This window comes from Amblyomma americanum, chromosome 1 (assembly GCF_052857255.1).
Source record: "Amblyomma americanum isolate KBUSLIRL-KWMA chromosome 1, ASM5285725v1, whole genome shotgun sequence".
NCBI classification, from domain to species: domain Eukaryota; kingdom Metazoa; phylum Arthropoda; class Arachnida; order Ixodida; family Ixodidae; genus Amblyomma; species Amblyomma americanum.
In genome coordinates this window covers 51,236,762-51,354,062 of record NC_135497.1, presented here as the reverse complement: position 1 = coordinate 51,354,062, position 117,301 = coordinate 51,236,762, and the positions used below count along the sequence as shown (strand labels likewise).

At 49.3% G+C, this 117,301-nt stretch overlaps 3 protein-coding genes and 1 long non-coding RNA gene across 7 annotated transcripts; 3 read left to right on the top strand and 1 right to left on the bottom strand.

Annotated features, from left to right (window-relative positions):
* Positions 1-21,054: 21,054 nt before the first annotated feature.
* LOC144112806 (isoinhibitor K-like) lies at positions 21,055-39,275 on the top strand. Of its 2 annotated transcripts, XM_077645622.1 has the most exons (4): positions 21,055-21,198; positions 31,285-31,464; positions 34,477-34,558; positions 39,172-39,275. In XM_077645622.1, coding segments are annotated over exons 1-4 (309 nt in total). In that variant the 5' UTR covers positions 21,055-21,152; the 3' UTR covers positions 39,173-39,275. The 2 variants fall into 2 exon arrangements, with proteins under 2 accessions (XP_077501748.1, XP_077501749.1); XM_077645623.1 differs by lacking the exon at positions 34,477-34,558.
* Positions 21,208-29,388, top strand: LOC144112807 (uncharacterized). Its single transcript, XR_013310477.1, has 2 exons — positions 21,208-24,668; positions 24,774-29,388. It is a non-coding gene; the product is annotated as an uncharacterized LOC144112807 (long non-coding RNA).
* A 21-nt stretch (positions 39,276-39,296) lies between the features above and the next one.
* Positions 39,297-47,448, bottom strand: LOC144112805 (uncharacterized). The gene has a single exon (XM_077645621.1). It carries the CDS (start codon positions 42,186-42,188, stop codon positions 39,297-39,299), a length of 2,892 nt encoding a protein of 963 aa, XP_077501747.1. The 5' UTR covers positions 42,189-47,448.
* A 19,135-nt stretch (positions 47,449-66,583) lies between these two features.
* LOC144112804 (protein kinase C iota type-like) lies at positions 66,584-105,937 on the top strand. 3 transcript variants are annotated; one of them, XR_013310476.1, is made up of 12 exons: positions 66,584-66,812; positions 74,390-74,813; positions 75,086-75,280; positions 75,343-75,440; positions 81,560-81,696; positions 90,204-90,289; positions 91,165-91,240; positions 94,962-95,093; positions 101,463-101,542; positions 102,808-102,904; positions 105,607-105,677; positions 105,819-105,937. XR_013310476.1 is itself a non-coding variant. In XM_077645618.1 (11 exons), exons 2-11 carry the CDS (start codon positions 74,457-74,459, stop codon positions 105,869-105,871), a joined length of 1,311 nt encoding a protein of 436 aa, XP_077501744.1. In that variant the 5' UTR covers positions 66,584-66,812; positions 74,390-74,456; the 3' UTR covers positions 105,872-105,937. The 3 variants fall into 3 exon arrangements, 2 of the variants coding, with proteins under 2 accessions (XP_077501744.1, XP_077501746.1); XM_077645618.1 differs by lacking the exon at positions 105,607-105,677; XM_077645620.1 differs by lacking the exons at positions 94,962-95,093; positions 105,607-105,677.
* Positions 105,938-117,301: the final 11,364 nt, after the last annotated feature.

Sequence of the window (117,301 nt, the reverse complement as noted above, 5' to 3'; positions counted from 1 at the left end):
TTTGGCAGTGCATGAAATCGGACCTCAGCACGGTTTTTCTGTTTTAGTTTTCGTTTTCCACTTAGCTCCTTGTCTTTTCGACGTTCTCGTCTTTTTCCCTGACAATGCCTACCTGTTGCGCCGGCAACTGCATGAGGAGAGCAGCAAAGTCCTCGGGAAAGACGTTTCAAAAATAAGGGTCCATTGCATCGCAATTGGACGACACTAGCAGACGACAGAACGTCGCTACACACAGTACGTACTCAGCTCTGTGTCGTTGCGCTTGCGTCGCGAACTCTGCTCTTTGTTGTGATGCACGTTGTCGCGCTCTAAGCCCAAGTTATACCATCAGTGGTGTATAAATTTAAGAAAGAATAGGTGGAATCTTCATTAGGCAGCCGACTTTGCAGTGACCATTTTACCGAATTATGTTTAGACCGAACCGGAGTGGGGGCGAGGCCACAATCTGGTGGGGTGCCTTCGGTGTTCTGCTGCTACACATTAGCGCGTCCAAAAGGTATGTGGTACTATTTTTTCGACGGAGCTAGTGCATCAAGTACTGTTTCGTACTGTAGCAAATTATGCCTGAATGGGATGTTATTCGTGATGCTTGGTGCAGTTGACTTCTAACAGCGCTTGTCACATGCGCTGCAGCATTCATCTTTCTCGTCAGTCGTTTCTCTCGCGCTGTGTAGATGAGACATGGCTGTGCTATTGAGTTAGATTAACAGCACGTCTGGAAGGTAAATGACCCCCTAAAGCGATAAACATCAGCTGCCGTCGATGAGAAGAGACATCGTCCGCCACCAACCTGAAACTGAGACAGCGGCAGTTCGAATGTCAGGATTTCCGCGCCATTGCCTTTTATTTGCTACACGAAAATTTGTTTTTAAGATGGCCTAGACTGATCGTCATTCCACTACTTACCCTAATTACGCTCGTAAGACAAGAACCAGATCAGAAAATAGTGTTTAATGCACGTACCCCTTTGCCGTTGCATGGTGAGACCTGCATGCCTGTTTTCTTCGGTTTATCTGAAATTACAGGGTTCCCCAAGCAATTTATACATTTCTCGCGTTCAACCTGCTTATTCCTTTGATATTACAGTAGAAGTTACACGAAAACAACGCGAAAAACTGAGAACGGAAGAGCGAAAGACGCGACTTTTTGCATTGAAATACACAGCAGACATCGAACTTCCGGGACATGTCATCCAACTTCTGGTGGCTTCACTTGCGCCCACTTTGGAAAGCGGGAATGCGGCATCCAGCCACCTAGTAGACATCAGTGATAAAACCTCGACACTCCGTGACGCACGTACAACGTGACATTTCTTGCGGGACCCCACCCCCGGGAACACCATTTGCATAAAATTCGGGGCCATCCGTTTGACGCGGAATGTTCGAAGTGGTGTCAAATGACTTGGCATGTTCCTGAGAATGAAATTACTAATTGCGATGAAACCCAAAGTATGTGTGGGATTCGCAACGAGGCCCTTTCCGCCCACAAGCCGTGCATCCCGAGAACCTTCAGACGCCGCACCGTTTTCTCAGGGGGTTCCGGATGCTGTCAAACGATTCGTCGTGTTGTGATGCGCACGTTTATAAAATTTATACCTGATATAACGAGGAAACATACCGGATATAGCGAAGGAGGCTGTAAACCACAATAGAGGAAAAACGCTAAGGCGCCCGTGTGCTGTGCGATGTCAGTGCACGTTAAAGATCCCCAGGTGGTCGAAATTATTCCGGAGCCCTCCACTACGGCACCTCTTCTTCCTTTCTTCTTTCACTCCCTCCTTTATCCCTTCCCTTACGGCGCGGTTCAGGTGTCCTACGATATATGAGACAGATACTGCGCCATTTCCTTTCCCCAAAAAACCAATTATTATTATTCACAATAGTAGTGCAAAATTTATGGGGTAGATGGCGCTGCTTGTGATTTTGAAGGAATGTTTCCGGAAAGGAAACAACCGCGGTTGTTTGGATTTGGTCTTTGCCACGTTTACTGATAGCCGGCTGGGAGGCACCCCTTCCTAATTGCTGCGCCCCGACCGTGAAGCCCCATGATGATGGAAATAAAGTTCATTCATTCATTCATTCATTCATTCATTCATTCATTCATTCATTCATTCTGAGCACACCGATGTAAACACCTGAAGCTCCCGTAGCGAACGCTTAAGTCGAACACTGAGGCGGTGTTGGCGGAGAATTTTTTCACTGTGCGTCAATCCGCCTGCTTTACGCACACACACACGCGCGCGCGCGCGCGAACAGTCCTATCAACTCTATTGTCGCTTCGACTCTAGGAACGGAAATCCCAAGACCGTGTTTAATTAAATTATCTACTTAATTAAAAATAACTACTGCCGGTCTCGATAGGGACGGGCAGGAGGCGCAATACAAAGCGCATTGACATAGAAGAGTTAGTACACACAAAAAACAAAGGGACACCTAATTCCATTATGTGTTGGCATGCAATAACTTTCGAAGCTGCTGTTGCCTTTGCCGGAAGTGCCTGGTGGGGCTTATGAGGCCTAGTTTGCCCTTACCGAGCCCTTCCCGTGCACCACTTGCCACGGTTGGCAGTTAGCGGCTCCACACAGAACCACCTGGTCTGGTGACGTCACTGCCTGCCTGGTGACGTCACTTCCCAATAGGCATTCTCTGGTCCGGTGATGTCACCTTTCTCCAGCTGATGGGATTTCGCTGCTCTGGTGGCGTCACTGATGACGTCACAGCCCTTCAGCCAATTAGAATTATTATGAACAACGCGGGACGGTCACTGCCGGCTTTGCGCTCCGGTGAGGCTGCTATACTATTGATTAAAGAAATAGCTATATCGGTGGGCTCAAACACAGATTGGAATTTATAGCACGAGAAAAGAATTTCATGTTAAACAATCTAAATGTAACATGCTGGAGGTCATGGCAATATGCGGGCGATACTATCTGTACTAGCTGGAAATTCGGTGGCATCTGGTTCATTCCGACACTGGACGCAAGGTAATTAGTACTTAACAAAATGTAGCATGGTTGGTAAAGGGTTAATAATCATGTATGACTGTGTCTTATTCGCGGGATTAGGAGTTTTTGACGTAGGTCGGGCTCTTCGATAATTTATTTTTGAGCGAAAAAAACTTTAGCCGCTAACTTTTTCACAGCGTTTCAAGTGACTGCATGCCGTATTCATCAATAAGGCATTTGGAGAGGCAGTAGGCGGAACTTAGACCCAATCATCTATTCTAACTTAGGCCTAATTATTGATGAATAAATCGAAGTTTCAGTGCAGAATGGCTAGTCATAATTTGCCTAAGAAAACACAGCTTGCTCAAGGACGACGCCATACGTTAGAAATGTAAGAATTCCTGCGCAAATTATATTTTATTATGACACAGACATTTGCAACAGCCTAACATCCACTGGTTCCGGTAACGGAACCAGTGGAGAAATAATAATCGGTTAAGGACGCTCTACCTTGGGGAACAGTCAACGCAGTGCTCTTGCAAATGTCCGCGTAAAGTTCATGAAGTCAGGAGAGAAAAACTGAGCGTTTAAGAAGCTTGCACGAACTTCGTGCTAGTTGACAGCGAATCAGACAGGATCAGGAAAAAAAATACCAATACAGTTTAGCAGGACCAAAAGTCAGTAGACCCCGGCTAAGAAAAAAATCACGCAAACCGGGCTTTTGATGACGGACCAATGGTGGTGAACCATGTGTCTTCGCGCCACGTCGTTTTTATTTAGCTTAGTATTATCATTATTGTTTAAAAAAATCAGTCGAGCTTGTTCTCTCGTCTCTTGCCGCTCAAGAAAAAGAGACTCAACGTAAACCACTCTGACTCAGCATAAGCCGCGAATAAGACTTCGAGCGAAGGAACTGAAATACGAGCAGTTGAAACGGGCCATTTGAAGTTATGTGTGAACGTTCCAGCGCTCGCTTCAACATTTGTTTACGGTCGCCGTATCGCATGTGGCGTCCTCGCCTTCCGCCGGGAGCGCCGAAGGCGGCGGGAGCGTGGCCTTCGCGTAGTCCTGGCGCCGCGCGAGGGATGAAACGAGATCGCGTCCGCTCGGCGGGAGCGGACGCGATCTCGTTTCATCCCGCGCGCGGCGCCAGCATCGGCGGCAGCGGACGCTGGGATCGCGCCGGCCGTGAGGCGCAATCTGGGCCGCACCGCGTGCCACTGATCTCGCGTCGCATCCGGTGGCACTGCCGGACGGACACGGCTTGTTTTACTCTCGCCGCGTTCCAGCGGTGGCCGATACTAAAAACCGCGCCGCGCTTTGTCTTCTGCCAGACCGAAGAGAAGGTGGCGATATCGCGATGAATGGAGAGTGCGTGCGGTTTCGTTTATTGCTCGGTGAGATGGCAGTGAGGGAACAGATACGCAGAGGGTTATTTCAGTAAACAAAAAAAGAAAATCAGCCTCTACACCTGTGTAGAAAATTGAAACCAGGAAGAAATCGATCTATGATAACTCGAAGAGGCACCGGCCTGCTCTTTGAAGCCAGATCAGGGTCGTCAGGTTGTTTTAGAACGCGAAGCGACAAAAAAAATTATTCAAGAAGATGACACGTGTGAAGTGTGTGGCATATCCGTAGAAACCATTCAACATATTTTATTAGAATCTATATTCGTCCAGATGTCGATACTGGCACAATCACTTTCCTGACACCCTAGGACTTAGAGATAATAAAGGTAATCTGCGGTAGACGTTAGCAAAAAGCGACTGGAAGATTGGCGGCTCAAAAGCAGAGTGCTGGCGTAAAGATACAAGTTCAGAATAAAAAATTGGTCAAGCCTAAAAGTCAATAGCATTTATAGGTTAAAAAAAAGAATAATTTATACATAATGCGATCAAATTTGACAAATTGGCTAGAGAAATATAAGGAGAAAAAAAATACCGAGGTGATGGCACTTGCCGGCACTCCGTTTCAAAGAGGACCCTCCTAATATCCATCCGTCCGAAAATAGTGAGGGGTAATCGGAGAATTTTTAATTAATGTCTCAAGAGCACGATTAAAACGGCTCATGTGAACATGTTACGGACGAGTTTCCGGGACGGACCCAGTTTCCAAGAGGTTGCTGCGCGCGCACGTTGCTGCACATCAAGTTGTTGCCATAGGCCTGCCCTGAAGTGTTCTCTCTCTCTCTGTCTCTCTCTTTCTTCCTTCCTTTCTTTCGTTCTTTCTTTCTTTCCTTGTTTCTTTGTTTTTATAGGCGCTCTGTTCTTAGGCGTTTCAACCCGGAATGCGCACAAAAAATATACACAATGACATATTGCGAAGTCTCCTGCAAAGTGTATTAAATGCTAACTTTACTTTTCTGGTGCGTTCCGTATCGGAGATAATCCAAATCTAATCTAATGTGTAACAAAAGAGCTATGCAGGCTCGTTTGCGCTACAAATCCGTGACAAAAATTTCTCAGCGAATCATTGTGCTCCTTACGATCGCTGCGGCCACCGTCGATTGTGAGCAATGAAAGTACTGTGCTCCGCTCCCCGAGTGTGCCATGCTTGCGCGGCTGGTTGTGACGCACGTTTCTCTTTGCGTGATTCGTCCTGTCCTGATCCCTTATTCTCTCTTTTTCCAACGCTCAGTAGCCGATCGCAATACCTTCACATTTTCCTCCCTATTGGTCCGCTGTCGTCGGTGTTGCCAGGCAGGGCCTACGGTCCAGTGGGAAAGAACCAAAAGAAAGGAAGCGTTACAGAATACAGCCCCATTTAACTTGCCCGTCTTTCCTCTTTCTTTCGCCTTCTTGCTCGCCCCTGCTCATAGCCCTTGCGTGCGAGTCGGAACTGGCGACTCCGTGGAAAGAAAAAAAAAAAAAAAACCAGCGCTTCACGGCGACAGCCGTTAACAGAGCCAGCCAGGGTCTTCCTGTAACAGTGGTCTGTAGAATTAGCAGGTGCTCGGAGGTTTACGCATAGGAGGGTACCCCATCCCGGAGTCCTCCGGAGGTGCACCCACCCTTCGATGGGTGCACCTCCGAGTACCTTCAGGGACAGGAGGATGTCCGGAAGTTGTCCCGCTCCGCTGCGATCCCCTAGGAGCGCAGGATGTGCTGCCCCAACCTCTCTTTCGCGCGCACACATACACGCACGCACCCCCTTCCCCCCAAACACACGCACGGCAACAACCACGATTTCATCGCCGAAGGGGGGCTGGAACTGCCACTTCAAAACGAGGTTCATACTAGAAAGTCTGTGCAGCAGTGCGAGTGCAGGAAGCAGCCGCCGCCTCCGTGTCAGATTTGCCACCAGTGACGGTTGTCGCCGAATCTTTTAACAAAGCTATACGTGATGATTTTCTGCCTTCGCGAGTGCTCACTGTCGCCGCTTCTTTGCTGCCTACCTTTGACGTTGAAGGTGACTCAATGAGTTCGTTCCATCGTGAAGCGCACACGGAAAAGCTGCCAGTTTATCTACGCGTTGCTGAAGAGTGGTTAAACGAGAAGCATGCAACCACAGGAGGATCGAGGCAAACGAGAAATAAAGCCTTTTCCGCGAATCCGCAAACTTTTGCTCGTGAGCGCACCTCTCCACTTTCAACGCCTTGGCTCTGGTCGGTGGTGCCTTTATGCTCGAAAAAGGAATGTGAGGCTGCCCTTTCGTTTCGCCCAGTGCTCGATCGCAGCAGCACATGCACGCGGCTGAGAGCTCTCGAGAGCCTCGTGTTGGGCGTCATTTTGCTCAGCGTCACATGGCTTGCCGCAGCGCGCCTCCAAAGCAGAAGTTGGCGGTTCGCAAAGCGCCACGTGGACGTGAAATTGCACAGCGACGCTCCGGCGGGTCTTAGCGCGAGTCAGTGGTTCGTGGAAGATTGATCCTAGCTTGTCTCGCGAGGGTCACGCCGAGCGGACTGGTATAACCCAGTGCGGACGCCGTAGGCGAAGTTAAAAACCTCGTTTGGAAGTCGGGGTTGCTCGAAAGTCCTTGTGGTACAACATTTTTAATTTCTTCCCGATGTGCCTCCTCTTCCTGCGAACAGAACAGACAAGGAGAGAAAGGAAACAAGAGCTGTGTAGTCTCCTTTACTACTGCAGATTTGTGTTAGTTTGGGTGCTTGAAGCAGTTAAGGTCTAGGCGTTGGAAAAGGCAAGCATGCAGACGCAGACAGGTATTGTCAGGCCGGTTCTTCAAGGCGATTGCATAGGATTTAGTATTACACGAGCGTAGAGGGGTAGAATGTGTCAAAGTTGTGGGCAAAGCATGCGAAATATTTTTGGGATAGCATTTCAAATGGTGACGCATTCTCCGTTTGAAACCATGACGTCTTTCAGGCTTCTCCGAAGTGCACAGTGCCGCGTGAGGGGTGCATGACGACGTCATCTGCGGTGTCAGTACATTTCAAACGCAGAAGCATTTGCGTCGAAGGAAACAAAAAAAAAAACACTACCGAAGGCGAAGTCCTCGGACCGTTGTTTGGCGGCATTCGACGACGTGCGGCAGGGCTTGTGCGAATACAGACGAAATTTGAAATCTCCCAGCCCGTGACGTCACCACCGAGCTTCTCTGCACTTTCCCGACGCTGTGAGGAGAAGCACGATGTTTAATCAGCGATTATGTCACCATTTTAAAAGCTAGCGCAAATAAAAAAAAGTTTGCATGCTTTACCTACAGCCTATAGAGGGCGCTTCACTTAAGACTTTACGCAATTTTTATAAATAGGCTTTTTTAGTTAGAAGAGCGCTTTTTTCGGCATAGCGTTGTCAGCGGTGTAATACATCAGAATACAGCTAAGGCGTACCAACTAGTGGGCGGGTTAACTAATACTGAATAGTTAACTTTTAACTATTACTTTCAGGCTCCCTAATTATTGAGAAGCATGTGGCCCACCGTAAGTAATATCCATATCAGTTATCAGAATTTCGAAAACGCGGCAAAGTCTACGCTGTGGCCCAACAAATTTTGGCTATTTCGACGAGTGACGGGCACTGGAGAGTTTGCTTTGCCTGAAAGCTTCTCGAAAGCGCATGCATTATGGCGCGATGAAGCGCAAATATCATGGGCCACAGCGCCGAGGGCAACCGCGTCTTCGACATTCTAAAAACAGATATGGATATTACTTACGGTGGGCGACACGCCTCTCAATAATTAGGGAGCCTAACAGTAATAGTGAAAAGTTAACTATTCAGTATTAGTTAACCAGCCTGATATTCAGCACGTCTTAGTGTATTCTGATGTACTGCACCGCTGACAATGCTGTGCCGAGGAAAGCGCTCTTCTAACTCAAAAGGCCTATTTATAAAAATTGTGTAGTCCTAGGTAAAGCACTCTGTATATGTTTGAATCGCTGAATATCGCGTATTTCTCAAAAAGTGGCGCAGTTGTCCTTCAAACTCGCGCACTGAGAGCTGTGAAATGGTATTCTCTAAAATCTAATGCTTTGCCCCTGGACATAGCGCCGCCTTTAGAGGTGAAAACTGAATAAAATATTCAAAGTGGCATCGGTTTAGAAGTAAGATCTTTGCTTTCGCCAAGTTATTGCGCAGCGGCTTTACGCCGAGCCCTGTACTGAACTCCACAGGCTTAGCCTTTTTTTGGCGCAGGTTCTTCGGCGTCTCTGATACTGTTGTTTTAACTGTTACCCGATGAGCGCTGATCGATAATACCCGCTTCGTGTGTTATGTGAACTGTGGCGACTAGTGGCATGCCATCAATTTCCGGTCTCATACATTCGGAGAAAAATCATTAGTATACTCTTTTAGCTTAGCGCAGACGTGCCAACATTGAGGCGTCCGGTAAACCGGTATACGTGTACGCTAATACGGGTTCGGTGTGCTAAAAACGTCCAGTGTATCGAAAAAAGGACACGGTAGGAACTCTGTGTGTTTGTGGCTGAGATGTGAGCTTTAAAACAGAATGCGTTCGGTAACTCTTGGAGGGGACGGGAAGCCGATTTACGCATTTAATTTGTTGGACTTAATTCGTCGAAAAAATTGGGTTCAAGTTTAATGATTTTCCCGCAGAAAATTTCTTCCTGAGGGCGTCCTTCCCTCCGAGGTGCTGGCTGAATGGGTTGCTGGAGGGAGACAATGCCACAAGCTCGTGGCAGAAACATATGCGACCCTGGCGAAGCAGTAGCAGACTTCAAGAAGTCCGCGAGGCGCTCGAAGTAAACCCCGGTTTGTTCCAGAAACCACTCCGACCTCCTGCTGCGGGGTTCAGCAAGGCAGCTATAGCTCGTTTCTTGCTCCGAACGCGTGAGCGATGTTTGTTATGATTTTTTTTTACCCGCACGCCATCAGCGCCACGGAGATGATACCATGCCACGCTGGGTTCTCAGGGGCATTTGTGGGAGCTTGGCGTGCTGAGAGCACGGCTTCTCAAGCACATGTAGGCCGCACGCAAGCACGCCCTGGACCGGCCGCGGCTATGCATAGCCGTAACGACAGCTCGATCCCTCGGGCCGTGACCCCGCTCAGGGTGAGGCTGACCGGGCTCTTTTGTCTATTATTTTTCTCTCTCCATCCACTTCCCTCCGTGCTGCCCGTCCATTATACAAGCACACGGGCACGTCTACGTCGATAAAAATAAATAGACGTTGATTGAAGTTCGCAAGCGTATGGCAGCCAACACGGGCGCTTTAGCGTCGAACGGTGAAAACCGGGAATGCGGAGGCTGCTTCCCGACACAGCCGAACAATGGGAATAGTCTCCGCGAATGAAAAGTTACGAAAGCTTCCCGCTGAAGCAAACTGGCTGAGGTATAGTCGCATTGCAAAAATCGTGGGTGGAAAAAAACGTACGTGTTCGCGCTAGTCTTGTCAGCGCAACGCTTGGAGTTGAGATTCTTGGTGACGATGGGGGGAAAGGGGAGACGCAGCACGTGCAGTAATCTCTCTCTCTCTCTCTCTCTCTCGGGAGGGGGGGGGGTGAGGAAATGGTCGCTGCGATGGAGGGAGTTGGGTAAGAAAAGAAAAGTGATGGGGAAGGTCCGGCGCTGGAGAACCAGCGCTTGCGAGAGGCACAACACGCAAGCGTATAGAATGCACGGCTATAGAAAGAGAATGCAATGGCCTACACGTATAAATAAAGCCCACATCTCTCCTGAAAAGAATGTCTGACGTGAGCAGTGGCGTAGCCAGAAATTTTGTTCGGGGAGGGGGGCTCATGTTGCAGCGCGGCCTCCTCATAGAATTTGTGTCAGGATCAAACGCAACAATAATAACTGCGTTGACATTGCCATTGACAATGCCATTGTGTATTGGATAACGCGACGCACTGTCTAGACAAGTGAAACATATATTTTTTTAAATAAAAGAATGCATTCGTATGTCTTAAAAATCGTGGTAGACATGATTACAAAACATAACACTGAGCAGGGGGCAAGACACAGGAGAGAAAGAAACCAACTACCAACTATCCCTTATCGTTCACTTGTGGCAGACATAACTGATACCAATGCTTCCATGTTTTTTGCGTATTTAATAAGTAAACAAAATATCACACGAAGTCTAGAACTATATCGGTCCGAAACCAGCAAAGCAGTGCATGTCGCTGATATGAAAATCGTAAAGACCATGAAATTAGCAAGCAGAGGACAAATATTTTAATGACTGTTTATCGTTCAGGAACCTTTACATTTTTTACATATGCAACGGCAAGGGAAAAATCTCAATGACGCTGTCCTTCGTTCCAGTGTACTGCGCAGCAGCAGAGCAGCTGTCACCGGTCATGCGTTGCGAGTAACTGCAGCGAAATTTTAGACGCCACAGCGAGCTATCGGTAGGCCCTTGAAAGTTTGCGTTAGGATGGGGCCCCTTGCGTTACATGACTCCAGGTGCATGGGCGTTGCCACGAAATCCAACCCGAGTTAGCAATGTTCGCGCCAAAATGTCTTTTCTACTCTGAAGAGGACACTGTGGGTGACAAAATCCAGGACTTCCGGCGCCGCTGGTTGTTTTGGTCAGCGGTGCGTGACAGTTCGAAAAAAAATTCGGGGGGGGGGGGGGGGAGGGCTGATGCCTCATAAGCCCCTCCCTGGCTACGCCCCTGGACGTGAGAGGTGAAACTAACGGGAGACACTTTAGATTTATAGCACGTGCATAGTTGCGAGCCTGCGAGTGCATGCCCCATCTCTCTTTTTGTGGTCCCCTTGTTAGTGTCACATGAATCATTTAGCCGATGAGAGCAGGCTAGCCGCCCATCCCGTTAATTAAAAGTGCTCTAAACATTTAACACTAAGCAAGCCTTCATCAAGTTTTGATTACCTTTAATTAATGTCGAATACGCTGATTTCGCCATAAACAGAGGTTTGTTGAGAGAAAATTGTGCAAACGACAGGTATAGCATGGGGTGCCTTTTTCTACACTGCGAGTGAGGAAGACTTCCCGACAAGCGAGTTAAATGGCGACGGTTCGTTAACTCTTTAGCGAAACAGAAGCACTTATTGAATGACAAAAGAGGCGTTTTTTTTTTAGGGTGACGTATGTGAACGCAAAGAAGAAATCGGAAGGCACGAAAACGATAGAAAAGAAATCCCCCCCTTGTGCCGACCCCACACGCGACTGACATTCGTATAATCAATGACTGCACATTCAGTGCCCAATCCCTTTGCCAACAAGATAAAAAAAACACATAGATTTGCGATGAGCTCCCACTATTCGACAGCGTAAACCAGTGAAATGCACGCCACCTCCTGTTGCTGTCTCTTTTCGTTCGTCCTCGCTCCCTCTAAACAGAGTGCTTAATTAGGAAGGAGCGAAATCCTCAGTTTCCAGTTTCTTGTCTTCGCTGCTCGTACGCACGCGCCGCGGGTTTCATGATAAGTCTTAAAGCCAGAAATTTGCGCGCCAAGTGCTTAGCATCGGGAATGAGCCGCCTTCACTGCGCTGGCGACAAGAAAGCGTGGTGCTAAGAATCAATGCGGAAAGCTGGGCTAGTTGGTATGTCATCATTAATTAAAAGACTAGCGCATAAAACTGGGACGCAGAAAGAGAAGAAGACAGGACAAGCGCTAAACATCAACAAAAAAGGAAATTTTACCATATAATTCGGCTCACTCAAAATTGGTCAAGCGGGGCATTGCAAAAAATTGCCTGCGTGGTGCTCTCAAAAAGTCATGCCAACATAAAAGCCAGGTTAGTTTGAAGACGCAAGTGCTCCGGTTGATTAACGCCGGTTTTCCAAAAGACACTGTGACGGCTGCGGCGGAATGCCTCCTGAAAGAAATCAGGGCAGGTGGCCGCAATGGCGTGGCAGCCGAAAAAAGCCGCAAAAGGCTGAAGCGTACAGCTATACCGTACGTGCACCAGTTATCGCACCGGCTGAGAAAAGTTGGAGAGAAGTGCGGCGTGGACGTGTTGTTCACTGCCCCAGAAAAGCTGACGCGCATGTGCAAAGCCGTAAATGAAAAGAAAAAAGCCGGTCTGCACCATAAAGCACGAATGCAAGTTGGTACCTTGCACTGTTGGTAACGTATACCGCATACCTCTCTCCAGCGGTAGATGCTATGTGGGGCAGCCTGGCCGCTGCCTAAACGAACGACTACGAGAGCACCGCACGCTGGTAGATTCATTGGCGGGGGGTGGCCATTTGGCCAAGCATTGTAAGCAGTGCGGGTGCGTGCCGGCGTTTGATGCCATGTGTGTGCTTGGTAGGGGAGGCACAAGGTTGGGGCGTGAGATTTGTGAGGCTTATCACATTAACAGGGAAGGAGATAACTGTGTAAGCACAACCTCACTTGCCCTGTCCAAAAAAGAAAAAAAAAGTGTACCTAAGGAATAGTTTGCCCCATTTTGATTAGAGAGTGCTTGTACTGTTTCAGCCCAGTGTACGCATGCTCCACTCAAAATGCATTTATGTACCTTCTTTCTCGCAGTAAAACCTCAGTTGATGTTTAGCGCTTGTCCTGTCTTCTTCTCTGTCTGCGTTCCAGTTTTATGCGCTAGTCTTTTAATTAATGAATAATTAGTGGTGCAAAGCACGTGACGCCTTCGTGCACCTCGCTCAAGCATGGGCGGGTGTTCGCCGCCTGGGCTGATGAAAAAGGCTTTTTTAGAGCTTCTTTCAGCCTAGCTGTTGCAGAGTCTTGTAGTATTCTTTTTAGGCTGTAGGCTACACCGCAGAATTCCGCATTCTTGCGAACGCACAATTAAGGCATGGCTTGGATTATCCACCTAGCCTACGGATTTTGCCATGTGGCAGTGAAATGTATCTACCGGTCGCCCTTCCTTTCAACGCTCTCTGAGTGCTTGGTATGGGATGCTTTCTTTCTTCCGAGGAGATGCGGTGGGATGCTTGAGGGTAGCCTTCAACTTCGCCGCGCGGGTTGTCCAGGAACTGGTCTACCCGCGGAACAGAAAGCCCAACAAAAGCCCCTGAATGAATTAAAAGTAACACCAGTCTCTGAAGAATTCCGCCCACCTCCTTCCCTGCGCTTTCCGTCCTCGTTCGACCCTCCCACTTGCCGAGCCGCGTCACGTGTTTTCGCACGCTGTTGTCAGGCGTGTCTTGTTGCCTCCTCTTCCCCCGCGTTGCCAAACAACGCGAGCGGCGCACGCAAGCGCCGCATCTCAGCACCGCGTTGGAGAGGGAGATGAAAGAGTAAGTGGCGGCGCAGGAAAAGGAGAGATGAGACGGCGCTATATTTAGATTATTGAGGGACTTTAATTCCAAATTCCAGCTCGTCCCATTTCTTCTTCCCTCCTCCAATCTCCTCCTCCATATACTTTCCCTGTCCCATATCACCCTGTTCACCGTCTCTGGCGCTTCCTCCCTGTATCATTATAGCGCTTGTGTTTGACCGCTGTTTTGGTGCTGCGCTGTGGATCATAAGGCATATCCCTGTATCAGATTGAATAGACATCATGACTTGTATTCCTTCTCTCGTTTACCTTTCCCCCCTGTTTCGTGCGGCCTGAAAACTGCTGGAAATAAACCGCCGGTGGTCATTGGTTCCCGCAGCCTCCTGCCGCAATGGGCTCCTGTTTCTTTTAGACGCATGTTACACCCCCTGTTCCCGTCTACCACAGCACCCGTCCCTCCCTTTACAGAACGAAAACGGGCGAAACGCAGTAGGATTAGGACGGAACGATGTTGTCGGATTTTACTCAGCAACTTTTCTAATCTACACGTATAGAAATAACATAATTCGGCCAAATAAATAAATAAATAAATAAATAATGGGCATCAGTCAATCAAGGGGAATGAAGGCGCGAACGCCGCTGCTCGAGCTCTACTCCCCCGAACACCCCGCGTGATTGACCACAGCTCTACAAACCGTCTACTCACATACACGGAAATTATCGAACAATACGTACTTTGAAGGAGGATATATCTGCCCCCATACAGGAAGCCAAATGAAAAAGAAATTACACTCAGGCGTTTACAGACAGATTCAATGTACGGCCCAAAGAAGCTCAGAAGGATGCATCCGGGCTGTGGAAGAATAATGCTAAGCTGAGCTAGACGGTACGGATTCATGATTGAAGAAACTGCAGCGCACAGGACAGGACGCAGGAAGAAGCGCGACACAGTGCTAAACTTACCACTGAACTTTAATACGACTGAATTTCACGACTGAGTTAGCGCTGTCTATATTGCTCCTTCCGCCTTCGTCCTGTCTTGTGCGCTGTTGTTTTTCTAATGATGGGTACACCCTGAATTATACACATCAGAATACATACACTGCGGACAGGAGTATGACCTGTACCACATGGTATGGGTCTGCCAAGAAAACTCTGACGTACCAAGAATAAACAATCCGATGGCTGAGCTGTGTGAGGACTCGCTGTTCGGCTGGGTCCTGCGGCACCAACAACAGGAGATGGTTGGGGCGAGCCCGAGCTGCAGCAGCGTCCAGCGGACCCTCGGAATAGGGGGTGCGACCACCAGAGATTGCTTCAGTAAAAATGTTTTCTCTCTCTCTCTCTCTCTGTCCCACTACTAGCGTACAGCACGCACCAGAACTTCGTCGGTATCATTCGCCCGTAGTGCTCACAGTTACTGTTTTCATTCTGCGGAACATTTAGTTGTGGTAACTTGTGCAAAGCATTTTATGCTTAACCGCAAACACTGTTGTTCAATAAGAATCCTGTGACTGCCACGCTCGCTGCTTGCAATGCTGTCTGGATCCTGCAATTTACTAAGCCCACCCCCCTCCCCCACCCCACGCACGCACGCACGCACGCAGAAAACAGCAAAGGGGATTTTACATGCCGGCAAATAAAAGCGCCGTCATCCGTATGTTTCATGACGGCAAACCTACTTCAGCAGTTCCAGCGTAGCGCAGTTGCATAGGCGAAGCCCACACCGCTCTCCCAGAGTGCTTTAAATGACCTACATACAAGGGCGACCTCAAGGCGCGAGGGCGAAACACGGGGTGGCTATAGCGCAGGCCGCCGTTCACGACCACACAGATGAGCGACATCGAGGGCAAAGGCCGCGGCGGCTCGCCAAAGGCGTACCGCAGCCCACGCGCACTCGCTCAGTCGTCGCAAGAGAACACTGAAGACGCTCTCCCCGCGAATTTCTCTGAGCCATTGCGGCCAGCGAGAAGATTCTCGGCTCCTGGGCTCGGAACCAGGAGGTGGCAAGGTCGATAACGATGTCGGACGGAACTTTCTTTCCTCTGCTTGTCGTTGGCAGCAGCAGCATTGTCCGAGGCACCTCGAAACCTGGCGTCCACAGAACATGAACTTGGGTTCACAGCGCGCAAATTTGCAAGCCGGCGAGACCTGTACAAGCGAAGCGTATTGATACTGCCACATCCATCAAAGATTTTGGTTGCCGTCTGATCCCACGTTTCTCCCTTCCTCCAACCTACGAGGTGCGTCAGGCCATCACATGCCTCTCTTGCGCGTTCGCCCGTTACAGTTGGAGACTGAAACTTGTGCTCAGCAGTTTTCTTCGTTTCACTATTTTTTTATTCTTTGGCACTTTTCCAGAGCATGCAAGGCGCCGTAGAGACTCCTGAGATTCTTCAATTGAATGTGCGACACTGAAAACAACAGTTGACGGTCCCTGCCATTTGAAATGTCGCTGGCTTTTTCAAACGGGAGCTGGAGCGCTCTCTTGCCCCTTCTGAGGCGAGTTGGCGGAGTGATTGAAGCTGGCGACGCTTGCGTTGCGAGTTGCCTCCGAACACCCGTTCTTTGGGATGAGAGCCCCCGCCCCAAATGCATTTTTATATCTCATTTCTTACCCAACACTGTTGCGCAACAACCTTCCCTATTCTTGTCACCCCTTCCCACCTCATCATACCAACTATTTCCGACGGCCGTAGGAAATCAATGAGATGTGCCGAACATTCGAAATTGCCGCGGTGATTTGAAGTACTCAGCGCCACGTGGCACGTGGGTATAGCCGTGCAAACTTAAAGCGTCTGTCCAACTTCCTGGGCTTGTGCGCTTTTACAGCGATATCAGTTCAGTACCAGTAGCACTTGGCGAAAATGCTGGCGTTGTCTTTGTGAAGCCTCGGTGAACGAAGGCTCCACTCTCCAGAAGCACCACCCACCAGCCACCCTCCCACCACCACCCCTGGATCCACCCAACTCTAGCCTCCAAAGCACCACCGACCACACGGCCTCCACCCACTAGAAGCCCACGCAGCAGGTCAACAAAAAAGCGACGGCGCGATCAAATTAAAAGACGCAGTGGGAAAGCCACCTTCCCACTCCACCCCTTAGCTGGGGGCTGCCCACTCCCCCACCTCCGCCCGTCTTCACCCTTCAGAAAAATTCTGTCGGCCGCGTATGTGAAGCCTCGGCTTAGAGTAAAAAAACATTAATTAGAATAAAAGCACCAAAGTAATCATCGAGAGTAAATTAACTACTACCGTTTCATCATCAGGCTTCATGAACTGCCTGTTAGTTTTTTGCCTCCTTCTTTTCTATCCTCAAGCCGCCTTTGTAAAAAGTGCCAAGAAAAGACCGAAACGAGTCCAGGTCCCGTGCTGTCATGAGTGGTCGCGTCTGGGTTTGGACGCATGATATTGGTCCCATTGTGGTAGCAGATGATACGTAGGCCGCAAGCAGTCGCATCTCCGCCACATTGCACTGGGAAGTGGGCTACTTTGCTGTCAAAGGTCGCTATAGTTAGTCTGCTTTGCTTCATTGCTATGCTTGATCCAAACCTGCAAGGCTGCCCACCGATATAGGTTGATCCAATCTCCGCGTTCTCAGGTCCTAATGAAGACGCAATACCCCGATCGAGATCTGGCGCTCGAAGTGCCAATCGCGGTTATCGCAGTCAGCCCTGAATCTCTGATATCGAAGATATATACACCACCCTAAGAGAGAGCTGAACAACTTTGAACACACCATGCACCAATGCCCGGCAGAGCAGAACACCGCGCCGGGAACGTTCCGGCCGTGCAGGAGCGCCTAAAGCCACGGCGGAGTGCACATGCTACGCAACAAGTTAAGATACAAGAAGCCCATGGCCAACGCCAGATGTTCCATGGCTCGGGGCTTGCTTAATCGTGAGAAAAAACTCGTTGTCCCAAACTGCATGTTTTCGTGTGCTTGATATCCACATCATCTACCAAATTCCACCACATCAGCCCTCCGTGCTTAATGAAAATCTAACAAAATGGCTACAAAGGGATATACCAGCGGATACAAAGACGCGTACACAAGAAAAGAGACGCCAGACGCGGACGGACGTCGGACTTGCAGCTGTGCTTTATTGAACATACAGTTGCCGCACAAAAAATCCGACGAATGCGCATCCTCATCTACGCACATGAGACCCGGATTAATGACACCTTTCATCATCCTTATCTACACTGCAGGTGGGCACGTTCCTTGTTCGTTAAACACAGCGATGTGTCACTCACACAATTATCTTTCTGATTGCTAATATGAAATACTTCTAAGATTTCCCCCTCATATCAAGAAGGCATTCGGCTCTTCATTGCAGGAAGTGCGAAAAAACTGTGCCGTTGTTGGAGCGCATCACCATTTTGGGGAGGGGAAGGACTTGATATGAGCGGGAAATTTTAGAACCCTTTCATATTAACAATCATAAGGATAATTGTGTAAGTGACACGTCGCTGTGCCCAACGAACAAGGAAGTGCCTACCTAGAGTGTAGCACGTTTTGTGCGCCAATTGTGTTTTCAATAAAGCACAGTTGCAAGTCCAGCGCCCGTCCATGTCTAACGTCTCTTTTCTTGTGCACGCGTCTTTGGGCACGGGCCCGCGTTGGCAACCTGCGGCGTATTCCGGCAGTACCTTCGAAGTGTGTGTTGTGTATACGATTGGTCGATTGGTTGTAAATAAAAAATCATTGCAGCCGTTGATACCTACGCTTGCTACCGAAAACATAAACCAGACTGCGCGCTACTGTACAGTATATCCGGCGTGATCTTACTTGAGTAAATTTTTTAGAAGCACTGGCATCGTCTGGGCTGAGCAGATGTGCCCTCGCCTCCTGCTGACACGCCTGCCGTGCAGTACATCGCCAGCTAAGGCTTGACGTAATCATCTTTAATCAATGATATTTCGCTACAGTGAATTGCACGACAATTTCTGTTAGTTTACCTCTTTAATGAATCGGTTGCCGAGTAATGCGGGTGACTGAAAGAAAAAATACCACTCGCCTACAAACCACGTGGGATGGACGCAGCGAGACGGGCTCACAGTTTTTTTTCGCGAGCTTTGTGAGATCCTTTGCCCGCCACCGTAACGTGGTGGCAAAAACAGAGGCAAAAGCACACTGCAATTCGTGCAATGCTTGCGCGCTGCTGTTTCCTTGCAAAAGTTCGCGATCACGCACCGTTTCATGAAACAATGTATGATATATCATGCAATGAAAACGGCTATACGAGCTTAAGTTTTTTTTCGCACATAATAAAGTGCCCAAATCTAACCATACCAGCGTGACAACGAAAGACAGTGCATAATTTAGCAGTCTTCTCTCTACACGAATCAGTCATGTCTGTCATACAAAGAAATGTAGTGCCAAGTAAATAATAAATGACGTGAACGTCGCCTTGTATAATCGTGTGACTTCTACGCACGTTACAATATGCACGTTACAATACAATACAATATCAACAACAACAACGACAAAAAAAAAAAAAACAAGCATTTTCTGGTCGCATGCGAGCCAGTCGGTGCCCCGTTCGCACCAGGGCTCCGGGCGATAATCACTTCTGGGAGACAGAAAGCTGGGCCAGTTGGTTTCAATTTGCAACACCGAAACAGCCCGACAGACGTAGACCAAGAACGAGGCATGCGCCGTGTTTGTCTTCCCTCGTTCTTGGTTTCCGTCTTTCGCACTGTTGCAGTATGGCGATAATTACTTGCGCCGCAAAATCTGTTTCTTTTTTTTCGCTTTTTTAAGCATACTACGATGATGTATCGGCGAATGAGCGTAACAGCTTCCGCGTTACGTAATCTTTGCCGCGTACATCCAGAGACAGCGTCGACAGTCAGAATTTGAGCTTTTCTACCGCGGCCCATTGCCATTGCGGTATATATCTACGAGAAACCTACCGAACCTCACTCAAATTTCTTCTTCCGCTACTGGGTGCATCCCACAATGACGCACGTGCTTAGTACACGCTGCCCAGGCACGGTCAGGCGGAACCTGTTTTGCGTGCAATACGCAAGTCGCTACTGACATCAGCGCCACCGCATCTTCGTGGCGTCGCGGCGTGAACAAGGTGTATCCATGAGCGGCGTTTGAAGTGGTACACAGAGAACGCAAAGACGTCCTGAGTATGACCTCATGATGCCCACGTAAAGGTGTTCATACGTCCTCAGGTTGTCCCTATCTTGTCCCAATCTTTTTAGGTTGCCCCAACCTAATGTATGCCCCTAACCGGTAAGCCCGTTATACTTAGTGGCACGGGCAGGGACACTTTATTTTTTGTTCTTTTTATGGTCCCACAATAATTTTTGTCCCTAACTGGTAGTCTGTTATACGTCACTGGTGCAGACAGGGGCTTATTATTTTTTAATCCGTTTAGGTTGCCCCAACCTAATATATGTCCCTAACTGGTCCTCAAGCAGTGCAATTGGGATCCATTTGTCCGTTCGCTGCGCATACTCGGGATGTCTTGAGGTTCATGTTTGGGGACGTTTTCAGCACTACTCCAGGATTTGTATCAAGAGCTTTTTTTTTTCATAGGAGTGCCGTATTCAAAGTTAATATAAGAGGTAACCAACATAAGCAAAAAGAAGAGGCACACCACGCTTTTGCCATGCCCAGGGCTGCAGAGCGCTATAGCTCTCTCCGGAATACAACACTATCATAAGTGTGCGGTACATAAGACCAGGTTTTGAAAGATAAAATATCTTTAGAAATCTCCTCAGGGCATATAATTTTTAGGTGACAATGGTTTCCTTCATTACATCACTATTGTACACACATGTCGTTTATTAGACCTGCAGTTGTTAAGTAATGAGGACCGAGTGCGAGATATAAACCTGGTTTGATCTGAGTTTCATTCCACAATATTGTCCTGCGACAGGACGATTGCAGGGCATTTGAGAAATTTTCATCCTCGAGTCGTCCAGCATAGTACAAAGTGAGGACATGCTTATGAGGGCATTTAGCCATGATGCACTAAAAACGTACTCGGAATGCCCTGTTCGGGATGAGGACGTTCTGGCCATTTGAGGACGTACGCGGCACGTTTGGCTTTGTCTGGATAATGTTGTCCGGGCTTTGGCGATTCCGTCTTCTGGGGAGCTTCGAAATGGCTGAGGATACGCTTCATTCCTTTCGCCTGCCTATAGCTATCCATCACATCCAACCACGCGCACGCTTGGCGAAGTTCGCTGCTGCGAGGAGGGGCCGCGGTCCCCCCGAGAAAGCGACAATGAGAGGGTAACCTTGGTTCGACATGGCTTCTCCCACCGCGGGTGTGGGATGACAAAAGCGCGATCGTGTGGGCGGTGTGGGAGGTCCACATCTCTGCCTCTGCGTGCCTGCTAATCCTAGGAGGAGGCGTTTTGATTCGGTTTTCTTCGGCGTCTCCAGTAGGTCAGACGCGGTCGCGGGAGCGGGGCTGAAGGGCGCGACCGCCGGCTGATGGTTTCCGGGTTCCCGCGTCAAGTCGTTAGCGGCGGCGTGCGGTGGGGGAGCTGTTCCACTTTGCCGCCGCCGCGGTGCTCGCGTCGTCAGGTGACCCGCGTGCAACCGGTTGGGCGCTGTATTTAAACGAGCCGCCGAGGAGAGGGCTCGCTTTTGTGCCTCTTGCGCCGCCAGCATGAAGTCCCTGGTCTGCCTGCTCCTCATCTCCCTTTCACTCGTGTGTAAGTAGACACCGCTAATTACTGTGCGGCCGTTGTCAGACCCCCTCGCGAGCTTTCCTTTCGGCTTGAAATTGGCGTTTCAACTGGACACTCTGTGGCACGGCTACGGGAACGCGTCGCACCGTTGGTCGGCGTCGTCAGCCACAAATGGAGGCAGTGAAAAAGCGCGCAGTTTCGTCAACGACGCTTCGATTATTTGGCTGTTCTTCACCGGACAAGCATACGGGACGTGCAGTTTGTCCCGTCTGCTTCTTGCGGAAAGTGCGCCGTCGAGGGGCAATTAATTCCTTAAAACATCCTATTTCGGACCTTACGTGCTCGTCCTCAGTGGGAATCAGTCGGCCGTAGTTTAAGAGTCATTCGTACGAGGCTCGTGTTCAGTACACGTCTAGAGTTCACCACTCGCTTCGGCGTGTTACGCTTATCCAGGAGATATGCTTGTCCCTCGACTTTAAAGCATTCTGGGGCTGCACTCGTCAGCGAAGCAGCTAGACACACAGTATTATTTTCAAAATCAACTTCGACGCTTTTACATCATAGCCTCTACTTGAGTTTTAACACTTGTCAAATGGTGTAAAGCGGGCACTCAGGGTTTCATACATAAAGAAAGGGACAAGAAAACTTCTACGGGAATGGTTGCCGTGTTTTGCCATTTCCGTCAGGGAGCTATGCTTGACGACACAAGTTCCCAAACCTTACTTTGGCACCGCATAAGCCGAAATCGCCTTCAGAACAATCAGCTGGGATTCCCGCACTGTGTTGCAACATCGTCCTGAACGTTATTTAATTACGATCATATTTTTCACGCTCAGTGCGTTCAGCCCTTGGCGCAGAAAATTCTTGTATACGTCTTTGTGCAATTCTCGCCTGCTTTCTTGGTTTTTGCATAATTCGCTTTTCTCTGAATTCTCCAGCTCTCCAGCTCACAAAACTTTATTCGACTCGTTTTCAACCCTGTCAAATCTACCTTAGTTCGTTTTCTGGGGCGCGAGGCAAGTGTGGCACTATTGGGTGGCTTTCAGCGTCTCTAAGTCGCAATCCATTGCCGGCAAAAGGAAAAAAAAAAACAGCAGCGCGACATAGTACCGACATCCTGTAGTGATCACTGGAAACGCTTTACGTGAAGGCTTTGTAATGTTTGCCGTGATTTTCTCCTAAGTGACTTCGACAATCGCGAACAATGGGCCCGCGACCGAGTTCTTCGCCTGCTGACACTAACCTTCTTCAGCGTTTTTTTTTATTTATGAGATATCACCGGGCATGCACGGTAGACTTTCGGCGGCGCTCAATCGGTTAAGCCTGCGCGCTTGTACATGTATAGGCGAATGCGACCCCGATTCCAATTTGAGAATCATTGCGCGCTGTAAGCAGAAATGCGTACTTCACTAACACAATTTGGGGTGGTGAGTCTACCTCCACGCTGAAGCGGCAATCTTGTACATCCCAGCGTTGCCGTTCCTATCAGGCGTGGCTGAGTGCGATTGATTTGGTAGGAAACTTTAGTTTGGCTCTCGCGAACAGCGGACACAATCAACTCGCTCTCGAGGTGCAGGAAGGGCTGGACACGTGCGGCGAGTATCGACCTGGGCGACGTCCCAGTGGTACTGTTCCGATCAGAGATTGCGTTTTCTTTTCATGCGCTCTACTTTAGTGGAAAAGCCCCAAACGTCAAGTCCGGTTTCCTGTGCGTGGAATGGGGGCCAAAGGCGGGATAGCGGGCGGCACAAACATCGTCTGTCGTGAGCAAGCTCCGCATGGCGGGGCCGGCCGAGTCAGAAGTTCCGCTCGATGCTTGAGTAATACCCATTGTCCGCGCATTGTACAGCACCGAGTGTGAATACATTTACTCGCGCACAAAGAGCTTTGTAACAGAGGCCCGAGGCTGAGTGTCAGAGAGTCGGGGAGAAAAGCAGCGGTCAACGTTTTTCTTTCTGCGCGAGGAGGATCGCGTTCAGGCGGTGCGCCCAGAGAATTTATGCCTGGATGGTGGAGCGGAAATGCGGAACAGTGTTGCAGTTGCATAAGAACGGGTCTGAGCTCACAGTCGCGGAGCAATGTACACTGGCATCTGAACGGGGCCACGTGTGTTTCGTGTCCACGGTGGAGCAGGGGAGATAATCCATTTCTCTAATAGATAGAAGCAGCCACAGGGTTGTTGTATACGTCTTCAATATTATTAGACGCTTTAGCTTTCTACAGGCGTAGTGAGTACTCAAATTCCCATAGAGAGAGAGAGGGAGAGAGAGGGGGGGACAGTGTGTACTTGTGGCGTCGCTTTTATTTGAGTGAACAAACTTAAATATAATAGGGCATTCCTTTCCCTTATCACGGTAGTTTTCTTACTGTCTATAACAACCAAGTGGCAAGCGAAGGAGGCGTGAATTAACTTGTGAGCAGACGAGCCACCATCAGCATGACGACATGACGATTGTTGCAGATATCGGAGAAGTCCAGCGAACTGGCCATTCGAGAGGTGGCTCTGCGATAAAGTAAAATCCTGCAGCGCAGAATATCACTGGTCGGAGGAATGTAGCCCCAGGCGATGATCATGTGGCAATTAATTCACTCATATTATGGAACGCCACGGTTTTTCGAAGCATTCTTGCCAGCATACTGTGTCGCAGGGGCTCAACTCAAATGCCTTGGCGATGCTTATCGCAGGAGAAGAGTCAAGTAAACACCGAAGCCAAGAGCTTTCCGCAGTTTGAGTTTACTCGCAGCAGTTTTCAAGGTCCGCCGCATGCGACAACCGAACCTTCAAGATCGCAGGTGCGTAATTTATGGGTGAGGAGTTGGCAGATTTCGTTTGTTTAATTACTGTGTGACTCGCTTTCCTGCGTCACAGTCCAATCAGAGTACACTAGTGCCTGTTCCACAGATCCTTCCCAAGATTGTTTTGCAGTTTAGCTGCATTTATACTTCGTAAGTTCCGTTCAACTTAAAAGCAACATTAAGTTCACAGACTCAGTTTTTCTTTTTTTCTTTTTCACGAACTAATGGAGTTTTTGTATCCCTCAACATATGCAGACCTGTTTCGATAACTGACTCCTTTCCGATCCAGCTCAGGCAAAAGCAAATCAAACCTACTTTAGAAAACAGCAACCGCACTTATTACATCGAGATTTCTGGGGCGAAACCTTTTCCCTATGTGCAAGTGCAGCCAAAGGTTTTTGTTTGCTTCGTGAGTGTAAAAACAAGATTTAGGAGCGGATAAGTCTCATCCTTATCACCTTGCTAATCTTGGTCATCTCGTTCTGTGTGTGCACTCACACTCTGGAGTGTTGATAGCCTTGCTCAAGCGCTTTTATTCATAGCAGCCTTCGAGGTGCTGGAGGCCACAGCGCTGGTCTTGCCCCTCGCCTCCGTTTATCGGAGCCACAAACACTTAAATCCGTTGCGTTTCCAGTGTTACGTCTCGATCGCCACCTTTTCTTCCGAGGTCGTCGAGTCGTCGCTGCGGTGCGTCACTGGTCTGTTATCAGAGAATCTTGCCTGATTGTGATCAGATCTATACCGAGAGTAACCTTTATCGTTGTGACCTTTGCTCAACACAGTGTTTTTTCCCCTTTTATTAGTCAACCTCCAGATATACCTAGCAGTTCGTACGCGACGGGACAAACGCTTGCATCACATGTGCGGCCATACACTACAAGGCCATGGATAGCATGTAAGCGAATTTTTATCAGTGACAGTATATATTTTTGCATTTTTTTCTAGTTTCTTTAATGCCACACGCAGAAGATACAGAAAGCATGCTATAGCCAAACTCTTTTCCGACATACGTTCGGGTCTCCCTGGATTATGTACAGCGGTGCACGACCTTCTCAACTTTGCCTATAAGTTTAATTTTCGTGGAATTACTAATTATGACTCACATGAGATAGATTTTTTTTTGTGCTGACGCGTTTTTTTCCCTATAGTCCCTCATGCAGGCGACATAACGTAGCACTGCATGCACCACTGCTTTCAACTGTCTTCAAGTACTCTTTAGTGCTTCCGCCTGCAGGAGGATTTGGCGAATGCATGACGTCGAGGAACACCGCGCGCCACAGGAACACCTCTCGCATCCGGTAGTTATGAAGCACTCCGAGAACATGAGCTGGCATCCTCTATAATTTGTTTATGTAAGAAGATATAGATAGGCTGGGGCCACTTAATGCGCTTCTACTTTTATTCTTCACGTCTTTCCTCGCTTTCCTCGTTTTTTTTAAAGCAAAAAATGACCGCTTTAATCGCAAGAAAATGCTTTACTTGTTAACTTATTGCAACGTCTGAACTCATAGGCTGCGGAAAGCAAACACTTTTTTTTCTATAAATTTCAATACGTAGGTCACATGTGGTACCGTGGAAAGGGTTTACAGGCTAATTTTTATGGTTGGGATTTATTTTTTCTTAACTGCACGAATTAAGAGTCACTGCAATTTGGCGAAAAAGACCTTGAATTGAAAGCTTAATGCTTAAAAGTTGCATCTCGCTTTGAACGAAGCCATAAGCTATGACTTTTGTCCCGGATTAATGTTGGCACTTGGCAACTGCTTGCAATTTTTACACGCGCTCTAACGGGACCTCGTGGCAGCCACGAAGCATGCACGAGAAAGATGGCATGCGTTTCGAAATGCACTTGGCAGGTTGCCTCGAAAAGGCTAGGCAGTGCTTAAAAAAGGAACAAGAACTGCAAAGTGCTCTAAATGTTGTTCATGCTTAGTACATTTTCTATTCTGCGCACGTTTTCCCTAGAAGCGCTGGCAGCCCAGGCCATTGGTTGCGCCAGCCTTGTCTTCGTATCCACCGGAATCCACCATATCGTAGTAACCACAGCTATTCAGCCACGTTGGAAGCTAGCATACACGACTAGACACAGAGGTTTCTAACTAGACTGGCACACGCCAAAGGCCGTGGTGTGACCCCCCTGGGAGAAGCGTCTCTCGTCCGCCAAGCAAGTCGGCCAACCTCATGTTATGACTCGCATTAATCAAGGAAAAGCGATGAAGACAAGTGCCAGGACACGCTTCAAGAAACAAATGACAGGGCGGGTGTTCTGCATGAATCTGTTTCAAGCCACAGGCGACGACAAAAAATTCTCGTTAATTTGTGATGTGACACCGCAGCGGTGGCCGAGTGGTTGAGCATCCGGCTCGCATGCGGGAGGTGCGGGGTTCGATTCCCAGTGCTACCGGGTACCCACCGGTGATAAAATGGGTACAAGCTTCCCCTGGCCTGCATGGTGCTCGGCTTATTCAGGGTGAAACGTTTGGGAAATGGGTCTTTGACCCCACCTTGAGCAATCGAAAATTCCGTGTGCCATGGCGCTCTTTGGCCGCAGATCCCTTGCGCCATAAAAAAATCCACTATCGTCATCAATTTGTGATGTCTCCTTATTTCCTGACCTCTTACGTTTCGTGTGTGAGGGCAATAATCTACCGCTGAACGCCGCAGCGTGGACAAGATAATTGTCTCCTTCATTCGCTTGACGTCGCCCCTGTGTTTCCGACCGAGGCATCATTCTCCGAAACATGCTTGGAGCAATAGCACAATCACTTGTGAAGCTCCGGTGAAAGACAGTTACCGCCACAATCCTGGCATATAGACCCCACGTGGCATGACAAACGGGGACTTCCTTTCCTTTTTACAAGGCTCACTGTATTTCTTGTCTTTCCGCTTTTGACATATGCCTTACTCCAGAAGAGTGCAAAACTGGACGAGTTCGTAAGCATTCACGTTGTTTGAGCGCTACAGACGAACAGATTTATTTTCTGTCCGTACAGTGCTTGAGAAGTGCAATTTTCTTCCTTCGTGGCGGTGCGCCTGCTCCCGCTCTCAGTAGCTCGTCTTTCCCATTAGGGGTCGGTATAAAAGGAACGCGTATACAGCCGCTTTATCAGGGTGAACCGACGCGCCCTCTGCGCAAGTGTGACTGGCCCTGCACGAACGCGCTCAGTTGGCGTATACCTCGGCTGACTGTGTCGGGGGAGGCGTCGCCGTGTGTCTTCATTCAGGTTAAGCTGGCGCGTTCCTTTCGGCGCGTCGTCCTCTTGATTCGCGACGACACTTTCGCGAGCTGCACGAGAGCGTTTGTCAGCCGACAAGGTGCGCGGCTCTGCTGCCGGGCAGCTGGCAGTTTTCGATATTCACCTGGCGCGAATCGCGGTCCGCATGCGGTATATGAGCTTCCAGCGGAACTGGTCTCCGCCTTATCTTCTACACGCAAAGGACGGGCGGAAAAGGAGCCAACAGAAAAACGCCGAGGGGGGTGAGCGGGGCCGGAGATAGGTGGGATGAACTTTCTCGGCTCGCGTCATGGAGGTCGCAGGGCGGCAGACCACCATCAACATGGCACGCACGTCAGCCGGCCCTCCTCCTCGTGGGCGAGCTTTCTGGAACTCGACCGCCGAAGCAGGACCCCCGCCGCACTCTCTGCCCAACGGCTTCAGTGTCTGTTCCGTTTGTTAACCGGGACAGGGAATGCCGTTGCAATCGCTCGGAAGGAGTCCACGCAACCTCTGGCGCGCGCACGCGATGGCGAGATAGGGGGCCGAAGGCCATGACGGCACTCGCGGCCAGGGAAGCGCCGTACCCGTTATCCTTGCGCGCGTCAAGGCTACGCGCGGCCACGTCTCCGGTGCGATTGCGGCGAAGAGGAACAGCGTAGGAAAGGCTCGTCGGTCGAACCCATCGGACGGGTATTAGCCGGCTGCATGGGGCATTTACCGATGATGGTGGCGCAACGTAGTTAAATAAAACGCGGAACTGGTTTCTGGGTTAGCGCAACAATTTCGCGCCATCTCTCTCTCTTTGTGTATACCTTTAGGTTTGCAGCAGGGTGAGATACTACGGTATGCACCAAACGTCGCCTGCACTTCCCAAAAGCAACGATAACCTGTCTTGGCACGGAGCGCAATAGCCGCATACCTCAGCATTGAAGAAGGTCGAAAGCACTGGGTCAACTTTGAGTTTTGCTACGTCTCGTGGCTAAAGTCCTTGCAACTACACTGTGCTTGCATTTTCTGCCCATAGTATTGACCACCACATACGAGGAAAGTCCGGCGCGTTCAGAAGACAATAAAGACGCTTGAAACTTAACTAGATCACGACGCTAGTGCAAAAATTTAATTATTTAATGATATTCTAAATATCCACAACTCCTGTTATTGTCAACTAAAGAGGGAGCGCATCATAATTTCGCTTTATCTAACTTTATGTGCTGGTAGATTGGCACCGCAGTACAAATGTGCCGTTAGCAACTTTGTTTGAATTAGATTAGCAATGCGCAATGCAGCGAAGTGCGAAATCAGTAAGGCAACGTGACAACCGATTCGGTATTAAAATTTCTAACATATGCGCTTAAATACGCGAGTTTTACAAAACATGCAGAAATGTGAATATTTAACTCTGTTATCTACTTCGCGCCAAGCACACAATCTCCACAAAAAACCTCAGCTTTTTTTTTGCTTTTATTGACAAACATCTCAAACATTGTTGCAGTACAGGACAGGCATCGAACGTTTGAATACCTTCGTACTCACCAGTTGGCATGAGCGCAGAGGGCTGAAATGCGATGTCGCATTGTGACGAAACGTTCGAAGTGATGACTTGGAAATTTTGGGACGTATCTTTGGGAACCCTTCCATCATGAGTGACACCCACGGACCTCAGTGATCCTTCACAGGCGACGCAATGAAAGAATGCTGCTTCCACTAATTAGGGTGCAGCGGGTTCAAAGCTTCACATGCATGAATGAGGGAATAAATCTCAGAGACGCATGCTGCCGCGCGAGGAATACACGATGACTGAAGGCTGCAGCGCCTAGCGCTCACTTGTAAGTAAAGTGGCGATTACCGATATTTACGCATCTGTGCTCTGAAGGAAAGTAATGGTTGCTTGTCGTCGCTCAAATGAGACCCTCTTATCAGCGAGCAGAATTGAGCATTCTTATCATTAATGGACCCTGTGACTTGTTTCTGTAGCCGGACGTTTTGAATGAAAAGCAGCGCTGAAATGGAAGGCACAAGGCAACGTCGGTAAACATCGTAAACCCTGTAGGCGCTGCCTCAAAGATAAGGCGGCAATGATGCAGACCTATTCGCGAAGCAGCCAGCTTGAACTAGTTTGTGGTACGTTCCTTCTCACAGCTGTAAAGTGCGTGGCCTTCTTCGATGCTCTTATACAGGGATAAAAAAAAGAAAAAGAAAAGGGAGACGAAAACAACCTTTTCTACGTGTTCATAATTAGCCCCATCACTGCCTGTTCACTAAAGCAAAGAGCGAAGAGAAGGACACACCCCGGGCGGTTATGTTGCGTACGTTTCACTTTTCAGCTATTTCAAGGGGGCAAAATACACTTCTTTGCGCAGTTTCCTTTGTAGTTGGACAAAGAAGACCGCCATGTCTCGAGGCTAGCTGGTGCTGCTGAGGAAAGGGAGCATTAGATATATGGGAGCAGAGAAAAGCCGCGTCTGTACTGGCGCACAGCACATCCTGTCACACCTGGGGGAAGGACATGGGTTTCGTAGATGAGTACTGCTGACTTCCACTCTTTAGCAGCCATCGCGAATATCGCGGCCACCTCGTCATAGCCTGGTTCGTGCATTTTCGACCGCGACAGAAGCTGATTCAAACCCTCAAGATTGCGACTATAGGATGCGGCTCCTTCATGACTTTGGTCGCTTCGTAAATTAAGATAAAGCTTCAGAACATACGCAGAATACGTTATTCCGAAGAAAAGAAAAAAGCAAAAGATCAGAATGGTCAGAAAGAGCCAGTTTGCTTCGTGAACGTGAACCGCCTTTGCGGGAGCGCAAAACTAACCCGTTTGCACGATAGAGTGCGTGTGATTTTTGCGTTTTTTAATCGCTAATGTTTGCCGGTCATGCACGGAGGCGCAACAGCCAGTGAGTGAGTGAAAAAACCTTTATTGTCCAACAGAATGAGACCACCTCATCCAGACCTCCCCTGTCCCATACCCTCATTTGAGGGAGGAGGATCAGGAGAGATCCGGCCGCATGGGGTACTCGCGTCAGATGCTGGCCAGGATCTCTTGTATCCCGGCGGCCTCTTCAGCCAGTCGGACGGCGGTGAGCTGGAGCTCAGGGTCCGTGCTCCGGAGCAAGGTCTCCCAGGCGTCTCTACTATTAATGTTCTTTGCCCTGCCTGGGGATTGGCTACACTCCCATATTATGTGGTCGACGGTCCCTCTCGCCCAGCACTTCTTGCATTTATCGTCCTCTATTTCTGGAATGATATGTTTGCTTAGAATTGGGTGTGGGTAGACATCTGTTTGTAGACGCCTCCACGCCACCGCCTGTTGATTGTTGAGTGCTTTGCTAGGTGGGGAAAAGTACCTGCGATGTTGTCTATAATATTCTGTAACTTCCTGACAGGAGATTAGTCTCCCTTCTCTCCCGTGATGCGAACGGTGGCCCGTCTTGTGCAGCTCGGTGGTAGAGATTTCGAGCTACCTCGTGGGCCGCCTCGTTGCCACGGACAGATTCGTGCGCGGGGGTCCAGATTATATTGATTGTTCTATTGAATGTCGCTTGTCTTAAAATTTTGGCGGCGAGGGGAGAGACTCTCCCTCTACTAAAATTTTGGACTGCAGCTTTGCTGTCGCTTATGACGTATTTAGCTTTGGAACCGACGCAAGCTAGTGCTATTGCGACCTCCTCCGCCGTCTCGGTGTTTTTCCCTAGGATAGTTGTGACCGTGATGGGGCTACCCGCTCCGTTCACTACCGCGACGGTCGTGTACTGACTATGTCTATCGCCCGCTGCGTCTACGTAGGCGACCTCCTCCTGAGGCTTGTCACCGTAGATGCGTTCTATCACCTCTGGGTGCATGTTCTTGGGTAAGGGGGGAATCCTGATACTGCTCCTAATCTCCATGTCGATATCCTCCCTCTGTCTAGCTCCCCTGTCTGTTTGGAGTCCGACTTTGGCTAGTGTGGCTCTTCCCGCATGTGTTGTGCTGAGTCTCTCTAGCTGTGATGTCTGGACTGCTTCTGCGAGCTCTGTAAGCGTGTTGTGTATGCCCAGTGCTAGGAGTTTTTCTGAGGATGTGCACATGGGCAGACAACGGACCAATCTGTGCGCAGGCCATGCAGCGCACAAGAAAGCTTGCAACCTGAAGAAGGACCCCGGCAACTGCGAGGACGCCTCCACCAAATGGTACTACGACAGCAAGACCAACGCGTGCAAGCTGTTCGTGTACGGCGGATGCGACGGCAACGACAACCGCTTCGACACAGAGGCCAAGTGCAAGGCGGAATGCGTGCGTGAGTATGCGACTCCGTAGGGGAAAGTGCCCGATGGTCTCGGCGCAGCTCAGGACACTGAGCAAAACAAAAACAAAAAAGTACACGTGCTGTACTGGGAAGCATGCGGTCTTCACAGTCTTCGCATTGAGTGTGCGATGCCCAGACTCTGCTTCTCTTCCTTCATTCACTGCGCGGTGGTAGCCACGCAACTGACTTTGCATTGAGGCTGCCACTAAAATTAAGCTCGTCCGAGTGTCTCAGAGATATCCACTGTGCCCTGATGGTAGTGAAATCTACAGCAACAAATTAGTTACCGGCATGCCTCCAAAAAGAACTTTGAACGAAGCCAGCGCGGGAATATTGCGCGAGGTAACAAAGATCTGGGCACACTAATTAGACCTCGTGTAATACTGAAAATAAAAAAGTTGGACTTTGAGTTTGCTACGACGGAGTGGGAATAACTGCGGGACGTGACTAGGGTCAGTAGCCAAGCGCTGAAGTTTTCAAATTTAAATACAGGTTAAAAATTCCTCTTCACAATGGGTGGATTACCGGCGTCAGTGTTGGACTGCCTTTGATGAAGGTTATTACGTTCAGTCTGAGAAAACCAGCGCTGGCGGACGTGGGACGATGACAAGAAGTGGACACAATTGCTCTTAGCTAACAAATACATTTCCCGGGACAACTGAACCGCACCTTTTATACTGTGACAGTCTGTTGGCGAGCAAAAGAAGCGCTTTAAAATTGCCGGGTGGTCGAATGACAAATGATGCTCGCTGTACCCAAACAAACGTCAATCTCCAGTTTCAGTGTTGCCATCGTGCTTCCAGTAGAGGGGCGCTACACCACACGATTAACAAAGAAAACGGCGCGAAATACGAAGACAAAAGAGAAACAATAACACTTCTGTTGGACCTAGTTGGTGCATGGTGATACAGATGAACGATGTGCACAACACTTTCGATGAACCACATACACGGGAGAAACACAAGGACTGGCGCAACACAAAGTTGCGCAAGTTCTTGTGTTTCTCCCGTGTATGTGTTTCGTCGAATGTTTTGCGCACAGAGAGAAACAAACATGACAGGACCAGCGCCGACTTGGAATTGAATTTTATTTCGTGTAAAACCTGCTTTTTTTGTAAGCCAACACGCCGTAACAACCGTGCAGTCACGAATTCGCAAAGTCACGAAGCCAACATACGCCGTACAACAGATCACTGAGAGAGATCTAATACATGAAGCACTATAAGTAACCACGTAACATATTTTATCGTCGCCATCCGGAAGAGAAACCCAAACGACGTGAAGAAAAATATAACAAACAGCTCTATACACAAGTATGAAAATCAAGCGATCATGACCACGCAAACCCTTAACAACCAAAAACTATACAACCGCATGAGGACTTATGCCAGATGACCAACAAGAAACGTGGAAAAAAAGTGAAGAATGAAGATTTAAGACCAAAGCCGCGTCAAAGGTAAAAAAGGCGAAAGGCGTGATGAGTGCAAAAACCTTTAACGGCCGGAACCGGTCAACCAGCAACCATATGATCGATATCCGATGACCAACAAGAAACGTGGAAAAAAAGTAAAAAAAGTGAAAAAAAAACAGGCTCGGACCAAAGTCTGCGTCAAAGGCATAAAATGCGAACAGGAATCCGCGCAAACAACGACACATCGTCAGAAAGAATAGCACCCAATGCCGAAGGGAGTGCACGACAAAACGATAAACCTACAAAAATCCTTCAAGCAAAGTGAACTCCTCGTTGTTAAGCGTAATGGATGGCATGCTGACGCATCTGCTCCCTTCTTTTCTGATATAATAGGCTGCCATCAGCTGTCTCTCAAATCTGTCCTTTCCACTCCCCAAGAAGATAGTGGTTTTCTCCAACCCATTACGGCGTGTTTGTTTCTCTTTTGTCCCCGTATTTCGCGCCGTTTTCTTTGTGAATCATGAACCAACTAGCGCAAACTAGAGTTCACCACACGATTAACAGAGTAGCCTGCACTTGCAGTGCTATTTTCGTGGTTCCAGTAAGTGACGTCACATCACAGAATTAATTCATGCTTTTACCAACCAGAGCAGCTACTCAACCTTTGCCCTTCAACCACTCCGGCAATAGTCGCTTCCTTCTTCTCTGCTAAGCCTGTCTGTGAAGAAAGCATGTCTGCTGGTATCTGAGGGCCATTTTCTTCAAGACGCTTCTGTGTAACATGTAACGTGGTCGCGGCTGGAACAAAATAGGAATAATTAGAGGCCTTCGGGAAATGGCTTTGTCCTGCAGTGAGCTAAACTCGGATTATGGTGAAAGGTTGGCGACAAACGACTAGAGTTGGGCGCCTAGGTCACTGGACGCACAAATTCTGCATCTAGTCGCCATCGTTGCCTCTCTAACTAGCTGCGTCCCGTTATCAAGCGCTAAATCGGACAGAAAATGGTTCTGTAATGCTGCCTTCACGAAGTTTAAGCTCAGAGGAGCGAACACTTTCGGAAGATTGTGCCTTTCTTAAAACTTCAGGACCAGCGTACACAAGCATAAACTTCTCAGTACCGCCCCCTTAAGCTGCCGCGGTGGCTGAGTGGTTATGGCGCTCGGCTGCTAACCCGAAAGACGCGGGTTCGATCCCGGCCGCGGCGGTCGAATTTCGATGGAGGCGAAATTCTAGAGGCCCGTGTACTGTACGATGTCAGTGCACGTTAAAGAACCCCAGGTGGTCGAAATTCCCGGAGCCCTTCTCTACGGCGTCCCTCATAGCCTGAGTCGCTTTGGGATGTTAAACCCCCATAAACCAAACCAGTACCGCCCCCTTCTTGCCCGAATAAGCTGTTGCAGAATCTGGTCACGGTACGTGATATTCTTGCAGGCATCGGCATCGAAGATCGCCTCAGCCCGGTGCCTGCTGGTCGTTGTAAGCAAGTGTTGGACTCCCGCAGTGGCCTGGTTAACAAACAGGGCCCTAGGGAGGGGTGCTGCGATTGAGTACACTGTCTAAAAGAGTATACAATCGAACGTGTTTTCTTGTAGGCTGCCTTCATGAGCTGACTGCCGAGTATCGCTTAAGGTGGAAAGACTTCGTTCGTCTGCTGCCCAAACAGGCTCCATGCTGGTGGGTCACTGCGCGCCACTTGTTCTTCGCGGCCACACGAAGCCCTCTCATCCGCTTCACCGCAATGCGCGAGCGCAGCAGCAAAATGGTGGCAGCGTCGAGCGTGCACAGGGTTTCTCAGCGGACAAAGTGCGCCAAAAGCTAGCTGGCCTGAAGGAGTCTTGTAGCTCAACGAGAACTGTCCTCTTTCAATCATTTTCTGGCGCACAAAAAATCACTGAATATAGTTCATCGATTAAAAAGACATTGAAACAACAAACTCGTCTCATAGTTTTTAAAACAGGTTCGAATATTATTTAATTTAGACTTTATTGCCGCCTATAGTCTTGTGAATGAAAAATATGATTATCGTAGGCACAGAGTCAAAGGTAACTGAATACGTTTAGTCAAATTATTTGCCATACTGGATTTCATGAAGAATTCAACACGAACAAGCGGACCCAGGATTAGTGGCAAGAACAGAGTGACCTGAATTTAGACCTACCGATATTCTTCAGCATGTCAGGTATTTTGTTTTTTCTTCTCCAGCTATATTATTCGCACGCAGTTGCTGCCTTCTCTACGTTAAGAACGAGGCGAAGAAAAACACTTCCTTCAGTACTCAGTACTTTCGCCCACTAAGATGAAGGGAATGCAGTCATGGCCTCTCGAGTTGCACGAAGATAAGCAATGCTACCAAGAGCTTAGCCTTTCGTGCGTCATCTTTACCACCTGGGAAATGCGCACTTTGACTGCGCAGTAAAACTCTGTGCACCTCCGAGCACGGAAGTGCTCTATTACGCTCCCATATTTTGATGCTTATTCTGGGTTGCTTCAAGGGCAGATGTAGGGCAGCTTACCAGAAACGTGCTTACAGAGACACGCCGTGCCTGCAAGGGACGAGAGTCGCTTGCAATTGGCGCCCGGCAGCGCTCGAAGGCGCCCACACGCCAACTATTTAATTGACACGCGCTTATACTAAACACCCGGCATATTAATAAACTAGAACACCCTCAGTTATCTAACAAGACGAGCTTTCCTCACGACAGCACAACACTTTCCTGCTTGAGCTTCCTGAATGCAACTGAGACGCCTTCATCAAAACATGCAAAACCTCGTCACCATGGCTCTAACCCAGTTAACTCAAAACCCGTACTCAAGCGATGGCGAAACCCAAAGGAACATAATCGGAAACGCGACATTACGAGTAATCTTCGGTCAGGGCGGAAGCGATTCAGAACAGCACGATGCCATTCGGCACTAAAACAATGGGGACGCGTCATGGCAAAGGCGTGTCGCCCTGCGCATGTGGATTGTTCTCTGTACAACGTCTAGTAGGAAAGACCTTTTGACCACCTGGTGGCAAACTCGTGCAACGTCGCACATCGATTAAAGCTATGACCACGGAAAGAGTAAAAGTCGACAACAGTCGCAGCGTTTCCGGTGTTGTCCTGAGGGATTTCCTCGTCGTACGAGCCACATCCACCACGCATGCGCACCTAACATCACTCACAAAACATTGAGCATGTTGTGAAGTGCTATTGACAGAATTTACGTAACTTTCAACGCATTTCTTGATAATATGCTAAGTTAGTTTTGTTATACCACAGAAAAACAGCCTATTTGAGTGCGGCATCTTAATCACACAAGCTGGCGTGCATTGAAAACATTCACATTGTAGACAGTTTGCTCTCAAGCGACAACATATAAAGCGGCTTCTGCTGTACGGCGATCCTCAATAGGATTGCACTGCAGATGTTATGCGTTCCTGCCAGAGCTGTTATGCGTTCCTGCCAGAGGCTGTCGCGGTGACGCTGCAAAAAAAGAAAAGAATGCTGATAACACTGTGAAAATTCCACAGCATTGACCTACAGGCTTTTTTCCGCTCAGTACATCTTGTCTGAAAAACTCCCTGTTCGGAATGCACAAGGCAGAGTTAAGCTTGACACACGAGGGACGACGGGCAGCTGTGGACTGCGTGCTCTAGTTAACCCTTTCTGAAATAAAGGGGAAATGGAACAAATTTGTCAAAGGAAAGTCAGACAGGTTTGCCAAAACATGCACAATTAACAACCAAGAGAGAAAGAAGCACGCAATATTTTGCTGCCGGTTTGTGAACAGAACTGATTGAAAACGTTCTCTCAAAATTTCCCATCAGTTCTTTCGGCAGCCAAATCGACGGACTACTCAATCAGTGGCATTCTGTTTCCACGCTGTCAGCATCTAAGTTATTCACTTTACACCGCTTTTCTACCTTGCGGCCCTCTTTGTTTCCAAATGGTAGGCAAGCAGAGGCAGTTTTTTTCTCTTTTGTTGCCTAAGTTTGGCTCTGATCAAAGTCTGCGCTCCATCAAGGACGAGGAGACTAAAGTAGACACCAGAGAATAAGCCTAGCTTAATTTTTTTAACTGGAAATTAATTAACTAACAAAGTGCATGACAAATATTTTATTATATGTTCTTATTGTGATTTCAATATTACTGCTAGCCTGCGGCTCTACTGGCATAGAGGGGCATGGATATTAACACTTGAAAACGCATACTCGCGCAAATCAGATCTACGGCGCGGCAATGCACGTTCAGTCTGGTACAGTAAAATAAATGCACTGAGCAGAGTAAACAATCTTGCAAGTCCGATTTAGAAAACAGTTCGACCTTCTGCTTCAGTATTAGTTCTGAACAAACTCACGCGCGAAAACAAAAATTGGAGAGATGTTCGCATCCTTATATTTTTCGCTTATTCTTTTTCGCCTTTGACCACATCCCCTCCGTAATTTGGTGTCTGAGAGCGGTTTTAACAGCAGAGCAGTCAATAGCTGATCATTGTCTTTGCACCACCACTTATGTTTCGAGGCTACCCAGGTATTTGTTCTTTATAGTTCCTCAATTTTCCCGTTTTTTTTCCCAAACATGCAGCACTCAAATGTTTTTCCTTGCTTCCTTGTAAATATTTCATTGTTACCAGCTTGGTATTCTGACCAGCCGATGCAAGGGGAGCGAACTCGGTTGTTGTCTAGCGGAGGCAACGCAAAAAAAGTTAAACTATGCAATTGACAGATATTACACCAACCGCGTAAAAGAATAGCACGTTCTGGTCGTGGCTAAAAACTGACGGCCAGACACATCCAATCGCAACGCTTTAATATTTACAAATAGAAGGGTGAAGTCTGTAGCAAGGTCACGTCGGCAGCCAGAAATACTACTTAGACTTATCGCCAAGAATTTGGAATCCTTATGGTATCCTAAACTTTCTACCCATATCTAGAGGCTTCATTTTTACCTTCAATAACGTCTTCTTCTTTCTCTTCTGCCCAACCAAGCTGAAATTCTGAAATGGTGGCTTGTTTAGCTAGCTCACTCCGAGGGATGAAGCTCAATGAAGGACCTTTCAGCACCATTAATTATCGCTTCGAGTTTAAAGATGAACGGCCATGTCAGCGTGAGAGTGAATCAATGTAGAAAACATAGGCACGGTCGAATTTTCTCTGGCTGCGCGTTTTCGGTGAAGGTATTTAGTACAGTGAGGATCTCGGATTCACTGGTACGATGCGAGCGGCACATTTATAATTGGCAAGGGGTTCTATCGAGACACGCCATCGTCTGTGCAGTCGCGGCCGCTTCGGGCGGCGCTGTATGCGAAGAAAGCCTTCTACAATAAACAATCATTGCATCATGGGCTGGACACGTGCCTCTCTTTGCGCCACCATACATAGAGGTCCTATTAAGTTAAGATATTCGTCGCCTCAGCGACTCATTTGCTCTTCCATCGTGTACTGGTTCCTGCTGAGCAGCTCTCATGATAAACGAAAGAGGAGGAACAATATTTAATCAAAATGAGATGGCACTTTGGCCCACGTAGATGAACAAAGAGGAAGAAAATATTGCATGATTAAAGTGGGCAAACTACTACTACTGCGGTCGCATATCAGTAACTGAACCAAATGTTTATATGGCTTCAATCGCTCAAGTTTGAAGGTAGAATAATATTCTCAAGGATTATGAGCGCAGTGTACACGCAGTCGCGTTTTTTTTTTGCCTGTATCGGTCGCAGTAGAGTTTAACTTATGACTTAGGGCTGGACGAAGAATTGGTTTTCCGATGTAAGACGACTGCACCCACCATAGCGCTTGCAAACATCTTGCATGAGCGATGTAAGTGGGCGGAGCAGCTCTAGAACGACGGTATTAAGGAAGAACAAATGCAAGGGCTGAGATGCATACATAAGCGTAATCCGTCATGTGCGCCAAACGCTATAACACCCTCTTGTCTCAGTACGAAGACAACGGCAAGCTTCCATGTTTTAATCAAGGCCGCAAAGTTGTACCGGACACACAACGCGTCTCACAACCGCGGGTCATGGCATTCAACTTTTCTCAGTCAGGCAAAGGGACGCCAGCAGAAAAATGCGAGGGCCCTACAATCTGCACAAGGCTTTTCCGAGTTCATAGTTCAAGCGGAATCGGGCTGCAGGTACCCCGACGTAGCTCGTTCACGCCGCACTCTGAAACGAGAGAGGGAAGAGATGCTGCTTACGGGGCGCCGTTGGCGAGCGCACTATGCGCGGCATTGCGAGCAGGCCAGGACAACTGCGACTGGCCTCGAGGGACCAACGGTGGCGTTTTTCTTTTGGCCCAGATCCCCGCAAGACGACCAGCGGATAGGGGCGGCAGCAGCAGAGCCAGCCTCACTGACGGCAGCGGCGATCCGGTTCGACACATTAAAGACTGCTTGCACATGGTCTTGGTCCGAGTCTGTGCCTCTCACCAGAGCTGAGGGTACGCGTAATAAGGGTACGCCCTTCGGGCAACAACGGGGCCCGACTGGACGCGGCGAGCAACGGCGGGAATCCTCGCGCGCTCGATGACCTCGACCGAGCTCGTAGACTCGGTTACCACGCTCGCCATGGGCTGGCCGCCGCCGCCGCCGCCCCAGTACGGGTACCAGTAGTTCCAGGGCCACTGCACTGGGCTTAGCTGGCGCCCCGAGGGCTGCCGCAGCACCTGCACCTGCCGCGTCGGACTCAGCTGCACCACCGACGTCTGGCTCGTCGAGCGCCGGGAGCCAAGCGCGTTCTGATTGCCAACGAGGTTGAGCGAGACCACGCGCTGTACCTGGCGCCGATTGGCCGGAGTGGGGACCGCCACGATCTGTGGTTGTTTAGGCTGCATCAGCTTCTGGGGAACCCGGATCTCAATTGTGGACGTCTGCTTCTGAGGTGATGGTGGCGAGACGACCGCCACTGGCTGCGCCACCTGCTGGCCTTGTGGGATCTGGATGTGCAGCGTCTCAACAGTGTGCGTGGGTGTCTTAGCTGGCTGCACCACCACTGGCGGCGGCGCCAGCTCCTGCTGGTTCGGGATGCGGATCTCCAAGAAGTCTGTCTGGTCCACAGAGCCCGCGGGGCTGTCGCCCGTTCGAGTGGTCGTTATACGGATGACGGCGTCCTCCGAAGCAGTCCTAGGTGGCGTCTTTGGTGGCGTGGGTGCGGGCGTGACGCTCTTGGCCGCTTCCGGAGTCGTTGTCTTGGATAAAGAGGAGTCGGACGATTTTTCCGACTTACTGTCCTCTCCGTCTTTTTTGCCTTTCTTCTTTTTCTTCTTCTTTTTCTTTTTCTTGCCCTTCTTTTTGCCTTTCTTCTTGCCCTTCTTGCCTTTCTTTTTGCCCTTCTTATTCTTCTTGCCTCCTTTCGCGGCCATAACTGCCAGAAGAGTGGAAACCACAGCCGCCACTACAAGCAGAAAGACAAATGCTAATAGCGAGTCCACAAAACCATCGCACGTGGCGCTCATGGTCTTGTCCACTACATTGTACACAGGTCCGCAGTTGCCGATGTGCCGATCAATGGTCGGCCCGTGAAAGTACTCCTTGTAGTACTTCGGCAGCATTGTGAGCAGCATGCGGCGGTAACTGGTGACAGCCAGGCGTTCTGTGGCGTCCTCCAGGTCGAGTCTTTCCCATTTTTTAAGGAAAAGTGAGGTCTTGCGGCGTGTGCTTTCGCTGAGTGAGCGCTCCTTAGAGAGACTCGTGCGCAGCGATGTGATGAACGTCGTCACGTTGACGTCGTCGGCGCGGAGCATGGCGACGTGCCGGTCATGGACCAGAAACGACGGCATTCGCTGGGCCAGCTTGAAGGGCTCCATGTCCAGCGAGGGAGCTTTCGAGGTCCTGTGGCCGGCGTCCATGTCTTGGCGCACTTCAGCTGGTATGCTGAGGTCAGCTAGCGTGGCGTCTCCGTGACTGCATTTGCTCAATACTTCACTGGGGTGTATGCCGCGAAACATAGAGGCTCGCTCGTTGAGGGGCCAAAGGCGTACTGCGAGCATGTTGAGGACTGTGAACGATCCCTGCCTGTACGAATCGCAGAGGTAGCACTCGCCTACGGCGCCGTACGGGAACAGTTGTAAAGCTACGTACAAGGCCAACACCACGAATATGTACAAGAAGAAAGCACAGTAAATGAGCGCTACACCGGACACATGCGACCGGATATTCCGCTCCTCAGGCTCCTCTTCAAAGTTGAACTGTGTCATGGCTGCTATAGTAAATGGCACGAGAACAGCGATGATTAAAATGAAGAAGAAAGGTACAATCCCAAACATCGCCGTAGAGCGGAACCTGTCCCACCAGCCAGTTTTGGAGCCGTAAGACATCAGTCTGCTGAATGCTCTGTCCAAGCCGTTGAGCGTCTCTTTCAGTTCAGCTTGCGCGCTGGCTTGCATGCTTTCGTGGACTTCTTTCTGCAGCCTGTGAACTATTTTTCTTCTGCCAATAGCCGTGCTGTTCCCAACCAAACTGGCTACCCGGTCACACAGCCGTTCTCGGTAGTCGTGCACTCGAGCGAGACTCTTGCTCGTCTGCAGAAGGCGGCGCCCCAGTTTCTGAGCCCCATCCTTCACGAAGAGCATGCCTATCTCCCGTACGCTCTGGGCGCAGTCGCGGACGTTGAGGGCGTTGTGAAGCATCAGGTCATTGTGCAAGCGAGCCTTTAAGAAACGACTGAACGCTTTCTGAAAGTCGTCCTCAAGTTCTTCAAGGCGGCGCCGCTTCTTGCGCTCGGCTGCGTCCATCTTCTGGTTGATGGTGTTAGTTACGAAGGCAGCAAGGTCCTTGGCTGCCATTTCTTTGACAACAGGCAGAGCGTCGATGGCAGTACTCAGGTCAGTGCTGCTTTGGTAGAGCATAAAAGCCAACACAAAGTCTACGGCTGCCAGGAACAATGTCATGGACATGGTGATGGTGTAGGCAGTCTTGGAAAAGGGCGTTACCTCCTGGATGTTGTCTCCGCCGCAGTAGCCCGCCCAGCGCGCTGCCACGACGACTACACCGCCGATGGCCACCACCGCCATGATAGCGTTGCCGATCTGTACTACCATGCTGATGCCGTGCTGGTAATTGTCCAGGATATCCAAGAAACCGTTGGGCTCCCTCGCCAGCTCCAGGAAGAAGTTGATGTCCCGGGGCCTAGACTCCAGCTGGCTGATGAAATTGCGCATGTAGTAGACGGGGGCCTGGTAAGGATGAACTGGATTCACGTCCATGGTGTACGCCAGTTGGCTGGACTCCGGCGGCCCCGGACCACGACCCATCAGGCTGCCGCTCTTGAGCAGCAGTAAGAGGGCCACCGTGACAAACGCAGTCGTCGAAGTGGTCATTTTAACAACAAGCTACATGGGCCGTGTAGCCATCGCTGGACTCCAGAATTCGCCGCGCGCGGCTCGACAGGCGCGAGAGAGAAATGGGCTGCTCTTCTACCTCCTTCTCTACGAGTGCATGTGCAGCGCAAGTTGCCGCCAAGAATCTACGCTTGTGAAAGAGAATGTACAACATCTACGCACGTTGCGCGGGTGGCATTATAAACAGAGAATAATCATTGGAAAAATTAGCCGACGATTCCGCTTCTCGGTAATGCGATTTTTTTTTAGCGCAGCTGCTGCGGTACTCGAACCGTAGGCGGCCACATACGGAACACGCAGTGCCGAACGGAGGCGGCTCTGGGTTTTGTCTTGAGCAGCGCGAACAGCGTTCTCCCACCGATGAGCCTCGCTTCGGGCGAACGGCCAGGGCTCTTACAGAGCGCGCTACGGTGGCGCATCTTAGCCCTCTGGGGAGCGATGCATTCCTCATCGGTGACATAATCGGCGAGCAGACAACGGCGCGCGCTACTCTTCTCTGCTCTTCACGCTGCTGCCATTCCCTCCTCCTCCGCTTTCCTCCTCGCTATCGCTGTCTTTCCTCCTCCACTGCGCTCCGTGCTTGGTTACGCCGAGGCAGAGGGCCGTCGCTGAACGCAGGAACGGGCGCTTAAGAGCTGCGCTATATCATTACATTTCACATTTGTCGCAGCTTCTCTTGCAAGGCGGCAAATTGGAGAGGTAATGACAATGGCAAAGAAAAAAAACACGAATGGGCGGTAGGGTGAGCCCATCCTTGCCAGTCGCGCTGCAAGGTCGCAACAGGTACCCGGCGGCACTGGGGATCGAACCCCGCATCTACCGCATGCGAGGTGGATGCTCAACCACTTGCCCACCACAGCGGTCAAAGTCAGGAAGGGAGTATTCTAATCATACATAAATAAAAATGACAGCTGCCAAAGAATTGCACGTAAACAAACAGAAAAATAAATACACTTGAAACCCATGTCCGCCAACACTGCCATCAGTGTTCGACTTAAGAGCGTTAGCTACGGGAGCTTCAAGTGTTTACATCGGTGTGCTCAGCAAACGTGGAGAAGACCAAATCCAAACATCCCTTCTAAGACACAAGCAGCGCCATCTACCTCATGGGTTTTACACTGCTCTTGCGATTTACAGCCACCATGTTTTTTCAGTTAATGGTGTCCACCGATATATGTGAAACAGTTACTGCGTCATTTCCTTTCCTGAAAACAAATTTTCAATTTTCAAATTTTATGAACGTGTGCATCACAACACGACGAATCGTTTGACACCATTCGGAACCCCCTGCTACAAACGGTTCGGCCGTAGTAGCCGTCTGAAGGTCCTCGGAATGCACGGTTTGGGGGCGGAAAGGTCGCCGTAGCGAATCCCAAACATATTTTGGGCTTCATCTCAATTAGCAGTTTTATTCTCACGAACATGCCAAGTCATTTGACACCACTTCGAACATTCTGCGTCAAACGGGTGGCCCCCAAATTTTATGCAAATGGTGGTCCCGGTGGGGGGTTCCCGCTTCGATGGCCGCAATACTGACGCATATATAACGGCTCGAAAGTATAGGTATCAATTGAGGCACTACGCGCCCACTGTTGCTATGTGATCTAGTGTGGTCACGTGCTTACTGCTTTGGTCAATTTGATCTTCATTGCGGACAGACGCGTCCTTGACAAACGTAAGTAGTAATAGCTAACGCTCTTAAAGATCTAACAGTCTGAAGGTAGCTGGATAATCAGTACGTCCGCTCTTGCTTGGAATGTCAGCACCGCAAGGATCCACCACAGCACTCACCTGCTCCTTTGCAACCTTTACCTTGTCCTGCCCGCCCTTTCGACCGTGTTCGACCTTTATGACTCTCTTCCTAGCACTTCTGCTGGGCACCGTTGGATCATTGTCGCCATAGATCATCTCACGCGCTATGCGGAAACTTCCCCGTTAACAGCTGCAACGGTCTCAGACGTAGCCGGTTTCATACTTCAGAACATCATTCTTCGCCACGGTGCACCTCAGCAATTGCTCAGCGATCGAGGTCGCGTATTCTTGTCCGGTGTCTTGGAGGCCCTTCTTCGAGAGTGTCACATCGTCCACCGTACAACATCATCTTACCATCCCCAGACGAATGGCATGACCGAGCGTTTTAATCAGACCCTCGGCGACATGATGGCCAAAAACATTTCATCCGATCACTCCAACTGGGACCGCATTCTACCATTCGTTACCTATGCTTACAATTGTGCAACGCAAGCAACTACTGGTTTTTCCCCATATTTTCTTCTCTACGGCTGGGAGCCATCTTCCATTATGGACACCATACTCCCTTACCGCCCAGATTCCTCTGAATTTACAACCGCCTCTCAAGCCGCTGCGCATGCCGAAGAATGCCGTCAACTCGCCCGTTCCTTTGCTTCCCACGACCAGCACCATCAGAAAATGGCCCGCGCCACTTCTACCTGTCTGCCGCCGGCGAAACTTCCTGAGTCCTTAGTTTGGCTTTGGGTGCCCTCCTCCAGCCCGGGCCAGTCGACAAAACTGCTGAGCAAATACCACGGCCCTATCGCGTAGTTCAGCAGACATCTCCAGTTAATTATCTCATCAAGCCCCTCACGCCTTGGCCTGATCATCGGCCGCCGCGGCCGTGAAATTGTCCACTTCGACCGCCTGAAACCCTACTACGACCCCGCTATTATCTCGTGTCCTTAGGCCGCCAGGATGGCGCCTTTTCATCCCGGGGGTATTGTAAGACAGATAACTGGGGTTTGATGCCCCAGCGGCCAGTGCAGAAAGAAGACGGAAGACGAAGCTGACGAAGTTCAGTTTGGCGCTCACGAACGCTTGACCACCGAGCTGTGGTGTACTGACAAAGATTGTGGCCGTCCACATTTATTCCTTGATTTACTGGTTTACAGAATATATACATTAACAAACGTGTGTTCGCGATACAGTCAATAGCGTGTGAAAACTGAAATGATTAGAGTAGCAAGATTTTTATGAGCTTAAACTTTAGTACGGTCAAAAAAAGATGCTGTTTCGTAGTCAGCCCGAAGACGTCAATGTCATTATTTTGGTAGGTATTTATTATTTATTAGATGCAGGATGTTGTAATGTGGAATTTGCGTTGCGTAATTTGTGCGATGAGGATAATTATTCCAATGCTCTGGATTTCGTGTGTCGTGACTTGAGCGTTGTTTAATGGAAAATTCTTCTAGGCTAATTAGCATATTACTGTTCTCTTTGCGTTATCTTATCAGTGCTGAAAATAAATTATAGCTATAGATGTCTTCAGCCCGTATTATTTCGAACTTCAGAAAATGTTCATCTGCATTGCTATCATATGGTGGGTATGTTATAACTCTTATAATTTTGCGTTGCAACCTGCAAGCTTTTGTATGTTTGTGGTGGTCGTTCCCCTTACCGTAGCGCAGTAACTCAAGTGGGATAAAAACAGAGAATTTTACAGAAGCAACATTAAGTTTCTTGGGAAGAAATCTCTGTGTTTGTATTGAATGCTGAACACTGATGCAAGCTTTAATGATATACATATATATGTGTGCTTGTCCCCAGATGAATGTGCCGTAATTTAAATGTGAATGAAATAAGGAATTGTAAAGGAGTATTTTTGTATTGAGTGGAAACAAATTGCGGCACCGATTTAATATTACAACGGCTTTCAGCACTTTTGCACAGACTAGATTTACTTGTTCGTTGAAGATCAATTGTTCAGAAAATACTACGCCTAGAGTTCTAATATATTTTTCTCTTTTAAGTTCAAAGCGACGTAGTGTCCAGTACCAGTCACCAGATAGAAGGAGAGATGGAGAGATTTTAATGATTGCAGGAGAGGTGTGTCTCGTAGATAACCTGGTATGCTACTCCAAATGAAGCCGCCTGCCTGTGTTTAATGTGTCCACTAGAGCAAGAAGTGAAATGAAGCACGGAACACGCTTGTGCAGCCATGGACACAGTGACCTGACATAAAGACGCGCCGACAAGAAACTAATGGTGGCACCGTGCAGAGGCGAGATGATGAACCGATGACCCCGACACCACACTGCAGACAAGCACGACTGGATTGGCGTTAGACGAATCGATAGGGCCTTCGCTTTGTTGTCACTCGTTGTGTCGTTCCTGCGACCCGTGCCTGGGCGCCTTTCACAATGGCAGATCTTTAAATCACCGTGTTCCTTCTGCCCCTTCATTTTCCGAACGAGCCTTGACAATCTGATCACTACAGGGTTATTTCACGGGAGCGACACGAAAGCAGCCCTCTGGGGCTGGTATTTATCACGTTGTTGGTTCATATTTCTCCTAGCTGCACGGAGTCAGCTACAGTTCCTGAACGTTTCTCATTAATTTCAGGTTAGTTTGTCCGTGAGAGTGCAATAGCGTCACATGAAACGCGAGCACAAAAAGACGAGAATATTACGTGCTTAAGAAGAGATACATGCAGACTTTATTAACACTTCCAAAGAGTCGTCTTCGCGCCTCAGAAATGGAAATAAACTGCCCTAGCATTCAGTCTTCCTTGACTAAGATGTTCTCGTTTCGCTTTTCGCGTTTATTATGACGCTGATAGCACACAACGGCCTCCAACGTGTGTACATTCAATAAACCAAACCAAAAAGAAAAAAATCGCACATCTTGATATGTTTTAAACGAACAGCAATAAATGGCTACTAAGGGAAAAGAAACACCGTAAGGACGCACTCGGCCACATCTGCGTGAAAGCATGGAGCATCGTTGCTGTAAGGTGCTAATGAAACCGCAGCACAACGACCGTTTACGAGGAAAAAAAGATAACTGCAAGACTAAGTAAAAACTGTCGACGATATCTACTGCGGCAGCAAGAACGGCATCAATACCGAAAGCAAGGACGAGGAAGACGAAGATGCGCTGGATTTTGTGCACCGCGGCGGCGTCATTGATGGAATTGATAAAAGATGCGCTAAGTTTGCACGCAATAATTTGGAGTCCTAGGATAAGGCTCTTGTGTTCTCGTGCCGGTGTTTACGTGCGCGAATTATTTACCTGCTGGCAGTAAATGAGCAAAGAGTTCATGGCTGGAAATGTCTGCAACACAAAAAGCGGGAAAGGGCTCTTGTGGCCGTAAAATTAGGCTGTCTTTGACCGTAGTTTCTACGCGTTACGTTAGACCTATGAAGGTGACAAGCAGTGTGCCACGTTGTCGCATCATTTTGATCATTTTCATCGAACTGGGACAACAGAAGTACCAAAGTCTGTCTGGAATAAAGTTGTCTGTCCTGAAGCAGTGTACTATGTACTTATTTCACTAAAGGTGAGCACAGAAGTAATGTGAATTTTTCATCCTTCGAGACGTAAGATACAACTTGCGATCGTCGCTATTGGTAAGCAGGTTACGTATGGGATGTGTGGCGATGCAGGTACAGAATATTAATACAACTTGCTGCTGAAGCTGCAAACCAAAGCGCACGCTAGAGCGAAGATACGTGTTTGTGTATTTCTTTTGCTTCCGAAGAAAATGGGGTTAAAGGCGTGGGCCTCATCAGAGGCCCCATTTCAAGGTTGCAGCTGATCGCAATCTGTTCGTGTTACGGTACACAGTATGGTCACGGCAGCATCCCACGACTGTGAAGAACACATTGCCAGTGGCCCCGTACACCTCCAGTGCACCGTCATAACTGTGGCCGGAATCTCGCTGTGTTGGTCATTGACACATACACACTCTCCTGCTTCATTAAAATCTCCCTCCTCCTCCTGAGAACACATTGCCAGTGGCCCCGTACACCTGCACCGTACCATCATCAGTGTGGCCGGAATCCCAGTTTCTGTGTTGCTCATTGACACACACACACACACACACACACACACACACACACACACACACACACACACACACACACACACACACACACACACACACACACACACACACACACACACACACACACACACACACACACACACACACACACACACACACACACACACACACACACACACACACACACACACACACACACACACACACACACACACACACACACACACACACACACACACACACACACACACACACACACACACACACACACACACACACACACACACACACACACACACACACACACACACACACACACACACACACACACACACACACACACACACACACACACACACACACACACACACACACACACACACACACACACACACACACACACACACACACACACACACACACACACACACACACACACACACACACACACACACACACACACACACACACACACACACACACACACACACACACACGCACACACACACACACACACACACACACACACACACACACACACACACACACACACACACACACACACACACACACACACACACACACACACACACACGCGCGCGCACGCACGCACACGCACGCGCACACGCACACGCACACGCACACGCACACACGCACACGCGCGCACGCGCACGCGCACGCACGCACACGCACGCGCACACGCACACGCACACATACGCACGCACACACGCATATACTCACGCATGCACACGCACGCACGCACACACGCACATACGCACACACGCACACACATGATTTCTTGGTCATTTTAATACGCAGTAATAGAGAAGGCCCCTGGCGACAGTGGCGACCCAAGTCGAATGTCGCGTAAATTTATGCCGCGAGGTGTATGTGAATCTGGCTTATGGCTGCGAAGCAAGGCAAATAAACGGAGAGCTGTATACGTGCAGGACAGTCGTTGTACTTCACACGCCCACGGCAGCTGTACTGACAATCATACGCGTTGTGGAGGCTGGTCACTGTTGTGAAATGTGAGGAAAAAAAAACCATAGGCATTCTACAGTGATGCACTCAGAGCAGCGAAAGAGAAAAGACGAATATAAAGAATAAGAAAAATAACAAAGGAGCAATGCAAACGATGACGCTGAATGACAAACAGTTAACAGTCAGGAGATTGTATACAGTCGCACTGTATACAGTGTGCGTCCCAAATGGCTAAAAGTTTTGCGTACGAAGAAACGTATCGGCTTTGGAGTTTGCCGACACATCAGTACCAATTTCTTCACTCAATCGACCCACATCTTAGATCAAGACTCTCACCCAGAATTCCTCGACAACTCGAAACACTTTATCACCGACATCGTCTGAATGCTGCATATACAAATGGTCTGCGATACCGTTTTGGACAAATGAACAGTCCGCATTGTGACAACTGTGCTTCGATAGAAACTGTGGAACATATCCTGCTTGAGTGCCCTGCGTATGCTAACGAGCGTGCGTACTATGAACATTGCATGCAGAAGCTCTGCCCAGTGCCCCTAACAATGGAGAAAGTTTTAGGCCCCTTAGCCTGCTTCAGGCAACAGAGACTTGCAATGAACTTTCTTTTTACATATTTAAAAGACATTGGACATCTCGATAAGCTCTAAATTCACTTGCAGGTTACCTTCATGCATTCTTCTTGCAGTGAACTTCGTCAGCCCATTCGTCGGACTATGTACTCCATCATTTCATAGGTTACATCAATACTCGCCACTTCATCCTTAGTACCCATTTCATGGCTGCATTTTATCTTCGTTTTTTTTCCACCTCTTCCACGCTGCTCTCCTTCAGTCTTTATCTCCCAAATTCCCCTCCCTACGCAGAGTAGCATGCCAGCGATATTGAAACGCCGGCTAAATTCTCTGTTTCTTCATTAAAGAGTCTCTCTCTCTCTCTCGCATTGAGTACAGCAGGCTCCCTTGAAAGAGTTCAGTACTGATTAAAACATCTGGATGAAATGGCGCCATGGCGTTATACGCGCACACAATTCGCACAATGGGGCTTAGTTTGAACGGTGACACGTTAAACGCACGGCTTTGTCTCACGGATCGTCCAAACACCCGATGCTTTCTCGCCCGCTTCTCTTCTGCAAGCTAAACAGCGCGTATGGTCCCCCGGCCGCTTTCGCGACTTCAGGACCTGCTACATCCTTTCTCAGCTGGACAGCGCTCTCAGCCTCATTTGCCGTTTTCGGTGTGCTTTACATACTGCTGCGTGCCGCCGATATATTTTTTTTAGTGCTTGGCAGCGCGCTCAGCGTCTGTCGCTGCTTTCGCATTTGACTCGCGATAGAGTTTGTGCGCTCTTCGGCGTGCTTAGCAAGCATTCACTGAGCGAACGGATGAAACCAGCTAGAACACGTAGCGCGAGATGCTGCAGAGGAAGTCGAGTAGCCTAAGCTATTGGGGAAACAAAGCTTCCCTGTTTGCACAGCCGATGGCTCGAATCCTAATCGGAACTCAAGTGTGGTACATTTTTACAGGAAATGTTACTGGAGTCATGGACGAAGGAAAGAACTCAGGAAAGGCGGCTGTGTCACATTTTTTGAAGCCGCACACGAAGGCTCCCCCCTCCCTCTCTCTCTCCTTGACCGCCGTCTCAGTGCGCCTGCGCATGCGCAGCAGACAATGACGCTGCGCCCAGCTTTACTATTGGTTGCGCCGTTGGAAAAAGACTTCCAGTAGGCCTTGCAAAAGCACGTGACTTCCGGCACACTTTTTGGCGCGCAGCTCGGCCTCTACGGAATTCCCTTCCTCCGTGTATAGTGTCTAGAATATGGAGCCCTCCCTGACGGATTCACAGCGTACGTCGCCAACATCCGTCCATGTGACCGGATATTCACGGTCATGTGAACATAGTGAGGACACGGAACATCACATGACAAGCGCTGTCCGCGTGACCAGCGTTCAGGCACGTGACTATGTGCCCGTTGCGAGTGCTGTGGTGGTCTAGGCTGTCAGAAAGTATGTATAGGTCTGGCTTTAATGTAGGTCTTCGACATTAGCAATACCGGCAGCAGCGCAGCGACAGCTTTCAATGAGTTTAGAGCGCTACGTAGCAGAGCTTGAACACTTGATAATTTTTTTTTGGTAGGTACTTTTCGGAAGTAAAGTTTCGGAACGTTGCGGATAAGTTTTTCATGTCCTGCTCCTGGTTTGCCTTGATTTCCAGACGATGTTCGCCTTAGTTTGCTGAGATTAGTAGCTAAAAGCGTTTCATGCTTAAAACCATGTGAGTCATTGAGAAATCACGCAAGCATTGCGTAATCATGGCGTGGAAGAGATGTTTTTAAAGCTGCTAGGCAATATCTGCACCGCAATAAAGTTTTCAGCGCTCTCTGTATTTATAGGGTGTGAACGACGCGACCATAACACTGCACAGGAAAAGTCATCAAACACAAATCAGGACGGTTGTCACCCAGGGTGGCGCAGTCTCGCCGCTGTTATTAATCGCGTGCACACAAGAGGCATTCAGGCCCGTTGGAGTGGGAAAACGTGAAGACGCAAGTCGAACCCGGATATATCGAATTGAAAGGGAGCCGCCGCGGTGGCTGAGTGGTTATGGCGCTCGGCTGCTGGCCCGAAAGACGCGGGTTCGATCCCGACCGCGGCGGTCGAATTTCGATGGAGGCGAAATTCTAGAAGCCCGTGTACTGCGCGATGTCAGTGCACGTTAAAGAACCCCAGGTGGTCGAAGTTTCAGCAGCCCTTCACTACGGCGTCTCTCATAGTCTGAGTCGCTTTGGGACGTTAAACCCCCATAAACCAACCAAACCGAACTGAAAGGGGATCTCGAAATAGTTCGATATATCGATAAATCTATGTATATAAGGTCACCAATAGATAAGCTCATCTGCAACGTAGAAGTATTGCACTCACGCTAGTGAAGCGCTCCTTGCAACAATGTGCCGCCCGCAGGCGCGCTGGCAGCCCACAGCTCGCTGGGTGCTGCTATAGGTCTAACATGCGTTGCGTCGTTGCTGCAGTGGATGGCTCTTTGGAACTGAAAACTCGCTATCATAATGTGCCTAATCCTGCCACCTGTACACTACAAATATAATAATCGCTTATTAAAACGGAGGTGCAGTTGGTTTCCGCAACGCCTTCGTCAGCGAAGCACGCCAGGCGAGTTGCGCTTCACTATTCCAATGCTCTGGATTTCGTGTGTCGTGACTTGAGCGTTGTTTAATGGAAAATTCTGCTAGGCTAATTAGCATATTACTGTTCTCTTTGCGTTATCTTATCAGTGCTGAAAATAAATTATAGCTATAGATGTCTTCAGCCCGTATTATTTCGAACTTCAGAAAATGTTCATCTGCATTGCTATCATATGGTGAGTATGTTATAACTCTTATAATTTTGCGTTGCAACCTGCAAGCTTTTGTGTGTTTGTGGTGGTCGTTCCCCTTACCGTAGCGCAGTAACTCAAGTGGGATAAAAACAGAGAATTTTTCAGAAGCAACATTAAGTTTCTTGGGAAGAAATCTCTGTGTTTGTATTGAATGATGAACATTGATGCAAGCTTTAATGATATACATATATATGTGTGCTTGTCCCCAAATTAATGTGCCGTAATTTAAATGTGCATGAAATAAGGAATTTTAAAGGAGTATTTTTATATTGAGTGGAAACAAATTGTGGCACCGATTTAATATTACAACGGCTTTCAGCACTTTTGCACAGACTAGATTTATTGTTCGTTCCAGATCAAATGTTCAGAAAATACTACGTCTAGAGTTCTAATATATTTTTCTCTTTCAAGTTCAAAGCGACGTAGTGTCCAATACCAGTCACCAGATAGAAGGAGAGAGGAAGAGATTTTAATTATTGCAGGAGAGGTGTGTCTCGTAGATAACCTGGTATGCTACTCCAAATGAAGCCGCCTGCCTGTGTTTAATGTGTCCACTAGAGCAAGAAGTGAAATGAAGCTCGGAAGAAGCTTGTGCAGCCATGGACACAGTAACCTGACATAAAGACGCGCCGACAAGAAACTAATGGTGGCACCGTGCAGAGGCGAGATGATGAACCGATGACCCCGACACCACACTGCAGACAAGCACGACTGGATTGGCGTTAGACGAATCGATAGGGCCTTCGCTTTGTTGTCACTCATTGTGTCGTTCCGGCGACCCGTGCCTGGGCGCCTTCCACAATGGAAGATCTTTAAATCACCGTTTTGCTGCTGCCCCTTCATTTCCCGAACGAGCCTTGACAATCTGATCACTGCAGGGTTATTTGACGGGAGCGACACGAAAGCAGCCCTCTGGGGCTGGTATTTATCTCGTTGTTGGTTCATTTTTCTCCTAGCTGCACGGAGTCACCTATAGTTTCTGAACGTTTCTCATTAATTTCAGGTTAGTTTGTCCGTGAGAGTGCAATAGCGTCACATGAAACGCGAGCACAAAAAGACGAGAATATTACGTCCTTAAGAAGAGATACATGCAGACTTTATTAACACTTCCAAATAGTCGTCTTCGCGCCTCAGAAATGGAAATAAACTGCCCTAGCATTCAGTCTTCCTTGACTAAGATGTTCTCGTTTCGCTTTTCGCGTTTCTTATGACGCTGAGAGCACACAACGGCCTCCAACGTGTGTACATGAAATAACCCAAACCAAAAAGAAAAAATCGCACATCTTGATATGTTTTAAGCGAACAGCAATAAATGGATACTAAGGGAAAAGAAACACCGTAAGGACGCACTCGGCCACATCTGCGTGAAAGCATAGATCATCGTTGCTCTAAGGTGCTAAGGAAACCGCAGCACAACGACCGTTTATGAGGAAAAAAAAGATAACTGCAAGACTAAGTAAAAACTGCCGCCGATATCCACTGCGGCAGCAAGAACGGCATCAATACCGAAAGTAAGGACGAGGAAGACGAAGATGCGCTGGATTCTGAGCACCACTGCGGCGTCATTGATGGAATTGATAAAAGATGCGGTAATTTTGCACGTAATAATTTGGAAATGCTAGGATAAGGTTCTTGTCTTCTCATGCCGGTGTTTACTTGCGCGAATTATTTACCTGCTGGCAGTAAATGGGCAAAGAGTTCATGGCTGTAAATGTCTGCAACACAAAAAACGGGAAAGGGCTCTTGTGGCCGTAAAATTATGCTGTCTTTGACCGTAGTTTCTACTAATTATGCTAGACCTATGAAGGTGACAAGCAATGTGCCACGTTGTCGCATCATTTTGATCATTTTCATCGAACTGGGACAAGAGAAGTACCAAACTCTGTCTGGAATAAAGTTGTCTGTCCTGAAGCAGTGTACTCTGTACTTATTTCACTAAACGGTGAGCGCAGAAGTAATGTGAATTTTTCATCCTTCGTGACGTAAGATAAAACTTGCGATCATCGCTATTGGTAAGCAGGTTACGTGTGTGACGTGTGGCGATGCAGGTACAGAATATTAATACGACCTGCTGCCGAAGCTGCAAACCAAAGCGCACGCTAGAGCGAAGATACGTGTTTGTGTATTTCTTTTGCTTCCGAAGAAAATGGGGTTAAAGGCGTGGGCCTCATCAGAGGCCCCATTTCAAGGTTGCAGCTGATCGCAATCTGTTCGTGTTACGGTACACAGTATGGTCACGGCAGCATCCCACGACTGTGAAGAACACATTGCCAGTGGCCCCGTACACCTCCAGTGCACCGTCATCACTGTGGCCGGAATCGCGCTGTGTTGGTCATTGACACATACACACTCTCCTGTTTCATTAAAATCTCCCTCCTCCTCCTGAGAACACATTGCCAGTGGCCCCGTACACCTGCACCATACCATCATCAGTGTGGCCGGAATCCTAGTTTCTGTGTTGCTCATTGACACACACACACACACACACACACACACACACACACACACACACACACACACACACACACACACACACACACACACACACACACACACACACACACACACACACACACACACACACACACACACACACACACACACACACACACACACACACACACACACACACACACACACACACACACACACACACACACACACACACACACACACACACACACACACACACACACACACACACACACACACACACACACACACACACACACACACACACACACACACACACACACACACACACACACACACACACACACACACACACACACACACACACACACACACACACACACACACACACACACACACACACACACACACACACACACACACACACACACACACACACACACACACACACACACACACACACACACACACACACACACACACACACACACACACACACACACACACACACACACACACACACACACACACACACACACACACACACACACACACACACACACACACACACACACACACACACACACACACACACACACACACACACACACACACACACACACACACACACACACACACACACACACACACACACACACACACGCACGCACACGCACACGTACACGTACACGCGCACGTACACGCACACGCACACGCATATAAGCACGCATGCACACGCACGCACGCACACACGCATACACGCACACACATGATTTCTTGGTCATTTTAATACGCAGTAATAGAGAAGGCCCCTGGCGACAGTGGCGACCCAAGTCGAATGTCGCGTAAATTTATGCCGCGAGGTGTATGTGAATCTGGCTTATGGCTGCGAAGCAAGGCAAATAAACGGAGAGCTGTATACGTGCAGGACAGTCGTTGTACTTCACACGCCCACGGCAGCTGTACTGACAATCATACGCGTTGTGGAGGCTGGTCACTGTTGTGAAATGTGAGGAAAAAAAAACCATAGGCATTCTACAGTGATGCACTCAGAGCAGCGAAAGAGAAAAAACGAATATAAAGAATAAGAAAAATAACAAAGGAGCAATGCAAACGATGACGCTGAATGACAAACAGTTAACAGTCAGGAGATTGTATACAGTCGCATTGAGTACAGCAGGCTCCCTTGAAAGAGTTCAGTACTGATTAAAACATCTGGATGAAATGGCGCCATGGCGTTATACGCGCACACAATTCGCACAATGGGGCTTAGTTTGAACGGTGACACGTTAAACGCACGGCTTTGTCTCACGGATCGTCCAAACACCCGAAGCTTTCTCGCCCGCTTCTCTTCTGCAAGCTAAACAGCGCGTATGGTCCCCCGGCCGCTTTCGCGACTTCAGGACCTTCTACATCCTTTCTGAGCTGGACAGCGCTCTCAGCCTCATTTGCCGTTTTCGGTGTGCTTTACATACTGCTGCGTGCCGCCGATATATTTTTTTTTAGTGCTTGGCAGCGCGCTCAGCGTCTGTCGCTGCTTTCGCATTTGACTCGCGATAGAGTTTGTGCGCTCTTCGGCGTGCTTAGCAAGCATTCACTGAGCGAACGGATGAAACCAGCTAGAACACGTAGCACGAGAGGCTGCAGAGGAAGTCGAGTAGCCTAAGCTATTGGGGAAACAAAGCTTCCCTGTTTGCACAGCCGATGGCTCGAATCCTACTCGGAACTCAAGTGTGGTACATTTTTACAGGAAATGCTACTGGAGTCATGGACGAAGGAAATAACTCAGGAAAGGCGGCTGTGTCACATTTTTTGAAGCCGCACACGAAGGCTCCCCCCCTCTCTCTCTCTCTCCTTGACCGCCGTCTCAGCGCGCCTGCGCATGCGCTGCAGACAATGACGTTGCGCCCAGCTTTACTATAGGTTGCGCCGTTGGAAAAAGACTTCCAGTAGGCCTTGCAAAAGCACGTGACTTCCGGCATACTTTTTGGCGCGCAGCTCGGCCTCTACGGAATTCCCTTCCTCCGTGTATAGTGCCTAGAATATGGAGCCCTCCCTGACGGATTCACAGCGTACGTCGCCAACATCCGGCCATGTGACCGGATATTCACGGTCATGTGAACATAGTGAGGACGCGGAACATCACGTGACAAGCGCTGTCCGCGTGACCAGCGTTCAGGCACGTGACTATGTGCCCGTTCCGAGTGCTGTGGTGGTCTAGGCTGTCAGAAAGTATGTATAGGTCTGGCTTTAATGTAGGTCTTCGACATTAGCAATACCGGCAGCAGCGCAGCGACAGCTTTCAATGAGTTTAGAGCGCTACGTAGCAGAGCTTGAACACTTGATAATTTCTTTTGGTAGCTACTTTTCGGAAGTAAAGTTTCGGAACGTTGCGGATAAGTTTTTCATGTCCTGCTCCTGGTTTGCCTTGATTTCCAGACGATGTTCGCCTTAGTTTGCTGAGATTAGTAGCTAAAAGCGTTTCATGCTTAAAACCATGTGAGTCATTGAGAAATCACGCAAGCATTGCGTAATCATGGCGTGGAAGAGATGTTTTTAAAGCTGCTAGGCAATATCTGCACCGCAATAAAGTTTTCAGCGCTCTCTGTATTTATAGGGTGTGAACGACGCGACCATAACACTGCACAGGAAAAGTCATCAAACACAAATCAGGACGGTTGTCACCCAGGGTGGCGCAGTCTCGCCGCTGTTATTAATCGCGTGCACACAAGAGGCATTCAGGCCCGTTGGAGTGGGAAAACGTGAAGACGCAAGTAAGTCGAACCCGGATATATCGAACTGAAAGGGAGCCGCCGCGGTGGCTGAGTGGTTATGGCGCTCGGCTGCTGGCCCGAAAGTCGCGGGTTCGATCCCGACCGTGGCAGTCGAATTTCGATGGAGGCGAAATTCTAGAAGCCCGTGTACTGCGCGATGTCAGTGCACGTTAAAGAACCCCAGGTGGTCGAAGTTTCAGCAGCCCTTCACTACGGCGTCTCTCATAGCCTGAGTCGCTTTGGGACGTTAAACCCCCATAAACCAACCAAACCGAACTGAAAGGGGATCTTGAAATAGTTCGATATATCGATAAATCTATGTATATAAGGTCACCAATAGATAAGCTCATCTGCAACGTAGAAGTATTGCACTCACGCTAGTGAAGCGCTCCTTGCAACAATGTGCCGCCCGCAGGCGCGCTGGCAGCCCACAGCTCGCTGGGTGCTGCTATAGGTCTAACATGCGTTGCGTCGTTGCTGCAGTGGATGGTTCTTTGGAACTGGAAACTCGCTATCATAATGTGCCTAATCCTGCCACCTGTACTCTACAAATATAATGATCGCTTATTAAAACGGAGGTGCAGTTGGTTTCCGCAACGCCTTCGTCAGCGAAGCACGCCAGGCCAGTTGCGCTTCACAGCAAGACAATAGTGTGGAGCGGAAAATGAGCATCACGGATCGAAAGCTACCCTGAGCACACCTCACGTTCACCTTGTCTCACGGTCTCACAGCCCTAGCGCTGCCAGCAGGTGTCCAAGGCAGCGCAGCCGACCCATCTCCACATGAAAAAGTGATCGAAGAGCACCGTTGGGTGAAGCGCCACTTGCAGAGGCGCGGCGCGAAGTTCGATATATCGAACGACTGGCGAAATTGGGGTTCGATATGCTGCGCCACTTTCCTGTGCTTCTACACAGGATTTTGGAAGGGGTAATTTGTGTATTTGATATAGCCAGTAATTCGAAATATGTGGGAAAAATGTATCTGGGCTGGACTGTAATTGTGAAAAACCTTAGTAATATCCGATTTACTGATGCCATTATCGTTCTAAGTACTAAGGTGAAGAATTTCTCCGTGTCAGAAATTGCGGTTTGATGTGGTATCAAGGATCTAGATAAATTATGACACAAAACACGTGGCTTCCTAACAAGAGCTGCTCCTCAATTTCATGGTGGCAGCCATGTTGGATGCGACCGAGACATCCATTTTAGACACCTCTATGCGAAATTTCACACAGATGCTGTAGAAATCGCCGTCTGTAAATTTCTAAATTTCAGCAGTGGCTGTGACAGCTGGCGTCAGGGCGGGCACCACTTTTTCTAAGCCCCGCCACTCCTCCGGGGGGTAAAGCCCGCCTTCATAGAGGAAAAATCGTCACGGAATTTCTCAATTCCTGCCATTCGTTAAGCATGACACGTGTTGACATCCACCCTGTCGTGCTATCCAGAGTCGGCGTATTTAATGATAGCCTGCAAAGGAGGATACTTGCCTTTGCTGACGCAATTATACCTCAGTGCCAACGTTGTGGACATGTGTGCTCTGTTACAACGTCGCATGGTCGTCGCTCTCGATACTTCAGGGAAATTCAAATGATGGTTAATGGTTTATGGGGGGTTTAACGTCCCAAAGCGACTCAGGCTATGAGGGACGCCGCAGTGAAGGGCTCCGGATAATTTCGACCACCTGGGGTTCTTTAACGTGCACTGACATCGCACAGCATACGGGCCTCTAGAATTTCGCCTGCATCGAAATTCGACCGCCGCGGCCGGGATCGAACCTGCGTCTTTCGGGTCAGCAGCCGAGCGCCATAACCAGTGAGCCATCGCGGAGGCGGAAATTCAAATGAAATCAACAGGCAAGTTGAGGGGCAGTGAATGCGGAAATAAAAGTGGTAGATGTGACAGGTCAGATTCATTATGAGACACACGGAGCGACAACGATGGAATTCAACATAAATTAATTTGCAGGAACGCTGAAAGAAGTACCTGCCCGCTAAGTGCTCGGAAAGTAAACCACAGCCCGTCAGCTACGCTGTTCTTGTGACGACTGATCTTGGACGAAAACTGGTTTTCATTCTTTCTGCTATTTTTTTTTTCTTGGGCGGGGGGTTACTTCTGCTGCGGCCGCAAGCCCGCCCTTCTCCGCCCTTCTGTGCTTATTTCCATCACCTGCAACAAACAGACTCTGGACTGCGTAAAAAGCTTCCCTGATTTCTGCAGCCGTTACTTTGTATCTGCTGTGCGAGACAGTTAATGCCTTCGAAAGTAAATGTTGCACAACGGGGCTGGATAGTTGCACCTATGTTTCGCATATGGGTGGTAGCACAATGCACAGATAAAGGAGGGCTGCTCTCAAGCAGTGCTGTCGAGTTCGAGCAGCTTTAGAGATTCAATTAAAATTTTCAGCAAAGAGTTGAATGAGGAAGTCTCAAGGTTTCTTATTGGTCTGCTGTGAACTGTTTTATGATTAACGAATGATGTTTCATGATCGACAAGAGGAGTTGTCTTCGTCTCGCTCGAAATGTTGGATGGGAGATCCAAGGCTCTCTTTTATCCCCTGTTTTGCGCTGGTAGGTAGGATTTCATCTTCGTCGTACTGCCCAACGCAGCTCTCGGTGGCTAAACCTGGGCGTTGAGGGCTCTTATTTTGTCTGATAAAAAAAATGATGCCCACTTTTGGTGCCGCGGTGCACCAAAAGTGGGCTGAACCGAGTCCCGCGAACTGGTTCGAAACTTCCTCTGAATTGTTCCGGTTAGGGTTCGGTTCAAAGATGGCGAAAAATATATGGGTTCTGCTCGGTTTCGGCTCCGAGCAAAAGTACGGGTTCAGTTCCGGTTTGACGCCCTGTTTGCAACGAGTACTTTACGGTGGGAGAATTGTGCGGTCACAGAGTTGAACGTCTCGAGAGCTTTCGTCCTCTGCTCGACCAACTGCAAACGTTTCCCGCATGCATATCCACCGCGACCCGGTCATGACTTTCGGCTGCTCAGCCCGAGGGCGCGGAATGCCACAGACGCCCCGTGGGCTGCTCGATGTCAGCGCACGTTATAGGCGGTCGAAATTATCCTCCGCTCTGCAGCGCAGCTCTTTCCCTTCTCTCACTGCCCTCCTTCATCATTTCCCTCGGTTGAGCTGTTCCCCACTCTTATTGCGCCTTTCCTTTTAACGCGACAACGTTAAGGAGCTCGTGTCGCAGAAAAGCCGGTGTCGTCGGCGTCTTTGGCCGTGAGCGAAAAATGGCGCGTCTCGGTGTACACCTGAACCGCGCCGTAAGGGAAGGGACTTTAACGCGACAGCGTTAAGAATTGATTGATTAATGGATGGATAGATGGATTGATTGATTGATTGACTGAATGATCGATCGATTGAGTGATCGATCGATCGATTGATTGATCAAGTGATCGATCGATTGATTGGTTGATCGATCGATCGATTTTCCTTGCCTTACGGCGCGATCCAGGTGTCCAGCGAGAAATGTGAGACAGGCGTCAATTTCCTTTGCTTAAAAGCAATTGTTCATTTCATTTTCCTTCCCTTACGGCCCGGTTCGGGTGTCCACTGAGATATGTGTGACAGGCATCCTTTCCTTAAATTGTCCAACCGGATACGCGTCGCGACGGACGGGCGATGGCGTTCCGTGTACTCCTCGGCAACGTTGCGACACGCTGTCGCGTCTCACTCTTAAAGACGAAGCTTAAGCGACCTCCAATTTTTTTTTCATAACCAATTATTAATATTTCATCACGACGTTTCGCCTCGGCTTCATCGCACAACGGGACTGAGGTGCCACCTAAGGGCCAGTGGCGCGGTTTTATCATCACCGCGGCGGCCGCTACTGCGCAGACGCGCTGGGTGCCGTGCCGTCCTGTCATTTCAGGATCTTTTCCCGAGAGGCTTTTCGGGGCGTCGTCATGCGGCGACCTGATGGCCATCAGGTTATTACGAGGCGCGGCCTGGGTGCACGGAATGGCCCCTTGATCATGGGCTAGCGCGCTTCACCCGACGACGATGAATGCAGCGCGGGGCGCGTAGCGCAAGGCCAGGCGCTGTAAAACATTATTTATATTCACGCAAGTAAACGGCCACGCTGATCGAAGCTGAGATTGGCTGTACACAAGCGCTGAGCAGCTTTTATTTCTGGTTGAATGATTTTAACCCTGGGAAGATATGGACTCAAAATGCGAGAATTAAGCGCTCAGAACGCTAACACGCGTTCACCATCACGGGCATAGGCGTACGCAGAGGAGGGCAGGAGGGGCATGCAGTGCCCCAGCCTAACAGACATGGAAGAGGGGGGGGGGGCGAAGATTTATTATCATACTGTTCACTGCTATCCAGAAGACAGAAACGGGCGCGACCACGCCCCGCCCCCCATTATAGAGATATTGGCACACGCCTATGATTATGGGAATTATGGGGAAAAAATCTATGGCATTGCTATGCAGGACTGTAGATTGAAAGCGCGCGAAGTCACTGATGGGGTACGCAAAATCCGGCATGAATAATCGCATTTGCAAAGTTGTGTGCTCGACGAGTGCCGCGATTATTGACTCTCGGCCAGAAGCCCTCGCGGAGGAACACTTCCAAGCAGTGTTCGACTATGCTGCATCGCAATCTGCAGGACTTTCTGTGTCAGTTCGTGGCTGTGGTCGAAAACTCAATTCACCACTGCCCCACCCCCCGACTAGAAGTAGCAATTCTGACCCACACGAAGACCACCGCTTTTTAACACAGTCAAGGAATAATTGATATCGACTACTTGTAGATGAAAAAAAACAATAACAACTACGTATTATACAATTATTGTACAACAGATACAGGGCTTACGCACCCACATCTAGATATGAAGACAAGAAGTTTAAAAACTTCTATGAAAAGACAAAGTCGGCAATGAAAACACTGCACTTACTGCTGAGGGGTGAGGGCAATAGGAGACTATGGCTTATGTTTTAGGGATAGCAGGGGGAGCTATTGAAGAGTTCGAGGAATGGAACAATTAAAGGGTGATGAATACCTTCTTCCGCAAACAAGAGCACAGGAAAAGGAGGAGAGACGATGTGGAGGTGCTAGAGGCGTAGCTGCTATAGGATGGTGAGGTCCAGAATTTGCATAGATTTGAGCAGGAAACGAAGGAGGCTAGTGGAAGCACATAAACGAGTTAGCGGCAAAAGGCAAAGTACAGGAGTTCAGGGCCTCGCTCGACAGCAGACATCCCGCTTTAACCGCGGACCATGATCTCAGTGTAGAAACAATGAACGATCATCTTGCCAATATAATCCCGGAGTGCGCAATAGAAGTAGGGGCAGGGATGTTAGGCAGGACACTGGCAAGCTCTCCCAGGAGACAAGATCGAATTAAGAAGCTCGAAATCATGGAATCCTCGGACCCTGTAGATGGAATAAAACTGGCAGAACGGAGAAAGTTAATCAGTAAGCCTAAAATGAGCGACATAAACAAATATAATGAAGAGGAGATTGAGCATTTCTGAAAAACGGAGGTAGCCTAAAAGAGGAAATTTGACATGGACGAAAATCAGATGTACGCACTGAGAGTCAAGGACGGCAATGTCATTACAAATGCGGGTGAGATAGTTAAGATAGCCGAGAAATTACATGCGCATCTGTACAGTACCTGGAATAATTATAACGTAAACGTGCAGGCGAGGATAAAGGAACTGCAGATCTGTTAAAGGAGCGTAGAGAGTGGGAATATTGCGCTAGAAAAACTCTCAGGACGAATTACCACTGCGAAGCACGAGATTCAGCGACAACTGTAGAGGTGTTTTCATATCGTGATATTTTGAGGTAAGGAATTTGAGAAGCGACCTGCATATATGTACAGTTATAGACCACTCTATTTTATTTTCCAGACATACTCGCTCTCCAAGTGGCACTTCTCTCCAAGTTCTCGGCAGTCACGAAGGAAGCCTTGTGATCTGAGAAATGTCGGGAGATGTGTTCCAGGTGTTGCACCAATGCGTGATTCTGAAAGGCGACGTCTTTGGACGTGCTTCGGGAGGTCGTAACAGCGATGGGAGGAGTAACGAGAGAGAGCAACCACGCTGTCCTACGTGACGTCACTTGGTTCGGACCACTCATCGTGGCGGGTTGCCATGGCGCGTTCCACCAAAGTCATAAGCGACGTCAATGTAATCCTCCTCCTTTCACGGTAACCGGGCGGTTACCGTAGGCCGTAAAACATATCCGCACCATCAACGGAGTGAAAGTGAATTGCGCAGAAAATAACCAGCCCCAATGCATACAATTCATAGATTACGATAAAGCATTTTATTCAGTCTAGACATCAGCATTCATGCACACATTGCGCAACCAAGACATAGGAGAGGCATATGCAACAGTATTGGAGAACATACAGAGGGACAGCAGAGCTGCCATATAGTCATCCACTGGGAACGTGGTAAAATCACAATCAGGAAGTGTGTCAGATAGAAAGGCACGATCTACCTACTACTGTTCACCGCATGTTTACAGGATGTATTGAGAAAAATTTATTGTGATAAGGCGGGGGCAAAAGTGACGAACAATACCTTAGTAATCACCGATTTGCGGACGACATTGCACGGCTAACTAGGGGACGAATTGTGGACGATGGTTTAATACCTAAAGAGGCAGGGTATAGCGGTGGGTCTGAAGATTAATATGAAAAAAAACTAAAGCAGTGTTCAACAGTCATGGAATGGAACAATAGTTTAGATTAGGCGGCGAAGCATTGGAAGCGGCAGGTCGTGAGAGCAGATCCAGACGACGAGCGTGAAACAGCTAGCAGAATAAAAATAGGCTGGAGTGCATTTGGCAGGTGCTCTGAGATCATAGGCAGCAATTTCTCAATGTTCCTAAAGAGGAAAGTGTACAATATTCGCATCCTGCCAGTACTCATATCTGCGGCAGAGCCATGGTGGCTAACGAAAATGGTGAAAATTAAGTTGAGGATAACGCGGGAGCTATGGAAAGTGGCATGTGTAACGTTAAAAGACAGGAAGAGAATCGAGTTGGTCAGGGAACAAACGAGAGATATCCTTGCTGTTGTCAATAAGAAAAGGGCGAGGACAGGGCATGAAATGCGAAGGGAAGATGATTGGTGGTCTCTTAGGGCGGATTCCCAGAGAAGGCAAGCGTAGAAGTAGGCGGAAGAGTCACGGGGGCGGAAGGCTTGCGAACGTCTGCGGGCCGCAGCTGTCACAGGACAGGGTTAATTTGAGGGGATATGGGAGAGGCCTTTGTTCTGCAGTGGGCGTACTCAGACTGATGATGATTTTATTATGTTACCTGACCATTTGAAGGATGAATTAAAAAAAACCAATGACTGGCGATTTAGCGTGGGTGACTAAATGCGAATTAGGTGCAGCAGCACCTCGACTTTCAATTCGGTTGTGGTTCGAGGCTCGGTTTTCAAGGTAAATACCGACGAAATCGGGGAGTGGAGGCCTTAGTGACAGCGCACTAAAACTGGTGGGGACACTCAAGCTCCCCTTTAAGGGCATGACGCGATATTGTTAATGGATTAATGCTCGTATGTGCGGAGTTGGTCACTCTATACTTTGCATTCGTAGATCCCTGGCAGTCCTCATACCATGCACTCCTGGCGCAGGAGTGCAGCGGTTAAGCGATGTGCCACTGCCCTGCGATGCCAGGTGCTGCCGCCGGTGGGGCTTGTGCGAGCTAGGCTGCTCTCCCCGAGAAACGTCTCGCGACAAGTCGTTAACTGAACTTCCACCTGTCTCGGTGAGCAGGTTGTGATGACATCACAAGGTCACGCGACCCAGGTGGCCCACCAGTCACTTAGGAGGGCCACCAAGGTAATCGGCGGAGCCAGACACACAGTGGCCCAGTCGGTGAGCGGGCCGACGTCTTAGTGCTAGCGCACTAAAATGGCCAGAAAATGCCCTTTCACGACGACAACCCAATGTCTCACAAATCAGCTGACGCAATGGCAGGATTGTATGAATTGGGCTCCTAACTTTTCTTTGGCCTCTATACGCAGAGGAAAGTATTTCAGTAAAGTATGCTCTATCTACCACACCCACAGCATACAATCTCGCAGACTCGCACGTTGAGAGCCATACGGTTTAGCACGCATCCTATACCGTTTCCGCTCCGATCCTTCCTTCGCCATTATCATACACAGAAATTCTGAATAAAACCCGTAATCTGATAAGCAGCGCTTGCAGACGAGGACAGTGAAAGGAAAACGATACACACAACTCGTCTGCAAGCGCTGCTTATCCTATCCTTCTAGGGTAAAAGCATTTCTGAACGGGAAATAGTTTATGAACACAATTGTTTCCTGTATTGCACTATTTCACCATAACAATAAATATATCCGGAGATCTCCGCTGGACAGGCTTGCAAGTTTTTTTTGCTGTTCACGTTCTTTTCGTTGTAAAAAAACGTTCCCCATTGGTCTTCTATGGCAGATTTCACTATTCGTTGCGAGCGGCGGAAAAACTTTAAAAGAAAGATCTTGCTACGCGTCGGAAGAATGGACCATTGCCGGCTCAGTGCGCCGGTCTCGACACCAGCACAGCAACACGGGTCCTAAAAGCGGAGGGGTGGGGTGCGGTTAGGGTGTTTTTTTCCACTGAATGAAATTTCAACGATCCAATGGCATTTAGCGTACGGACCCCTCATTCAGGCACGGTGTCTTCACGGATCTCATCGTCTCAGAACTTTGCAAAGTGAATGGGGCTGTAGCTACGAATAAAGATAAAACGGAGGTGCAACGAGAAAAGAATACAGATCGTGAGTTGATAAATATTTTAAAGTTTTTTAAAGTCTAACAGAATCAAAAGGACGGCGGGAAGAGGCAGGTGCAAAAGCCGCAGCGGTACGCGCTTAAAAGTCTGTTACGAAGCTGGTTGAATACCCGGAGAGCGAGTACACGCGGTCCGGGGCCTCGCTACCGAGTGGCGAGTTTTTCTGGCTCAATAAGAAGCCGATTGAAATGCGTTTCTGAGCACGGCCCTCGATGCTGCAGGACCCGAATACGGAGGAAAACGAAGACATGCGGCAGCTGTGCCTCCTGGTGGTCTGGCTCGCCATCGCGGGCTGCGCGTGCACCGCGCACGAAGAGCGGGTGACCACCTTGGGCGCAAGCGCCAGCTCTGGGCTCCCGAGCTGCCCGGAGACCGCTGTGAGGCCCCAGGACCACCGCCTCTTCCTATGGCCTAAATCCGACTCCGAAGCGAAGGTGAGCGCTGCCACACCGCCGTGGCGCCCCGGGGGTCGCACACGGCGTCCGCGCCCGGTGCCGCCGCCGCCGCACAGTGCGGCTGGGCGGGCCCACGGTAGGGCAAGGCCGGCCTGGCCTACCGGTCCCCGTCCGCTTCGCCCAACTTTTCTTTCAGACGCCCCCGGGCCTCTTCCCACTGCCGTCGCTTTCTAGCTGCAGGTTGCTGGACGCGGTTTTTCCGTAGCTGCAGCCGGTTTTTTTCGGCCATTAGCCGTAGTCTTACGCCGTCGGACGAATGCCGCCGCCGGCTGTCGGGTGGCGGAGCTGATTTTGAAATTCTCGCGTCTCAGTAGTCACGCCTACCGAGGAATACTCGAGCATCCTGGGAATACTTCTCCGCGTGACACGTATTGCGCCATTGGGCAACCGTCGTCCAGCGAGGCCTTTATCAGTGTTTTTACACCGCTCATCCGCCGTGCCAAGCCGTGCGGTACCACTCCAGGACTCAGCCGTCTGGCATCAAAAGTGCGCGTACTATTGGCGCCTCACCGACCGAAATCCGCGGCGGCGAAGCAACGATGGCAGGGCGCCGGCGCACTTAGCCGTTAAAGGCTACCATAGGGCAAAGTAGGTCTACTAAACTTCACTTGCACCAGACGCAACGCTATGGTAGATTTCAGGCCTAGGAGCCCTTTTGGGTGCCTGTCTTCCCAAGTCTTTCGTCGAAATTATCGACGGTCATGCGCGAAATTGGAAGTGCGTCACCGTCAACCCTCGGCCTCGGTGAAATCGGTGAACGAAGCCAGTTCAGATACACGTAGCTGTCTTCAACTTCATCAGTCTCGATCACGCGAGCGTTGAGGAAGACCGGCAGAAGCTCCGGCTTTGCAGTAACCAAGCGCTGATTATATGCGTGTTGATTTGGTAGCGACTCAAAAAAAAAAAAGAGAGAGTCAACCAGGGCGTGCTAGGCAAAGGGAAGCGCTGCCACCGAAGCTGTTCTGCGACTTCTCGCACAAGCGTGCCATTTGTCGTCTACCCAAATTAGGGTTAATTAAATTTTTAGTCAGTTACACATCACTTTCGTGCTGGCAGCCGTTTGTGTACCCATGATCGTAGACAAAACATGCTTCATTTAAGGGTACTTCTTGTTCCTTTTTCGGAGCTACTGAAACACAAGCTCTACTAATGTATTGCGATTTTGGCAATAAATGCGTGTCCATCTAATGAAAACCGTATATAGCAGGGGACGCAGTCCCAAGACCAGAGATTAACTCCAGGCTCGGATTAATTTGACTTTGTCAATTTAAACTCACGTACTGTAGGGTCGGGGGTGCGCAGTAATTCCGAGTCTCGCTGAGCGCAGGTTGAGCGTTACTGGAGAAGAAGTTAAATGACGCTTTTGAGCGACTGAAGAGTGGCAGCGAAGGGCCCCTCTCGCAGGATATATCAACCATAACAACACAGCTGCCGGTTGAACAGCTGCGGCGTCCTTAGTGGAGCATTGTAAAGCCTCACACACGGCTCATCGGCACGAGTGCCTTCGCCTACCGAAGTACAGGCCACCACCGGCCTAGGCTGCTTAATATATCGGCGAGCACACGCCGTCGCTTCTGCCAAAAGGCGCTGCTTATCTGATCGATTTTCTGTTACCGCTCGCGACTGAATATCTGAAGCCTCATAGAAACCGCTGGAGAGGGCCCTTCATTCAATCGCTCGACAGGCAGTCGTTTGTTTCAAAGATAGTCTTCGATTGTGTGTCTTTACCTTTCAAAAACACATAGCTCCGTTGGGGGAGAGCATACTGGTTAAGGCCACTTGGGGTCTTTTAACACATGCTACGCAATAAACAGGCGCTTTTCCTTTTCGTTTCCATTGAAACAGGGCCACTGGACGGCCATAAATTCAATCCGCGAAATCGTGTTCATTAAAATAATAAATAAAGAAATGTCGTTGCTACGTACGTTTGTGGGATGTTTTAATATTTTGACACCGCGAGACGTAAGAATTGATTAAGCATCTAGATGTAACGCAAAGTATAGTCTGTTACGCGTGTGAGCCCAGGTGCGACACAACTGTTGCTGTCTCCCCTAGTGTATGCAACCCTTTTCATTTGGCTCTCGTAACTTCGGAGCTACTCACAGACAAGACTACTATTCAAAAAGTCAAGTGGGTGAATACGTCTCATCACCTAGTTTTGTGCTTACGAAGCGAATTTCGTCAAGCGTTATTGCGATTTGAGAGCCTTTGCCGGCAGCTTCTTTACTTGCGTAGTATAGGCGTCTACTGCACTGACCATTTTACCCCTTGCGTTGCTTCAGGAACCGTCCCGTGCCAGGCCCGCCTCAGTAATGGTAATTAAGTGAGTCCAGGCCGTGCCCGGGCTTGAAGCCGCAGGCCTGGGCCTGGCCCGGGCTCATTTCATTACCACTACTGAGGCCGGGCCTGGCACCTGGGCCTGGCTCGGGCTTTGAGCCGCGGTCTCGAGCCGGGCTCGGACCACGGACTGAGGCCCGTGCAGTGCTCTACGTCTCGCATATGTTATGCGAACATAAAAAAAAGCCAGCAGATGTCTGAGTAAGCTTCTTATCAAGAGGGCATGCCGTGTTAACTTGAGAAGACGCCGTATCAAAAGCTCACCTGGCACTTAGCAGAGCCTGCAACAGCTGGTCGTCATGGTAGGCTACAGCGCATCATGAAACAGACGACACTGGTGTACGTTTTTACAATCCCGCACCGCTACTTATTTAATTGCAAAAATTTTGCAAAATACTCGTATTAGAGTTGAATATCGTAGCTACAAAATTTTGAAATTATAAATTATCACATGGTAGTGAATATGGAATAGTATAGCAAAGCGCAGCAGACGAAAAAACAAATTGGGAGAGACGAAGGACGAGAGGAAAAATGTCTGCGAAGGTTGGGTGAGTGGAACATCGTAAGAGAAAGCGACGAACTTGAGGAAGAAAGAAAACACGTAAGGGAGCCTCACGTCGCAGTTATGAGCAGAAGTAATAAAACTTGAAGAGGGAAGCATGAACAAGCGAAATTCCGTCTGCACACGCGAGGAAGTTAGAAAGTCGGCACTCACTATAGAAGGCCTAGCGCAATCGCAAGTCTTAGCAGCATTTTGAAGAACGGAGGAGCCAGAGGAAGGCTGTACTTGGGCAGATTATGCAACTGACGTGCATTTTTGCCGTCTGCTTCGTTCAACCTCGTGACTACGAATACGTGTGGGATCATCAGCGCTCAGATATATTCGTTATATGAGCAAATTACCTCTCTGTCGATTATAAAAAGGTTCGCAGTAATGTATCGCAGTGCTCGTAGTGGCCGTATTTCATCTGTGAGTCACAGCGTCGTCAAATATGCGCTCTAAGATGAACTTCCGCCGCAATATGCAGCAATTTAGTTGACGAGCACGGACGTAACAGCTGCATTATTTTTAATGCGCGATGCGTTCAAGGGCTAACTCCCGAGATTTTATTTTTCGCAGTTTTCGAACAGCAATTTCAAAATTCTTTTGCACTTTGAGCTTTAATAATCAATCACTGTCTAAATATGTAATCTCAAATTCACCAATTTCACCCGAATTTCTCTGACAGACGAATTAAAATGTTCAAGTGCACGCGTTTAGAGCACTCATAATAAATGAAGTAAATGCACATTTGGGATCTTAATTAGTATATCCTTGAAGTTATATTTTATCACTACCTGAGGGTGTAATTTGTAAGTTAATCACTCTTGCATTATTTCGGCCGGCTAACTAAGACGTGCCGAAAGTGCGCGTTTCAAGATCAAGAAAGCTGCGCCGAGCTGCTGTAACATGAGTCGGAGGAGCTGCGTCAGGCGCGCTTACTCTTTCCTCCTCCCCCTGTCCTCCTCTCCTCACTTGATTCTTCGCGGCTCCGCCGATAAAGGGGGGCGCTGCGGGCATGCTCCGTACATTATCTGCGTGTTTATGATTTCGCGGGAACTGAATACATCCTGCAGCTGGCACTTTTGGCGCTGGTGAATCAGACCGTAAGTTCGTCGATCAAAACGCGTTTGGGCTTTGGGCTTCCTGAACGCAGTAGCGCGGCTTCAGTGCGATGGAGTGCAGCTCCCGTGCACCAGACGCCCTCTCTTTTCAAGGTTGTGCTGGGCCTGCAGCCAGAGACCTCAACCACAACCTCATCAGTTGAGGTTGAGGTCTTCTTAGACGCCCTCACCTCACTTTTCCTGAGGCCACCGCTGACCTCACTCAACCTCACCTCAACCTCAAATTGTGAGCTTGAGGTCGGCTGCTCGACCTCAGAACACAAACGAAAAACAAAACAAAAAGAGATTAAGAAGTTTTTCAGTTAAAGACAATTCTGAGCATCCTGTGAGACAGGAAAGCCAAAATGATGTTGCTATTATTTAATCGGGTGTGTACAGACACTATTGATGTGCACGCAATAGGAGAAGCTTATAATCTGGGATGAACCCTCTGAGAGTACATGGCTTGCGGGCAGGGGTGTCCCATACGCGGTTACCACCAGTACGTCGATGAGCACTTTATATGTGTCAATATTTGGCAACCTGCTTCGTGTACACTTGTTCGTATTGGAAGCCTCTCGCTCATTCGTGCCCGAACCGGCAATTGACAAACACAGTCCTTCTACACCATCTATCAGAAATTGGGAGGAGGGGGGAGGTATTCACGATACCCTTTTCAGGCTAGAGAATAGTTGCCGAACATAAAGAACCTGGTCGTCGACGTATTTTCCAATGCGATGGTTATGCAGACGCATATCAGTATATTTCGATTTTCTAGCTCTATCCGGCATAGCGAGAATGCTCTTTTCAGCCCCTGTATGTTGCCTTCGAAAACCTTTAACAAGCTGCGACTGTAGTACAGCAACAGAGGCACGCTGGATTTATGTCTATGTAGAAGCCAGCGGCTTCTTTTATTAATGCGAAAGCATTAGATGGCTCACTTTCAAGGTCATATCCGCAAAAAAGTGTGCGCAAGAAACGGCGCCAAGCGACATTACGAACCGACGAGTCACGCGACGAAGACGATGACGTCACATAATTAATTAATGCTTATTAATATAACTAGGTAACGCTAAGACTAATTGTTATAATTATTGATGTCGTCATGTGAGTGTGACGTCATACCAGGTCACGTGGCAGCGATGTAATGTGCCATCAAACCTAGTAACGTGACGACGCTGTAATATGACATCACACCTACTCACGTGACAACGATGTAATTTCTCGTCATACCAGGCCCCCATCCACCCCCATTTCAAGACCCATATGGATCCCACATTACTACACATGCGCGCATGACGCATTACAAAGAGTGCCCACAACCCGGTCCACATTAATGACATTCGGATTGTACAGCAGGTAAACGCGCCAGTTCTCATGTGTGCATACTACAAATATCATGCAACGACACATGCCTTAGACTCTCGAGATGATGGCGATGATGATGATGCTAACAGTGTATCCTTATGAGCCCGGGGAAGTCCGGTATACCGCTACTAAAATAAAAGTTGCCAGAATATTGTTTATTGCGCATTACCCAGCAACCGAAGACAATTATTGTGCGGGGAAATAGGAATACCTGTAGCTAATATTTAAGGATGATGATGTTGATGATTCTGGAAGGTCAAGACCCTCCCCCGTTTCCGCTACTTCCCTCCAGGTGGCGATATGGTAATGCGTTTGAAATCCTGGGAATTCACCGATGACTCGATGAACCCGCGGCATTTTGAAAGAAAGGGCTAGATTACGTCTTCGAGCACTGTGCCAAGTATTAAAATCACGGGTCAAAATAACTGGCCTAGAGTGGGTAGCGTGAACCGCTCTCTCTGTCAAGAGCACCATGGCTCTCCGCTCAAATTTCCCCGCAGCGATATCTTTTTCCGAGACCGCCCCAGGGAAAAAAAAACCCGCCTAGGTACTCATACGCCTCAATAGAATTTTGGGTACCATTTCGTCAACCAGTCTGAGACAAGCTGCTTTAAGGCAACCACTTGTTTTCCTTCAAAACTGAACTAATGAATGGTGCGCCAGCATCCTCGACGTTTTTTACCCACGAGCACCGCGCGAGCATTCTGCGAAGCCGTTTAAGGTGAACGATGGGTCTCTGCAAAATAGATGAAGGAAAGGTAGCGTGTAGTGCCTGGTCGTCTGCAAGGCAGGCCGCCAACCTAACTGATCCCATACGAGAAAAGAAAAAAAAGCGAATGATTAGAAACATACAAACAAAAATCGGACACTAAAAACAGAAGCGAACAACAGCGTGCCCCATTAAACGTCTTATTAGAAGGTTTGAAACAGCGACTCAGCTGCACAGCGCGAGCATGTAATCAGTTCAGTTCACACATCTTCATTAAAAAAGAGGAAAAGGAATCAGCTGCCACACCACCATACATTCATTATAGTTGTGCATTTTTTCGCCGCTGCGACACTCCTATGCTGTGCGGGGTTTCAGCATAATAAGCGAATTTCCGAGAAGGAACAAGGAACGGGAGACCAAAGAGAGGTTATTCGGAAGGATAAAAAAGCGAAATTATATTTGCATCTGTTTGCATTACGGAACGGGAATATACAGAATTAGTGTGAGATTCGAAAGGGGAAGTCACCGATCAAAAGCTTCGATGGTGTTATACAGGTTTTTATGGCTTCGTGCTTTTTTAATCAAATCAGCAGGTGTCCTTGTTAGGAACCACCTGAATTACATTCTCTCGCCTGTGCAGACAACTCCAGTTTCTCTTAAGTCAGCTGGTAGTGTACAGCAGGATCCCCTTTATTCGACTGGAAGGCAAGAGCCATGACGTCAGTGCCGGCAACAAGCATGAACACCAAGCAGTCTTGCTTGGGGCCATCCGCGTTGCGACGAATTTATTGCGTGCTTGTTGGCCTGTACTTATTTGTTTGCGGCATCAAACAAAGCTATCGCGGGTAAACGTGAGTTGCGTGCTTTGCGCGCTCCCGGGAGTTTGAGCCGACCGGTAGGCAGCCGGATGCTACGCCAGCGGGGCAAGGGGGAGGGAGAGTGGCGTGCTGTGACAATAACACTCCTTCCGGGAAGACCAGAAGGGTGCGTCTTTCTGTAGGCTCGGACTGAACGGACATTACGGCGCAGCACCGGAAGCTAAGAGGGAACTGTAACATAGGGTTGTCAAAACAGGGGAAACCGAACACCAAGCGTCATTGCATGAACACTGCGGTAATTCGCTGCAACTCCGCTTCGGAAGCGGCACTCGTCGGAGTAAGACGTGACAACTGCAAAAAGTCTTGACCTCAAAATTTCGAATTCACTGAATGACGACCTCACTCAACCTCAAACTCACACGTGAGGTTGAGGTTTGATTTGCTGACCTCACTCACAAAATTTCAAGACGTACGTCGCCGACCTCACTTCTCGACGTGAGGTTGATGTAGACCCCATGAGGTCGAAACCTCATGAGGTTGCCCACCTCTGCCTGCAGCAGAAGGGAGCGGTTAGACACGGGATGCGTGGTCTGTACTCAGAGTGAAAACTGCGGAAAACAGAAAAAGCGCACCTCTGCTAATGTCGGGCCTTGCCGCCCCGTGCATCTCTCGCGGCGCAGGCAAAATTTGGCGACGCTTTCCGGGCCGACAGCGCGGTTGGAGCAACTGGAAGGCGGCTGTCATCCCATGGCCTCGCGGAACGTGGCGGTCAAGGAGCTGGTAGCGGGCCGAAGGAAGTCCTCGGATATGATGAGTCCTCTTCCACCCGACGCCGTCCTTGCCGAGCCTGAGGAGCAGCAGCAGCAGCCCACCTGCTCCAAGGTGGCCAAGAAGAAGAAGAAAAAGCGCCCCCAGGACGATGACGAGCACGACCAGGCGGCCGCCGAGGTCGAGCCCAAGGCGACGCGTGCCAAGTCCCGGTCGCACGACTCTAAGGCTGAACTCAAGAAGAAGGAACTCGAACAGAAGCAAGTGGTGGACGGGGTCGGCTTAGCTGACAAGAAGGTCGAGTCGTTCATGGACCAGGCCGGCACGAGCACTGCGGTACGTAGCCCAAAGCGCTTTCTCAAGCCACGATCTGGCATCGTCTGTAGTTCGCTGAGCCGCAACGCTCTCGCTTTTACAGTTTTCCCGGGTTCAAACTGATGAGGATTTTGCATTGAGCAGGACCCCGACGGGTCTGTCCACATCGTCTTTAGATTCTGTAAGTACTCGGGAACTACAGACGATGCAGCCGGTGGTTTTCACGATTGTACAGCTGACACGCGGCATTTGACCGGGTGCCTTACGAGTGCCGCTGTGCTTCCTTCTGCCAGAGCGCTCCGAAAAAGGTGGTCACCGACATCTGGATCAACCCTAAGGAGACGGTCAGCTGGAACCTCGACTCCCTGGTCACCCTCAACGTGCTAGGCAGGGGTAGCTTTGGTATCGTCTACCTGGTGCGCCACCGCGTCAACCGCCAGTTGGCCGCGCTCAAGTACATTCGCAAGAAGAACCAAAACCCGGAAAAGGTGAAACTGAGCGGCAGAGTTGACCCGCGAAAAGTGTCTCAAGGAGCCGGTTCGTCTTGCAGGAGCGGAAGCGCGTTGAAGTCGAAAAATCTGTCTGGGAGGCCGTCACGGACCATCCCTACGTGGTGACCTTCCGCGCCTACTTCGAGACGGCCAAGGGGTAAGAAGGGCTGAGGCCTCAGGCGCATTTTTGCAAAGCGCTGGCGACTCTGAAGGCTCGCCCATGTTGGATACGTTGGCACACTGCTCGCTTGGGCACCCGTTGAAAGCGCTGGAGAGCAGCTGACGCGCAGCCCAACTTCTCCCACTGACGGGCATTTCACTGCACTTATGGCGCCTATACCCTAGTCGAAGTGGGGGGTTAGGAAGGGCACGAGTGATGCACGCTATGTATCAGTTGTAGTATCGCATAGCGTTGCGAGAGCACAAAGCGTTAGTGATAGTGTCGCGCATGCGTGCAACATACCAGTAAATTTCCCCGAAACAATGCGTGGGTGGCGCTAGAGCACCGCAGCGTGGTTAGTTTACGTCGCATCGCTCCTGAGCACGGCCGCCCCCAGAAGGCGCTTGCGCTGCGACCTTCCGCCTTATTCTCAAGCACTGTGAATGTCGATGTTATCAGCGCGGGGGCACACAAGCGATAACTGACGGCTCACAAACGCTACGGATAGCTGCACAGTCTGACGCGGTGATCACTTCAGTGTTAACCCACTCAGATTAAAGGCTCCTACCGTGTTGATTTCGGCAAAAATCTTAAAGGAATACGCCTGTTTACCTAACCGAAGGATTCCTCTACACTGCACTGCCATTTTAATTGTAGACTGTCTCACCACGGATTGTTTATTAAAGTCAAATCGCACGAGACTACTTCACGGTGAAACGTATACAAAGACCGCTTGGTAGCGTCAAACATTCCCGGAAACGTGCGTCATCGCAATCTAGGGCACAACGCCACGCCTCACGTCTATTGTCTGCGGAGTCTTTATCTTCGATCGATGGGCAAAGCCGTATTCAGCTGCTGAGAACAAGGTTTTGCTACTGTGCAGCACGATGCACGGTGCAAAGGATAGCAAATGCGGGAACAGAAGTTTCATAGATGCATGCTGCCTGTGCACGAACGTGTAAAAGCTTTCGCCTTGACAGCCCAGCAATTTCAATACTGCTTCGCCCATATACAGAGATCAGAATGGTCTACAGGCGCAGTTGTTTCCAAGAGGCGCCGCCGTTTCTGCGCGTGGTGCACTCTCGGTGAGGGAAACTGTCTACATCCGGGGCCGAAACGGCAAGTAATGGGGGAAAGGACGGAGGAGAAGGTTTCGCTTGAGCACACGCGGCATGACACGGCGCTCTGCGTCCGAGAGTTTCAGGTTCACTCAGGCCGCGCGCGGGGTCGTTTATCACGCTCTGAAACCAGAGTGGACCCGCGGCTGCTCATGTTCCTCCTGCTCGACTGCATAATGCCGGCCGCTGTCGGATGGCACCCAAGACCCCACCCTGCTGTGCTTTCGGCTTGCTTATTCTATGCTTCATAGAAACCACAGCCGTGGCATTCAGCTCCGCTGTACGCGTTAGCGCTCTTCACTACATGCCTCGTACGCAGTACATGAAGACAATATGCGTCCAGGAGAAAATTTTTCACCTATTAAGTAATCTGGCAGATTTGCGACTGAGGCGTGCTTGCAGTGCTGCTTGACCGATGTTCACACTTTTGGGGAAAATTGCTGAAGTCACTACTGTGAGAATCTACGCGTTGCCAAAATGTATTTCCTAGAAGCTACAGCTGATTTCCGCGATGTCCATCTCGCGAAGCCGTAGGCACGCAAGAGCGTATCTGAACATGCGACAGTTGAGCTGCCGGCGGGAGAACAGGTTTTGGGAGTTCCACTCGTTAGTTTGCAGCAGTGTGTGAAATCAGAGGAGGTACACCGTAACACGGAACACAGAGACGCAGTCCTGATACGAATCGCATTTTCGCCCTTGGTATAGAGCGTCTGGATGAAAACGAGCAGTGTCCGAGCGGTGTCCTGCAATTAACTGCAGATGTATAGCTCATTTCCTACGCACTACAGGATCAAGACTTTACTTCTAAATACTACACACTCGCGTATGCAGAGTGTTTCACCTAAAATTTTATACAGTCCGGAGTTGGACGGAATACCGTCTGGCTAGGGGCGAACATTGTAGAAATAAACATACACTCGCCAAAAGTTACGACGAAAAGGAAACACGACGTTTTGGGGCCCCGAAACGTCGTGTTTCCTTTCCGTCGAAACTTTTGGCGAGCGTATGTTTATTTCTACAAAATTTTATACAGTTTTTAAAAATCTGCTTTTTGAGTTAGATGAGCGCTTTTTTCGTCCTAGTATTACCAGCGGTGTAGTACATCGGAATACAGCTAAGACGTGCTAACTAGCAGGCTGGTTAATTAATATTGAATAGTTAACTCTTTAACTATTACCGTTAGTTTCCTTAATCAATGAATGACGTGTAGCCCACCAAAACTAATATGCATATCAGTTTTTACAATTTTGAAAACGCTGTTACCCTCGGCGCTGTGGCCCAACAAACTTTGGCTACTTCGACGAGTTACGTGCACTGGAGAGGTTGCTTTGCCTGCAAGCTTCTCGAAAGCGCATGTGTATTGGTGCGATGCAGCCAAAATCGGTTGGACCACAGCGCCGAGGGTAATAGTGTTTTCAAAATTGTAAAAACTGATATGCATATTACTTTTGGTGGGCTACACGTCATTCATTAATTAAGGAATCTAACGGTAATAGTTAAAGAGTTAACTATTCAATTATATTAACCAGCCTGCTAGTTAGCACATCTTAGCTGTATTCCGATGTACTACACCGCTGGAAATGATATATATATCGAAAAAATCGCTGTTCTAACTCGAAAAGCATATTTTTAAAAATTGTGTAAATTCTTAGGCGAAACACCCTGTATGCGTCTACCTCTTCGTCCGAGCTCGACGGCACCGATGTAGCCGGTTATCTTCGGCTATTTAGTGGGGCTTTTGTTTTTATCGCCTTCCAGGAAACGCGTTCAGTCTCACGCGACTTGAAGGTGATCGCTTTGGGGTTGACCTGTTCGGATTAAAGTGCCCTAACGCGGTTTATTCTTGCCAGAAGGCTGAGCGAAATGCATGAGCTTAGTTAGCCGATTAGTTCATCTATCCTGCAGTCGCCGCCGCGGTGGCTCAGTTGTTATGGCGCTCCGCTGCTGACCTGAAAGACTCGAGTTTGATCCCGGCCGCGGCTGTCAATTTCGATGGAGGCGAAATCCTAGAGGCCCCTGTACTGTGCGATGTCAGTGCGCGTTAAAGAACCCCAGGCGGTCGAAATTTTCGGAGCCCTTCACTACGGCGTCCCTTGTAGCCCGAGTCGCTTTGGGACGTTAAACCGCCCATAAGCCATAAGCCAAACCTATCCTGCAGTCGTGTTCAACTTTTTATTATCACAAGAAAGAGTTTAAATATTTGAATATAGATCTTCCGGGAACCAACAAAATTGTTTAAGGGTATTTGAACAATTTGAGTTACACTATATATAGGTATAGAGCAAGAAAAATTTATTCTAACTGATCGGCCGAAACGACAGCGATAACCTTCAAATGATGTTAGACTGTACGACTCGTCATCGTAACTGGTGCTTCCCTGTAAGCTTGAACTGAATAAGAATAAGCCGTTTCATCAATGTTAACAAACGCTCAGGTTTGCCCAACGAAGTTACAGAAGATCGAAACAGTCAAAATTGTCCTGGTCATTCCGAAAGTAATGGCACTGGCGGACTCGTATTCTGGCAGACGCCTGTTCTGCAGGACTGATGGTCTTTCCGCCGCGGTGTCAGTTGCTCCGATATGACGAGCGGAGCAAAGCGCCCGGACCATTGGACGCGCATTCTTCGCCATTCAGTGAGCATTCCGCCTATGATTTTCTGACGTCAGCTGTAGCTAGCGGAACCAGGCGTTTAGTTTAGTGATAACTCCCTGCAGTGACTGTAGGCAGTCGTATAAGACAACGAGACGACGGCGCGATTGGTGGCCCCCAAGAAACATTCCGCCCAGATATGAAACGCACTTTCGTACTACACAAGGTTTGCGAACCTCGTCCCAGAAAAAGCCAACTGCAAGAGAGGCTTGAGAGCGAGATATGCGCAGAATTACTGGGCCTCACCGCAACTTCAACATGAACAGCGCTTAAAGGCAGCATACAAGCGCGCACATACCGTTGGAAACAGGAATCACATGATGAACAAAGGGCAAGTGCAGTCCCAAAATCAGCGCCGCGCGTGAGGTTCACGAGAAAACGGTGTTCATGGAGCCATTTTTCATCGTTGAGTCCGAACTAGGCCTCGTAGCGGAGTTTCCAAATAGCGCTCTAGCCGGAGATGCTAGAAACTTCATGTTTGTGTTTAAATAAAGTAAACCTCGAAGTAACGGAGTATTGAGCAATACAGTACGAGTGCCAGTTGACACGGCAGGGACGTACGCCTTCGGTGGCGCGGTTTACACTTCCAGCTCCCAACGCGTTTATCTTGTGCCTTACCTTATTGCAAGCCAGGAGCCCGTCCCTCTCGCGCTGCATGTAAGGTGTTTCCGCTAATTAGCTGAAGCCAACGTCGCATACTTAACTCCTCTTCCACAACGCTGCTTGGCACCTTTGTCCACAGCCGTTGTGATCCAATAACAGTGGCCATATTCTATAAGATGACCATTTTAAAATCGCCACTTCGCGGCCATCTGGTCCTCTGCCATTGGTCACTCAGCTATACCCGCGGCTTTCAAGCGTGTGTGGAAAGCAACCCAGCCATTGGGTGTTTGGCGACCGGACCTCACCATTGGCTGGCATTGACCACGATATGCAGCCAGTGGTGACGTGCATTGCAGCGCTCTCTCAACAACAGGCGACCGGACCTGACCACTGGCTGCCATTGGGTGCGACATGCAGCCAATGGTGAGGTCTGATCGCCAGCAAAATTGCAGAATTGGTCAGTATCTACTTACCATTCATATATCCCTGGGAGTCCTCATATTACTCCTGGCGCAATGGTGCAGCGGTCTGAGGGGCTCTGACAGGGGCTTTAATAAAGTTCCAGTATGCCTGGGATGAGAAAGGACGGCGCTTCATGAATATTTCCCACCAAGAGTTTTTTTAATGCGCTTTGTAGAAGCCGAGTTATCGGTAGGCAAAATTTTAATTTCAGCATCTTCGCGCCTCATCCTCTCGTCCGGTCACTTTTTGCACGCTTATAAGTTTGCGCTCCTTCGCCGCCCCCACCTACGGGGGCGAAGCTCCCTGACCCGCCGGAGCTACGCGGCTTACTGGCCGCGGCCATAATAGCTGCCTGGCGTCTGAAAGAATCTAACCAATAGCCATCTCTCAACTTGTACGCGCAGGTGCGAGTGTCAGACGAGGGTCCGAGCATGGAAAAGTGGCCGGAAAGGGCTTGCCAACTTTCGCGCGTGATTGTGGGTACTCAGCAGCGTGTTTCAGTGTATTACATGGCTCAGCTGCTCATAACACAATGTAGTGATTGAGCGAGTTGATGTGCTCTCCTCGCAAGGTGTTTCAGAGCCCCTTTAAGCGATACTTCACTGCCCCCCGCGATGGCAGGTGCTGCCAGCGGTGGGACTTGTGCGATCCAAGTTGCTCCTGCCACCAACCTGTCGCGACCAATCATTAATTTAACTGCCACCTGCCATAGTGGGCAGTTTGCTCACAATCCGATCGGCAGGTTGTGATGACGCCGCAAGGTCACGTGATCTAGGTGGCCCACCTGCCTCCTATAGGTTGCTTTTCTGAGGATTTTTCATGGATTTTTCGCTCATGGTCAACGAAGCTGACGAAGGAATTCCTGCGACACGATCTCCTTAATGCTATCGCGTTAAAATATTCACACATCATTCTTTTGCCATTTATTCCTCCCATTTATCCGCAAATTCACGAGCACATCCCCACCTATCCACATTCCCACTTAACCCCACTACACTCACGCACGAACACTGTCTCTCTGTTGACCGACTGCACAATAAAATGCGCTAATGTGGATGTTACCGTTTCTGCAACACCAGCCGCCCCTAAACGTATTGCGGCAAAACAAGCAAAGAAACAAATTTTGTTTAGTGGCGCGGGCTCATTGAAGAAGCGTGATGAATTCCCCAAATCGGTACCACTGGCATCGGGGGGTTTTCTACGTTATCGCTTTTGCCCCCCGCATCCAGTGGGGCGCGGTTCTTGTTTTCCGAACTGATGGGAGCGTGCGGTGTCTGTCGCAGCTGGTGCTTCGTGATGGAGTACCTGCCCGAGGGCTCCATCCGCGACCTGGTGCGCAAGAAGGGGCCTTTCAAGGAGGAGACTGCTCGCCTGCTGTCGGCCCAGGTCGCCTTGGCCATACAGCACGTTCACGAAAAAGGCAGGCACTCTTTCACGCTCTCACAAAGCGTGCCTTGTTTGTTCTTCTCGAAATTAGTATATTCTCAATAATCTTTTACCAACCTGTGCTCTCCACCCCCTGGCAGTGAGTAAAACGCATTTAATCCGTTCAAAATAAAATTGAGCAGGACTGCGCGAAAGAAAATTGAAGATAAAAGAAAGAAGCGAGAAGAAAATGAAACGGCGGGCTTGCCCCATCCGCGAATGCACCCACACAGAATTGAAGGCCCCGACGGTGGAGCACCACAAACCGCTCCCGGTGTGAAGAAATTCTCCGAGGGCACCTCCGTTTTCTTTGGTGGGGCGACTCTACACAGGAAGTTATCACGCGACGTTAAATTCCCGTGCCGCCGAGACTATAATCACACGGCATTCTGAAGCGTATACGTGTACTACTATCAGGGACTGAAATGCCCTGTGTCCGTATTCTGTAACGATCCATTTCCTTTCCATTCCATTTGCTCACCTTTCATTGGTCGCTGCTGCCATTGCCGTAGGGCGTTAGAGTCTTAGCCGTCACGGTAGCCGTGACAGAAACGCACCCATGATGCCCGCTGCTTTGCATAAACGCGTCTCGAGCCCGTGTCGCACTGGCCGACCGGTGTCTCGAGTGACAGAGCACGACACGCTTGACGAGCTTTAACGCCGATAATTCGGTCTCTGCAAAGAAACTGGGCGTAGTTTGAGCGACTAATTATGGCGGCGGCGTCGCGAACAGTCTGTCAGTGATTTGCCGATTCCTTTCCTACCTGCTGTTGTTTTCGTCACACTGACGTCACGGCGGAATGGAATGGCAATAATGTTAAACGTTATAAAATACGGCCACAGGACGCACCGCCGCTCGATGAAATGCATCGCTGCGTTGCCAGAGCGTTGCTTCGTGTATGAAGCCGAAGGATTGAAACACCGTTCCGCACACGACCGCCCCTTGGCGATAAAATTTATAGCACATCCTGGACACTTCTGTCCCCGATAGTCGATGAATAGCTCTGAGCATGCCGCCATCACTGCAATATTTCAATTTTTGACATCGATATGAGAGACTTTATTAGATATTTCGATTAGCGAGAACGCGACGAGCTTCAGTGCGGCCTCCTGTGTTAACCCTGTGAGGCGCAACGTGCAGTTGCGCACATGGCAAACTGGAAGCTCTTTCTCACTATGTGCCACACATAGCAGTGATTTATTTGTTCCTGCAGAATTTAGCGTTATCATATCTCATTTATGGTACTTATTTATTTTTGAAGCCTGAGCATACTATTTAGGCGGAAAAATGTTTGTTTAGGCTCGCCATTTCAAGTAGCGATTGAAAGGGACGTGGTACATCAAAATACCCACTTCAGAATCATTGGTCACCAACAAATCAAGGGCCAATGGACCTGAATGCTATGGCTCGAAAAGAAAATGGGTATGTTATATCGGTAATAGCATTGACACTATTTATGCAGGGCAAAGAACGCACGAACCCCGCTCTAACTACCGGTGTACAGTTAACATCGCCATACGAGCTAGCTTTATAATTCGAAAACAGTGTTAATTGTAGAATGCGTTTCCGGACGCGAACGTTGAATTTTGCTGTCTGTAGACAGACTGTATGCAGAGGGGAATGATCTTTCTGCCTGCAGAAAGATCTCCAGATACGTAAAAATTGCCTTAATAAACCAACTAGTTAATTTTTTTTTTCAGTGCATTTCTGTTACGAAGGGGACTGGGGCCGCGCTTGTCGAGCTCACTGCACGTCTTGAAAATAATAAACATTCAAGTAATGCCCCCTCAGAAAAAAAATTATTGAAATTCGCTGTTGCGACTGAAGTTACAATCGATAAAAAAGAGCACATTTGCTATCGTCTACGGCTGGCAACCTAAGTGAAAACGAGCGTTTCTCTTTATTTCCCACGCTATAAGGTTCAGGTGGCCGCGAGAAACGCAGGCTAGTTTCTTCCACGAGAGCAAACAATGCAAAAACTGCAATATTAATCGACACCTCACCGCTTCTGTCTTCCTGTCTACGTGCGGTGTAGTTATGCATGATGCTACACACGGCTAAGCTTGTACATAGAGTGCGCCAATGGTGTGCTGCCGACCAAAGAAAACCTATAGTCGTAGTCTCTGCGCAATTTCTCGTTCTTTCGCGAGTAACGACGACCTTTAGTTTCCTAAGACGAGCGGACGGAGCAAAAAAAAAAAAACGAGCGGAGAGACAACGACATCGTTTTTAGTACCCGGTTTCTTGCGCTGCTCCACTGTTTCTGACCAGGGCGTGTTTGTTGCTTACTAAAATGTGTCCTTTTGTAATCAAAATCTGCATGAACACGCAACAAGGGAGAAAAATCGCGGGATAAGGTTGCTCATGAACAAGAGCACCGTCGCTATCCGTGCGGAGGCCAAAACTGATGCTTCAAGAAAGGCTTAGGGCATCGTAGCAATCGGCAGCTGAGATGCACGACGCTTTTCGAAAATTGTGCATGTATTTGTGAAGGGGGGTGGGGGGGAGGCAAACATGGAAGTAAGAGTTTTCAAAGCACTTTTTCTGATTTCACTGCGCACCTGTGACGTCGTCCCTTAGTGACAAACTGTGAAGTTAATCCTAGAACAAATTCTGAAAGTATGAAGCGTCATTTCGAAGGCGATGTATTTTAAAACACCACGAAACGTGCGCATGGTAGTCAACCGCCGTTGGGGTACGAGACGGTTGCGCAACCCATAGAAACGCATGCAAGCAAAACTGTCTTCGCATGCAAGCGAAGCTGTCTACGTAAAACGTCACGATAAATGTGTGTTGTGAAGCCGGACATAACCCAAAAGGCGCTTACATGTGTTCCTATGGGTCGCACTGCCTTTCCATGTCCCCCGCGTGGTATCACCCACACTCGTACGTTACGCGCTGTTTTAAACATACATCGCCTTTGAAATGGCGCTGCTTTATACATTCAGAATCTGTTATAGGATGAACTTGGTTGTTCTTCACGAAGGGAGATAATAGGTACAGTGTGAAATCAGTAAACTGCTTTGAAAAACTTCTGCTTCCATGTATTCCTATGGGAACTAAGCCCCCCCCCCCCCCCCCCCCCTCCTCTCTCTCCTCCTCATCCAGGCGTGTCCGCTGCCGCGAACGCCCCATTTGTTTGTAAACATAGGGTTTGTCTATATGGACACAGCCAGTGCCTCCTAGAAAGAAAAGGCCTCTGCACACCTCCTGTGACGTCACGAACCTTAACTGGTTGGCCATATAACGGCATGAATTTAGAACGCAAGGCTCTAGAAACGACCGTAGCCAAGATAAGAAGCGACGGTGGCGAGATATTTGCTGCTGTCACTTCTTGTGCTTTATGTTCTAAATTCATGCCGTTATATAGGTTTGGTTTGGTTTTACGGAGTCTAACGTCCCAAAGCGACACAGGCTATGAGGGTCGCCGTAGTGTAGTGAACTGGCCAAGGTGAGTGACGTCGCAGGAGGAGAGCAGAGGCCTTTTCTTCTTATAGGAGGCACTGACACTGCTTGATTTCCCCCCCCCCCCCCCACCCCCCCGCTCATTTTTTTCTTTTTGCGCGAAGAACGCCATTTAAACTCGTCGCCTGCAGTTTAAAGCTTATCGAAGCCTGGTGCGGAAGCTTATTAAGATAAAATAGCCACACATTGCACGAATTACGGCAGCACAGGTTACAACGAATTACAACAATACAAGTGGTAAGAGATAAGCGTACACGGAATAACATATCCCCGATCAATACTTCAGGGATAGGCCCGAATCACTCTGCTTTATCGTGTGTAATTATTATCGTGCAGCAAGCCTCACTGATATAAAACAAAGCCCGTCTTGCTGTTCGTCATCATAAGTTATCTCTAAAGCCTCTCTCATAAGATATATCAGAAAAACCAGCTCGCTTCGAGGTTAAAATGAAACGCGCAACGCGAAAACAAAAATACAAAAACAGTAGCTGCTGGAGGAGAAATACAGGATGGACCTATTAACACTTACACATAGTGCACTTCTCGACATTGAAATGAACATCAAGTGCGCTAGTACTCAGCCTCCAACTACGTCTCTCGCGTATCGTCGCTCCCATTGGCAATATCTTGTGTTTCATTTGATACAGCACACTTCGGCACGCGCCGTCTACTCACACAAGGTGAACGTAATCGCTAGAAAATTTGCCCCGCCTAGTTGGTGCTTGCATAGCTGGAATAGTTACCGTAAACACGCACACACGCACGCACAGAGAGAGAGAGAGAGAGACGACAGAAGGAACGAAGCGGACGCAACACAGCGCCGCGAACAACTCACATTTACTGAAAGGTCACGTGCTTTTGTACAGCGAATGTTGGGACACCGCGGTGACTCAGTGGTTATGGCTCTCGGCTGCTGACCCGAAAGACGCCGGTTCGATCCCGGCCGCGGCGGTCGCATTTCAATGGAGGCGAAATTCTAGAGGTCCGTGTACTGTGCGATGACAGTGCGCTTTAAAAAACCTTATGATGGTCGAAATTATCCGGAGCCCTAGCTACACTACGGCGTCCTTCGTAGCCTGAGTCGCTTTGGGACGTTGAACCCCATAAAACCAAACCTATACAGCAGGTGCTCGTTAAAATTAAAAGGAACCGAACGTACAGGGGTGCCATGCCGCCTACTTCATCTGCCTATTGTATTGATAAGTGCATTAACGAGGTCTTATGCAGACTTGTGAGCAATATTCAGGCCTTGCTGACTCGCTTACGGCTTTGTCCACACCGTTGGCCTGCGGTGAGAAGTATACGATAGGCCAGACAGGCGGTTGCCTGAATGCAGTGTCGGCGGTAACGCGTTACAAGTAGCTGCGTTACCGGTAACGCGTTACTTTTTTCGGTAACTTAGTAACGCACCCGTTACCATTTGAGACCTGTAACGGTTAACGTACTTACGTTAACATTTTTCGGTAACGTGAGGTGTCACGTTACTAGTTACTTTTTGTTCCAGTTGTGACCCACTCCGTTCCCTTTTCCTAGAAAAAAAATCGCACAGCACCTAAAGTGATGTTGCAAATAAACAAATAGGTGCTTTCGACGACCTTTGTTGCGGCTCGCATGCATGCCAGAAAACACCTGCTCTTGACCACGCGTCCAACTAAAAAAAAGATAGAATAGCAATAAAGCACGAAAGACATGCACGAACACGCATTCCCACACTCGCCTTCGCCTACCTCTCCTTCTTAAAAAACTCACACACACAATTCTATAAAACTGATACTGAAAAACCGCGCACACAATACAGGGACGAAGAAAGGAAACGACAACACGAGCGCTAACTTACAACTGAACTCAGTATGAGTACATACCAACTCGCCCAGTCTTCTACTTTGGAATTCTCTAAAGTGTGGAAGCATGCCGAGCATTCTGGAACATCACATTTTTCAGAATTAGTTCAACGATGTTTTCCTTGTGAGGTTATAATTGATGATGAAGTGCCACTTAGTGTTTAATGCCACATTCAGAAGATGGCTTCACCATGTGCCACAGAGTTAGGATCCAACACATGTAACTCTACAGGTAACTTTAGGCCACTATAACATTGCTAAGCTCCTGCACATTTCTGCAAAATATCACGTAAAATGGTTGTTTGGGCTAGAATTTTTATGTGAAATATGGGCTTTATAAAACTGTCATCTTGAGTTCTTGCAGCGAAGATGCACTAATTAAAATTTATAGCGATGAAGTAACGGCAAAGTAACGTGCGGTAGTTTTTTCAGTAACGGTAGCGGTAACGCGTTACTTTTCTTTATAGGTAACGTAGGGCGGCAACGCGTTCCTTTTTTCTTAGCGTAACGAGTAACGTATTTAGTTACTTTTTTTCGGTAACCCCTACAACACTGCCTGAATGAGGGGCACGCCAGAAACCTGGACAAGACAACGGGAGGCAGACCGCTGTCGTGAATGCCGGAAGAGCCGTCCTGCGCTTGAAAAAAAAAAGAAGAAAAAACAATTATGTGCAGATGCTTGGCAGAAAATAATTGAAAGCTGGTGGCACATGTGTCAGCAAGGCCTCGGTATAGCTTATCAGGTTGACCACCAGGCACACCTCTCCTGTAAACATTAGTGTCTGTCTCTCTATCATTCATGCGATTACCAACAAAATTGGCAGACAATGCAGGCAATGGTATGAAAATAAATTGGTCTGGATTAGATTGAATGTTTGATTCCTTTTGGTTGTTAACGAGCAGTTACTGTATTAAAGCAAGTAATCTTTCAGTAAAAACTATGAATTGTTAGCGCATCCCGCCCACTTCGTTCCTTCTGGTGACCTTGTTTTTTGGCGTTAACTATTCCAACTCAGCACACACAGCCAAAACACAATTACATACACATATTCATTAATCCCAAAAAACGTGCCGTAATTAGAATAGCTTGTTTCAAGCACTGTAGTTATCACAAAACATTTAATGATGATTTTATTCACTTCACTATATGTCTGTATACTTTATGCAGGGCGTTTTACCTAAGACTTTCAGCAGTTTTTAAATTAGGCTTTTTGAGCTGGAAGAGCGCGTTTTTCGGAATAGCATTGTCAGTGGTGTAGTACATCAGAACACAGCTAAGACGTGCTGACTAGCAGGCTGGTTAGCTAATATTGAATAGCAACTTTATGACTATTGCCCTTAAATTGGAGTCCATGGTAGAGAGAGGTTGGTCAGATGGTTTTTGATAATCACAGAGTCAGCAAGGGAGGGAAAACCTCTGGGTGCTTGCCAACGCTTCGACAAGGGGGCTTGCCTTCCTCTGGGCAAAGCGTTCATCACTGGCGGGGTTTAAATAGGGTCATCCATCCGAGGAGGAAGGCCCGGTGACGGGGAGAGGAGGGGGAGAAGTGGGAAGGGTGTTAGGATGGGGAGGGTGAATCTTGTACAGGCATGATGGCTACTAAAGTTGTTAGCCCCTCCCCATGATTCACCCTCCCCATCCTAACACCATTTCCACTTCACACCCTCCTCCCTCTCACAGGACCTTCCTCCTCAGAGTGAAAGCCCTACTTAAACCCCGCCAATGAGGAATGCTTTGCCCAGACGAAGACAAGTCCCTTTGCCGAAACGTCGGCAAGCACCCTGAGGTTTTTCCTCCCTTGTTCACTTTGTGATGACCCTTAAAAATTGATATTCATATCAGCTCTCAGACATTTGACAACGCAGTTCCCTCGCCGCAGTGGTGCAATAATCTTGGGCCATTTTGCGCGCCATTCGAAAATCGCGCTTCTGCGGAGGCAGAACAGCGGTGCCTATCAAGCTGCGTCACTCCGTGGCGCACGCGGCACGTGAGAATCTCTGCCCCGTCCACGCAGCAGTGCTCACACTAATGGTTAAAATGTTAGCTATTCAATATTAGTTAACCAGCCTCCTATAATCTTAGCTGTGTTCTGATGTTCTGCACTGCTGAGCTGACAATGCTGTACCGAAAAGAGCACGCTTCAAACTCAAAGCCTAATTTTTTAAAAATTGCAGAAAGTCTTAGGTGAAACACCCTGTATATTACAAAAAATATCTGAGCTTGTAGTTTTCAGCTGACGTTCCTACATGTGTCTTGATTTGTCGCGACTTTTTTTTGCGTTTTGTGTTAGATTTTGCGCTTACCTTGTCGCATTTAAACCTCTTAAGCATTAATTTCAGCGAAACAGACAGCCACTGCTAAAGGGGAAAGGAAACTCAAAACAAAGGGGAATAAGGGAGTAATTACTCATGTTTTTTTTATTTGGGGTGTTGATCAATTGGAAATTTGCAGTGTAATAATTTTTGTCAGGAAGATAACTGTAGTTTATTTTAATTTAGTTCCTTTTATCTTAATTTATTGTATTTGATTGCCTTTTGTTTAAACTGACCCGTGCTTTAGAAATACTTCTGAAGATATTCGTCTTTTCATTTTCTGGTATTATGCTTCTTTCAAATTTTTCTAATTTTCTTCTTCCTGTATTATTTCCCCTTCCCGGTGAATCGTTCTTGCAAGCCCCGGAGGTGAATAAACACAATATTCCCAGAGGCGCTGTGCCCCGAAACCAACCAATTATACAAACGATCGATTTTTCTCTGCTTCGTAATTATAACATTTTCGCGGTCCAGTAAGCCTCTGGCTCACTGGAACTTACCGTTATCGCGTACATTTTCACTGGCAGGTCAGGCACCTTTTCCAAGTACAGTCGATTTTTAGTAATTACAACTTGTAGGGGAACAAAAATTTGCTGGAATGATTCGGAGTTGGTATCAAGATGAGAGTTTTTAATGCACCTGATGCGTGACGGAACCAAAGTGTCAGTTCGGATTAACAAGATGATCTAATTGTCGAGGGTATACACTGTACAACTTATCCGCACGGTGCTGGCATATTGCACTACTTTCGAGCACCACAGAGACGAGAAACAAAACAGCACTGCACATATCACGTGCTGGAACCCAGCAGCCCCGATAGTATTGCTATACTTCCCTAGTCTGTCCCGTTCTTCTAACTGTATTCTATTCGCTACTTCGCAGGATTTCTGCATCGTGACATCAGCTCTTCAAACGTGCTGATTGACAGCCGCGGAAACGCGAAGCTGATCGACTTTGGACTCAGCCAGGTCAGCACATCTTTGACTTTCAAAAGACGCAGTTGGTGCAAACTGCTCCGCTGCGTGATTTCAGTCGGGAGCGTGACGAAAGCTCAAACTAACGAAACAGGGACACTAACACAGGTCGCTAAGGAGACTCCAGTCGCTGCCAAAGCTGGAAAATCATTTTTACGCATGTGTGCTGCAAGTTAATATGAAGGGCATACGGGGCGATTTAACGCTGCTATAGCGTGTGGCGAGGACTCGGTTTGTGTTGAGCTGTCGGGGCAGTTCACACTCGCTTCAGGCGCCCTGACGGCGAACAGCTGAATTAACAGCTGGCTGAAAACGGAAATTAAGCACCCTTATGCCAAAACAAACTCGTTACCATTTGCTGCAAATTTTCTTGTGCGTTCTGAAAAATGTGTTCACCAGAAGCGCGATGTAAATGTACAACACGCGCTTTAATGACTCCAACATTCAAGGCGTTGCAGCAGTCAAGCATTGACATGGATGGCTAGCTGTCAAAATGACGTCAGTCGTCGACATGTTAAATGGAGTAAGACGACATCATCGGCCGCTGACAAAGGAACTCCGGGAGCAATGCGACGGCAGATAATGCGCGCTACACACCGGCACTGTTTGCAAGCCCTTGAAGCTGCGGTTAAGGCCTCGGGCGTTGCGACCAAACTTTGTATATTTGATCAACTCTATGTTCCAGAGGTATACATCGGCTTTGTAAGCGACGCGCTTAATAAATTAGCCGATCTCGCAACGGAGTTGATACGATTAGCCGCACCGAAAACCAACCTCATGCAGCCGATAGCAGGTTTCAGTCAGTAGCTGATGAAAAGTTAACTCACTCCATTGATTTCATTTTTGTCCTCCTCTCGCTTTTTTTGCAGATCGGCACCGAAGCCTGGTGCCGCTGTGGCTCTCTGGCCTACATGGCTCCAGAGGTCATTAGGCAGGAGCTCTATGGTAAGCAGGAAACCAGGGACCAGACCCCTGAAGCGTAGTCGACAATCGTTTGGCATGAAACGTCGTCTACTGCTTCGTCATTTCTTTTCAACACCAAACATTAGGAATACTCAGGAGTGTGTAATTAAGCGGTGCATTTTGCGACTGTTCTCTAGTACCTCCACCATTGGTAATTTTCGCCTTTGCTGTAAGAGTAGAGCCAGAAAGCACATTCTACGCCTGCTCCGCTATCGAAGGCAGAGGTGACCAGTGGCAAGAGGGAAAAAAAGAATGTGGCAGTCCCTGTCGCAGTTTTCTTTCAATTGGCCGCTGAGAAACGTTTGGTTAAGCGGCTATTACGTTCAGCAGCTGAGCCATGGCGCAGGATGGACGTTAAATAATCTCAGCGAGTCGAAATTAATCCGGAGCCGGTGTGCAGGTTTGGGACGTTAAACCCCGCATGCGTTTAGCAAATGGTCATAGACAAGCTTGCGCCGTTTGTGTGCAACCGTTCTATATTAAATTCACTACAGTGTCTACTACACTGCATTTACTACCATATGGTCAGTAACGTCACCTGGTTGCAGATAAAGCTTGCAGCCGAAAAGCAAGCTGCTATGAAGAACTTCCTGTATGCGCATCTTCTCCTTCGTCGCCTAGAGCAGTGATTAGGGTGTGGTTACTTCATTGACGATCGGTGGCAACTTTTCATTTCTCGTATAGTAGTAGGTAGTTATTTGGAAACGACGCTTGACGGCGATTCGTCCCGTCGCGAGTAAAAAAGACTAACACAATGACGTCCCCGGTGCTGCGAAAATCGCACCGCCCTCTGGCGTGGTTCCGTGCTTTGCGAATACACTTGACACCATGGTTATCGGCATGTTCGTAACCGCAGCATCGGGCGTTTCTATCCGCCGTTCCGGTGCCACGTCACTAGTGCTGATCATTTATTACTCGTGACTGTACTATCGGGCCCGTATCAACTGCATGTGATTTTCGCCTGCGACGCTGCGAATTCTGTCAGTCTGCGACTGGGGAGGGCCGTCCCCAAGCAGCACAGGTAATTGGCCCGATATTGGACATGTCACACTGGTCCTTTACAACCAGCCTTTGCCAATACATTTGCAATATTGGGCCGATTAACTGTGCTGCTTGGGTCGGTCTGTCCACCCACGGCTTGCGACGGGTTTCCGTCCGGTTGGAGTTCAATCGCAGCGTCGGTGTGTTCGGTCTGCGACTGACCAATGAGGAGTGCCGAGACGGCGGGCGACGAGAAGTCAGGTGGGAGTGGTTGTCGCGATAGAAGGAAAACGGTTTATTCCAATAAAAAGATACGAAATATCGCCTAGCATCTAAAAATACGCAGGTTATAAATTCGTCAGCTCATTCCGTGTAGCATGTCTGTCGCGTTTAATCATGGGTTGCCCACGCGGACATTAAGAAACCTTGCGTGCCCCTCCGACCGAATTCGCTGGGCACGAGTTGCATGTGAAAACATGACCGAAAATCGCACCGCTGCGGCACCAACGGGGCCGAATATTTTCGCCCTAGTCGCTGCGTGTAAAACGGGCCTTCTTTCGGCGTGTTTCCTCACAACCTTATTACTTCGAGACCAACAAGAAATCACGGGCAGGAGGACCAGGAGGGTGGTAGGCGAGCTTCACAAAAGTCCTTTTTGTCGGTGCGCTTACTGCCCGGAGCATTTCTTGTGAATTAACTTCTTGTGAGCCGGCTAGTTGTGGAACAGCGTCGTACCATGAGATTTAGCTCTGAATCTGATGTGTTTGGGCAACTTCTTCGCGATTGTTCCCTTGGCTACTGCTATTTCCCAGCAACAACCTAGCGCACCTGGAGCCTGATTTTCAGCAAAGCTAAAGCCAGCATGCAATACAAAGCAGACCGCATTAGACGCGCCGCTCAAAGAGGCAGCGTACCAGATCCTCACCAGCAAATATATTCCAGAATTAAAGGAGACACAGGAAAAGAATTATAAAAAGATGGGTTAGATGACGTCTCTGGGTTGCACCTGGGATTGGAGTCATCTCTGCTATCGTTCGCAGAATCGGGTATTGAAAGACTGGGGCAGGCACTTGGCCGACCACAGAAGGAAACGAGACTGCATCGATGTGGGCGTTGCGATTCGCTCTTGCGCTCATCAACACTGCAACCAAGGGAACCAAGGCACCTATTTTTTCAGAACGGATATTACGCAGGATGAGCCGCAAGCAGCACTGCAAACCTGGCGCTAGCAAAGGGGCGCGTGATGTTCATAAAAAAAAATAGCAGAATGAAGATTCTGCCTTACAGGACTGCCTTGTTGATAGTTCACATTGGAAATAACAGCGCACAAAAGACAAATGACCAGAATAAAGACACGAGATGAGGCGCTGACTCACAACTAAGGCTTTAGTCCAAAAATTTGGGTATATGAAGGATGAAGGAAAAGCATGACACGTGAATTAAGGCAAAACATGAAAACAAAACAAACATGCGCGCGCCGCTCAAAAATTGCCAAGAAACTAAGAGCTCCTTTTTTTAGATAAAACAACACTAGGTTCATTAACGCAACCGCGTGGATTCGTTGCGACAAAATATGCTTCTCCCACTTCCCGGAGCGTGATCTCGTCCTTGTGGGAGTACAACACCTGAGCGTGATGTAACAGAGCAGAGCATTTTTTTTTTCTTTTTCATCACTTCGCACCCCCGACAGTATGTGAGAAGTTGAGAGTGGTCATTGCTGTTTGCTAGATTATTTTGGTGTTCTTGGAAACGCTTGTTCAACGAAAGTAATCTAGCAAACGGGAATGACCGGTCTCATCTTGTCACACACTGTGGGAGGTGCGAAGTGATGAAAAAAAAATTGCTTAAGGTTTAACTCTTCTAAACCTAGTTGTACAAAACGAAAGTGAGTGATATCCGCGGGGTGGTGAAATGTCGCTTGCTGACGACGTTGCAATGTCCTTCGCGTAACGTTCCGAGATGACCCAGGTTCGCTCGGACCACGGCGCAGCGTGCACTGCCTTAGTGAACGGTGCGCTCCTCTTTAAACGGCAGCTAACCGTCTGACAGCGGGAGAGCGCTTGCGCGGCGGCAACAGCTGGGGCGGCTGAGAGCGCGCGCACCGGAACCACCGCGGCGAGTGACTATAGCTAGTCGCACGGTCGAGCCAGCGCAGCTACGGAGCGGCTGAAGGTTGCTAAAGGTGAAAGCGACGGAGTCTGCGAAAGCGGGTAATGGTGTAGTAAAGCTTTCGCTCGAAGGTGCTCTGCTCTGTTGCATTACGCTCAGGTGTTGTACTCCCACAAGGACCAGACCCCGCTCCGGGAAGTGGGAGAAGCATATTTTGTCGCAACGGATCGATCCACGCAGTTGCGGTAATAAACCTAGTGTTGTTTTATCTAAAAAAAAGCTCTAGTTTCTTGGCAATTTTTGAGCGGCGCGCACAAATTTTTTTCGTTTTCATGTTTTGCTTTAATTCACGTGTCATGCCTTTCCTTGATCCTTTATTATGCCCCAGGTTTTATGAATAACGCCTTAGTTGCGAGTCAGCGCCTCGTCCTGTGCCTTCCTTTCTTCTGTTCCTCTGTCTTTTGGGCGCTGTTACTTCCAACATGAACTTATGCCAACTCGTCCAACTGAATGGTATACTTGTCGATAGTGATTATGGTCTGATAACGCTCATGTGTGGCTTAGTCCATCGTATAAGCTCCTTGACGTAAAGCACCGCGATGGCCCGCTCCAGGTATGTCTGCCGATTGGTGGTCTTTCGGCATAGTGCTCTTCGTGATGCTGGTCGGCAAAACGCCGCTGGCCATCTACGCTGCTGAGAAAGGTGTTGACCTGCACCTGGCCCGGAGGGACATCCGATACCGCCGTAAGTACTCAGTCTGAGGTGGTCGCAGTCAAGGGAGAGGCGAGCCTCGCACAGTGATGTGACGTTTTCCGAACCCATGCCTCTCAGGCGGCCGGGTGGGCTAGTTGATCTGACAGAAGAAAGCAACAGAACAAAACTGCCTTGTTGTTAATGTACGGATGAAGGCTGAAAATGGTGGCCTTACCAAATGATAGTCAACATGAAACAAAGCGCTGCTACCAACGCAGAGTTGAATCGATGCACTTATGTTGTGTTATGTTGTCTGCACTTCGAGTTCTCATAAGGAGGAACATTATTTTCCCAGTCTTTTAGCGGTGTACTTCTATCTCGACGGGCTGTCCGATGAAAAAAGCTAATGGGTTAGCGCGTACACCCTGCCTGCATTCAGTCGTCCGAGTAACATTCTAGTTCTTATGACGTTTGGCCGAATCTCCTAGCACTACCATGATATCAGGCAGTGCGCTAAAACATGTATGCTGCGTTGCGTCCCCCCGATTAACAGCGGTGCCAGTAGCACAGTTTTCTGGCACTAGCTTAACGCGCTGCGGAGAGAAAAACTACCAGACGCTTCTCGCTCTCCAACGGAACAACGACCCGCTGATGGAGCACCTAGATCGGATCACGTGGCCATAAAGGGCGCATACCACACCGATGACTAGAGCAAGTCCTCTGCACTGACTACCTTGTGCTAGTCATTGGAACGATTTAGCACCGCAAAGCCCCTCTTCCCGCCAACGGATCTGGAAGGTATATGGTGGCCGCTTCCCGACGCTCCCGGCATGAAAATGACGTTTGTGGTGCCCTGTGCATCTGCCTTCGTAATGTCGGTATTATAAATTACAAAATTATTTTCTGCGCAGTTGGCACATGGAGCTTAGTGATATCGTGAACGAACGCTCAGCAGAAATTGGCAGCAATGATTTTTGTAACTCGTCTAAGCAGCAATTGCACATGTACGCAAACCCTAGAAGAAAACCTAGATGCTTTGGGCGGCCACCGCTTCATGCAATTACCTGCAAACTTTTGTGCTCGCTGTTCTGGCAGCGTTGGACCACGGTGGCAATATTCCTTCCAATCCCGGGGCGCGGGGATACCAGTGACTGCCCCGCCCTCTTCACGCGGCGAAAGCGGCTCTTGCCGATGCGCGAGCTGCCCTGGCAGCCTGGCAGCTCGCGCGAGCCCCGGCGGGCACGGCTGAGCGCCGGCTGGGACCATGGGGCAGGCTGGAAGCATAGCATGAACGCCTCAGCTTTCATGTTTGTGCTTGCGCTGTTCGCCCTTTTTGTGCCACGTAGCGACTCCCACAGCGACGCGTCTGGTGACGGCAGTGCCACTGTCCCCAGCAAGGCCAGAGAGCAATGGCCCGACACATTGCGGGCGACCGAGCGCTACCACCTGCAGCCTTTCGACAGCCGGTGTTACCTGCTGCCCTGGAGCGCTATATTCACCATCCTGTTCAGAATGCTGACGGATCGCCCAACAGACAATCATTTTCTCAAGGACGTCCGAGTGGCGCCCGAAAACCTGCCCCACTTCGTGGCCGCCCACCAGCCTGGCACGAAGTTGCTTCTGCTCTTCACTGAGTTCGCTTGGGCACTGATGGCCCTCGTCGGCGCAGGTGTAATCGGCGCACGCTTCGCGAATCAGTGCGGCGGGGAAAGACGACAACAGGTGGACTCCTCCTACATGTATTACTACACCAAGCTCCTGACGGTCGCCCAGGGAGTGATCATACTCGCACTTTGTGCCTTTGTGCTTGCCTTTATGGCCAACTACGGCCTCGGCTCCAGCATTGGCCAGGCTCCGGAATACTTCGAGAACGCGATACACGACCTGAGGGTATACACAAACCTCACCAGCGAGGAACTGGGAAGTGGTTCGAGAAGCCAAGTGGAAAGGCTCTCTTTCCCGGGGTTCGTCGAGTTTGCGAGGCAGAGGCCGGAGCACTGGAACCGGACGGCAAGTTTGCTCAGTGGTGCGTGGAGGGCTACCGCGCGCGAGAGAAGTGCGGCCGCCAAAATCCTGGCAGACATTTCCGTCCATGACTTGCAACAAGGGAAAAAAGTGCAAGCTAAAGCACCCGAAAAGAAAAACGGAACGATGACAGAACAAGGCATAGCGAAGATGATGCAGCGGTTTGTCTGGTTCGACGAGATGACCGGAATATGGGGCTACTACGCCCACCCGATACTGCGACCCATTGCCGTCTACTCGCTCGCCATTGTCGCACTCGTCGTGGCGGCAGGAACTGCGCTCGGGCACAAAAACCACTCGGAAGATGAAGACCCGCTTAAGAGGAAGCTAATATCGGACATTGCTGGCCATACTTTGCTGGCAGCGGCTTGCTTAATGCTCCTGTCTTGCATAGCGTCCTTGCTTCTAATCAAGCGCAGCATGCCGCATGCGATCGCAGGGCAGTGCTACTTTTGCGATGCGTACAGAAGGAAGGATTACCAGCAGTTTGATTACGCCCAAGATATGGTGTGGCCGCGCAGCGAGAAAGCCGATGCATTTGCCAAAATGTACGTCAGTGACGTATTGAGACACTGTGGCGGCGAAGGCGTATCGATAAACTTTTTTATTAAGAAGAATATGGACACCTCAGGCAAAAAAAAGCAGGAAGAGACCAAAGAAACAGTGCCCAAGTTGGTTGCGCTACTTTCCAGATACCCGCGTTGCGAGGCCGCAGCTTCTGCCGTCGAGCAGCACGAGGCTCAGTTGCTCTCATGGGCGCAAAGCGCCTGGAGTCATTACGATCACCAGCTCGCAACGCCGACGTCATCTAGGCGTCCAAAGAGGCTAGCACCCGCAGTCCACAACAGGCGCACAGACGCGGTGAAAATTGCCCTTCTCTACTATCTGTGTTCGGTCCTTGAGCACTACGCGACCTTCAAAACTCAATCGGAGCTGGTCTTAGCGCCGGGAGCCTCGCCAAGGGAAGCTGTTGTCGTAGCGAGGCAGGACAGCGGGCCAGGAATGTGTTCTCCAGTGTACGGCATTGTCAACACTGGGATTTCACTGTTCTGCGACTCATTCCTGGAATATTTGAAATCATTGCTCTTAACGCTATTCTTAGCGGTCTTGCTGTTCGCCGTCGGCATGCCCACACTGTTAATGCTGTCAAAGTATTACCTCATTATGCTTCCTCCTCCCGAACTCCCGGAGCCACCGCCGCCTCCGACGCGAAAGCAGAAAAGGGAAAAAAAGCGCAGAGCTCGCAGTGCAAAAAGCGGCCAGTCAAGTAGTGGCTCCGGGAGCGATCCTCAGGACAGCAAACGCAGGCACGCCAGTGGTAAGCTGGGGCGCCTCGGATCTGGAACTGGTAGTAGTGTCACTCAAAAGGGCAGCGATAGTAGCCCAAAAGGAAGCGAAAAAAGCAGGAATACCGCCGCACTGGGGGAAGGTAAAGCAGAGAAGAAACAGCAAAAAAATCTCGATCTCGCGCAACGAAAACCGCAAGGTACGGAACCGTTGCGCCTACCTGAGCCGCCACACGACCTCTTCTCCGAGGACTTGTTAGGCATGCTTTCAGAGGATACGGCGAGCAGTCTGACAGATACTGAGACGCCCACAGGAGAGCCAGCCATCAGGGTAAAAAATGTTAAAACTCGATCGAAGCAGCAATGGTGTGTCGTTGACACTAGTACAATGACGATACCGATTTCTCAGCTGGAACGGGCGCGGGACTTCCTGACTTCTAGCAGTGCGGCGTCTCTGACACCCAAAACGTGCAACGTAGAAATCTCGAAGATTCCCCCAAAGCCCGTTTGCCCCTTTCACGACATGCGACCGAAAGAACTCATTTCGGCCAGGTCTGCTGATCAGAGTTCACGGAGCTCTGCTACTGCGTCTACAGGGTCCGCTCAGCCAATGCCACGGGGAGTTAAAACTGAGCAAAAGCCGCAGAAGCTTATAAAATGAGAAGTGTGGGATCCGGCGCTGGCAAATAAACAGTGCACATTGCTCACACCGCGTGGCGCGGGCTCTGTGGTCTGGATTTCGGCTTCGTGGATGGCAAGCAGCCGCGGCTGGGTGCCTGCACGTGGCACGTGCGGCCACGCGTGTTCTTTTCTCCGCCAGCCATTTTGGCCACGCTGCAGCGGCACCGAAGGCACATAGGGTTCCGGCGGTTATGACCCGGAAGGGGTAGGGCCTTCCCGATGCGTCACGACGGCAGCTTCCTCCCCGTCTGGAGTGAATTCGGTCGCCGTCTCGCCCTGCTGTTCGTCTCATCGCCCAAGGATGCGCAGCTACTGGAACGCATCGGCAACGCTCGGGGACTGTTCAGCATCTGTGCTAGCCTGGCCCAGTACCAACCATCGGCCTTCCGGATGCTTGTGGCCCTCTTCGCCATCAGCGGCTTCATGGTGCCAACGGGACTCGCCTTCCTGGGTTTCCGCTTCATGGGCAAATGCGGGGGCCAGCGCGTCCAGGTGATCACCCCGATTTACAACGAACTGTACAACGGACACTGTGTCGCCCTCGGCGCGCTCACCATCTCGACGGTAATCGTGAACGTGATGATTGTGGGCTTCGCCTTCGGCATCCAGAATTCCTTGCGCGAGACGTCGACCTTCTACGCCCGTGGCCTGGATGAGCTGGAGGGATACTTTCGCGCCAAGCATACGCCCATGCCATGGAACAGATCGCACTCGGTGCTGAAGAAGGCTGCACTGCAGGCACAGAAGCTGGACACCGACTTCAGCGAGGCCTTCAAGGAGTACCTGCAGCAGAGGCTAGACGTGAACCCCTTCGAATCCAAAGGCCCTTCTTGCGGTAAGCTGCTACGCGCCATGATTGGCGACAACGACGGGCTTTTAAACGTGAACTGCAGTAGTCTTGAGCAGGCGCAGCATCAGTTGGTCCAGAACGCAACGCAGATGTTTAAGAAGAAGACAGTGGCAGAGAGAATGCGTCTCGCGCGAGCGCTTTGGACGAGGGCTTTCATGGTCGAGAAAAGCGGCAACGGCAACATCAAGAAGCTTACTGCCGTTAAGGTCAAGTTTCAGAAGTTTGAAAAAAAATTTGGCCTGCGCCACCTCTTTGGCTCCCTGGCTCCACTCACGATGATGGTCTTGGCTATGGTAGTCGGCGTCGTGGGCGCTCTGCTAGTCATCGCGCTAGCGATGGGCATCCTCAACCACGATCGAGGCATGGCACCTACGCTGCGAAACGCATTTTCTCACAAGGCAGGTCTCATCATGCTCTACTGCCCGGCAGTGTTGAGTCTGTGCAGCGTCCTGGCTGTTCCCCTGGCTGGCGTATTGCTTTCCGGTTGTGTTGTCGGCGAGTGCTACATCTGCGAGCCCTACCGTGGCAGGGAGCGGCACATCCTCGACGAAGCGGCCACGAAACTTCTCTCCGGTGACACGAGCCTTATTCCGAGCAGAATAATACACTCCTGCATGGAGCCGAGTGCATCGCGGCCTCACAACCTGGACTTGTTTCCCGAGCAGCTGGAACGCAAGGACGCGGGTCACGCGGCCGAGGAGACCGGATGTGGGGAGAACTGCACGACCAGAGTGAGCCGGGCCTTCACTCTCAACAGCACCGGTGAGCTGAACGACGACATTCTGCAGCCAGCATTGTCCGACTTTTACCTGAAAATGATCACCAAGGCAGAAATTATGCTGAGCCAACTGCGTGTGAAAAACCGAAACTCTGCAGCTGCGGAGTGCCAAACCGTCTACAAAGTGATGAACCAGGGCTACAGCCTTTTCTGCGGAACGCTGCTGGGTAACTACCATGGTGCTTGGACTGGTCTCCTCTTGCTTGCCGGCTTGATGATAACTACCGCTGTAGTCAGCTTGCGCTTGTCCAAATTCCACCTCGTCATGGACCAGTACTGCTATGCGGGCTGGGACAAGCGCATATTACGCAAGTCACCCCGGCGGCGAAAGGTAGCAAGAAGGCGGCGCAGCCCAAAGCCGTCCTTTGAGGACCTGACTCTACAAGTGGACAACAAGGACAGCAATAGCAGCTTGGGCGTGGGGGATGAACAGTCTGGCGACGCAGGCACTGACACGCAGACTACGGAGCAGCATCAGGGCGACAGCGAAGCGGAGGCAGGGTCCGCGGCAGTCTGGGACTCTGAGGCTTGGCTTCTGGGCCCCCAGAGCAAGGGCGCTCCATCGCAGGCGCCTGGCTCGACTGAAAACACCCCTGTGGAGGAGACCGGCCCGAGCGAGGCGGAGCAGGCAGTTGAGGCGACCACTGAGGACGCTTGAACATTTGTGACTGCATGCTTGCCTACCTTGCTTGCCTTCCGACTGACGTTACTCTTCTCCTGTGACTAGTTTGCGGCGTGCTGACTTTTTGGTGTGTGTTGTGCTTCATTGGATTTTTATTTGCTTTTTTCCCCTTGGCTAGTGGCCTTGATTGCACCTCTGAAAATTCCAAGGACTTTGTCGAGGTCTGCTCAAACGCTGCTGAGAGAAATCCTCAAAGAGGTAAGCTCCCGTTGCTTTTCATTGCGCGAAGTCATTTTTTTTTCGGTTCAAACCTATTCTCTGCGAGGCATTATCACGCAATTTTAATTTTTAGCCTCGCGCTCAGAAAGGCCAACAATTCTCGCCACGGCTTTGGGCATGTGTACATGGGGACGCAGCGTGCCGGCGAATGGCATTCCGCGTTGAGGCAGGATATGCTCTTTTACGCTGCCACCGTATTCTAGGCACTGTAAGCGTGCCAGTAGAGCCTCAAGCGACTGTACGCGGCCACCTGGACGAGGAAATAGCGCCACACCACGCAGGACGTATGCTGCATGGTTCAAGACAAATTAAGCTCGTGCGCGCTTGGTGACAGGCTTCGTCCGCTCCACTGGACGTTTGCTACCAGCACTGCTTGCTTTCTGTGTGGAATTTTAGCGGCTCTGCGTACGATATTTACCAAAAATAGCGACCAGGGTGCATGGTTTGCTTCTCATCACTGATCCCCTAAATATCGAAATAGTCTTCAAAGGTGAGGACAAGTGGCTTCCTTACCTTACCTACCTTACAGACTTCCTTACCTTACCCTACAGCCTGGTTGCTTTTGGCAAAGATGGTACTTAAGGATCTCTACGCGCTTCCAGCTATGAGAATAAGGGCACATTTCGTCGAGCATCTCGTAACCTTGGCGATTGTACGCAGTATACCTCTGCCCTAGCGCAGTCTTCGCTCAATGCGGATAAAGCCTGCACAAAGAACGCTCTGCATGACTCGCGACAGAGAATCGTGCCCGCTCCGCAGCGTTGGTTGCCGTGAACACTGTGCGTTAAGTGCACTGGGCGCCTCTCAACAAAGGAGCGTCGGGTGAGACTCAACTTGCGGCTCCCGTGCGACATTTTATTCTAATTCATGTAGTGCGGTACACGTGTGCTTCTACGCCGTGTTTCGGTCCGAATTTCAAGGGAAGCGTATTTTGAAATTTTCTACCTTAAGAGTTCATCGAACGCAGGGCACTCAGAAAGCAAAAAAAAAAAAAGAACGAGCAGCACAAAGTCTGAGCCTTGAACCGAAACCCGAAGCGAAAACCGAAGGGCTAGCGCATCTAATTCGCATTCGGCCTAACCACCGTTTTTCTCCTTTATTTTGCTATCTTTCTGCCCGTGAGTAGAGCTAAAATTCCCGAGAATCATGCCGTATTCTTCGAAGCAAGCATTCTCTGCGCGCGTGCTGTTCCTTTTGAATGCTCCAGGCTAAAACGTGCGTCGGTCCTTCTCTTTGCGTTTCAGAATCCAAAAAGGCGTCTTGGATGCAGACCCGAGGGTGGCTTCGATGACCTGATGAAGAACCCTTTTTACGCCCCCATTGATTGGTCCGAGGTTTCGTGTAAGTCTGGTTGCCACGAACAGAAACCTTTTTGCGCATCTGTGTTTGAACGCATCGTGAGGCGGATGCTTTAGAGTACCAGTCGCTAGTATTGCACTGCCAGCAAATAACAAGGACTAACTCACTTGGGCATTATGAACCGGATTTTGAGTGCTAATAACTGAGTCATCCACTCTCGGCAGCTGGTTGCTGCAGTATAGCGGGGAATCGGGTTGTTGCTAGTTGCGCTGTATATGCCAGCCATTCACGGGGTTGACAGGCATGGTCAGTGAATTGCACTGTTGCACAATGTGAGCCAAGTTTAAAATTGCGGCTTCTGGCTCCTTTTAAGAGATAGGTTGTGTATGTAGCTCTTGCACAACTTGCCGGGTGTCGGGCACTGGTGTCACGTACGCGGTCAGGGCCGTACGTTTAAGGCCTGCGATGTTTTAGTGACGCCACGTGGTGCGCGAGGTCTTGATCGGAACAGAGGGCCCCGTGCTCAATCCACAGGTCCCGCAGAAAAGGAAAAGAGACTAAGATTTCTTAAAAAGGCCCGTAAGACCAAGCGCTGTCCAAAGTGTGCGGCTAAACATCAGGAGAAAAGGTAGCGCACCTGCTTTCCTCTCTCCTCTCTCTGCTGGTCCCCGCCGGCACAAAGCAGTGGCTCGCGTGGCCGCGGTTCAGCCATTGATCGCGTCAAAGCATGCAAGTGCTAGGCGCCCTTTCCACAAACGCAGAGCCGCACTAGGCGGTTTTCGACGAGTCGCCTGCACTGGAGGGGTTGCTTTGCCGGCGAACTTCTCGAAAGCACATGTATTTCGGCGCTCAGTGGGACAATTCGTTGGGCCATAGCGCCGAGGGCAACTGCGTTTTCGAAAAACTGATTTGACTATTACGGTGGGTCACACACCTCTCCATAGATGAAACTAACAGTAATAGGTAAAAAAGTCAAATGTTCAATACTATAGTTAAGCAGCCTACTATTTAGCACATCTTAACTTCATTATGGTGCGCTACACCGACGACGATAGTATGCTGAAAAAAGTGCTCTTCTAACTCAAAGCCTATTTTTAAAAAATTGCATAAAAGCTTACATGAAACAGCCGGAACAGTCCGTTGGTTTAAACATCGGTCGCGAATGCTTTTCTGACGCAAAGGGCAGGCTATGCCGGAATTGGCTGCGCTTCCTACATTCAGCACTAAAAGGACGTCGGTGGCCAAAACAGCATATTGAATTTAAAAAGCACAGTGATCGAGCTGGTTTCATGAGAAGGCTTACCATATACTATACTACCAGCCGTTTTCTAGGGGCGCAAAATCAACCTGAGTGGGGGCAAATAGGCGAATGTGGACAAACCGTAAGCATGGGCTCTCCAGCAGGGAGGGTAGGAAGGGGAGGGAGGTGTAGTGGAGAAACTTTCTGGCAGTGCCTCTTCTCCATTATTTTCACCTTTCCTTCCGTGCCCTACCTACAAACATTTTTCCTTCTTGTCATTGACAGTCAAAAGGCGAATACCATGCACGAGAGGTTTTTCATTTCTGCACCGCGAAGTTACACATAACACAGCATGAAAAAAAAAATGCAGACGCTCGTTTTTGCAGCTGTCAGCTGTTCATCTCTCGCTTGTAATTCTGAGACGTAGGATAACGAAAGGGAAGAATGAACACTGAAGTCAAATTCTGCCCATAGTGCTCGAGCTGTCTGCTAGTTATTTGACTGGGGCGTTTCATTAACTCTTGATTAAATACCGCTCATGTGAGCCCGCAGTCCGCAGTTTGGAGAAACGAAGAAGTTAAATGTCTAGACTTTCCCCACTCATTCAAATGCACACTCCTCTATGTTGCTTTTACATTTTGGTCGAGAACCGTCTTGTACTAAGCAGTGGGCAGGGGCGCAGGTCTGTGCCTCCCTTCTTTTTTTTCGATGATGCATTGCGTTACTTCGCACCTCTATTTAAATGCCGTCAGAATCACGTACAGCTACGCCAATGTTTCCGCGTTATGTTGCTTTGCTTCGCTTTCAGTTCTTTCCTACTTTACAAGTAGCCATATCATTAAGCGAATCTTGCTTCAGAGACTGGCTGAGTTAGAATGTTGCGATTTTGAAGGAATTTAAAGTGCCTATTTATCGTATACCAATTGTTAAGTTCAGCTGTGTAGCTGCTAGGCGTCCAGTATGTTTTGCATTTAGAAGTTCACTAGCACTGTTTTCATGTTGCTGCGAGATTTTCAGTTTGTGAAGCATGCGCCTAAAAGTCGAGGCGTATAGACGTTGCCTGAAGGTTTTAGTGGTTTTATTAATGAAACAAAAATCAAAGGAAAAGATGTTGCTAGCCGCGGCATCTGCCATCGAAATGTAAAGCGCCTGAGCTGCGGCTGGCGGGATTAAAAGGACAGGGAGAGGAGAGTAAGGGGGAAAGAATGAGGGGAGCGATAGAAAGAAAAGTTAGTGCCTGACGCTCCCGATGCGAGTTTGAGGTGTGGCTCGCGTGTAGTTTGCTTAATGACGGAGCCGATGTTGAACGCAGCGAGCAGAGATAATGCTTAACGTGAGGAGCACAGGCTTCGACGTGATATGCAGGGGGTCGTGTGAAGCTCTAGGGGAGGGTGCCCATCCCGTGGAGACAAAGGCATTTAACCGAGGTTTCGCGGACGCTAGTTTACTGACAGTGACAAGCCCATCTCAGACAGCTGTACCATCGAATGTACGTACCGTGCAGAATACGGTGACGGAGCCTGTGCGACCACAGTTGGTGTTTGCAGCCACCCTGCGACCACTTCTCTCTCAAAGGTATGGGAGGTGGTGGTTGGGCGCAAGGGTGGCGCGCTCAGAGGGCCCGCCCCGTTGCGTGATGCGACGCAATATCAAGCGGCGCGCTCTTTGACTGCGGCCAACGCGTGTTGAGCCGACGCGCTGTGCCCTTTCTCGCAGGCGGCTCCCTGCCTAGCACCACTCGTGAGGAAGGCTCCAACCTGTCCACTTAATGACGCCGTCGACTCGGACCAACCCAGAAAGTGGTGGAATAAAAAGGCCCGGTCACCCGCCCTCTACCTTGTCTCTTTATTTCTGACCCGCACTCGGGCGCACGGGCAACAGAGGCCGCGGCGGTCGGGTGCTTCTTTGCTGCCCCGCGACGGCGCCCACACAGATAGGGGACACGAGAACGCAAGGCGCGGCCCGCTGAACGGAATTGCTTCCCGCTTTTTAGGCGTATATTTCGGGTGTCGGTCCCTCTCGGAACCGTATGCCGACAGGTCGTCGAGCATTTGACACGCTCGTCTAAGCCGGGAGCCTAACTGGCTCGCACCGGGGACCTTCGAGAAGAAATTTCGACGCTGGCTAAGGCTGGGTGTAGATACGTACAACGGCTCGCCGTTTTCCGCTCACGGCGCGATTTGTGGAGCAGGCCAGTTTTTCTGTGCGCATTCCGAGCTACCTTGACCTTGCGAAGACACATTATGCGGCACAGCCCATCGGTGACCAGTGGAAAATGCCTCGATAGCCTCGCCTGTTCCTAAGGCGTTTCTTTTGGCGAATGGGAGTGCAGCGAATTGCGCCTCCCGGCAGTGCGTTAAAATATACTCCAGCTCTCTAATTTCGCCTCTAAGGGTCACACCTGAGAAGAATTTCTTACTGGCCCAGAATAACGAAGTAATTCTCCGAGAGACTTCATTGAAATGAGACGATATCCAAAAAACCATGGAAAACCCGGCCCCCTCAGCCGCTCAAAATTGCCTGATCTTCTTCGGCAATTTAAGCCCCCCTTATTCTGGGCAGGGCTTCTTCCTAGGGAATATTCGCGGGTACAACTAAGGTCAATTTTCGATTCGCTGTCTGTAATGAAATATTCCTGAAAAGAACCGAGCCCCGTTTAGCACCGGATGCTGCGACGTGAGCAGCGCATCGCAGTTTCTCTCTTCGCAGCGACGTCACGAAAAAGCGGGACGCTGAAAGCTTTCCACCTAGACTGTTCTCTCCATGTGGCCGAACGAGCAAAATCCGAGTCGGATTAGAATTGAAAACTGCCAAGTGCGCCTCTTTTGTAATGACAGGCACTTCGCGCATCAGTATGTGTGGAGACAACAGGTAAGAGAAACTCTAAGGTATACCGTCAGACTTAATCCGTTCAGCGGCGCTGTGTAAACTGCTGGGAGATGCGTATATACAAGCATCCCAGCATGGCGTCAAAAGCAGCATTTACAGCAAACTGCTCTGTTTCCTCTTGAAATAAGAGCGCAACGCTGTCGTGGGGACTGGCATGCGCTGCGAAGCATTGAATGGGCAGGCCTCAAATTCATGCCGCCCTGTAATTGAACTCTCCAGCTGCGCGGTACACCTGCACCGAGAGGATTCTAATGTGCGCTGTAGACTATATGGAGTGAAAGATGCGAAGAAAGGCCTCCAAAGATGAGCATGTACAAGCCGTGCAGCGGCCATTGAAACACCTCGAACACTTTTAATTTCGTAAACGCAGCCGAGTAGCAGGACGAGCCTGGCCGTTCAAGCAGTCGCTATTTAATGTCTCCTAAAGTATATAAGCCGAATTAAAAGGTCCGTGAGGATGGCAGTTCCACCAAAGCACACAAAGACGGCCGAAACCCGCACCCAAAATATACTTTGGACCTTTCCTCGCCCGCATATTACGCATACTTGCTCTCGCGCTGCCGCTCTCATAAAGCGCCGAAAGAACTTAAAGGGTGCCAGTTCTCAGGCCGCTTTTGCTTTTGAACCGTGTAGTTTGGAATTTGCAACACGTAATTGTTTTCTTAGCGATACAGTACACAAACTTCCCGCTTCGCATCGTCATCATCATCATCATCATCATCATCATCATCATCATCATCATCATCATCATCATCATCATCATCATCATCATCATTATCGCTTCCTGTCTCGTCTGGTAGCCTTTAAAGCGCAATATGGCTCGAAAGCGTTTCAAAATGCAACCTGAAAGGTAACACACAATCAGGGAAGACTGAATAATTTACGTGCTGTTAATTGTTGGCGCAAAAAGAAAAAAAAACAGGGAAGAGAAAATTTTTTTCAGTATGGGGATTCGGACTGCTGTCTTGCGCGTGTTCAAAAGCGCAGCGCTAATCTTTCCTATCGCACCACAGAATCGATCGTAATGTGCGCTCTTAATTGCGCTCTTATCCGTGCTCATAAAATATCTCCTATTTTCCCCCAACTGGTTCTCTTTAACCTCGAAGTTGAAGAAACATAAAGAAAAAATACCGAGCATGGTGACAGCCGCCACCATTCATTTTCAAAGGGACGCTCCAAACATACATCCATCTATCCATCTATCGTGGCACTGTGCCTTTCAGAGAACGAAATAATGCGTTTACGACGCCACCGAAGCTCACAATCTCTGTGTGATAGAGCCGCCGCAGTGGCTGAGTGGTTATGACGCTCGGCTGCTGACCCGAAAGACGCGGGTTCGATCCCGGGCGCGTCGGTCGCATTTCGATGGAGGCGAAATTCTAGAGGCCCGTGTGCTGTGCGATGTCAGTGCACGTTAAAGAACCACAGGTGGTCGAAATTATGCGCAGCCCTATATCGTCCCTGATAGTCACTTTGGAACATGAAACACCATAAAACGAACTCTGCAGGTGACAGGAGAAGCATTGCTCTAATCTCTGAAAACATTGACAGCTTCATAGGCGTCTGAATTGCCAGAATTAGCTGCTGACAAGACAACCCTGCAGCCTGGGAACTTTGAACGCACCGTTTACCTGCTCATTCGCTGACCTACGCGGCGGGCGAACGTAGTGTGGCTATCAAGAGTTTCCTCTTGGCTTTAGGCATGGCCTGGAGGTAACAGGAGCTTGCGTTTGAACCTGAAGCCCTTATCTCGACTAGGAAGCGAATGAAAATAAAAAGAAGAGCCGCGTGAGAAGCTGCAGAAGACAAGCGCACCGCGAGCAACACGAAGCCGGCGGCCACGCCAGCTTTGCGGATTAAAGTGGCGCATTATGCTGGAACATTGCATTGTCTTCGTTTCGTTGAACATAATAATAATAATAATATTAATTGGTTTTTTGAGGGAAAGGAAATGGCGCAGTATCTGTCTCATATATCGTTGGACACCTGAACCGCGCCGTAAGGGAAGGGATGAAGGAGGGAGTGAAAGAAGAGAGGAACAAATAGGTCCGTAGTGGAGGGCTCCGGAATAATTTCGACCACCTGGGGATCTTTAACGTGCACTAACATGAGAAAAAATATATTGGTGCCTCCGGCAATTCTGTCATTTCGCATTGCTTCAGCGAAACGCGCGAGAACGCTACCCGCGGATGCAGATCTTAGCGCACAGTTTTTCATGTGCATGTTTGAGTATCGCAAGCTGGACACTGTGTCTCCGGGAGGATTTGTTTACTGAAGCTCTAAGGACGGCTCTCCTTTCTTCGTCCTAATCAAGGCAACTGCTTGGCTGATAGCATGCGTTCTTGGATGTGGGCACACGCGTCTGCATGGACGTGCTGAATGTGGTGGCTTTGACGAGTGTATGTACACTTACAGTCCTCGGACAGACAGTTATCAGCTAAAACCGTGCCTCGGAGATTTTGGCTGTTCCGTTCCAATGAAGCCCAGTGATTCTCTGATTCCCACCTTCTGCAACGCCACCCCGAACCTCTGTTGTCGCGCACAGAGTTCCGCCGAAGGCGTAAGAGAGGGCGACTTTGCCCTCATTCGATCCGCACACACGGTGCGGTCTGACACGAGCAAAGGAACAAAACAACGTAGTCGCTGATAAGAAAGCTTGTCGCACAGGTCGGCTCTTTTACGGTGCGTAGCGCCCGTTGCCTGTGTATCAGTTGTGGCCCAGCTGTGACTCGCGTCGTGAACCAGCGCGTTTCAAGGCGGCCTGCTATCTCTTTCGTTCATGCGAGCGCTGTCGTCCTGCGTCTACGCGCGCCTCGAGACTGGGATGAGCTTCGCCTTTCTTCGTAGCCAACCCGGAAGAATCGACGAGTCAGTGATGATAGATGACACAATCGCAGCAGCGCGAACGAAAGTAAGTCTGGAACATCGTTTCATGTCTGGGAACCAGGTATATAGTCTGAGAGAAGTCTCGTGCTAGACGCTTCCGGGTTATCAGCCACATTTTATTATTTTTTTGAAATACAACTGCAGCGCAGTATCAGCATATCAGCCGTGTTTTCGTTAGCATGCCCACCGCATGCCAACGAAAACACCACACTGCTATTCAGCACTTAGGCATGTTGACTCACCGTCGCATTCTAGGGTTGCCCGAAGGGCTAAATAGTTTGGTTAGTTAGTTTAGTTTAGGAGGGTTTAACGTCCCAAAGCGACTAAGGCTATGAGGGACGCCGTAGTGAAGGGCTCCGGAAATGTCGACCACCTGGGGTTCTTTAACGCGCACTGACATCGCACAATACACGAGCCTCTAGAATTTCGCCTCCATCGAAATTTCACCGACGCGGCCGGGTTCGAACCCGCGTCTTTCGGGTCAGCAGCCGAGTGTCATAATCACTGAGCCACCGCGGTACTTAACTTATCTTAACGAATGATATTTAATGATCAGAAAACAATAGCAGCGACAGGACGCTAACGCAATAAATGTTTGCGTCGTCGACTTGTGTCTCTTGTGAAAAAGTGGGCCAAACCGGTCCGTGCTAATAATAATAATTGGTTTTTGGGGAAAGGAAATGGGGCAGTATCTGTCTCATATATCATTGGACACCTGAACCGCGCCGAAAGGGAAGGAATTAAGGAGGGAGTGAAAGGAAGGAAGAGATGCCGTAGTGGAGGACTCCGGAATAATTTCGACCACCTGGGGATCTTTAACGTGCACTGACATCGCACAGCACACGGGCGCCTTAGCGTTTTTCCTCCATAAAAACGCAGCCGCCGCGGTCGGGTTGGAACCCGGGAACTCCGGATCAGTAGTCGAGCGTCGTAACCACTGAGCCACCGCGGCGGGGATTTGAATGTGCGTTTATGAGAACACGAAAAGTGCATGGAAAATGGGTATGGGTCAAAACTGGTAGAACGTTGCCGAGGATGTGAAGTGAACAGGGACTGCGCACCAAGATTGCAAGGCACGCGTATTGTTTTCAAGCAGCGCGATAAGATGTCTCGTGAAATTGTGGAAGCCTTTCACATCGCGAACTTATTAGACGACCAGCACGTATCTCTGCCGCAGGTATCTCTGCCGACATATCTCTTGAGTTGTGTCACTCCGATGTGTGGGCACGTGTTCTCCTTTGTGTGTTAGTGTATGACGCCTGGGTTATGCGCGAAAAAAAAATGTTTTTTTTGTTTATTCGATCCCATTCCACCTAATAAACTTTAAGTTGCGAGTCAGCGCCTGTCCTGTTGTACCTCCCTTGTCCCTGTCATTCGCGGTGTTCACCACCGTTAGCAAGATATACAGGAAATATAAACCAGAGGTAACCAAGGCACCACATGATTGTCCTTATGCGTCCAACGGATGATATAAAGCGACAAGCGACGAAAACTTGAAACTTGCTGCAAAGTGCCGGTCAAACGCCTCGCTGCTGCTCGAATTTACTCGTATAGATGCAAACGGAGTTTGAGTGGTCATTTTTGGCCTCGAAACTGGCGATCGGTGGCGAAGCGCGTTTCGCTTTCTGCACAATAAAAATAATGCATTAGTCCAACAATAGCATTCACCAGTGGCGAAGGCGCATTCTGTACGCTTATTAATGCGAAAGCATTACGAGGCTATGTCAACAAGGGGTTGTCCGCAATACATGTCCGCAAAACGTGTACGCAGCGGTTGTGAGGAACTTAGAAGAGGTAGCACCAAACGAACGGTTGTAATCGAAAGAGGGTGTTGTGAGGTTGATGTCGGAAAAAAGGATTAGTTCGGTAAGTTGATTAGTTAATTAATTACGGCCAAAAATGTCCAAAAAGTGGGCGGAGCCAGGGCAACGCGTGGCTCCAAATTTGAAAACGAAGCGTGGCGCCAAGTCTGAAAACTTAAAAGGAGCAATTGATGGAACTTGATTAAGCAAGGTAATTAATTGCGGTAATTGAGAAATGGCGTGAATTTACGTCAGTGCACAATCGAGTAAATGTGAGGATAAGGGACGAGTGAAGCAAAGAGAGGCGACGAGTGTCGAGGAGGCGTCAATGCTTTCGCATTCCTCCAATGCGTGTTACCGCAGTGACCTCAAACGTTTTTCGCCTAACCCGCGGCGATGACGCGGAAGCCTAGCGAGCGCCACTGTGATGCGCACCATGCAGCCCCGCTGTTTCGGTGGCGGCGACTCCCAGCAGTTTCCATTCACCGAAAAAAGTCGAGTGGTCGCCTACTTTGTTGCCCCAAAGGCACAGAGTACGTAACAACTGCTTCCTTTAAAAAAGAGCAAGAAGTGCAACTTTTACAACACGCAAGAAAATCACTATACTTGGCACACAGGGCGCCACGCATGTAGCAAGATAATAACACTTGCAAAGAACAGCCGTTTTACGGTTTGATCGCATGAGAGATAATTTTGTTATTTTATAGCTAATTATATATTAAAGTTACGTTGCAGTTCATTTATACTTTTTATAGTTATCAGTTTACGTAGGAGGCAGCTTTCAGGGGCGCTTCGAAGCTCCACCTTTGATAGTACTGGTAGACCGAAATTCACCTTCGCCGTGTCATCCTCAAATACCTGACCGGGAGCCCGTATCTTTCGCGATGGCAGTCGTTTCCCTACTTGAAGCTCCGAATTCTTCTCTGAGGCTCTGCGGGATTTGGGTTGTGTTAAAAAAAAGGAGGGGGAGGGGGAGTTGCTGCGGAGAGAAGAAATGGTGCTTGAGAAAATATGCCCTAATGAAACTTGGAAGCAGAATTGGCAGACGGAAACACTGACACACAGCTCTCAAGTCTCACCCCCCCCCCCCCCCATCCCCCTCCCCATCCCCTTGACTTATTCTCAGATGCGTTATCTTAAAAAGCTTGTGCTACACTAGAGCCTTGCGTAAGTAGCTTTCAGACGCCGAGCTTTCGCAGATTTACATTTAAATGAATTTAGATTAAATTTAAATTTCGCAGGCTTATTCTCGCTTGAATAATATTACATTTTACATCTCTTGTACCCTTAACGCCCAACAAGGCGTCAGTGAATGAAGCTTTTTCTTCGTGCCGTTGCCAACTGTGCTCCGTCAGGGGCTCGCAAAAAATAGGACAGAGGAAGGGGGGGCTCTTATTAAAGACTTCGTCTCCTTTATAAAGATGCCTGCCGAGAGTCTCGCTCTCCCATTGTAGCTGTACTACCATTGCAGAGTAGCAGTCTCACGGCGTAATTCCAATCGGTGGCCCGGAGCAAGTGTTCTCGCTCCGCGAAACCGAAAAAGCTGTTTCGATGGGCGATTTGGATTCAGATCCCGAGTTCAGACTGGACCACGGCGGATATCTTGCTCCTTCGCGAATTCGGAGAGCTGCTCTGGATCGCCCGGGCTTTGCCGCTAAATCGGGCAGACTGGTAGGTGGTAGCGGCGGCCGTTGCGGCGCGGGGCATATAGCGACATGACCACTCAAGCCCTTTCTATTCTAACTAAACACATCAGTATTTAGTAGCCGCCTCTTGCAGTCATCTCCGAAATCAGATTCTTCGAAAGCAGGCTGCACACAACAGAGAAATTACAGATAGTGTTGAGGATCCAATGTTCACGCGTATCGCTTTTGGACGTGGCTGTATACGTACATAACGATCCTCTGGCGTAGCCCCTTTCTTCTTTTGCTTGGCGTATATTTGGGAACATAGCAATGTCCCGTTGATATGTACTCCCGGCATAGCTCAACTCGCTGCACCAGCACAAGTAAAACGGGCGCTGAAGCACCGAAAGAATGACGCAGGGGCAGGCAACGAACGCTGGCACTCAGCAGACGTGTTATAGGTCTGCTAACGTAATTTTCACCCATTTTCAAGACAGACCTAAAATTGATTTAAAGAGTTTTGAACAGCCTTTGAAATGCCTCTGAAAGATATTTTTACTTTGAGTCATCACTGCATATGCCACGTACTGTAATTCGCAGGCAGTGCTTGTTCATGTTTTCGTCTGCTGAACAGCCGAAAGGTTGGCCGAAAGCACACGGAAGGTTTCGTTTCTTCTTCTTCACCCCAGGTATATGATTGTTGGCTCCCGTCATAAGTTTATCAAACGAGCCCCTCATTTCCTTAACTTTGTCTGCTAATATATATATATATATATATATATATATATATATATATATATATATATATATATATATATATATATATATATATATATATATATTGGATTATGGGGGTTTAACGTCCCAAAGCGACTCAGGCTATGAGGGACGCCGTAGTGAAGGGCTCTGGACATTTCGACCACCTGGGCTTCTTTTACGTGCACTGAAATCGCACAGCACACGTGCCTCTAGAATTTCGCCTCCATCGAAAGCCACGGAGGTGGTGGCAGGCGTCGTCTGCTCATTGCCTGTGTTGGCGCGCTCTAGTGCGTGTCGCAAACGCCCTCTGGGAGTATCGCTAGCTACCGCGTGCAGGGGAACGGAAGCAAAGGAAAAAGAGGTAAGGGCAGCTACGAGACATCAACGCTCGTCTGAGGCCTTCCTTGCTTCCTTGCTTCCTACATCAACGCTTCATTCCTCGGAAGACGAAAGCTAAGTAAGTATGGCTTCCGACTTACCGGCTGTGGTAGGGGCGCGGCTAGCCTTTGCACGCTCCCACAATTGCGCATCGGGCAAAGCCGTCCCCGGGTGCTTGCGGGGAGAGGCGTAGGTGGACACAGGCGTTCCGCAACCCTTTGCAACCTATGCAAGCTAATGCGTGTAGAACCTCGAGTCCGTGGATGTAGATCATCGCCATAATGATGAAGAATTAGCTATGATATGAATTGGTCGCTGAAAAAAAAAGTGGGGCCCTCATTCACGCCAGTGTAAGGCTAGGACTGGTTTGGTTTATGGGGGTTTAACGTCCCAAAGCGACTCAGGCTATGAGGGACGCCGTAGTGAAGGGCTCCGGAAATTTCGACCACCTTTAACGCCCACTGACATCGCACAGCACACGGGCCTCTAGAATTTCGCCTCCATGGAAATTCGACCGCCGCGGCCGGGATCGCACCCGCGTCTTTCGGGCCAGCAGCCGAGCGCCATAACCACTCGGCCACCGCGGCAGCCTATAAGGCTACAACTAATAATCCTACCAAATAGGCAGCAGTGAAATTACAGCGCTGAGGTGAGATGGACCTGTCAAAGGACGGAGATGATATGGCTACCTCTACATTTTCGTGGCATGGGCGTTGTTACTGCACGCGAAAGGTACCTCTCGCTGCTTTCCCCAATACCTGGCGCACTTCTCGGCGACATGATTCGTGTGCTGCAGCGCAAAATTTCGACCCCTCAGCGCGTAAGATCGATGTTCGCGAGTCATGACCAACCAGACGTGGGCACCCTAACCTTATGAGGGCTTCACTCGGTGAGGTGAGGGTGAGGGAGGATTGGCTCAGAAAAATATGCGCGGGCGAGGGTGAGGAAGGGAAAGATGCACTGTTGAGGGTGAGGGTGTGTCTCAGAATTCGTGCCTGCCCTTGCTTTTTTCTAAAGGGAAGCTGAGACCCTTTTCAGGCAATTCGGCTAGATGTAAGGATTCGAATCTATGGAGCTTGTAGGTTAAGTATAGCAAGTTTTTTTTGAGCTAGCGTTTGAATTAAGGACGTAATTTCCGATTAAAGTCACGTCGCCCTTCAGGCTTTTCTCAAATGATTGAAGGAGAGCCGAGAAACTAGACGATGCTCTAATTAATTTTTACTCTTCAAATTTTCTTCAGATTCTATTGTGACTGATTCTCCTTTTATTCCACTGTCATTCGTATTTGCATCTCGCAATGTGGACATGAGAGTTTGTAGAAGGGTAGCTCCCGCTAGGCTCATTTCTGCGCGGATAATTCTTCTGGGGGCTGCACGCAGACCTGCTGTTGTCTGAGAGGTTCGTTTTTTCCTCGAGCGGTTCGATGATCTCCGAATATATTGACTGTTATAGTCAAATCTTACATTGTACGAGAAAATAGCGTTCATGAACGGCTTCCCGCAGCAAAAATACTTTTGCCCATAATTGTTGGGTGCATGTTCGATCGGGAGGCTCTACATTTTGCATGTAGGCCAACTGTTGTCCGTGTCATTTTATTCTTAGTCATTGTCACTTTTCCTGAGTCATTCTTAGTCCTGCCTCTCCCTTCTGTTCTCTACAAGTGGAGAGGGGGACTTCTCTCTCTTCACATGCCAACCGTGACAGGTGGAGAGAAGCCACATTCCACGATAGCCACCCGGCGGGTTGCTCTCGCGGCAACCTCCCTCCTCTGTGCACAATTCCCCGTTCGAAAGGCGTGGAGTTCTCCCTCGTGTGAATACCGAATGTGGGATTCACACGGGGAGAACTCCACGCCTCTCGACCGGGGTGTTGTCTATGTGTCACTAAAACATGACGCATTTGGGCGCCGGCGCGAGGGCGTCGAGCTCCCTCGGGGGTGATGGGCCTTTGCTCGGCCGGCTACAAAACCTCTTGCGGTTGAAAGGGTTGCGCGGCTGTTTCTTCGAGCGCCTGTCAACTTCGCGGCTGGCGCTCTGCTGGACGCTAGTGGCGGCACCGGAATCGCTGATTGAATCCGGCTGCGGCGGAGGAGCGGCGCAGGCCCTCTGACAACAGTGATATCCCTCTCGGTGTCCGTCGCACATCCACCGCCCGTGGGAACGCGGGAGCGGGGGAGGGGGTTGCGCAGGGCGGCAACGCCATCACACCACTTCCCCGAAGGACTCCGTCGTGTAAATCCCGCTTCAACACCACATTCCGCCTGCCACGCTTGGCAGGTGGAGGCGTTTCACAGACGCCGACGCCGGACAGCCTTCATGGCCGTCCTAATGCTGTCGCATTAAAAGGAAAGCCCGAATGTTGTCGACGGATGTGGTCCGCCCCCCTCGAGCACGTGCACAAACTGTTCTGACTCTACGAGCCCCGAGGTACCCTACTCTGCGCGCCTATACTGCTACCCCTTTGACGAACAGGTCAGTGAAACGACCAGACCACATCTGGACGCTTTGCTGCAGTTACCCTAGCCATTTACCACAGCCGGAGTTAACAAACAACCGGAGATGAAAAAATGGGGAGAGCAAAGAGGAACCGCTAAAGTAAAAGATGAATTTCCTTATATAGCAGAATCTCACTTGGAATATAATCATAATTGGAATATATTGGCGATAAAAGAAGAATGCTATCGCATTTCCTCCGCATCAGTTTAATAGATCGCCTCTAAATTTTTCTAACAGCCGCTGTTCTTGCTTTCATAGGGATGTTTTTTGGGGGGTTGCTCCCTCCGTTAATTTTTAAAAAATTTTCCCCGCCTTATCCTGCCTCTTCCCTGCCCTTTCCGCGTGGATTAGGCAACGTTTTTTTT

Bases quoted from the DNA above. Each gene is read 5' to 3' on its own strand.
- LOC144112806 (XM_077645622.1), top strand. From the start codon at position 21,153: ATGAAGTCCCTGGTCTGCCTGCTCCTCATCTCCCTTTCACTCGTGT. The intron at 21,199-31,284 runs GTAAGTAGACAC...ATCTGTGCGCAG, and splicing joins CATCTCCCTTTCACTCGTGT to GCCATGCAGCGCACAAGAAA. The intron at 31,465-34,476 runs GTGAGTATGCGA...GTTTTCTTGTAG, and splicing joins GTGCAAGGCGGAATGCGTGC to GCTGCCTTCATGAGCTGACT.
- LOC144112805 (XM_077645621.1), bottom strand. From the start codon at position 42,188: ATGACCACTTCGACGACTGCGTTTGTCACGGTGGCCCTCTTACTGCTG.
- LOC144112804 (XM_077645618.1), top strand. From the start codon at position 74,457: ATGGCCTCGCGGAACGTGGCGGTCAAGGAGCTGGTAGCGGGCCGAAGG. The intron at 74,814-75,085 runs GTACGTAGCCCA...TCCTTCTGCCAG, and splicing joins AGGCCGGCACGAGCACTGCG to AGCGCTCCGAAAAAGGTGGT. The intron at 75,281-75,342 runs GTGAAACTGAGC...TTCGTCTTGCAG, and splicing joins AGAACCAAAACCCGGAAAAG to GAGCGGAAGCGCGTTGAAGT.